The following is a 144,179-nucleotide window of genomic DNA, read 5'->3' as shown; positions in this document are numbered from 1 at the left end:
AGTACTTATACCAAGAAAACTGGCTTGATGTCTAGAAGAGATAATCAGAATATTCAGCAAATTCATAAACTAGGACTCTGTTTACATTTCTAATGTCAATCTTCTGTTTGTTTCAAGGTTTATGGCAGAGAGGCTACTGGTAATAGAGTTAAACAGACTAAAATTTCCATATGAAAATGTTTTTCATGACTTTAGTATCATATTGCTTGCCTTCTCAAGGGGTGGGGAGGAAGAGAATTTAGGACTCAAAAATTTTTTTAAATGAACATTAAATATTTTTTAAAAGTCTTTAAATAAATATTTAATGAGATAAATTTTTAAAAAGAATTTTCATAAGAAACTCTGCATTTTACAGAGTTTGCATTCCATGGAAAGGATCCAGCCTCAAGCATCTCTTGGATGTGCCAACACATAATCAAGAAATAAAACTTTACCTAAATAAATTATTCCACATGACAGAACTATAAATTTAATGTCATTTCCTGAATTTCTCTAGCAGGTAGGTTGTATATTGAATAGAGTTTTGGCTTTGGAATCCATAAATTTGTTATTGTTCAGTTATATCTCACTATTCATGACCACTTTGGGGGTTTTCTTGGCAAAGATCTGGGAGGGAATTGTTTTCTTCTCCAATTTATTTTACAGATGAGGAAACTGAGGCAAATAAGGTTAAATGACTTGCCCAGCCTTACACAGCTACTAAGTGTCTGAAAGCAAATTTGAATTCAGGTCTCCCTGACTCCAGGCCCACTGCTCTATCTGTTCCTGCCTCTACCACTTCTTAGCTGTGTGGTCCTGGGCAAGTTATCTCTATCAGACCCAGCTACCTTACCTTTAAAATGGGCTCCAGTGAAATAATGTAAAAACATTTTGCATTTTGTAAATACTAGCTATTCTTATCATTAGGTTCTATTATACCATTAATGGATCACAGGACAAGGAGGCAAGCTTCCTCCCTGAGACACTATGCATCACCTTTGAACAAAACATCTGAGGAGGAGTTCCTGTGAATAGGGATTTTTTTCATTATCTGCATTGGTATCTTCAGCACATTTCATTCATCTATTTAAGCTCACAGATCTTTAGAGCTACACTAACCACATTCAAAATCTACTTTACTCCACCTTTCTGGTTGGTATTCAAGACCTACACTATTGGGTGGTAGTCCACCTTCCCAGTCTTAGTGAAGGCACCTCCCTCCCCATCTCTCAGACATGCTTTCCCACCTCCATGTTTTTCTTCTTGGACTTGTCCCTAACTTTTACAGACTAGAATATATGCTACCCTCTCCAGGATATCTTCCCTCATCTTCCTTATTGGAAATTAATGTTTGTCCTTTGTTCTTGAAGAAGACCCTGATATCAGGGAAGTGATGCTGTGACACACATATGAATTGGATTTGAGTAAGGTGGTGCTGTGCTAAGTTGGCTCCTCTGGAACCATCTGGGTCCAGTGGTCAGATATGGATCAGGATGACTGTAAATGATCCTTACTTTTTCAGCTATGACCTTTCTTTCTCAGACCTCCACATTTCACTTAAGTACTTACTATGTATTATTTTTAATTATAGTTGTCTGTGTATTTGTCATATTCAGCCAGTGTTTATTATGTGTGACAAACTGTGTTAAACACTAAGGATAAAAATAAAAGTCAAAAGAAATTTTTTTTAAAACTCCCCACCCTTCAAAGAGCTCACACTCTAGTAGAAGAGACTATCTGCAAATAATTAGGGATACAGAAAGTAGCTGATGGCAGTCATAAAGAAGACATTAGCAGGCTTTGTGTGGGGAGGAATGGGAGACAAGGAAAGGCTTCCTCCTAAAGTAGGATTTGAACTGAGTGTTGAAGGAAACCAGGAGAAGGAGGAGACCACAAGGGAGTAGCCAGTACAAAGGAGAGAAGGTCCGGTTCAAAGGACTGTGAATAGACTGCCTCAGAGTTCATGGAAGGGAGTAAGGTGTAAGGCTACTGAGGTTGGAAGGCACTTGGGAGAAAGTGATCCTGGGGGTGGCTAGGTGGCGTAGTGGATGAAGCACCGGCCTTGGAGTCAGGAGTGCCTGGGTTCAGGTCCGGTCTCAGGGTCTCAGACACTTAGTAATTTCCTAGCTTGTGTGGCCTTGGGCAAGCCACTTAATCCAGTTTTCCTTGCAAAAAAATCTAAAAAAAAAAAGTGATCCTGGAAGGGAGAGGGAACCATTTGAGGTCACTGAGCAGGGCTTGGATCTACTTTTTAGAAAAAACACCTTGGCAATTATTAGCTGCCCCGGGGAAGAGGAGGGAAGGGCGGAGGGTAGAAAAATGTGGAATTCAGAAGCTTACAAAACAGACAAGTGTTGAATACTATCTTTGCATGTATTTGGAAAAAATAAAATAATTTTTAAAAAACCCACTGACAACTGAGTAGAGTACAAACTGGAGTAGGAAGAATCCTGAAGAATCCAGTGCAATCTTAGACAGGATTAAGAAAGTGACAGTGTCCAAACCAAGAGTGGTGCTTGTCATAGCTTTGTTGTCTTCCAGTGTGGTCATATTCAGAGGCCTGTGTGCTGTTCAAGGTGCAGCATTTTCAAAAGGGCACTGATGAGCTGAGGTATACCTGGAGGATGACCAGGAAGGGAGAGGAAATAGAGCCTATACTACCTAAGGGTTCATAAAAAATGTTGGGAATTATCTACTCAGGAGGAGAAAAGACTTAGGAAGAACATGATCATGGTATTCCAGTGTATATAGCAATGCCACAGGAAAGAAGAAATGGACCTGCTTAGCTCTGTGGAAAGACTAGGAGTAATGGGTGGAGATTGGAGAGAAGCAATAGATTTCAGCTCTTTGTCACAAAGGAACTGACCATGAGATCTGCCCCAAATGGAAGGATTACCTCAGGAGGTCGTGAGATCCTGTTGTGGGGACATCTTGGAATAGTTTACTAATAACTCAAAACTGAGATCATCATGCTTATCTTTGACCTCTAACATATTAAGACTCAAATATGCCAACCTTTACAAGGTGCTTTCCTCACAGGAATTCTGTTAATATAAGTATCACAGATGCCATTGTTTTGTTGTTGAGTCATTTCAGTCATGTCTGACTCTTCCTGATCGCATTTGGAGTTTTCTTGGCAAAAATGGTTTGTCATTTCCTTTTCCAGTTCATTTTACAGATGAAGAAATTGAGGAGAATAGAGTTAAATGACTTGCCCAGGATCACACAAATAGTGTCTGAGGTTGAATTTGAAATCATGAAGATGAGTCTTCCTGATTCCAAACCCAATGCTCTATCCACTCTATCACCATGGTAAAGGCCCTAGAACACTTGAGGAGGAAACAAGCAAGAGTCACCCAGGACCCCCCCCCCAATAAAGGAGTTGGTCTGAATCACTGTGTGGGATCTACATCTATGAGATCACAGATTCACCAGGTCAGTACCTTCAATAAGTTTCAATGCTTCAATAAGCATTTTACAAGTAGAAAAGCAAGGCTCAGAGGGGTCTTATGAATGCTCAAATGTCCCACAAACCATGGTGCAGAGGAATCCAAAGTTAGATCTTCTGACTCCAAATCCAGGGTTCTTGATCCTCCTTGGGATGCTGTAGATGGGAATCCTGACTTGGGAGCCCTCTGATGGTCCAGTTGCCCCCAGATCAGAGTCTCTTCAGTGATGACAGATGTTAAGACATTCTGTTTTCCCCAGCTCCATGCATAAGGCTCTGTCCACAATAGGGAGTTGTTAAGCATTGGTTAGACTGAATTCTGTTGAGTGGAAGATCATAGTTCCCCAGAGCTCTTGGACCGGACCATTGCAGGCTTCTTTTTTGTTTTGTTCTGCTTCAATCGCTCCACCTCTTTCACCTTCTGGATAAAAGTTGTCCTCCTGTCTGGAAGCCAAAAGCTGACAGCATTTGCTCATTTCTCTTTAGAAATGTTTTCCCATGAACTAATGATTACCTGTTGATTGATCTATTAGGGAAATTACTCCTAAAGTGCTAGGCAGGTCAGTTTGCTTTTGTTCACATTAGAGATGGGTGGTGGGAGATCACGGGACTAGAACAGTCAGGGAAAGAACCAGTTGGTTTCATCTTTGCCAGTTTGGCTGCCTCAGAGATTAAGAAGAGGCCACCGGCTATGCCTGGGAATCTGTGGGCACCCCCGACATCCCTGCCAAGGCTAAAGTCTCCTCCTCATCATCATCATCTGGGCTTGCACTTAATTTCTTGGTGGAAGGCCAGAGTTTTAATGGGGTGGGGTCTTAAGGAATAAAGGAGTGAGGTAGGGTGCTGGCAGTGTGCCATGTGAGGGGGTGTGTGAAAAGAAGATTTGGAAAAAGCTTTTGAGGTTATCTAGTCTAACCCCCCCCCCCACCTTGGGTTGGCAGAGTGCAGAAAGGGCACTAGATTTGGGCTCCAAAGGCCATGGAAAAAAAACATTGAATTTCTCTGGACCTCACTTTCCTAAGATGAGGTAGTTAGGTGAGCTCTAAAGTCCCTCAAAACACCAATGATCTGATGAAGTTCTGTGGAGGCTAGGTGGCGCAGTTGATAGAGCACTGGCCCTGGAGTCAGGAGTACCTGAGTTCAAATATGACCTCAGACACTTCATAATTACCTAGCTGTGTGACCTTGGGCAAGCCACTTAACCCCATTTGCCTTGCAAAAACTGAAAAAAAAAAAGATTTGGTCAGGAAGATCTTGTTCTGGAAGTATCCAGTGGGGAAGTTCCCTCTATGGAAGATGCCAATGTGTAAATGTCAAGATTTAGAACTAGGAGAACCTATGAGGGCATTTAGTCTATCATCTTTGTCTTCTAGGAGGCCTGAGATGAGATTAAAGATAAAGATGATGGACTAGAGGCCCTCATAGGTCCTCCTAGTTCTACACCTTAACATTTACAGGGGTAAATCACTTGGGTAAGTCACTTGGATAGTCAGTCAGTCAGCAAAAAGTTGCTTATTAAAATTTAATAATGTTATATTATATATTATTATGGGACCAGGAACCATACTAAGTTGTAGGGATACATGGGCAAAAAATTATCCTTGTCCTCACAAGTTAGTCAGCTATATCAGAGGTAAGATTTGAACCCAAGTCCTTGGACTCAGATACAATATTTTTCAATATCAGGAGGGAAGGATCAGTTATGTTTGTTTGTTTGGGTTTTTTGAGGGGGGTTGCAAGGCAGTGGGGTTAAGTGGCTTGCCCAAGGCCACACAGCCAGGTAATTATTGTCTGAGGCAGGATTTGAACTCAGGTACTCCTGAATCCAGGCCCAGTGCTCTATCTACTGCTCCACCTAGCTGTCCCATGAAAGATCAATTATGGAAGTAGAATATATCTAGAAATCATTGTGATAAAAAGCAAAGACCTCAACAGATTTTTTTTATAAAGGTAAACGGATAAAATGGGATTGGATAAAATGATCTGTGGGGTCACTTAAGTCTCAAGCTCCTGTGACCCTTAGGAAGGATGAGTTTATCAACTGCTTGGCTCCCCTGGGGACTTGGGGAGCACCATGCACCTCCTTCCCAGTTTTTCCAGGGCTGGTCTTATACACCCTTCTTCCCCAGGGCTTGGCCAGAACCACAGAGCAAAGAGACTAGACCAGATCTTGGACCAGTGTCTGCTCCAATTGGAAGAGAAGAGAACAAAGGCAGAATGGGGGCTTTCCCCATACCTAGCCTGCTCAGAGACTTACATAATCAGTCCCTTGTTGGGGCCTCTCACAGATGTGAATAATAATTAATAATAATAACAGATAACAATTACACAGAGCGTGAAGGTTTATAAAGTTCTTGACAAATAATATCTCATTTAATCCTCACAACAAACCTGGGAGGTACTTGCTTTTATGATTCCCATTATAAATGAGGAAACTGAGGCAAAGAAAGGTGAAAGGTCATTATAAAGGCTGCTGCTGGATTTGAACACCTATCTGTACCACCCAGATGGCTCTGTACTTTATGACCCTCTGGTTGTACCATCTATTTAATACTAAAGACAGCTATCTACCTCAATTTCCAGTTCAAGAGGATTCACCTACAAATGATTAGCCAACCCCACCCAACCTCCCTTCCTGTTGTTCAGTCACATCTGACTCTTTGTGATGCCATTTGGGATTTTCTTGGCAAAGATACTGGAGTGGTTTGCCATTTCCTTCTGCAGCTCATTTTACAGATGAAGAAACTGAGGCAATAAGGGTTAAGCAAATTTCCTGGAGTCATACAGTGTCTGGGAGGCTAGATTTGAATTCAGTTTGACTCTAGGCCCAGCTCTCTATCCACTGAGCTACCTTAGCAGTCCTTTCCTAAAGACCATGAAAGTCAGCAGGACTAATAGACACTGGACATGGACTCCCCCTCCCCAAAGCATTTTTACTTAGAAATTTCTTATGTTATTTCTGGGCTTCTATAGGCAGAGAGAAAGGGAATCTGTCCATGGGGTTCTCTGTGTTTCCTGAGTCTCCTGATGAGTTCTAAGGTCCTCCCTTACCCACAACTTGAATACCTCTTGCAAAGTTGACATTGGGGCAGGTTTGTTGTGCTTGTCTGGGAATCATTCAATAAATAAGTTTTTATGAAGCATCGACTGCAAGTTAGGCAGGTCAGGTAGGCATAAAAGTGCTAGACAATGTGCAGGAGCTTAGAATATGAAGACAAAAATGAAATGACTCTGCCCTCAAGGAGCTTACATTCCTTTTTTGTTTAAATTTACTTCCTAGGGGTGGCTAGGTGGTGCAGTGGATAGAGTGCCGACTCTAGAGTCAGGAGTACTTGAGTTCAAATCTGACCTCGGACACTTAATAATAATTGCCTAGCTGTGTGACCTTGGGCAAGTCACTTAGCCCCACTGCCTTGCAAAAAAAGCAACCCCCCAAAAAAACAACTGTTTATTCCCTTAAATATATTTCCTATTGATTGATCACTTTTATTGTCTTATCACTCTTCTTTTCCTCCTGGGAGCTTACAGTTTATTCAGTATAATATTTGCTGCTTATGGCAAGTAACCAAAGCTATACATTTAGAATAAATAAAACCTTTAAAGTTTGCTTCCAGAAGCCAATGTTGAAGGCAATATGGAGTGAAGCAAAAGTATCAAACTCTCACAGATTACACGATGCATGAAAAACTCCCTAAACCAAATTAAAATGTAATTGGGAAATGTTTCACAAAGTAAAAATACAACACAACATAGAAAATTTGGGATTTTCTAAGTCTAGAAGTGGTCCACAGGGATCCATTTGAGTTTGATACTATTGTTGTGAAGGAGAGAATGTGGACTGGATTAGGAGTAAGGGGGCCTAGGTTTGAGCCTATGTTTTCTTTTTTTTTTAATTATTCTTTTTCTTTTTATTTTTTTTGAGTCCGCATTTTCTTTTTTTAGCCTACATTCTCACATTTCCTCTCTGGTGGACCATGAGAAAATCCAACAACTTGAGCACAGGTCATTGTTCTTTTACTTTAGTCATCTGATGGGTATGAAGTGATAACTCAAAATTGCTTTCATTTTCATTTCTTTTAAATATTAGTGATTTGGAATGTCTTTTCCTACAGCTGCTGAGAGCTTGGACTTTTTTCCCCTGAGAACTATCCCCTTAATATCCTTGAATCTGGAAGGGGCTGGGGTAGCAATCCAGGTAGGAATTCCCAATTGCCCTCAATCCCTGATCAAATCAAATCTCTGATGCCAAGGTTCTGTTTCTCTGCCTGCTGACTGCCTACCTAAATCCTGCAGGGTGCCTTGGCCTTACAAGTAAATGACAAGTCTTAGCTGGTTAAATCCCTCTCTGGAAGTTTGCTATGGGACCTTCAGCCCTTCCCTCTGGCTTGTGGAAGGGTTGGGGCTACAAATTCTTACCAAGGAACTCTTGTCAAATTAGATGATGAGACCATAACCTTCTTGAGGTAGAAACTGGTTTGCTTTCTATCCCTAGATTTCCAAGATTAAATACAGGACTCAGAGTGTGTGTGTGTGTGTGTGTGTGTGTGTGTGTGTGTGTGTGTGTGTGTGTATGTGGTCATTACTGACTCTCAAGTTAGGAGGGCAGGGCCGACCCTGGTCACCTGATAAAGACACTAAATGTAAAGGTGAGGTCCTGCTGGCCAAGACTAGCTATGGCCTGGGAATGGATATGGGGAGAGATTGTTTAAAATCAAGCCAGGCAAGACAAACTGCAGAGTTGGATGCAAGAAAAGAGCCCAAGGGTCAATGGATTTGCAGAAGGGTCAGGACTACTCACTCACAGGCTAAAAGGATGCATTCTATTTTTTTTTTAAACAGGCAAGTCAAATATCTGTGCACATGGAAGGGAGAAGAGATGAATTTTAGCAGAATACAAATAGAAGAGACAAAAATCTCCTTCCTGGAGGGATAGAAGGAAGAAGGAAGGAAGGAAGGAAGGAAGGAAGGAAGGAAGGAAGGAAGGAAGGAAGGAAGGAAGGAAGGAAGGAAGGAAGAGAAAGAAAGAAAGAGAGAGAGAAAACTATTAAGTGTCTATTATGTTTCAGCTAGGTGGTGTTATAGGTAAAAGGGCCAAGACCTGAGTTCAAATCCAACCTGAGATACTATGATACTGTGGGCAAATTACTTCACCCTGTTTGCCTCAGTTTCCTCATCTGCAAAATGAGTTGGAGGAGGACTTGGCAAACCTCTCCATATCTTCACCAAGAAAACCTCAATGGAGTCATGAAGAGTTGGATGAGAGTGAACAACTGACTGTGCCTTTAAGCATTTGACAAATCTTATTTGATCCTGGCAACCACCGTAAGAGGTCAGTCCTATTATTATCCCCATTTTGCAGTTGAAAAATCTGAAGCAAAAAGCATTAAATGACTTAACCAGGGCCACAGAGCTGATAAGTATCAGAAGCCTGATTTGAAGTCAGTCTTTCTGTCTCCAGGTCCAGTGTTCTCCCCATTGCACCATCCAGCTGACTCCTAGGCAAGATACTGGCCCATTTACTACCCTCCTACTCAAGACATTCTGCCTTCTTGTAGATTATAACTTTGCACTGGCTGCCCCACACATGGAAAGGCTCTCTTCACCAGTTTCTCAAATCCTGGGCTTCTTTCAAACTCTAGCTCTAACCCCACCTTCTTTTCTGGCATCCCCCACCTCTCTCCCCTTTTGAAGGTGTGTTGTGTCTCTTCTGTTTATATCTGTTTATATTTTGAGCCCTATATGTGATATAAATAACTACTGGATCATATGGGAATAAATATGTGTGTGTGTGTGTGTGTGTGTGTATTTTCCAGGACAGGTCACCATCTCTCAAGGCTCTGGCCAATTTTCCAACACTTTACCCAGTAGGCACGGCTGATGTTCATTGTTAAGAGTTTATGTACCAGGAACTTCCTATATCAAGGAAATCAAAGGCAAAGGTTTTCAGATTTATTTTTTAAAAGGACATGTGGTGTGGCAGTTTAAAACATAAGCTCTCTGAGGGCAAGGACTGTTTTCACTTCTTCCTTTGTATCCCTAACACTGCTTGGCTAAAAGCAATTATTAACATGGATTGGCTCTGCCTGTGTTCACTTCCATCAGCCTCCTGGAGCATCTTTTCTGGCCCTGCTTCTCCAAACCAAACTGGTCCTTTAAAGTCAAACTCATGAAACCATGGTAACTGGAGTCTGCTACAGGACACACTACATCATCTAGGTCAAAGCAATTCTAATACACCACCTTCCATGGTTTTCCATTCCCTGCCTCAGTTTCTTCATCCATCAAATGGGGATATATGTGATAACTCGAGATGATATTTTTAAAGTGCTCTGCCAACTTTAAAGGGATATATAAATGCTAACCATTATTACATTAATAATATCAAATTCCTTCCCAAGGTCAAAACAAGACCCCCAGCCCCAGTCTTTCCTTTAGGCTAAGACAGATCTCCAGTCCTTTCACCAATTTTCCTCCCCCACCAATCCACTCTACCAGTTTGCTTAACCTCTGATTGTTCCTCTTACCTTCTCTTACTTGCATGATTTCCCCCTCCCTCTTTATCTTATTTTTTTTTTGGTTGGCTCCTTCAGGTTCTATTCCCTAATCCTCTTAAATCTTTTTATATCCTTCCTGATTGTCTTCCTTCTAACTTCCCTTACAAGCAGGAAGTAAAATCTGAATTTGTATCTGAATCTGGAGATTGTTCTTCAAATTCTCTTCAGTTTCTCTCAAATCCAACCTCTGATCTGCCTCACTAGTTCAAACTAGTCCTCCAAATCATGCTTTTCTTGTCTTTGTTTGCAGTCTAGTCCTTTTCTCTCCTGCTCCACCCAAAGAAGCAGAGGGACAAAAGATCAGAGGAAGGGTCTGTTCCCTCTATTTCCCCAGACTATGAGCTAGGTGATGGCTAGGTCTGGGTCTACTTCCCCTTTCATTGAATTTTCTTTGGTTGGTTTCCCCCATTCCTATACCTCTCTCTCATCTCTTCTGCCTTAACTTTAACACTTTCCAAACTCTGAGACTACCCTCCTCCAATTTCTCTTGTATGGACCTTGTTTGCAGAGAGTTGGTTGCATGTTGTCATTCAGTCAATAAAGATATATGATATGTCTAACTCTGTTAACTAAACCCTGGAGATACAAAGAAAGGCAAAGGATAGTCCTGCCCTTGAGGAGCTCACATTCTAATGCATGAGACAACATACAAACAACTCTGAACAAACAAGCCATGCTCAGGATAAATGGGAAATGGGCAAGGGAAGGAAGGCTCTGGATGAAGAAAAGAAAAGAAAAGAAAAGAAAAGAAAAGAAAAGAAAAGAAAAGAAAAGAAAAGAAAAGAAAAGAAAAGAAAAGAAAAGAAAAAAGAAAAGAAAAGAAAAGAAAAGAAAAGAAAAGAAAAGAAAAGAAAAGAAAAGAAAAGAAAAGAAAAGAAAAGAAAAGAAAAGAAAAGAAAAGAAAAGAGGAACCAGACAAAGCCTTGGCAACAGCTTGGATTTGGAGGGGGAGAGGCAGTGAGGAATCCAGGATGACCCCTGGGTAGGAGCCTGAGGGACTGGGAGGGTGGTGCTGCCTTCTATAATCAAAGGAAAGGTGGAATTGAGAAGAGGGGGATTTAGAGGGAAAATTAATGAGCTCAATTTGGTCATATAAAGTTTCATGGATATTCTATTTTATACAGTACATTGCTTTGAAAAAGATCATTCATTCTATGCTTTTTCTTTATTTTAAGAGAAGCAATCAGGGTTAAGTGATTTGCCCAGGGTCACACAGCTAGTGAATATCTGAGGCTGGATTTGAACTCAGGTTCTCCTGGCTCCAGAAATGGTGCTCTAGTCACTGTGCCAACTAGCTGCCCCTGGATAGATGGAGTTAAAACTGGACTTTCATATTAAGATGTGTGAAAGGCAATTGGAGATGTGATTGGAGTTTAGCTTAGAGGTTAGGGAGGGATAAGTAGAAGTGAGAAACATCAGCATAAAAATGTTTCCCCAGCTGTTCTCTTTCTTTTCTAATGGGTAGGAGAGAAAAAAAAATTATTTGAAAAAAAAATAAATTAAAAAAAATGAATGCAGGTAGCAAGCATGATTCTGAGAAGGGGTTTGTCCATAGACCTCACCAGACTGCCAGAAGGTCATGACACCAAGAAGACTCAAGATCCCCTGGCAGAGGCCTAACATCTCTCACATCATCATCCTAATAATCTGCTTCCCCTCTCCCCCTTCTTCCTTTCTCTCCTTTTTATCTGTGGCCCTGTTCCTGTTCTTTGACCCTCTTCCTTTTTTTGTTGCTGGTCTTCTCACCTGTCTCAGTTCTACCTGTCTCTGAGCTTCTTGGCTCTGCCTTTGCTCCCTCTGTCCTCCTCTGACCCCCTGTTTCCTTCTGTTCTTTGACTACCTTTGACTATTTCCCTCCTCTTCTTTCTGCATTTCTTTGCCTCTCTCTCTTTTTACACACATGTGGGACAACTGTTTAAGTGAATCTTTGAAGAAGAAAATGGCCTTGGGAGGGCAAAATCAACAGGACTACAGGGCTTGGGGGAAGGAGAATACTGTCATTAAATGGAGGCCAGAGTTCAAAGTCCCAGGTAAATCATGAGCAGCTGTTTCTTCTTCTGCTTCTGCTTTGCTGTGTGATGTCTGAGGCAGGACCAGTGCTTTTTCTATCTCTATCACCTGAACACAAGTGTTAGGGCCCCACCCTGCCAGGCAAGGCTCTTGAGGGTAATGTCAAACCCTTGGAATCACAGATGAAAAGACATCTCTTAAGCAGGGAATAATATCCTTATTAATATTATTAGAAGCAATTACTCATAACAAGCCACAGTAAACAAACAAACAACAAAAAGGAGTCAGGATATTTCTGTGGTTTCCACTTGGTAGATGTTAATGTTAGAACTTGGTTCAGAAAGATCCTTGAGGGGCAGCTGGGTGGTGCAGTGGATAGAGCATGGGCCCTGGAGTCAGGAGGAGCTGAGTTCAAATCCTGTCTCAGATAATAATTGCCTAGCTATGTGACCTTGGGCAAGTCACTTAGCCCTATTGCCTTGCAAAAAACAAAAACAAACAGATCCTTGAAAGCTGAGGTCATATCAGATTTATGGACTAGTTGCAATAAATCTCTAATAGCGACAGCTTGCTTAATTGGCCTAAAGAGTCATTTCCTATGAACCTCCAAATTAGTGCCTATGAACCTGTTCCCACTCAGTCACTGGCTTTTTGTGGTCTTGACAAGTCACTATCCCAAAGTGGGGGCTCCTTTTTCTCAACTATAAGATAAGAGGAATGGACCAGATTTCTAAAATACCTTCTAGCTCAGAACCAATACTTTACACAACTGTTCAAAAATCTTCAGTAGTAAGAAAATGTTAAATATCTCATCAGCAAAACCACTGACCTTGAGAACAGATCTAGAAAAGATAACCTAAAAATTATTGGTCTTCCTGAAAACATTTTTTTAATTTTAATTTTTTTTAACTTAGGGTTTTTTTTTTGGCAAGGCAATGGGGCTAAGTGGCCCACCCAAGGCCACACAACTAGGCAATTACTGAGTGTCTGAGGCCGGATCCGAACTCAGGTACTCCTGACTCCAGGGCCAGTGCCCTATCCACTGTGCCACTTAGCTGCCCCCTCCTAAAAACATTGAAGAGAAAAAAAGCCTGGACTCAATATTACAGGATGTAATCATGGAAAACTGCCCTGATATCATGGAACCAGAGGACAAAATAGTTATTGAAAAAATACATCAATCCCCTCTTGCAAAGGGATGCCAAAATGAAAACACCAAGGAATATTATAGCCAAATTCCAGAACTATCAGATAAAAGAGAAAATCCTGCAAGCAACCAGAAAGAAACAATTTAAATACCAAGGAGCCACAGTAAGGATTACATAGGACCCAGCAGCATCAACATTAAGGGATCGAAGGGCTTGGAATGCAATATTCCAAAAAGCAAGGGAGTTGGAATGCAATCAAGAATCCACTATCTGGGGGCAGCTCGGTGGCGCAGTGGATAAAGCACTGGCCTTGGAGTCAGGAGTATCTGGGTTCAAATCCGGCCTCAGACACTTAATAATTACCTAGCTTTGTGGCCTTGGGCAAGTCACTTAACCCCATTTGCCTTGCAAAAACCTAAAAAAAAAAACAACTATGTGGTCAAGAATCCACTATCTGGCAAAACTGAGCCTTCCCTTCCAGGTCAAAAGATGGACATTTAATGAAATAAGAGACTTCCAGCTATTCCTGATGAAAACACCAGAGCTTAATAGAAAATTTGAACTTCAAACAGGAGACTCAAAAGACATATGAAAAGGTTAAAAAAAAGGGGGGGAGGGAAAAAAGTTATTAAATAAGATAGACTTTAACAACTCTCGAGAATTGTAACTCTATCAGAGAGAATTTAATTAGCCAGAAGAGATGGATACGCATGACTTATTTGAGAAACTGTTATCCAATAAGATGAAACTGGATATATCCTTACCTGGGAAAAGACTCTAATAACTCTCAATAATTGTAATTCTAGTAGAGAGAATAGCCAGAAATGACGTGTCTAAAAACAATACCTCCTTAAAAAGGGGTTCAGTAAAGAGAAGGGTGAATGGAGGAGACTGAATAGGATAAATCTCATTATATTAAGAGGTATAAAGGACTTATTGCAATAGCGGGAAAGAAGGGAGGAGGTGAGAACCGCCTGAATCTTACTGTCATCAGATTGGCTTTAAGTTAACATACACACACTCAGTTAAGAAACTTATCTTACCTTTAAAGTGTTAAAAGGGGAAAAGGGGAGGGGGAGGAAAGGGGATCAACACAAAGAAGGGAAGGAGGAAGGGGCAAAGGGAAAGGGGAAAAAAGGGGAGGGGAGTTGGATATAGGAGGGCAAACACACTGAAGGTGGTGATATTCAGAAACAAAACACTGGGGAATATGGATAAAGGGAAAAGAGGGGAAATACAAACAGAGGGAAGATAACATGGAAGGCAATAAAGAGTTAGTAATTATAACTTTGGATATGAATGAGATAAGCAAATAGCAGAGAGGATTAAAAAGCAGAATCCTACAATATTCTGCTTACAAGAAACTCATCTGAAGCATAGAAATACATATAGAGTAAAGGTAAAAGGTTGGAGCAAAATATATTTGCTTCAGCTGAAGTGAAAAAAGCATGGGTAGCAATCCTTATTTCAGACAAAGCAGCTACAAAAATAGTGTAAAAAGAGATAAGAAAGGAAATTATATCCTCCTTAAAGATACCATAGACAAAGTAATTTCAATACTAAATATGTATGCACCCAATGGTATAACATCCAAATTCTTAGAAGTTGAAGGAGTTACAGGAAGATATAGACAGCAAAACTCTACTAGTAGGAGACCTCAACCTCCCACTCTCAGAGTTAGATTAATCTAACTATAAAATAAACAAGAAGGAACTTAAGGAAGTAGAAAGGAGGTAGATTGTCAGAAAACCTGGATATGATAGACTTAAGGGGAGATTGAATGGGGATAGAAAGGAATATACTTTTTTTCCTGCAGTACATGGCACTTACACAAAAATTGACCATATACTAGGGCATAAAAACCTAATGATCAATTGCAGAAAGGCAGAAATAGTGAATACATCTTTCTCAGATCATAATGTAATAAAAATCATATGCAATATTGAGCCAGGGAGATATAGACCCCAAAATAATTGGAAACTAAATAAGCTCATTTTAAAGAATGAGTGGATCAAACAACAAATTATAGAAAGAATTATTTCATCCTAGATAATGATGATAATTAAAACAACATACCAAAATCTATGGGATACACTCAAGGTGATTGTCAGGGGATATATTATATCTTTAAATGCTTATATGAATAAACTAGAGAAAGAGGAAATCAATGAATTAAATATGCAACTAAAAAAATTAGACAAAGAACAAATTAAAAACCCCCCAGTTAAATACCAAATTAGAAATTCTAAAAAAGGAGAAATTAATAAAATCAAAATCAAGAAAACTATTGAACTAATAAATAAAACCAATAACTGGTTTTATGAAAAAAACCAATAAAATTGATAAACCTCTGGTCAATTTGATTTAAAAAAAGAAAGAAGAAAACAAAATCGCTAGTATCATAAATGAAAAAGGTGAACTCACCACCAATGAGGAGGAAATTAATAATTTGGAATTATTTTGCCCAACTCTATGCCAATAAATTTGATAATTTAAATGAAATGGAGGAATACTTACAAAAATATAAGTTGCCTAGGTTAAATGAAGAGGAAATTAAATACCTAAATAACCCTATCTCAGAAAAAGAAATTCAACAAGCCATTATTGAACTCCCTAAGAAAAAAATCTCCAGGGCCAGATGGATTCACAAGTGAATTCTATCAAACATTTAAGGAACAACTGGCTCCAATTCTACATAAGCTATTTGGAAAAATAGGTAAAGACGGAACTCTGCCTAACTCTTTCTATGACACCAATATGGTGCTGATACCTAAACCAGGAACAGCTAAAACAGAGAAAGAAAATTAGAGACCTATCTCCCTGATGAATATAGATGCAAAAATCTTAAATAAAATCTTAGCAAAACAACTACAAGTTATCACTAAGATTATACATTATGACCAAGCAAGAGTCATCCCAGGAACGCAGGATTGGTTTTTCCCTGGAAGAGGAATACCTATCAGAAATCATATGATTATATCAATAAATGCTGAAAAAGCTTTTTGAAAAAATACAGCACCTATTCCTACTAAAAACACTAGAGAGAGCATAGGAATAAATGGGTTTTTCCTTAGAATAACAAACAGTATCTATTTGAAATCAACAAGCATTATATGTAGCAGGGATAGGCTAGAGGCATTCCCAATAAGATGGGGTGAATCAAGGATGCCCCTTATCACCACTACTATTCAATATCGTATTAGAAATGTTAGCTTCAGCAGTAAGAGAAGAAAAAGAAACTGAAGGAATTAGAATAGGGAAGGAAGAGACAAAACTCTCACTCTTTGCAGACAACATGATGGTATACCTGGAGAATCCCAAAAAGTTGTCTAGAAAACTACTAGAAATAATTTGCAACTTTAGCAAAGTCACAAGATATAAAATAAACTCTCATAGATCCTCAACATTTCTATATATGACTAGCAAAATGCAGCAGAAAGAGCTGGAAAGTAACCTCAGACAATATAAAATACCTGGGAGTCTACCTGTCAAGGCAGACTCAGAAACTTTTTGAAAACAATTACAAAACACTTCTCACACAAATAAAATCAGACTTAGATGCCTGGGCAACTATCAACTGCTCATGAATAGGCCAAGCAAATATAATAAAAATGACAATTCTACCAAAATTAAACTACTTATTTAGTGACCTACCAACTAAAATTCCAAAAAATTACTTCAGTGAGTTAGAAAAAATTGTAAGTAAATTCATATGAAGATATAAAAAATTGAGAATCTCCAGGGATTTAATGAAAAAAAAAGTGTAAAAGAAGGTGGCTTAGCCCTACCAGTTCTAAAATTATATATTACCATCAGTCATCAAAACTGACTGGTATTGACTAAGAAATAGAGTGGTGGATCAGTGGACTAGATTAAGTACAGTAGCAGGAAACAATTATAGTAATCTGCTGTTTGATAAACCCAAAGAGTCCAGCTATTGGGATAAAAACTCTCTCTTCGATAAAAACTGTTGGGAAAATTGAAAGTTAGTATGGAAGAAACTTGGATTAGACCAACACCTCACACCCTGTACCAAGATAAGATCAAAATGGATACAGGATCTAGACATAAAAAATAATATAATAAGTAAACTAGAAGATCAAGAGTAGTTTACCTGGGGGCGGAGCCAAGATGGCAACATGAAGGGATCGAGTCTTAGGAGTTCTCTCATAAAACTCATAAGCTAAGGACTCTAACTAAACTTTCGAGAGACAGAACCCACAAAGGGACCCAGTGAGGCAGTTCTCCTACTCAAGGGAACCTGGAAAAGAGCAGAAAGGCTCTGCTCCCTGGGGTCAGAGGGGTGGCCCACCAGAGGAGTGGCTCGCCAGAGTGAAAGAACTTCAGCCTCCCTGAGGCAGCCCCAGGGCGCTGGGAGCCATGGCTCACAGCAGCGGGGGCGTCTCCTGAGCTGCACTCCGGGGAGCACTGAGCACAAAGGGGGGGAACAGCAGGGGACCTCTGCCAGAGCGAGCACATGGAGCCCAGCCCTCAGGGCACACAACCAGCAGCTTGGTCTTTCTCCAGCCCTGATCCAGGAAACAGAAGCAGGCAGGCGTGGGTAAGCAGGAGCCCCCAGGGCATGAGCCCATTTTGCTGAGGGAGGGGAGTGAAGAGAGAGAGACTGCAGAGCTCTTCTGTCCTCTGCCTCTGGAACAGGACTCTGGGGCTCTGACCACATTCAGATCCTGATTGCAGTCTAGGACCCCCATAGAACAGCAGCAGCCCCCCGACCTCAGCCCCGTGGCAGAGGGGGGTGCTTATGGTCATTCACAGACCAGGAGTGAGGACAGAGCCTCACATGCTGAGACCCTTGTGGGAGTGCCCCAAAAGCTCAGGAAGCACCCCAAAACCAGGCCCAGGCTGGGAAAATGAGCAAGCAGAGAAACAAAAGGAAGACTATTGAGAAATATTTTGCAAATGAGCCCAAGAAGGATCAAAATACTCAGTTTGAAGATGAGGAAGCACAAGCTCCTACATCTAAAAACTCCAAGAAAAACAGAAATTGGGCTCAGACTATAACAGAGCTCAAAAGAGACTTTGAAAATCAAATGAGGGAGTTGGAAGAAAAACTGGGGAAAGAAAGGAGAGAGATGCAGGAAAAACATGAAAATGAAGTCAGCAGCTTAGTCAAGGAAATCCAAAAAAATGCTGAAGAAAATAGCATGCTAAAAACCAGCTTAGGTCAAATGGATAAAACAGTTCAAAAAGTTATTGAGGAGAAGAATGCTTTAAAAAGGAAAATTGGCCAGATGGAAAAAGAGATAAGAAAACTCTGAGGAGAACAAATCCTTCAGACAAAGAATAGAATTCAGGGAGATTGATGAATTTACCAGAAATCAGGAATCAATACTTCAAAACTAAAAAAATGAAAAATTAGAAGAAAATGTGAAATATCTCATTGAAAAAACAACTGATATGGAAAACAGACTTAGAAAAGATAATTTAAAAATTATTGGAATACCTGAAAGTCATGATCAGGAAAAGAGCCTTGACATCATTTTCAAAGAATTACTACAGGAAAATTGCCCTGATATTCTAGAAGCAGAGGGCAAAATAGATCCCCCCCGAGAAAGAAATCCCAAAAAACCAACCCCTAGGAATATTATAGCCAAGTTCCAGAACTCCCAAGTCAAAAAGAAAATATTACAAGCAGCCAGAAGGACACAGTTCAAATATCGTGGAGCTGCAGTCAGGATCACACAGGACTTAGCAGCAACTACATTGGAAGCTCATAGGGCTTGGAATACAATATACCAGAAAGCAAAAGAGCTTAGAATGCAGCCAAGAATGAACTACCCAGCAAGGCTGAATGTCCTCTTCCAGGGAAAAAGATGGACTTTCAATGAACCAGGGGAATTTCAAAGGTTCCTTTTGGAATGGCCAGAGCTGAACAGAAGGTTTGATCTTCAGATACAGGACTCAGGTGAAGCATGGAGATTGGAGGAGAGGGGGGAAATATGAGGGACTTAATGAGGATGAACTGCATGTATAGAAAAATGATACTGATAATATTCATATGAACCTTCTCAGTTAATAGAGCAGGTAGAGGGAGCTTTTATAGTTGAAGCACAGGAGAAAGCTGAATTTGAAGATAAAATATGTTGTAAAAATGGAGTCAATAGAAAAAAAGGGAAATGGAATGGCAGAAAGAAAAAGGAGAGGGGGAATAGTCCAAGATATTTCACATAATAAGATTTTTTTTTATTACAATGAGCTATTGCAATGATATGGAAGGGGAGAGGCAAGGGGGAATGAGGGAACCTTTGCTCTCATCAGAGATGGCTAGGAGAGGAAACAGCAAATAAACTCAATGGGGTATAGACATCTGGAGTAAGAAGGAGGGGGGAGCAGGGGGAAAGGGTGGGGATGTGAATAAAGGAGAAGAGGATGGACCATGGTGGGGACAGTGTTCAGATATAACACATTTTCTTTTTTACTTCTTGCACGGGGCTGGGATTGGATAGCCTGCCCAGGACCATAGGGTCAGGTGGATTCTGGGCCTAAGGGATGGTATGGGGGCTCAGGGCTTCTTGGCCCCAGGACCAAGGATCTGTCTGCTGCACCACTCAGTGACCCTACAGCAGAGTCAGAGTGAAAGGAGAGAGAAAATATAATACACGGTAGTGGAGAAATAAGAAAGGAGGGAGTTGCAATCAGCCATGGCAACATTGGAAAAATATGGAAGTAACTTTTGCAATGGACTTATCATAAAGAATGTGATCCACCTGTGACAGAGTTGTTGGTGTTGGAACAAAGACTGAAGCACATTTTTTGTTATTCTTATTTGGGGGAGGGTGCAGGGCAAGTGGGGCTGGGTGGCCTGCCTGGGGTCACAGAGCAGGGTGATCTTTGGGTGTCTGGGGCCGGATTTGGACCCAGGTGCTCCTGGCTCAAGGGCCAATGCTCTGTCTGCCACCCAGCCACCCCTACTATTATTACTATTTTATTTTATTTTGGGTCTTTTTTTCCCTTCTTTTTGATTTTTGCAGGGCAGTGGGGATCGGATGGCTTGCATGTCACATGGCTGGATGATTTTTGGGTGTACGAGGCTGGATATAGACTCGGGTGCTCGTGGCTCCAGGGCTGGTGCTTCATCCATTGCGCCACTTGGCCATACCTACAATTATTACTATTATTTTTTTTTAATTTTAATTTTTTTTCTCTCCCCTTTACTTTTTTCGCCCAAGCAAGTCTATCTATATTCATGGGGGGGGGGGGGTATTTTTTTTACTTGTAAACAAGAATATTTTATTAATGTAAAAAAAATTTGTGCAAAATGAGAATAAAAAATAAATTTAAAAAAGAAAAGAGTAGTTTACCTGTCAGATCTATGGAAAGGGAAGTAGTATGACCAAGGAAGAGATGCAGAACATCATTAAAAACAAACTAGATAATTTTGATTATATTAAATTAAAAAGCTTTTGCACAGACAAAATCACTGTAACCAAGATCAAAAGAAATGTAGTAAACTGGGAAATAATTTTTATTAGTGTTTCTGACAAATGATTCATCTCTAAAATATATAGATAACTGAGTCAAATTTAAAAAAAAAAATCAAGCCATTCCCCAATAGATAAATGGTCAAAGGATATACAAAGTCAATTTACATATGAGGAAATCAAAGCAATCTATAAGCATATGAAAAATTGTTCTAAATCACTAATTATTAGCGAAATGCAAATTAAAACATCTCTGAGGTACCACCTCACACCTCTCAGATTGGCCAATATGACTTCAAAAGGACAATGATCAATGTTGGAAAGGATGTGGGAAATCTGGGACACTGATACATTGTTGATGGAGCTGTGAACTCATCCAACCTTTCTGGGGAGCAATTTGGAATTATGCCCAAAGGGCAATAAAAATGTGTATAACCTTTGATTCAGCAATACCACTACTGGGTCTATACCCTGAAAAGATGATGAAAAAGGATAAAAATATCACTTGTACAAAAATATACATAGCAACTCTCTTTGTGATGGCAAAGAATTGGAAATTAAGTGAATGTCCTTCAATTGGGGAATGGCTTAACAAAATGCAGTATATGTATGTCATGGAACACTATTATTCTATTAGAAACCAGGAAGGATGGGAATTCAGGGAAGCCTGGAAGGATTTGCATGAGCTGTTGCTGAGCCAGATGAGCAGAACCAGAAGAACATTCATTATACACCCTAATAGCAACATGGGAGCAATGATCAACCTTAAAAGACTTGCTCATACCAACAGGGCAGCAAGCAGGCACAATTTTGGAGTGTCTCTGATGGAGAATGCTATCTGTATCCTGAGAAAGAATTGTGAAGTTTGAACAAAGACCAAGGAGTATTACCTTTAATTTTTTACAAAAAGTTGTCTTATTATGTAATTCTACTATGTCTCATACTATATGTTTCTTCCTTAAGGATATGATTTCTCTCTCATCACATTCAACTTAGATCAAACCATACTATGGGAATGATGCAAAGACTAGCAAACTGCCTTCTGTGGGGGTAGGGAAGTGAAATTGGGAGAAAAATTGTAAAACAAAATAAAACCTTTCTAAAATTAAAAAAAAATCTTCAGTAGTTCCCTATTGCCTGCTAGATAAAATTCAATTTCCCTTCCTGGTGTTCAAGATTCTATCTGGCACCAGGATACCTTTACAGTTTTATACCTTTTTTGTTTGTTTTGGGAGTTTTTAGTGAGTCAAGTCCACAGAGTCCTAGGGGCCAGAAGTTAGACTTGGATCCAGATCTCTCCCTGGCTCTGAGGCTGATTCTTTGGCATGACTTCTATAGGTAGAATAAATATAAACACAATACACAGGTCATATAGCATCAAAACCAGTTCTTCAGACCTGTGCTCTTCCCTCTATCTGACTTCCTGCTTGGAGCAGTGGGCAGCCCTGGAGACTGCTGACAGTAAGAGTCCACAGGTCCTAGGGACCAGGTCCTGCTACAACTATGGTGCTGTAGATGAGAGGGCAGGGGCAGGACTGGGCTGGCCAGAAAGGAAGATGCCATGCAGAGTTCTCAAAAAGCAAAGACAGCCCCTTGCCAACTGTAGGAGGGACAGCTAACATGACCATCCCCATGGAGGTCAGGCTAGTTTTTCCTAAGGTAGACTAGGCCAGTTTCTCTTTAAAAGGCACCAAAACCATCCTTGAGTACATGGGCCTTTGATGTAGATTCCTGATGATCTTAATACAAAAGTCTATATAGGAGAAATAAGGAGCTTCTTTTTCAGAGAGAGATGAATACAAAGGAAGAAAAGTTAATCCCAAATGAATCAATGCTGTATCCTGGCTGAGTATCCTTTCCACACTACAGCTAATTGTAAGATGATCTTTAGGAGTATCATTCTTTACGAGTATCTCATTTCATAAGGTCAGGTTCTCAACCCTGTTACCCCTGAAAATGACTATCCCTTTACATTACTGTGGGCAAAATTCCCCACCTTCCCTGTGGGGGCTTTGAATCCTTTGCTTATGAATAGTCCTAGACTTGGATTCAAGAGATTCCAACCCTCAAATAATGGATCCAAGATGTCAAAGCTGTGGACGTTCCCTCTTTGGAGGTCAAGTCTCACCCATCCCTGTCTGGTTATCCTGTATGATTCTTATCCTTATTCACCTTCACAAGTTTTCCAGAAGAGGTACAGCCATTAGATTGAGGGCCTTCTTTGACTTGTCCTAACACCGAGAGGTACCAGACAAGAAATGTCAGTAAAGAAAGTGGACTGGTCATCTCTTGGGCTCAATAAGTGCACAGTTCATCTTCTCCAATCAGATGAACTGCACACTTATTGAGCACTTATTTCTCCAATCAAATATTTTAATGTTTCATTATTGCTCTCTCCTTTGTAATATACATTTAAGCAAAACAAACCAACCCATTGGCCCTGCCTGGAAAACATGCAGTATGTCCTTATCCAAAGTCTACCATCCTCCATGACAGTGGGAGGGTTCATTCATCACTGGGCCTTCTGAAGTTACAAGTGATCACTGCTTTGGCTAAGAATCCTGGGTTCTTTAGGGTTTCCACTCTACACTACTATAACCACTCACAAAACATAATTCTGGTTATGTTTACTTTGCTTTGTATCAGCTCATGTAAGTCTTCCTAGGCTTCTCTCAATTCTTCACACGTCATTTCTTAGAACAAAATAATGTTCTATTACATCTGTATAGCATTACATTCATTCGACTGAAAGTGAATTGATGAGTTCCTACTTTTCATCCAGGTATTTGTTAATACAAGTGCTAATATTGATATTTTCATATATATATAATGGGATTTTGCCCTGTTTTTTACCTTCTTGGAGATTATACCTGGTAGTAGTAATTCCAGGTGATTGATCAAGCACACTTTTATATAATTTCACCTTTTTTTTGAAGAATGATTAGATCAAATCATACTTCCACCCAGAGGGGCTTCTAATCTAATCAGAGAGACAACAGGCAAATCATACATACAAATCAAGCTATATGTAGGAAATAATTACCATAGAGAAGGTAATGGGATTAAGAGGGGTTGGGGGAAGATGAGATTTTTGTTATTGTTTGTCCTTCATTTTGAAGAGGACCATAGGCATTAAGGATGATGTCTTAACTCTTGAGTGAATTGGATTTAAGTGAGGCAGAAATGCACAAAGTTGTCCAGGATCATTAAAGTCCAGTGGCAAGACCAAATTCAAGACAACTAGTGATAGCCCATATTTGAGACTTGACCAAACTCTCCACATTGCCTGCTCCAACCACCTTCATGGTCATAGCATTCTCATCCACCCTTTCTGCCAGTAGAAGTCTTCACATGCTAGGGGTAGACAGCTCCTAGCTCACTGACCTGGATTAGCCCATCTACCAAGGTGGTTTTACCAGGTGTAGTCGATGCACAATATTACAGCTGCCAGAGATGAGAGTTGAGTAAATCAAGGGGACCCCAAAGGTGGAGCAGCACATGCTCCCACCAAAGGTACTACTTCTCTCTAAACACCCCATATATTCCTGGTGAGACTTTAGTTGGGACTTAAAGCTACTCAGTAGTCAGATTGGAGGAGGGAGAGCATTCTAGGCATGGGGGACACTCAGAGAAAATGCCCAGAGTGTCTTATTTTTGGTAGAGCCAGTGTCACTGAATTAAAGGGAGTAAGGGAAAAGATGACTTGAAAGGTAGGAGGGCTATAGGTTATGAAGGGCTTTGAATGCTGAGCAAAGCATTTTGTATTTGCTCCTGAAGGTAATAAGAAATCATTGGAGTTTCTTGAGTAGAGGAATGACATGATGAGACCCACATTGTAGGAAAAATCACATTAGTGCCAAAATGAAGGGTGTAAAGAAAAGCCTCAATGTCAATCACACATTTCTCTATATATTTTATCAGTTTGTTTATTTTCATAGTTCTTAATATATGATATGACACAGACTGCTTACACCCATTGTCTTATTTCTCCATTGACATTTGAGTAATACTCATTTAAAAAAATTTTTTAAGAGACCTAAGTGTTCCAGAACTCAAAGTCCTAGAACACTGGTAAAATATTGGTATTAAAACTATTTATCATTAAAGGAGTTTGGGAAAAATATTAATATTTGGTATTATAATTTATTGGTATAAAATTAATTCTAATTAAGGGAGTTTTGAAATTTCCTCATTTATTTAGCAAGCACTAATTGTTGGGTAGGGTCAGGCACAAGTATTAAAGATTAAGGAAAACAGTTCCTGCTCTCAAGGAGTTTACAATCCACTGGGAAAAACATGTCTATGGATATGTACAAAATAAATACAAGATGAAAGGTAGCCTTAGAGTTAGGAACACTCAGGTTCAAGTCCTGGCTCTAACATATCCAGATTCCAGTCAAGCCTGGGTCATTTTACATGATTTACCTAATTGGTGAAAAGAATGTTGATATACTATGTGACTGCAGGAGGAAAAGAGTTGATAAGAAAGTCCTGGATGGGAAAGTCACTGTTTGCTGTTTTCCTTCTTCTTCAAGGTTTCTTTGAGAGGTCATGTGTTGGGGATGGACTCCAGATACAAGGAGAAAGAGACAATAAGACTTTGGAAGCAACAAACATGTAGGGAAAACCAGTTCTTCAACATGCCCCTGATTTCCAGTTTACTACCTAAGGGACTTCAGAGAACTCCCATTGCTTGAGACTAAGGTCTTTTTCTCTTGGTTTGAGCTGAAAAATTTTATTCATTTAGTCTTTTTATAGTATTTTTAAAGTTTATAGAATTTTCATAGTATATATGTTATATTTATATTATATTATAAACATAGCATATTTATTTTATAGTATAGTCTAACCTGTACAATTTCTGCAATTTCTACTTGCTACTTGATTGAAGGGTTTACTAGCTATTCACTATTTGTGATTGTCTTTTGTGTAACTAGTATTTAGTTGGAAGAGGTTAAATCGGAAAGTGTAAGCTAAGAGTACCATCCTCTTTAAGGGATAGTGATCAAGGAAGCTAGCAGTCTTTGTTTTTTACCTATTGTAGCCTTAGAAGAGCAGTATTTAGGATGAAAGATAAATAGAATACTAGTTCAGTAGTCCTCTCCTAGAGATTAGAGTACAAATGGTTAGCCTTGTGGCCCCTTGTTCCTTATGGTTTCCCTCAAGGCAGGGATTCTAGAGATAGATCTGACCATGCTTCCCCACCAGCTGCACTGAATTTAAATATCTGACATGAGCCCACACACTTTCAAGTCGGGCTTTGTGTCTCTGAGAATGTCATTAGCCTTTCAGTGCTGCAGGCAACTTTCTAAGACTAAGTTGCAGAGTAGGTGCTGATCCGCATTGGTAGAGGGCATTTCCTCACTGAGATTTTCCTATACTGAAGAAATCACAAGTGTAGTCCAAAAAAAAGCACAAGATGTTTATGAGAGGAGGGAAGGCAATGACAGGGACTGAAGCAAGTCTTGAGGGGAACTAGAAATTCTAAGAGGGGAGGAGAAGGAGTATATTCCAACTATGAAACAGCGGATGCAAAGGTGCAAATGTTTCCAGGAGATGGGGTGTAATGTGTGAGAAACTAAGAGAAGACTGGTTGGACCACAAGAGCATGTGAAGGGAAGTATAATAAGGCTATATAATAAGGTTGAAACTAATCATTCTAAATGCCAGAGAAATTTATATTAGAACCTAGACCTAATAGGAAGCCACTGGAATTTACTGAGTAAGGGAGAGACATGGTTAGACCTGTGCTTTGTGAAAATCACTTTAATAGCTCAGCAGAGAAAGGATAGTTTAGGGAAACCATCAGGAGGCAATCCAAATCATTCTCTTCCTCCAATTTAATTTTGGCACTAATTGTGTACCACTATATGCATTGTACAAATATAAAACTATGCAATTAGATAGACAGACAAACAGACATGTATATAGATAGATAGATAGATAGATAGATATAGATATAAATGTCCAGTATCAACCCCCATGGTCCTTATCTGCCCTGCAAACCCTCACTTACTTACTAGGGCTATCAGCATATATGTAGTATTCTTAGAAGCAAAATAACTTGACTTTGATGCTTATTACCTCTATGTTATAGGATGGGGCTGCTACTTATGAAGAACAAATGAGATGATATTTGTAAAGTGCCTATCCCATGCTTATTCCCTTCACTTTCCCCTCCCCTCTCCTAACTTTCCCCACCAGAGAGGTAGACTAGAGGCTCCTGCCTCTCTGGCTAGCCATTAGATCAGGGTTGGCCGGGACCTACAAGAGAGACTGGGGATCATTTCCAGGCAACACCTGCTTCCCCTCTTTCCTCCCTCTCCTCCCCTCCCTTCGTCCCCTTCTTACAGGGAGTGATGGAGAAAAGAGCAGGCTGAACCATGACAACTTGGCTTGGCATGGCTTGATTCAGCTGTGATCTCATCAGCACCACCAGAAGGTCCTGGTGGGCTTGGGCCCACACACATGTACGATGACACAACCATGGTCTAATATTAGTAGAGAGAGGGCGTCGAGGAGGAGATGGGCCAGCAGGAGCTGGGCTGCCCTCCCACCACTCCAAATCTGGCTCTCATTTCTATATTAGCATACCCTTGTGCCCTCTCCCCCCTGGTCCACCAGCAATCAGTCACTTTTCATCATGGCAGCCCTAAGAAGCAAGGCTACAATTCCCATTTAATAGAGGAAGAATCTGAGGTGCACAGCACTGTGACTAAGTTTCCTGAAGGTCACTAAAAGTAAGTGGCACAACTGTATTTGAACCCATGGCTACTATTTTTCAGGTTCACTGACCTTTTCACTGTATCACTGCTTCCAGGAAAGAACTGAATGGCCTGAAAGGATTGGGCTGGCACCAGGAGACCTGGGTTCAAATCTTGGCTCCAACGTTTACCATCTGTGAAACCTGGGGTAATTACATCACTTAAATATTCTAACCAAACAACCAACAAGCCATTTTTATGAAGTACCGACCCTGAGCTGCTCAGAGCTGGGGACATCAAGAAAAACACGGTCTCTGGCTTTCAATTCCCTTGTATGTAACAGACTGTACTGCCTACCTCTTTCAGGGAAGCTGAAGAAAGAAACACTAAAGGAAGGCAAGTTATAGAATGTGCCCCTTGGACAGATGAAGATGGTTGGAAATGACCCCTTTTTTTAAAATAGGGCACAGAGTAAGCCAGGAGGCAGACCTTGGCCAAATCAGGACATTGAATGATGACCATTGAAGGCCCTTCTATGACTTTTAATGTAATACTATGATCAAAGAAAATATAACTCCCCATCTGGTCCAACCCTTCCATTTCACATGGGGGTCAAAGGGCACCCAGGTGGGTGACATCAGAGCCCTCCTAAGGATACCTGCCTTTATCTGGGAGAAAATAGTAGATGGTCAAGTCTAAAGGACTAAAAGATATCTGAATAACAAACAATACCAGGCCCTCCCCAGGATCTGCCTCCAAACCTTATACACTAAATTTTCATTTGCAAACAGAGGTAGTTTGAAACTTGGAAAGCTTTAAATCAATTGGGGCTCTAGAAGCAGGGATGAGAGAGTTCTGCCTTTAGTTCCCCAGACAGAATGGCCCCAGCCAGAGGGCCTGGGTCAGGCCTGGGTCTGGGGTACAGCCATTCTTGGCTTGGTTGGTGGCTGGTCGTTGCAGTTCCTGTGCCCACCTGCCTTTTGCCTTCTCCTCTGACTTCAGAGGTGAGAACCCACTCAAAAAATGAGTACCATTTCCCCCTAGTTCCCACCTCAAACTATGCACCAGCCCACAGTGCTCAGAGTTTGGCCTGATGCCACCCAAAACTTGGCCCAGGCTTTGCCAGTCTCAGCAATATTTCCTGGCCAATCCAGCTGGAACTTGGATAGCTGAAACCCAGAGGTTTTCCCCTATCTGAGGTGTGTCTTGATTACCAAGAATCTGTCTCTGCCCAAGGAGGGGTTCTAACTACAAGGCTGGACAGCTGTAGAATGGTAGGGACATTGATGGAGCTTTCATTCAAAAGTTCTCTTAAATTCTTAGTGCTCTTTGCCCATGGCCATGAGTCCAGTCTCTCCCTGAGGGCAACCTCCCTCCCAGTACATTACATGCCCTTGACAGAGTGTCATCTAGCTTTTGATTGAACACTTCTACTAGCAAGAAACTCATTACAGAGATAAGTCTATTCTATTATTGAACAATTCTGTAAGGGGGAAAAAAACAAATTTTTCTACAAAGATTTCTGAAAAAAAATTTTTTTTGAGAATTTATTCTGCATTTAACATGTATTTATTTGTGTTTGACATGTATTATTCCCCATTGGGGAGGGTGGGGGGGAGTACTCAAATACCAACAACCCTGTAAAAATACGCAAAACCGAGAAAAACAAATTCTCTTATTGGCCATGTTCAAAAAAAGAGTTTCATTCGGCATCTTGAGTCCAATGCCTCCTGGTCAGGTAACATAAGGAACTAAAAGTCCCAACCATACTTTATCAGTTAATCACAATAGATTTCCTGAGTCCTCTGGTGGTAGAGGAGACTGAGAAAAGCAGCTTGAGGTCCTGCCCTCAATGTGAAGAAAGACAGGACTCATATACCTGAACAAAGAAAACAATTTAAGATTGCTTTCTGAAAATAAAATTTTTGTTATATCTTTTGCCCTGACATCATCCACACTTCTCAATTCAACCCTCCCCCCTTCAGGGAAATATTCCATAAAACAAAGAATAAAAAAGAAAGGGGAGAAAAACAGTTCAAAACTTGCCAACACATTGACAAAGTATGACTTTATCAATAGTGGTCCACACCCACGCTCCCCACCTTTGCAAAAGAAATAGGGAGGTGCCTTTTTATATCTCATCTCCCCTGGGCAAACTTGGTCTTTATAATTTCACAGCATTCAGTTTCAACTGTTTAGCTATTATTCTTTTCCTTTACCTTGTTAGTGTTTGTGTTTTCCTGGTCCTGCTTTCTTCATTTTTCATCAATTCATTGAAGTCTTCCCAGCAGCTCTGTATTCATCATGTGACTCCCAAAATCAAAATTCTTAATCTCATTTGTGTTATTTGGCCCTTTGGCAATGTTTCATGCTTATGTTTGTAATGGAAAGAAATGCTAATTGAAGTTAGAGGCTAATGAAAATAAAGATGCATTTTTTTTTTACCATTCATGTTCATAAACCCACTAAAATCTATCTGAAAAGCCCTTGAGAGTCCATGGACCTGGGTTAGGAGCCCCTGCTCCAAAGAGAACAATGGAACCCAGCTCTCATTCCACACTCTCTGAGCCTACCTCCTCACTTTCACTTTCCTTTCTTCCTCTGAACTCACCCTTCTCTTACCAAAAAGGTCTTTCAATTCCTCTCATCCTCTTTACCACCTTCTTTCCCTATTTCCTTTCTTCTCTTTTTTTCTCTTCTTCCTCTCTTCTTCTCTTCTTTCTTTCCCACTTCTCTGTCTTTATTCAGCATATTTTTTAAGTCCCTCACAACCAAGCAGTCTCTCCCACCTCACCCCTCTGGTCTTTAGCTGCCCTGGAAACCTTCCTATACTTCCTAGGGCTGCCCGGGTCATGTCAAGCAGCTTCCATCTGTTCTTGATTGAAAGGGGGTTACCTAGGAGAGGAATTTAGTTAAGAGGTCCATACTCTAAGACCACAGCAAAACAACAAAGGACATGTGGCCCCTCCTTGGCAGAATCACAGAATTCCCATAATGTGCTTTTCTCCCTAAATGACTTCTACAGGAAAGATGGGCCTTCTCACTGGACTGTGCAATTTAGAGGAGAGAGCCTTTGATTTGGGCGTCAAGAGACTCCCACATCTTCCACTAACTCCTAGTGTGACGTGACTTGGTACATGTCCTTTCCTCTCTCCAAAAAAGCTAATCTCCTTGGTCTGTATAAGCCTGACATTTTCTGTTCTAAGATCCTTCTCCAGGCCTGGTATTCCATGAGACAGAATCAAAAGGTCTAGAGATTTAGAGCTGGAAGGGGCCTTAAAAATCATCTAAGTCAGACACCTCATTTCCCCTGCCTCCATTTTTACAGTTGAAGAAACTAAGGCACAGAGAGGTTCCCTCCCTGGCTCAGAATTAGAACCCATCTCAAAATTTAGAACTCTTGGGGCGGCTAGGTGGTGCAGTGAATAGAACACCAGCCCTGGAGTCGGGAATACCTGAGTTCAAATCCCACCTCAAACACTAATAATACCTAGCTGTGCGACCTTGGGCAAGCCACTTGACCCCATTGCCTAGCAAAAACCTAAAAAGAAATTTAGAACCCTTTGGAAAGGAGTACCCTGGCTAAGTTAAGTCCCTGGACCCTCACTGGATCTCAAGATAGAAGGGACCTTAGAGATCTCTCATTTTATAGTCGAGGAATCAGAAGCCCATCAAACAAAGGTTCTTAAACATTTTTGCATCATGAGATTCCTTTGGCAACCAGTGACACACCTATGGACCCTTCTCATGACAATGTTTTTAAACAAAATTATGTTGAAATTATATTCAATTATACTGAAATAAAGTCATCAACATGTTAAAAAAATTCCCAGATCACAGATTAAGAACCCCCTTCCAAATATATATGAATATAATGGAATATTTTTCTGTATTCAGAAAAGCCTGGAAAGACTAACTTGTAATGATGCTGACTGAATTAAGCAGAACCAGAAGAACATTATACATATTAACAGCAACATTTTTGATGATCAAATATGACGGACTTAGTTCCCCCTCAGAAATACAATAATGAAAGACAATTTTAAAGACTTATGATGGAAAATACCACCCACATTGAAAGAACTAAAGTATACTAATTTCCATTTTAAAAAAACTGTTTTATGTTTTTTTTAACCCTCTCATGGTGTTTTGTTTCCTTTTGTTCTGATTGAGCTCATACGACATGACTAAAATGGAAATATGTTTAACGTGTACAACCTATATGTACAACCTATATCACTGTTAAGGGGAGGGGGGTAAGAAAAGGAAGAAGAAAAATGTAGAATTCAAAATCTTGCAAAAAGATCAATGCTGAACACTGTCTTTTAAATTTAAAAAAAAAAAAAGAACCCCTATCCACAATGGCGTCTCAATGCAGACCTAAGCACACTATTTTCACTTTTTAAAAACCTGGTTTTATGTTTTTTTTCTTTCTCCTGTTTTTTCCCTTTTATTCTAATTCTTCTTTCACAATATGACTAATGGAACCATATTTAACATGACTGTACATGTTTAACCTATATCAAATTTCTCACTATCTTGGGGAGGGGAGAGGGAAGGGAGGAGGGTGGTAGAAAAACGTGGAACTCAAAAATCTTATAGAAATGCATGTTGAAAACTACCTTTACATGTAATTGGAAAAAAAAAATTTTAAAAAAAGAACCCCTGCCAGAGACAGTATCTTGTTTGAGGTTAGCCAAGTATCAATTTAATTCAACCAAAAAACAGTGAGGCACAATAGTCATTTAAGATACTGTCCCTGGACTCGTGGAGTTCAGAGTCAAGTAGGGCTGTGGCATTCTCAATCTAATAGTTATTCCAGAGGAATATTGGTGCTTTTGGGCCTTTGATTCAGGGAAAAGCTAAAAAGGACAACAAAATTTCCCAAATATAATACAATTCCCTGACTTACTATTCAATTCTGCACCTAGTCAATTCATTATTCATTTGTGGTATGGGCCCAAGACATACTGATGGATCAGCTCCACCGCCTGTCCATCCAACTGTGTGGCATAGTTTAGATGAAAGGTTCTCTATTTTCATCCACTTGGCTTTTCCTATGTGAATAGTTGTGCTGAACTCTTTGGAATGATTATGGATAAGGTTTGGAAAGGTAAGGTAGTGTTAGATGTCAAGGGCCTTGAATACTAGAGAAAGGAAGGTGAACTTTCCTTATGATACACAGAGGGCCCCTTTAGATTTTTAAGGGGGCTAGGAAGAGAGCTAAAACTGTACATTAAAAAGGGGTCTGTCAGCAGTTTGAAACATTCATTACAGGAGGAGAAGATGATGGCCATTTTATTTGCCACCTGGGAGGACAAAACTCCTTTGTCCTCCCAGAAGAGAAAAGGAGAAACAGGCCTAGTTGCTCACTGCCTCCCGATGGCTCTTATCTGCTCCACATGTGGGTTTGATAAAAGGCTCAGATGGAGTGCTGGCCTCCATTTGGGGGCCTGAATTTTCTGGCCAAGGGTCTGGTCTGGGATTGATGCTGTCTATTCTCAAGGGCTTTCAAGTACACATGTCATGGTCTGGAGAGAAATGGATGCAATTACCTTCATGTTAAGCTGTTGTTAATATGGGAAGCAAACTATGGGGCTGAATCTTGGCTCTGTGACTTTGGAGAAGTTGCTTCCGTTTTCTGGGCCTCATTTCCCAAACTTCAAAATGATGAGGTGGACTACACGATCTCGAAAGGCCTTTCCATCTCTCAGAATTTTTCATCTGTGATCTTCTTCCTGGCAGGGACAGAAGGGAATTTGCCTGACCCTGACTTAAAAGAGAAGTTGGGACCTTGAAATGGAAGTTTTTATAAGTGACCAAATTCATTACTTTGATGCTTATGGTTCAGGGAATAGCTTAAATATTACAGCATGATCTCCTTACCCCTGGAAACTAGGGAGAATGGACTCCAAGAAAGGAGAACAATCTGAGGATTGTTTGGGGAAGAGAATGGAGGTGGGAAGAGCTTTGGAAGGAAGATGGGAATGGGAAAAATGAAGAAGGAAATTCAAGAAAGGAGATGGAAGTAAAGCCCGTGGCTTCAGACACACAAATGCACAAAATATAGATAACAATTTAACTAGTGATCCTAATGCAAGGAGGTAAATTTGACCTCAAAGGTTTTGCTGAGTCTTGCAGAATATGACTCTGAAAGTTCTTTATTAAAAGGAACAAAATAATTAAAATGTCAGGGTGGGGCACTAAGTATTAGTGTCTGTTAGGAAGATATATTCTTGTTAACTGAAAAAACCCCATTAAATTTATATATATATATATATGTACTCGTGAGGAAATTCCATTAGGAACCATGGCAACGAAGCATAATAGAGAATATTTGGGTGAAGATAAACAGAGGTAGAAAGAGAAATGGTATTGTCATAGTAGAATGCTACAAATCACCTAGACAGAAGGAAGCAAAACTTGAGGAGTTTGGGAAAGAGAAGACAAGTCTAATAGGGAGGGATGACATAGTGCTGATTACTCAGACACTTTCTGGATTTCTTTCTCTTTCTCTCCCAAAAAGCAAAGCAGCTAACAATTTCTTAGCTTGCCTTAATGATATATATGTATGTTTTAGCAAGGCAATGGGGTTAAGTGGCTTGCCCAAGGCCACACAGCTAGGTAATTAATAAGAGTTTGAGGTCAGATTTGAACTCAGGTACTCTTGACTCCAGGGTTGGTGCTCTATCCACTGCACCACCTAGCCACCCCCTTAATGATATTTTCAAACTTCAAAAGAAAAAAGAAAATTAATAAAAGAAACCCTATATGTATGTCCAATAGTTAAATAATGGCCAATAAGTTAATAAAATATGATATAGTAAAAAAAATGATACATACACAGAGAACTATGGAAAGACATACAAAATTATAAAATGTAAATTAGTAGAATAATAAGGGAACATTTATAGGACATTTTAAGGTTTGCAAAACACTTTGCCATCATCTCAACAACCCTATGAAGGAATTGCTACTATTATTTTCATTTTTTGGCTTTTGCTAGGTAATGGGGTTAACTGACTTGCCCAAGGCAAGATCTGAACTCAGGTCCTCCTGTCTCCAGAACTGGTACTCTATCCACTGCGCCACCTAGTCACCCCCACTACTATTATTTCAATGAGGAAATTGGGGCTAGATAGGGTTAATGACTTTCTCAGGGTCACCCACCTAGCTAAGTGTCTGAGGAAAGTGCTGAGATGAGGGTCTTCCTGAAATGATGTTCACCATTCTATCCATTATACAGGCTGCTGCCAGCAACCAACATGGATACTACACAGACTACAACTTTATTAGAAAAGAAAAGCTTAAAGAAGGAAAACAGGTTTTAAAATGCCAAGATTTCAGGCAAGTTAGGAAGGAGAAACATAACAAAACCATTTCCTTTGTTCATTGATTTGTTTAGTTTTCTATTGTGAAAATCAAAGGGTTTGGGGTAAGATATTTGTCCCATTTTAAATGTTCATTTGATTATATTGATAGCTATAAATTATGATAAATATAAAATTAATTTCTAAAATATAGAGGCAACAAGAAGATTCTGTTCTGAATCTGGGTCTTACCAATACGAAGTGCCACTCACTACCCAGATGCACAATACATAACTGGCAATATACAATTATTATCATAAAATTTGTTATTTTCCTTATGCCCTCAGAACCTCCCACCCTTTCAATGACTATGTTCTCTTTTCTAAGCACTGTGTCTATCCCAGGCTCCTTCAGACTTGCAAGACTCAGCTTCAAGTCAAATCTAATACATACCATTCATGACTTAGTGATGACAGTTGCATTGTATTTTATGAGTACAAAAATACTTAAAACTCTGTGGTGACAAAGAACTGGAAATGGAGGTAGCAATCATCAACTGGGAAAGAGTAGACTAAATTCTTATTATGAATATGTTTTTAAGAAATTATGAAAGGCACAGTTTCAGAGAAACCTGAGAAAACTCCTATGAACTAATACAAAGAGAAGTGAAGAGAATCAGAACAAATTATAACATTGTAAAAAGATAACTTTAGAGCAGCCCCATTATAGATATTATTGTTCCCAGTTTATAGGTAAGAATAGAGGCTCAGGGATGCTAAATAACTCCTCTCAGTAACCAGGGTCACAAAGTTAGTAAATGGAAGCCTTGGCCAGATCTATTGTCCTATGGACCTATATGTCCTATGGTAGCTTTGCAGTTGGTGGCTTTGCAGCCTATGCTTCTCTGGCATAATCTTACAGAACCTCAGAGTCCCTTTTACTAGCAAGGAGAAAAAGAAGCTAACAACTGAGAAAAAGAAAATTGTATGTGTGTGTATACATATAGAGCTCAGTGGATAGACATGTGGAAGAATAAAAACATCATTTTTACCCATATCTATAGGCCAAAGGTTTTCTATATATTTACAAATAATGTTTTTGGTATTGTTCATAAGTGATTATTTGTAAGTAGGGCATTGGTGACTGGTTTTTTAAAATTTTATCAATTAACAAAAGTTTTTTCTATTCTTCCCCACTTGCCTTCCTTTTTCCATCACTGAAAAAAAAAAAGAAAAAGAAAGCCCCTATAACAAAGATGCATTGTCAAGAAACAAATTCCCACATTGGTCACATCCCAAAATCTATGTCTCAGACTGTACCTTGAGTCTATCAATCTCTCTGCCAGGCAGTGGGCAGCATATTTTCTTCTTAGTTCTCTGGAATCATTGTATTGTTCATAGTTCTGAAATTTTTCAATTATTATATAACTTGTTCTGTTGGTTCTGTTTATACTACCTTGTAGACACCAGATTTTCTCTGAAATTGAGTAATTTCTTATGGCAAAGTTTTACTCCATACATTCAAACTCACAATATATTCAGTCATTCCCTGAGTGATGGGGAAAGCCCCTCAGTTTCCATTTTTTTTTACTAGTTCAAAAAGAGCTACTGTAAATCTTTTTATCTCTGAGTGGTGGCTGTCTTTCATACCTCTGATGCTCTATGACTGCCCTCTGCAGATCACTGGTTTGATTTCCAACTCAAAGCCGGAAGTTCAGGCTGCAAGTTTTGGCATTTTTGAATCCACTGTATTCTCACAGTATGAGTATCAATTTTGGTTTGGGTTTGTTACCATGACCATTTTTCTGAGTCTTTCATTGCTAGAATTTCCCACTCCTTAGTTTGTGGCAAAGCCAAACTCCTGCCCTTCCAAAATCTGTATAAGGTCCATCTTTCTCCAAATGGGATATTATGTCATCTAACACAGGCTGACCTTGAAGGGCTGCTGAGATGAGACAGGCCACATAGTATAGCAGAAAGCACCTGATACCTAGAGTCAGGAGATCAATGAATGAAATGATTGAGCATTTCAGGCACTGTAACAAATACTGAAGTTTCAAAGACTAAAGCAAAATGTTCCTGGACAACATGTATATATCAGTATATATCTTCCAGACATGTATTTCCCAAATTTGGGAACTTTGGAGGGGAAGGTTCTAGTAGCTAGTAGGTTGGGCTGGGGGTGGGGGTGGGGGTGGGGGTGGGAAATAACCCAAGCAGAAAAGAGCATTTGAAGCAAACCAGGGTTTCCAAGAGGTTAAGATAGGAAGGGAAAGTGTTCAGGAGTGAGGTCAGAGGTCTGTTTGTAGAGGGATTAGTCACAAATTTCAAGTGGAAAGAAACTTAGAAGACAAAGGGTTTAACTTTTTTTTAGTTGTTTTTTTTTTTTGCAAGGCAGTGGGGTTAAGTGGCTTGCCCAAGGCCACACAGCTAGGTACTTATTAAGTGTCTGAGACCGGATTTGAACCCAGGTACTCCTGACTCCAGGGCTGGTGCTTTATCCACTGCGCCACCTAGCCGCCTCTTTAAGGGTATAACTCTTAACCTACAGATGAGAAAACTGATTTATTCAGTCACTCAGGTAGCAAGTGGCAGACCCAGGGTCTTGGATCTTCTGCTGCCTCCATTTCAGGCTTTCTAGTTCAGACCCTTAGAACCCCTCACCTGCACCAGTTCCTTAATAGTCCCTTGCTTCCATGTAAATTAAAGCTTCTCTGAGGTACCACCTCACACCTCTCAGACTGGCAAATATGAACAGAAATGACAATGATCATTGTTGGAAAGGTGGGAAATCTGGGACACTATTGTACTGTTGATGGAGCTGTGAACTCATCTAACCTTTTAGAACTATGCCCAAAGGGCAAAAAAAATGAGCATACTCTTTGACCCAGAAACACCACTACTAGGCCTATATACTGAAGAGGTGATGAAAAGGGGTAAAAACATCACTTAAAAATATTCATAGCAGCCCTGTTTGTGGTGGCAAAGAATGGCAAATCAAGTAAATGTCCTTCAATTGGGGAATGGTTTAGCAAACTGTGGTATATGTATGTCATGGAACACTATTGTTCTATTAGAAACCAGGAGGGATGGGAATTCATGGAAGCCTGGAGGGATTTGCATGAACTGATGCTGAGTGAGATAAGCAGAACCAGAAGAACATTGTACACCCTAACAGCAACATGGGGGTGATGTTCAACCTTGATGGACTTGCTCATTCTATCAGTGCAACAATCAGGGACAATTGGGGCTGTCTGCAATGGAGAATACCATCTGTATCCAGAGAAAGAGCTATGGAGTTTGAACAAAGTTCAAGGACTATTCCCTTTTAGAAAAAAAAAGATATCTTGTCTGATCTTGTTATCTCTCACACATCACACTCAATTTCGATCAATGTACAACATGGAAACAAAGTAAAGACTGACATTGCTTTCCATGGAGGGGTGGGGGGAGGGAAGTAATATTGGGAGAAAAATTGTAAAACTCAAATAAATCTTTAAAAATAAAAAAATTTTAAAAATAGTTCTGGCTTCCATGATCTCTCACAAAGACACCTTATCTTGGCATCTAAAACTCTCTGGAATCTGCCTAAGATATTCCTTTCCACCTTTATTCCCCTCTAGTGTTCTTTTGTGTCCAGTGGTGTGCTGTCGCCAGGGCTTGGCTGGTCAACTGGGCCCGGACTCCTCAACTGAGAATTGTTCTTTATGACTGATTACTATCATCTTTGTGAAACCTTCCCCAGTACCTTGCAACACTGTATTATTTGCCTTCTCAAATTATCTTTTAAGACCTTGCTATCTGCCCAACTTACCATTTCTCTCACGTCGCAATATTGCAAATAACATACATTACCCCTCACAGTAACCTTGTAATTTAGAGTGCCTATGTGGTACCCCACATCAGGTTCATGCATATTACGGCAATTTTCTGTTTTATACCTCATGTGGCTTTTTGAAATTAGGATCTCCAAGTAAATTTGGATTTAGATAATTGTCAAGTCAACCAAGATTTATTAAACATCTATTATCACCAGGCATAGTGTTAAGGCAGAAAATACAAAAAAAAGGCAAAAATAGTCCTTACCCTCAAGGAGCTTACAATCTAATGGGGGAACCACCATGCAAACAACTATGTATAAACAAGAAATCTATAAAGCATATTTATAAATAAATAATTGGCCTGTTAATAGGGGATACAAGTATCATGAGGTGAGGACACTTGAGTTTTAGAGGTGGTGACTTGCTCATGGTACCACAGTGCACAAGGGAGAAATCAGTTTCAAGGTCTCCCCTTTCCTTAGGTCCAGTACTCCTTTTAACTACCATAGGTTTTTCTCCTAAACTCTTGACTGAAGGGTTTTGGGCTTTGTAAAACAGAAGATAGCAGAATGCTTTGCATTTAACATTTGTCAAATTAAATGAAATCTGACTCTCCCACTAATTTGCTGCACATCCTTGGACAGTTTCCTTTCCATCAACAGGCCTGTTTCCTCGTGGGTAAAGTAAGGGATGTGATTGGATGATCCTTCTGGCTCTACATTTATGGTAAACACAGCAACATCTCCATCCTAAAGCAGTAGATTCCAATGCCACCATGCTAACTCATTTCTCTTCCTGCACAATTCTAAAGATGGTCCTGGATGGCAGTCAAAACCATTGTTGAGCTGTTGGGAGAGAAAGTCAGTAGACTTCAAGAGAACAGCGTGTTTGCCACTCAGAGCCTACTTTGGAGACAGTAGATAAAAGGTCAATGAGCCAAGGGCTTTGGGCTGGTGAGGATCACAGCCATGGGATCAGAAACAATAGTCAGTTGAGACATCTTCATGGCAGCTCTGGCATTCCTCAGTGGCTCACTTTGTATCCTGCATCCCTAGAAATGTAGGTAAGCAGGACTGTGCTTAAGAGTTGACTGGGAAAAAAGGCTGCATGATGATTTCACATCAAGGACAGTGACATTTGCATCCTTGATTCCACTTTCTGGAACTTTCCCTATTCTTTTAGATTGGTCCTGGGATCCTGACAATATTGAAGACATGAAACCAAATAAAATGGTCAGTAACCAAGAAGACAAGAATCTATTTTTAAATTACCTATAAAAGAGAATGACATTCAGAATTATTGAGTACAAAATAGAACATTAAGGATGACAAGAAAAAATTCAACCAACAAGGAGGGGTTAGTGTGAATTTAATAATGTATTTATAAGGCAAAGACCTGTGCTAAATTTGGGGAGAGATACAAAGACAGGACAAAATATTCTCTACCCTCATAGAATTTGCCTTAATTGAAGAGGAAATGATAAATGAAAACTGAAAATGTTTCAACAGCCGAAGGAAAAGATAATCCAGTTTTGTTGCTTAGTATGAATGAAAAGTGTTAGGCAAGAAATGAATGAAAAGATAGCAGGATGTGACCAAATTGTGCACAAGTCCAAGTATAAACTTGGGCCATAGGCAGCAGTCACTCATTTTAGGAGTGAACAGCAGTCATCCCTGAGCTTGTGCAAAGGGAAAAACAAAGCAGGGAGCTCAGACAGATCTATCATAATACAGTTGAGAGACCAGACCTTGAACCAGGTCACGGGGTTGAGGAAAGGAATAAGAATACACACACACACACACACACACACACACACACACACACCATTGGAATAAAAAGAAGGGGATGGAGGAAAGATTTATTTCAACAACTTTATTATGAACCTGATAATGATCAACAAAAATATTTCAATAGGTAAAAAGATAAAAGAATTTTGCAAGAAACTGAACTTTTTATGTAATTTTAAGTGTATATCAAAGAATACAAAACTGCCTTGCTTGTCCGTTTTGTCTTCTGAGCTTCTGCTCTCCTGTTTCATTGATTTTTTTTTAAGAGATGCTTTTTTAAGTCAAACCAACAGGGCATCCCAAGCAAAAGAAATAGAATGAGGGGAATATAGAGAGGGAGCACTTTGGGGAATAAGTAGTCCTGTTTAGATGGAAAAGAGCATACCTGAGGAAGATTAGTGGAAGATAAGGCTGGTAGATAAGATAGACTGGAGCAGAACATGGAGGAATCAGCTTAAATATGAGTTTGGCCTTTATCCTTTGAGCAGCAATTAAGAGCCCCAGAGGAATTTGAGTGGTGATATGGTCTGTGCCTTAGGAAGATTACTTAGATAACTGGTAAGGATGCATTAGACAGGAGAGGCAGGAGAACAATTCAGAGGCTATCAGGGCTCATGAAAAGTGGTTAAGGACCTGACCTAAGGAAAAACTGCAGTAATTTGGCCTGGAGAAGGGTAAAGGATGAACCAATGATCAACTTTAAAAGTACAATGAATTTGTAAAAATTCTACCAGCTCACCATTTCAAATTTGTCACACCTCTCTCTCTAAAACCTGTCCCAAGGTTTCTATTTCTATTAATGGTACTAAGATCCTTCTCCAAGTACCAGGCTTAAAACTGACGTATTCATTTTATGATACAGCCTTTGTTGGATTGTTTTGCCTAACTTGTGTCTCTATGTACTAAGAGATTAATTTTTCCCCCCGAGAGGTTATCTATTTAAAAAAAAACCAACCCATCAATCATCCTTGATTTTTTTGGCTACCCCTTGCTTTCTGCATTTAGTTTTATCCGTTCTATATCTGAATTCTCTGCTTGTCCTCAGGTTTTTCATACTTTTTACCTGAATTACCTTATTCTTCCAGCTTTCTCTCACTACATGCCTCCAAATACCCTATATTCCAGCTAACTATACTACTGTTTACCATACATGTTTCTCTATCAAATTTTTACACAGAATCTGGTCCAACATTTGAACATTGGCAGTGGAGAGTACAAAGTTTCAAATCCCTTCTCACATTTACTACCTGGATGACTTTTAACAGCCCCCTGGGCCATTTAGATGACTTTCCAGTACTAGAGCTAGAATTTTCAGATCATACTGGCCAAAGTAAGACAGGGTGATCAGATTTCAGGTCTCATTCATCCAAGGCAGATTCCTAGCATCTCCACTCATTTCCATCTGGTAAATTTCTATTATCACCCTACCTACAATGGCCCTCATTACTCTTTCCCTCTAATGATCTAGCCATACTATATGACTATTCGACTTCTGAACTGTTTTTAAATCTATATTCTTCTTTTTCCCTTTGCCTATTTTAAATTTCATGACATGACTTAGCTCATTAAGTTTTTATACCTGAGAAAGTATGAGAATTATATAATCTTCAAAAAGGATGAATAATCACTCATTTTCCTTAATTATTTTTATGTTAAAGGTTGTGAAGATATAAATAAGGTGTCAAAGAGATGTGCAAAAGTTTTATTTATAATAAAAAAATAAAACAAAAAAAGTCAGACTATTCTTGGAAATTTAAGGGTAAATCCCAGGCATAAACTTAGCTACAAAGGAATAAGCATCACTTTTGAAAATGCATCAACTGAGGCAGCTAGGTGGCTCAGTGGATAAAGCACTGGCCCTGGAGTCAGGAGTACCTGGGTTCAAATCCGGTCTCAGACACTTAATAATTACCTAGTTGTGTGGCCTTGGGCAAGCCACTTAACCCTGTTTGCCTTTCAAAAACTAAAAAAAGCATCAACTGCTAAAATGAATTGTGACCCTTATGAAAACCTTCAAAAGATGGATTTCATTAGTGTGGCTCCTCAATCATGGATCTATACATACACAATCATGTATTCTCTTAAATAGAATGTAAGCTCCATGAGGACAGGAACTATAAAATATTTCATCTCTATATTTCAATGCCTAGCAGTCAGTCTTGGTCTGTCATCTGCTGGAAATCAGAAATCGCACATACTTTTAAGTCTGATCCACAATGGTCTCAATGGCCTAAAGGAAGGCCCAGAAAGATCAACAATGTCTTGAGAAGACAGAAATCATGTTGATAATTACTCTCAATTTTTTTGTTGGGCTCTGTCCTTTTTTTTTTGTTAGTGTCATTCAAAGGTTGGAATAAAAGATTTAGAGTGATACAATCTTCCCTTTAACCTCATTCTTCCTAACTTTTCCTCCTCAATATTCTCTTTACTGCCCTAACCTGCTCCAGCTCAACATTTAGAAATGAACGCAACAATACTGCAGATGTAGTCTTGACTAGGAGTCAAATCATATTTCTAAAATTAAAAAAAAAACAAAAACTATTTGCCCCAAATGTTGTACAAACCAAGAAACACTGTACTAGAAGGTCAGAGCAACTAAATCCCACCAATGAAGTCTATTCAGGACTCACCAGGAATAAGAAATAATCCAAAAAGATATATCATTTGTGACTAATTGATATTTTACTAAAATTCAAATTTTGAACAATTCATTCATTCAAATATGTATAATGAGCACCTATAAATTTTTTTTAGGTTTTTTTTGCAAGGCAAACGGGGTTAAGTGGCTTGCCCCAAGGCCACAGGGCTAGGTAATTATTAAGTGTCTGAGACCGGATTTGAACCCAGGTACTCCTGACTCCAGGGCCGGTGCTTTATCTTCTGCGCCACCTAGCTGCCCTGAGCACCTATAAATTTCAAGCTATCAACCTAGAGTATTAAATTTACAACATCCCCTTCCAGCTATTATTATTATAGCATATTATCTTCTTAAAGAAAAAGAGTGAAGGTATAAAGACATAACAGGATAATCATTTTTGTCCTTTAGAAAGAAAGCTATATGGGGTGGCTAGGAGGTGCAGTGGATAAAGCACGGGCCTGGAGTCAGGAGTACCTGGGTTCAAATCCGGTCTCAGACACTTATTAATTACCTAGCCGTGTGGCCTTGGGCAAGCCACTTAAGCCCATTGCCTTGCAAAAAACCTTAAAAAAAAAGCTATATGAATTCTGAAAATGAATGCATAAGGAGCAGAGCAAAAGTTCACATCTATCTGACAACCTAATAAATCTGATACCAGACTCTTTTCCTTTTATTTTTTGCAAGAACATTCCATACAAAAGCAATTAAAACATTAAGTTTACAAATGAATATTTGAACAGAAAATCTGTACAATGTTATCATTTACAATTATACATGACTTATTAGTGAGTTGCATTTTAAAAATGTTTTCCCCTACATCCTTTGCATTCCCTTAACTCTTCAAATATCACAAGAGCTGTCTATCACTGACTATTTACAAGTACCAAACTAAGGATGTAGCAGTCTTCAAAACTCAGCATTCAAATAATTCACCATATCTATGGTGATTTTCCAGTACTTTAGATGAAATGAAAATCTTTTAAATATACTTGGTACCTTGAAGATATGCCAAGAATTTATTAAGGAAAACGGAGTCATTCTTTCTAAGTACACTGGCAAAACACAAAGACTCTGGCTCCTTATTGTAGTTCTATGACAAAACTAAAGAGACCAATGTGGTGTTTAATACCTTGAAAAAGCCATTTATATTAGCCAAGTTAACTTGCAGAGAACCCTATGAAACACTTAAATGATTTCAATGTCACTTTTCTTGGGTTGTTACAATTTATAATTTAATACTTGCAAAACCCTCCAATATACAAAAAATTATGTAAAAATTCAAAAATGAGACAAGAATAGCAATATCAAGAAATAATGAACTATGAACAGGAGGGAAACATCCAGTTATCAATGCACAAGAATTTGGCCAACAATTTCACCAGAATTATTTTCACCTAAACAATGTCATATATTTTAGAATAGTATTCACTTCCTCAAAATAGCCTCCAGATGGCACCCTTAGCTTACAGATGGGAATTCTTTCAGTGGTTCAGTCAAACAAGCCTCCAAGTCAAATTCATCTCCTGCTTGATAATCAACATGTCTAATTTTTGTGGGCGTGCCAGAATACATATCCTACAAAACAAAAATGAGTCACACAAAATTAAGAAATGAAGATAAGCAAGTATTAATCCCATTGATAGAAATGTCATTCCTTTTAAAAAAAGGTTTCTTTGGTGTTTCTAAATTTATTTTTCACTTTTCTGTCTTCCTAATACAGGCTGAAATATTGCTAAAGATAAATTCACATACCTATTACTATCACTTAGCTAAAAAAAGTTTTTCCTAATAAACATTTCCCCAAAACTACAACAATGAACAGGCTAATGTGTTGTTTTTTCTTCACTCTGAACTTGCTACCTTTTGCTAGTGGAGGGGAAAAAGATTATCAAATACTAATCCATGGTTTCCAGGTTAGCAACTATATCATTCTGGTATATTGACAGAAAAAAAATGCAAATATATTCTTGGTTTAAAGTGTAAACCTCTCTTTAACTGAATAAACCATAGCAATGTACATTTGACGGAGGCAACTTTCATAATTCAAATATTTGGTTAATCTCCATAGTAAGACTTTTGAATTAGGTACAAGTACATTGTAAACAATACTTATTTCTAAATAACAAATTATAAACTATCAGTTTTATTTCATTTGTTACAAACAGCCAAAGATGAGAAAATTGTTAAGGAAATTAGAAAGAGATTAATATGCCATAGGAGATATAAGTTAATCGAACTCATCCAGAGAACAGTTTGGAATTAGGCAAGTAAAGGAACTTCCCGTCACCATTTCCTATTCTTTCTTCATTCTGATGAAGATTGCTTTTCTTGCCAAAGCCAACCCTTTTTCAACCATATTCCTTCCCTACAAACCACCTATGAGGTTTAGTCCTCTCCAGCTCTCCTCTAAACATTCTTGATACTATCAGCTATATATGGGGGGGGGGGGAGGAATGAGGAAATCATCCATCATTTCATGCAGATGACTTCCAGATAAAAGGCTACATATATCCAACTTCATTATCTGCTGAGTTCCTGGTCTACATTGTCAGTTGCTATTTATGGGTCTTTTCCCACTGGCTATCTCTTAAGTATCTCAAATTTAACATATCCCATTTCATTTCTCCCCAAAGCTATCCTCCCTTTTTATTTTGCTTATTTATGGTGAAGATACTAGCAACTCTGCAGCCATTCAGATTCAAACCCCACCAAGTCACATGGTTGCCTTTCTAGTTCTAGACCTCATCACCTCTTGCCTAGATTTGTCTCCACAATCTCCAATTCAGCTTCTAGACCAAACTTATCACTGCAGCCGGAAATCAGATTAAAATGCAATTCAGAAATGTTGAACAAATTAAACATATAATGCACATAATGTTAATTTGTGGTTTGCTAAGTCAATATACAGGCCACAGGGATTCCATTTCTATTAAAGCTTGACAACACTGTTCAAGACACCCACTAATATGCTATCCCTAGAGTATAGGTCCAGTCTGCCTGTCTAAAAATCACCAGTAGCTCTCTATTGCTCTTCAGACCAAATACAAACTCAAGTTTGGCATTTTAAAGTTCCTCACAATCTGGCATCAGCCTATACTTTCCAGACTTACTTACTCAATTACTCTCCTTCCCTCCCCCTCCCTCCCATCCTCCTGTTTCAAGGGCCCTTGGTACAGATTGTGCCCCATGCTTCCAGTGTACTTCATTTTTCTCCTCAGGTCTTTTAGGAATCCTACTTTCTTTCAAAGTCACTATATACTGCTTCTCTCTGAAAGTTGTAATATATATACAATCACAAGGTATTGCTTTCTCCATTATGTCAGTTCCCTGATAGGCATGGATCGCTTCATTTTTGTCTTTGTCCAGTGCTGGTCAAGGATGTTCCTTAGCTCAAAAGAGGCCCAATATGCAGAGATGTAAAATAATGGATTATTGCTGAGCACTTCAAAATGATGAATTTTGAGAAACATGGGAAGGTTTGCATGAACAGAATCTAAAGAATCAAAAACAGAATATATACCACTAGAACATAAATGAAAGCATCTGCAAGGAATCTAATGCTGACTAAGTGAAAATCCAAACAGGGTCTTAAGAGGATAGAGCAATGAAATATTATTCCCCACATCTTTGGGTTAGTCACCAACTGGCAGAATGCTGAATACACTGTCAGCAGCAGCAACTATCATTGTTTCTTTGTTACAAGAGTGGGATCAATTCTGAGACTAGGGGCTAAGATTGAGGAATATTACCAAAATTGAGTAATGTAAAAGCAACTAAGCATCAATTAAAATTTAAAAACACGATTGAGGACTTTAAAGATCTATAAATTATTGCCCAAACACTTCTCTGATATGAACCACAACGCCTCTGACAAAACCTACTGAAGATAGCTTTAGAGAGCTGTAATAGGTAAAGTATTCAACACCTTATGGGTAACCCAATTATGAACTCCTCCAAAGATAGGACCAATTCATCTTGTGATCCAAATGAGAAGCCTTTGCAAGATGACACAAACTTCCAGCAAGGAAGATCTTTCTAAAGCAGTGACTCTGGAGTCAAGTGACCTTTAATTATTACCTGGAGACATCAACTTCCTCATCTGTAAACTGAGGTGGGACAGACTAGATGGGAGAGTTTTGAGAATTCCCAAAGTCAACTACATGCCACAAGAAATGTCTCATTGTGGAGTAGAGACTTTGAAGAAATAGAAGTCATAGTGGGGTCCTTTTATTCAGCTCTATTACTAATTAACTCTTAAGATCCCTTTAAAGAACCCCTCACAAAGTTGGCAATGACACAGAAAGAATCCTGGATAACTCACTTAGGAAGGTAGGCTGTCAGACATTACGCATTTCTCTTACTATAGGACTACAGGGGAGAAAAAAAGCAGAGTTCCCTGGACAACCAGAGCTCCATGGAAACTAGAGACTTCAAGGGAAGCAGCCTCAGTAACACAAAGGGGGAAAAAAAGAAAACTGAAATGCCAGACTCAGTCCTAAGTAGAACATGCTCCAGATACAGAAGGACAACCACAGAAAAGGAGAAGACTAGAGATAGTGCCAAATGTGAGGAACAGCAAACCAGTTTGGCTGGGCTGTACAATGTGACAGACAGTAATTACATTAATGGGGTGGGGAAGTTGAGACCAGATTCTTGAGGGCTTTAAAAGTCACTTAACAAAGCCAGCCAATTCAGTGACATGGAGCTAACAAATGTAAGTAATCATTTTAGTATATATTTAATTATTACTGGTCAAACACAAAAATAATATACAGAAGATTTATTCTGAAAAATTTGAAGAGACTCAATTTATTTTTTACAAAGAAAAAGTTACCTATCCCTAACAAACCCTCTTTCTCAGGATAAAAAACATAAGCTAAGCCAATTTTGTACTTGATGGTGTATGAAACATTCCATACACAGTGCTTCCCACTAACACTCATTCTCTGCATTCAATAAATACCTATAATTAATCAGAATTCAACTGCTTTTCAGAGCCATACTTATTCAATTGACTACTCATTACATATCTAATTTTGATTATTTAGTTTCCAGAAATCTTCCCATGCCTCACATACTCACATTTGTTACTAAAAATACAAGAAACATTCCATTAAACAACTTTTCCAATCATTTCTTAGTCAGGAAGTACCAGTACCTACTTTGTACCTGGTTTTGCTCCTCTAAAAATTAATTTTGGTGAAATAAAAATCTGAGTTAATGCCTTAGGTTATATATACCTCTCATCAAGTTATTATGCTTTAGTGACTTTCTTCACAGAATTCCAAATTTTTTCCCAAATGGTTGAACCAAAACCAATTCACAACCTGTCTGTCTTCCCACAGATCCTCCAACATTGACTTTTATTTTTTAGGATTTTGCAAGGCAAATGGGGTTAAGTGGCTTGCCCAAGGCCACACGGCTAGATAATTATTAAGTGTCTGAGACCGGATTTGAACCCAGGTACTCCTGACTCCAGGGCCGGTGCTCTATCGACTGCGACATCTAGCTGCTGACTATTTCTTAAAGTTATGATCTTTACAAATTTCATTGATCTGTAAAGTCAAACTAATTTTTGGTTCTATTGGTGATTTTTCATAAAGTTGCTGCCAATTTTTATAATTCTAACTGTTTATATACTCTCACCACTTATTTTTGGTTCCAAATATTGCCCCACTTTCTCCTCCACTGAGAAAGCAATTTGACAGAGGTTGTGTGTGGACTTCTTTATTTTGAATAATGGCATGAAATGAAAATTGGCAGTCTGAATTAAAGGGAATTGAGAGTAAATATTTACTCTTTGTTTAAAAAAAAAATGAGGTTGAGGAAAATTCAGTGACAACACTCAAGGTTCCAATGGTGGTAAGATGAAACTTAGCAGGCGGCTAGGTGGCACAGTGGATAAAGCACCGGCCCTGGAGTCAGGAGTACCTGGGTTCAAATCCGGTCTCAGACACTTAATAATTACCTAGCCGTGTGGCCTTGGGCAAGCCACTTAACCCCACTTGCCTTACAAAAAAAAAAAAACTAAAAAAAAAAAAAAAGGATAAACTTAATTAAACCCAGGCCCTCTGAAGATGAGGAATCTGGGGAAAACACTTTTCTCCTTCAGGAAACTCCATTTATCCATCAATTTTGGATTGATAATCTAGGATTTATCTACCAATTCATGTTGGCTGGAATAGTTATGCAAAGTACTTATCCTTGAAACCCTCACATGAATTCAATATAATAAAAGTGCTTTGTTCTCTAAACTTTAGACATGTGGACCATATTTACTTCATAAAGTTGTCTGTAGAATGTCTCTGTTCATATTATTAAAAATAACTTGAGGCACAAGAGTTAACTATTATGAAACTTCTAGAAATTCATTTACAAATCTGTCTAGAACAGTGTATTTCTTATTAATAGCTCATTAATGACATACTTAATCATTTCAATTTTGCCTATCACCAACACTTTCTGCCACTCCTTTACAGATATGGAGGAAGATCTACAGATGTGAAACATGAATACACTGTCAAATTTTTTTCACTGTAGTGATCATTGTGCCAATTTTTTTTCTTTCTTCTCTTTTTAAATTCTTCAATTTAAGCCATAGCTCTTGGAGGTTGGGGAAGATTTGGAAGAATAGGGGGAAATTTAGACATTAAAAAAAGCAAACTATCAATAATATTTATTTTTAACATGTGTTCTTTGGCTTAACTCTTGGAAGTTACTTTTTAATTCATTTAAATTTGTTGTTCAGTTATTTTAGTAGTATTGCCTCTGTGATACCATTTGGGATTTTCTTGGCAAAGATACTGGAGTGGTTTTTTCCATGTCCTCCAGTTTATTTTACAGAAGAGGAAACTGAGGCAAACAGGTAATTTGCTCAGAGTCACACAAGTATTAAGTGTCTGAGGTCAGATTTGAACTCAGGATGTTTAATATAAATATTCAGCATTTTCATTCAAAATATGTCTAAGTTTTTAAATGGGTTTTTTCCAACGATCTCTTTAAATCAATTGTTTTCCTTTATTATCTTTTCTAAGTTCATTTTGAAAGCTTTGAAAGGAATATTGAAGTCTGCCATAATTCTTGACTTGCTATTACCTGTCTTTTAACATTTTTCCTTTATGATCTTAGATATATACTTAATAAATATAAATATATACTTAATGTCACTATCCTTTCACAGTTGAGCTATAAAAAAAAATCGATGAACTATTATTAAGTGATAGCACAAGTTTATTTTTCTCATCACTGAATTTGTTCCCTCATCTGATTTAATTTTACCTCATGCTTTTATAAATATATCTTGATACAGAATGGAACTATTACAAAGAATGTTTCTTGTCCTCTCCTTTCTTGAGTCTTACTTAAATTCTACTTTTATTATTTTTACCATTTCCAATCAAAGAATTCTGCATACCTTAAAAATTCTTGGATGAATGAACTGAATCAAAGTTTAACTTGGTATTTGCTACCTTTGTATTCAAGTATAGACTCAGTTCAGGTCACCTAGCTTAAAACCATGTACTTTTCAGATAAGGAAACAGAACCAGAGATTAAAAGACTTTGACAAGTCATTTAAAACAGCTAGCAACATTACTGCTAAAGAATATAACACAAGAGATGTAGTAAAAATCAGTTTTGAAATACTTAAGTGTGAAAAAAAAAGAAATACTTAAGTGTGACAAGTCTTAATGACCAGGTTACTCAAATATTCACTGCATTATTTTCCTTTATAATGTCATTATAGCACGTATGTCAAAACCACACAGGTCAAAATCATGGTTGGTACACAAGAAATTGAATATATCTAATCCTAGGACTCAGACTCAAGTTTTACTGATAGATATATAGCAAAGTCTTTATTCCCTAATGTCAAACTCAAATCAAAGTACAACTTACCTTACTGCTTAAAATGAGACAAACTGTCAAGAGCTAAGCAGAAGAAATTAGAAACTTAAAAGTAAAAAAAAAAAAATCCCAATACTCACATAATTATCCTGAGAGCTTGCTTGTGATCCCGAACTACTTTCAGGAGATTCAGTCTCCATTTCACCAATATCTACTGGGGTACTGTTAAAATTAAAAAAAAAAAAATATATACCATGTAAATGACATCAATGACTTGTTTAATATAGTGCTATAAGAAATCTTGTTGCTGGGAAGGTCCCTTGCTGTTGGTGAGTACAAATCTCTGCAAATGTCTCCTGCCCAGTATTATTCTTTTTTTTTTTAGTTTGAGCAAGGCAATGGGGTTAAGTGGTTTGCCCAAGGCCACACAGCTAGATAATTATTAAGTATCTGAAGCCAGATTTGAACTCAGGTACTCCTGACTCCAGGGCCGGTGTTCTATCTACTGTGCCACCTAGCCACCCCCTGCCTGGTATTATTCTAAAGAACCTTGAAAAGCTATATGTCTTAAGTTGTCCTAATTTTGCATATGAGAAAACTTAAATTAAAATTAGGACAATGTTTAATACTACCTAACCCATAGAGTTGATGCAAGTAAATCCCTTCATAAATCTCAAAGTACAATGTAAATGTTTTAGGAGAATAGTAAGCAAAAGCTTAGAGTTTTAAAGGCAGTTCAATGTTATTTTGATGCCACTATCTAGAAGACTATCACTTGCTCATTGGCAATCCAAATTATAAATAATAGATTATATATAATTTGTGGACAAAAAAAATTGAACAAGTCTTTTAATGTGAGGTGATAGTCTTACTTTGAAAAACATGTTTTAAGGGAAGCACGTGGGGATAATAGGCTTTAGCTTTTAATGCCAGCATAATGCTTAGGTAAAATCCTTCCTGATTGCCAAAGAGAGAGGTGGGGGAGAGAAAATACAACCCATGCCTAACTTTACCAAGAATCTGATTCTACTGGGCTAATAGGCTTTGCCTACCTATTAAAGACAACTTTTATGTTTAACAAACCTTAATTAAGGGTTTGCTGTTGCTACTCTAGACTTTTCCCAAAGGAGACAACATGCTACATGTCCAACAAGTATTTATTGAATTGTTCTTATGAGAAGATCTAATCATTTCGTGGGTCATAGAATTAGATACAACTTATGCCAATAGGCAGAGATGATCTTGTAGGACATACAATTCCACAAGACAGAGGGAAAAAAAGAAGTCCTAACTCATACATACATTTCTTGTAAGTTACAGCCTTCCTCAGCTGGAGGATCCCAAAAATGTAAAGCAACCTTCCATAGTTTGATTTGTTGGTCCCACGATCGTCTGCTATACTTCTTAAATTTGTTTGGAGTCTTGGGATGAATTCCTGGTTGTCTAAGATGCCTGTATTAGGAAGACACTCATTAGTCTAAGATATCATACCTATGTTTACATGATTCCCACTACTAATTATGAAATCTAAGATTTTTATGAGACTGAATTTTCAAAAATTGAGATTTTGCTTAATTTATTTAAAAACCCACAATTGGATTTTTTTTTTTTTAGGTTTTCGCAAGGCAAATGGGGTTAAATGGCTTGCCCAAGGCCACACAGCTAGGTAATCATTAAGTGACTGAGGCTGGATTTTAACTCAGGTAACTCCTGACTCCAGGGCCAGTGCTCTATCCAATGTACCACCTAGCCATCCCAGATCTTAGTATTTTAAATTAAGCTACACATTTATTTGGATATTAGGCAAGTTCAAATATATCAAGTTATGTAATGATTTGTCCTATTATTGAAAAACAAAATTAATTTTTCTAACAGTAAATCCAGCTGATTCAACAGGGGCCTGTATACCCATAAAAACCACAATAGACCAAACAAATTGCACTGGCAAAGATCCCTTTTTGGGTGAAAACTAGTCAAAGGCTTCAATCCAGTTTGCTCGCACTGTGCACTCCCACTACCCCTTGTCCTCCCTAAAGGACATGACTTCTTCAGTCACCTTCAGATTCTATCTTTAGCTCAAGTTTCTACAACAACTTTCTTATTCAGTCTTCTACTTTCTTTCCCCTCATTTCCATGATTAGCCAAGATAAAGTAAAAGTCATAGTTTTCACCTCTCATTTTGACTCTAGATTCTACTTCCCAACATATCCCCAGGAATTCAACCATTACTATAATGTCACTCAATTCACCAGAAACCTCCTAAGGGATCTTTGTGGATCCAAGTCAGAGGACCTCTCTCTGCCACAGGTGCAATACTTTTTTCTCTAATATGTGTTTACTCACGAAAAAACAACTGCACAGGTTGTCTGTGCCAAATATCAATTATTTCTTCTGTTATAAAGAAATATTTAATTGATAGGATAGGGAATATATATTAAGAAATAAGAGGCATAAATGATTTTTTTAAAAAGAAGTTACCTACAATGTTATTGATTCACCTAAAAGTCTGCCATTTATACAAATAAAAAATGTACCTTGGAACTTCTTTAATATAGCGATCATAGGCAATGGTATTCTTCCCATAATTTATCTGTTTTTGTCTCCTCATCAGAACATTTTCATCTGTTTCTAGTTCTGGTGCTGTGGAGGTTGATTCTTTTGAATCAGAACTAAAAAATAAAAAGATTATGACATTTTCAGAGATGCAAAAGTTATTAAGTCTATTTAATAGATATTAAAATATTTTTATTTTATTGAATATTCAAAATGGTAAGCAAGTAGCCATATAAAAGACATGACATATAACCCTGTTTTGAACATTTGTTTAAATAAATGAATTTTCAATATAAAAAATTTCAACTTATTGAGCCAATCCCATTAAGCAGTCATCAGTTTTTCAAGTTTGTTCCATTCATTCTCATTGACTTTTCCATAATATAATTTTTGTTTATGAAACATTTTTCTTGGTTAAACTTCTCCTTTGTTTAATTCCAAGTTTTCTTTATAGTATTCATACTTGATTTTTCATGCCTATCTTTAACAGATGTAGGAAATTAAGTTATTAAATGTTACTCACCTTCCAGAGGAAGACTTTCTTTCTCTGCCAAATTCATTTATGAGAAGTTTTCTTTTGTATCTGTGAGAGAAATTCTTTATTATACTTAAGATATATTTTTTTTAAAAAAAAAACAGCCTTTAGGAAACTAATTTCATTCCTGGAGTTACAACAGACTTTACAGATAAGGCCCAGAGAGATTTAATGTTTCAAGCTGCAGAACTAATTTGAAAAAGAACCAAGTTAGAAATTCAATTTTCCTGACAGGATCATTTTCTTTCAAAATAATAAAGATGCAGAATTTAATCTAACATGCTCAACAAAATATTTTTATTCAAGTTGCATCTGTCCAACACGGTCAATTCTTAACACACACACACACACACACACACACACACACACACACACACACACACACACACTAATGCTAGCTAGTAACCATAAATAAGCTCTTATGAATGTACTTACACCTCCATCAATTTGGGAAGCAAAATTCTATGATAAATTTAAAATAGAAAAGGCTAAGGAGTTCAAAATAGAATCTAGAAAAATCTTTAAATAGAAGACTGACTGGCAAATCCAAATGCTTTTCAAAACTTCAACAAATTCAAGGTTTAAAAACTTTTTTTATTGGATTATCTTAAATAAAAATTCCAATTTCACCTAACCTGTTCTACTTTCAGAAACAACTAAAATTAATTATAATTCAATAGGAAATATTTTGCTTAAGTTTTAAGTGCCTTTATTAATTCTTGTAGTACATGGTATAATTTGAAAATCCCTTACTTCTTAAAAGTACCAAACTAAATAACTAGCCAGGAATCAATGTATTACTTTTTTAAACTATCATACAAGCACTGACTAAATTCGAAATAAAGAGGAAAAAATGAATAGCTTTAAAAGAATAAAGGTAACTGATCAAATTACCAAGCAAAGAATTAAAATTGGATGTAATTATATACCTTGCAATTTCTTTATTTACTTTGGTTCTCATTTCATCCTCTTCAACTGCACTTCCCCAGTCTTTACATCTTGAATGAGGTTTTGGGCCTTCTGGTGTTGTAAAACTGCAATAAAATTTAATGGAAAAAACAAACTGCCAAAATCCATATATTTAGATACCTCCAGTTTACTTTTTTGGATTTACATAGGAACAGTTAGGTATAAACAGGCTGAAATACAATGTTAATAAGGAACCCTGAAAGAGAAAGGTGGTACAAAGGAGAGCATGAATGTTTTACAAAGATCAATTGGCAGAGATCGCACTGCCTTACATATATCTCAAGGACAAGACAAAAAAAGGCTCAAATATACCTAAATTTTATAGAAGCACTTTTAAGGTTCAAAAAACTGAAAACAAAGGCATAGAAAAGTCAACATTATATGAACGACATGGAATATTGTACTCTAAGAAACAATTATCTTGAATTGAAACATTTTCTGATTTTTTTCAGTGTTAAACTTGGTGATTAACTACAGAATTCAGTTTTGGTATCTTTCCATCATATGTCATAGTCATCGTGTTTCTATTTTTTCTGGTTCTCCTCTCTTCAATGAGTCATAAAAGATATTTTTCTTTAAAGTTCTGAGAACTGTCCCAGGTCTCTTCCCTCCCCCACCCCTTCTCCATCAGATTGCATCCCTCCAACTTACAATATTCCTTTCCCTAAAGCCTTCAGGTAAACCCATGTCTTCCACCCTTAAAATTCATTCATCCAACTCTTAACCATTCCCCGCAAACTACTGACCTCTTTGCTCATCTTTTCAGACAAACTCTTCAAAAACAAAAAAAGCTATCTAAACTCACTGCCTTCACTTCCTTTCCTCTTGTGCCTCAACACTGTGCAATCTGCTTTCCAAACTCATTACTCATTTCGAACAGCTCTCCAAATTATCAACGATCTCTTAATAGACAGACAAATCTTGTTATTTTATTCTACATCTTTACCTACCCATCTGTCACATCTAAGGCTGTTGCCTATATTCCTCCCTCTTTAGATTTTCTAATGTTTTCTTAACACCAACCTTCTTTGCAGAAGAGGGAGACTAATGTATATATTGTCAGTCAGCAACTGGTTTTTTTTCTTTTTCTTAAAGAGGGGAGGATCTCTGGAGGTAAAGAAAAAGATTTGAAAAATAAGGGGATAGAAGTCTGTTACCACCTTACTCAAAATCCAGTGGTTTCTTATTTTTCTCTAGGATAAAATGAGATCTTTTTTAGCACTTAAAGCTCTTCACAATCTGGTTTCTTCCTATCTTTCCAGGCCTTCCCTGTACATACTGGTATGATCAAGCCAAACTGGCACACTTGTCTTTCTGCTATCCATTCACTCTGTATTTATCTTGTGGTTATCAATTATGTTTGTTTTCTTGATTAGACAATAAACTCTTTGAATGGACCAGCTGTTTTGTTTTTTCTTTTGAATCTGTAGCATGTAGCATAGCACTAGACACAAATCAAGGACTTAATACTTGGGCATTAAAAAATAGAATATATCTCCTTTACAGAGATGGGAAAGTCAGAGGTGTGGCACAAATCAATCATTTTCAGACTTTTCCCACCCTGATGTATTGATCGGACTTGCTGATATTTTCCCTTTTTCTTTAAAAATATTATCTGTAACATGGAATAGCTCTGGTAGTGGGAAGAGGAAGAGACACAAGGGAAATTCTGGTAATATAAAAACAAAAATGTCAATAAAATTATTTTTTCTAAAACACAAAATGGAAACCTATGCGAATGATCTGGGTGTGTATTATGTGTTTTGCTTCTAAACACCATTAATTTTTGTTTGGAGATGCCATCATTTGGGTTGTGATTTTGAGGAGCTTCAATTCTTCTGAATGAACAAATGTAGGCAAAGGTAAAGGAAAACGTTAGTCATGTGCAACGAAATCTTTTAGCACTTTGTCTTACCACCAGACATAGCTCAACAAATGATTTTGAATACCTTTCTGTTTCCTATAATTATCAATAGAAACAGAGAGACATCAGTTTTGAATTCTTTAAATCTCCCCCAAAATATTTTATAAATTGTAAAGAAATTAATACCTAACATTTATTTTATATGGTAGGTTAATTTTAGGCTAAATTATGATACAGCAAAGCTTATATTTTTATATAGTACGAATTCATTATTTATGTAATTTGGCAGTAATTTCATATAGATATGATGTAAAGTTTTAATGCTGTAGCACAATTTTTCTATTTCGAACTTTAGAAATTTGTAGTTAACATTTTATAAGTCTAATGATATATTTCTCATGGGGGAAGTCTACTTTGATAATTCTAAGTAATATAGCCCTCCAAATAAAGATTGCCTACATATGTAAATATTAAAACACTGCAACCATGTTCTGTTTTTAGCAATGAAGCATAATGAACAATGGTGGAATCAGGAAGGAAGACTAAGTTTGAATTTGTTCTCTTAATTTATTTACTAGCTAGGTAAACCCTGAGCAAGTTACTTAGTTTCAGTCTGCCTCAGTTCCTTCATCTGTAAAATGGGTATAATAACAACATCTACCACCCAGGGTTATTGTGAGGATCAACTAGTTACTATCATTATCAGGTTGACAGCATTTTTGTCTCAAGCAATTCTTTACAAATTGAGATACCATAGCTCGATCTTAAGATAAATGTTCACATTTTCTAAAAAGTGAATTGAAACCACATACAGAGACTCATACACAAATCCCAGTTTAATCAACCTATCTTATCATTGTCTCAATGTCTACAGTGTTTTAATACATTACTGAGTTTAGTGACAAAAATTAATTGGCCTTAAATAAATGAACAGTAAGTTATATTGTTTTAAAATCTGGAGTATAACCGTTTTCTTATACATCTTCAATCTCAAGGTGTTTTTTTTAAAAAAAACTTGCATTAGGTAACAAAATTTATTAATCAAACTAAAACATATAACCCATGGACATCAAGATATTTTTTCAAGCCTATTCTACAATGCCTAGACATTTTTCATAATCTAAATTTAGTTTGTTTTTTCAAAATCTGTCCAAAATAGATACTTTTAGAAATGCTAAAAGGCCCTAATATGCAGCAAGCTTATGGTAAGAACTGGATGGAAGTTACACAGAAGGGGCAGGCAGAGATGTGATGCAATATGCACTATTGGCAGGAACATTTATATAAACGATAAAGCCAATGAATACAAAAATATACAGCATGATATAGTGTAAGGCAACAAAGAATGTTAGGGATTCAAGTCAGAATGACACTGGATCCATAGTGGCAAATTTGACACATCCTTGCTGGTTTTCTATAAATTGGGATTGTACACTTCTAACCAAGTTTAAGTCTTCACACTTCAATTGGGACCATATGTGTCCAAGTACAGTTCTCAAATCAAATGTAAATACTCTTAAGAATTTTTATGGTCACTTAATTGTCACAAAACTCTCTTGATAACAGAGCACAACTTGCACAAAGAACCATGTGTCCCCCCCTCCATTCCCATGGCAAAGTATACTTCTGCCAAGGGTCTCACCTCTCAAGCCTGTTGTCTGAATTTCGATATTCGTTCTCTTCGGAGGGTCTAGTTTTGGTCTCATCTTCAACAAATAGAGAGGAATCAACATCTTCTGGTTTTCTGTGCCTTCCATCCAATCGCCTTTTCCGCCCAAGAGACCAGCGGGATGGAGAAAGTGTGCTATGTACCAGGGGAAAAAAAAATGTCAAATGGATTTGCTACTCTGTTCTAAGTTATGAGAGGTGCTTTGGAGATTGGGTAGTGGGCGGCTAGGTGGTGCAGTGGATAAAGCACCACCTTGGATTCAGGAGTACCTGGGTTCAAATCCAGTCTCAGACACTTAATAATTACCTAGTTGTGTGACCTTAGGCAAGCCACTTAACCCCATTGCCTTGCAAAAACATAAAAAAAAATAAATTAAAAAGAACAAGCTTCCAATGCTGACTCAAAGCCAATTCTGGCTCTGGGTTTCAGTTTCTGTTCTTCCTTGAAGATAAAGGAAATGAGTGTAGCCTAGAGATTGGTGTCCCTTCCAATCTTAAAAAAATTTTTTTTAAGGTTTTGCAAGGCAATGGGGTTAGATGGCTTGCCCAAGGCCACACAACCAGGTAATTATTAAGCGTCTGAGGCCCAGTTTGAACTCAGGTCCTCCTCACTCGGGGCACTGCCCCCAACCTTAACATTTCAATGAGATGGGCACTCCATTAGGAGCGCACTAGCACATTTCTTGGTTTCTGGATGTCCCCTAGCCCCTTTCCGCCCCAGGAAGGCGGCCAAGTGATAAGGCAACCAAGGAACATCTTAGCTACTTATTAGCTAACAGGAAGGAGGCGGCCGGGCCCGGCCTTGAGCAAATCGTGTTTCCCACTTGCGACATGAAGACGGCATCCTCCTCGCTCCCTTGGTGGGGCCGGTGGGGGAGCACGTTTTCAGGAACACGGATCTGTCTCAAGGTCTACGGCATTCCGAGCTCAGCGATAAAAATGAATGGGCTTTAAATAAATGCTAGAGACACTATCACCAGGAGCTCAGGCCGGGTTTTTTGTTGTTGTCGTTCTGCCTTTTGGGGGGAAGCGGGCGTGTTGCAGGTCCCGCGCCAACCCCTCCCCCTCCGCGGGCCTCCGCTCCCCCGGAGAGTGAGGGGTCTCTCCTCCTCCTCCCCCCATCCCAGCCTCGGACCCCCTCGGGGCCAAGGAGTCGGAGCCGGGTCTTTTCCCGCCACCCGCATCCCGGGGGGCAGGAAGGCGGAGCCGGGGATGCCGCGCAGGCGCACCGCGGCCCGGGCCCCGCGCTCGCCCCGAGCCTCGCCCTCGAAGGTGCGGCTCCGGGGCCGCCGGGCGCCGCTCACTTACCCGCTGCCGCCCTCCCAGCAGCTATTCCCGGGGCTGGCCGCGGCACCGTGGCTGCTCCGCTGCCGGCAGTCCATGGCGGGCGAGGGCAGGAGAAGCGGGGCTTGGGCTTCGGACGTCCCCTCCGCTAACGTCGAGCCGAGGACCCGCTGCCGCGACGACCCGCACCGGCGCAGACTGATTTCGCGCGCGAGCGGCGACTCGCTCCAACGGCTTTTTATAGGCTTGTGGCCCCTCCCCCATCGCCTCTCGCGAGTCTGGGATGCGCCAACGGGGCGTGGAGAACGGGGGGGGGAGTCGAGAAAATGAGGCGCTGAGGCTCGATCCAGGAAAGAGAAGGAGGGAATTTAGAATAAAGATTGCGGAAAAATCAGAACTTTAAAAAGGGCAGGCGGATGTCTAGGAAGGCGGACGAGTCTCCACAGGTGAGTTTGAAAAAGGGAAAAGTGAAATCTCCCCCCAATTCCTGTTTGGATCAGCCCAGAAGAAGTCCGGGCGGCGGACAAGCGCGCCGCAGGTTCTCATTGGCTGCTTCTGCGCGGGCTGGGGGAGGGGTGTTGGCGGGAAATTCTGAAGTGAAGAGGGAGGATTAAGGCGGGGAGGATTAGGGGGCGGGGAGCCGGAGGGCTCGTACTCATTGCTGATTGGGCCGAATCCGTGTCAGTCATCGAGGCGAGGAAGCGGAGAAAGCCGGGTCTTTGGGAGAGGACAAGGGGGCCGCTCCGTCCCTTCCGTCCCCAGCCCGCTCGTCGCCACCGGCTGCATCCCGCTGAGAAGGCTCCCAGTCAGAGACCTCCTGGGCCAGCCTCATGCTGCAGGGGTGGGCACTCGGGCCCAGGGAAGTTACATGGCCAAGGTCACACCGACCGGTAATGGCGGGAGTGGAAGCCCGGACGGACAGGGAGCGCCAGCACCATCTTGGCTCCCATTTGTCCCCAGACCCCCACTGCAACGGGAGCTCCACGAGGCCAAGCTCTGCCTTCTGTTTCTGTTTGCGTGCCGTATGCTGCATGCAGTAAGCACTTCATACATGCACCCATTAGAGTTGGAGCCACATGAGGCAATGCATTGTCTTCTGTTTCTGTTTGCATGCTGTATGCAGTAAGCACTTCATACGTGCACCCATTAGAGTTGGAGCCATATGAGGCAATGCATTGTCTTCTGTTTCTGTTTGCATGCTGTATGCGTAAGCACTTCATACATGCACCCATTAGAGTTGGAGCCACATGAGGCAATATATTGTTTCTGTTTCTGTTTGCATGCTGTACGTGTAAGCACTTAATGCATGCATCATTTATCCATTAGAATTGGAGCTATGAGGCAATGCATTGTCTTCTGTTTCTGTTTGCATGCTGTATGCATAAGCACTTCATACATGCACCTATTAGAGTTGGAGCCACATGAGGCAATGCATTGTCTTCTGTTTCTGTTTGCATGCCGTATGTGTAAGCACTTAATACACGCATCCATTAGAATTGGAGCCACATGAGGCAATGCATTGTTTCTGTTTCTGTTTGCATGCTGTATGCATAAGCACTTCATACATGCACCCATTAGAGTTTAAGCCATATGAAACAATGCATTGTCTTCTGTTTCTGTTTGCATGCTGTATGCAGTAAGCACTTCATACATGCATCCATTAGAGTTGGAGCCACATGAGGCAATGCATTGTCTTCTCTTCCTGTTTGCATGTTGTATGCAGTAAGCACTTCATACATGCATCCATTAGAATTGGAGCCATATGAGGCAATGCATTGTTTGTTTGCATGCTGCATGCAGTAAGCACTCAATAAATGCATCATTCATCCATTAGAATTGGAGCTATGAGGCAATGCATTGTCTTCTGTTTCTGTTTGCATGCTGTATGTGTAAGCACTTCATACATGCATCATTCATCCATTAGAATTGGAGCCATGAGGCAATGCATTGTCTTCTGTTTCTGTTTGCATGCTGTATGCAGTAAGCACTTCATACATGCATCCATTAGAGTTGGAGCCATATGAGGCAATGCATTGTCTTCTGTTTCTGTTTGAATGCTGTACGTGTAAGCACTTAATACATGCATCATTCATCCATTAGAATTGGAGCCATATGAGGCAATGCATTGTCTTCTGTTTCTGTTTGCATGCTGTATGTGTAAGCACTTAATACACGCATCCATTAGAATTGGAGCCACATGAGGCAATGCATTGTTTCTGTTTCTGTTTGCATGCTGTATGCAGTAAGCACTCAATGAATGCATGACTATTCCATTGATCTGGAAGGAGAACCAATAAGGGAGATGGCTTTGGAGCACTAACAGTGACTGTTTGGGGGCTGTCTCCTCCCTGAATCAGCACTGTGACCCAGCAGCCAAAAGAGCTGATGCTTCATGGAGAGGCCTGGCTTCAAGCAAGCTGCAAGGCTGAAAGGAGTCTGGGGCCTGAACAAAAGTCAGCCTCTTCTAGAGCTCCCATCCAAGAGATCTTCCTGCCCTAGCTTGAGCCCCACCCCCCCACACCCCAGGTGATGCAAGCTCCTAAGACAAGACCTTCCTCTTCAGGACCCCAGGTATTGATAGGGAACTATCACTAGGGAGCTAAAATCTGCCTCATGTGAAACAGGTCTTCTGGGACCAAATAAACAAGACCTTCCTACCAACCCAGACCCATCCCACCGTCTTTCCCCAAGCCCCTCCTTGTCAGGGACCACAGCATTCTCAGGTGTTCCATTTGAAGATGGAGTTGGAGACCCAAATTCAAATTCAAGCCTGGCCCCTTGTTCACTGAGTGTGGCTGAGCGAGAAATCGACCTCTCCTTCTCTTTCATCATCTAGAAAACAGGGACTTCTACTCTATATCTACCAGGCTGATTGTGAAAGCAGGGCTGGAAAATGCTCCTCTTAGAGACAAAATTCACTTTACAATCAGCAGGTCAGAATCCTCCTTGGCAGAAGAGCCCCACTGATCCACAAGGGTTCATTCAGCACCTGTTACTTAGGAGTCACTGTAATATAAATACTGAGGTTAGAAAGAAAAGCACAACAAACCAACCCAAAAATCAGTCCTAGCCTGCAAGGACCTCACAGGATAATGAGGGAAACAGCATCCAAATAACTGCATACAAAGATGGAGGGGTGCATGTGTGTGTCTAGGTATGGCTGTGTCTGTGTGTTTGTCCGTGTGTCTTGTGCATGTGTGTTTGTGCACATAGGCATATACAAACATCTATCTCACCTATATATGTAGGTGTTTATACACATGTTCACATATTAATATTGTGCATATGTTTCTGTGTATACATATATATGTGTGTGTATAAGGAATAAGCTCAGACCTTTATCTTGTAATAAATCAAGTTATTACCCATGTCTTATAGAGCGGTGACTTCTGCATGTGGTGCTGTAGGGAATTCTTTTTCCGACATTTGAGATTTGGGATTTTTGTCTTCAAAACCATGTTTCACACAATTAAGGTAAGTTCTGACTTGTAAAAATGTGTATTTTTGTTTGATCAAACAGGAAAACCTTTATTCTACTGCAGCCAAAATCCCTTAAATTTTAGGTTCAAATCTTTATTTCAATTGACCATTGACAATTAACTGTGCTTGTTCTGATGAAGTCAGATCAAATGTATCAAATTTGCTCATAGCAAACGAGCTCCTCATTCCTTCATGTTTAGAACTATCTAGGACTTTAAAAATAAAATGAGAATGATTGTACATTTATAACCTAAATCAAATTACTTACCATCTTAGGGAAAAGTGAAAGGAGGAAGGAAATTTGGAACTTCAAAAATTTTTTAAATTATAAATTGTCTTTACATGTAATTGTAAAAAATAAAATAAAATGAAGATAAGCCAGTCAAATGATGAGCCAACATATCTTTACTTTCTTCTATTTTGTGTTAGGTATGTAGTTTTTAAAATGAGAAGCATATAAAAAAATGTTATTTTGCCAATTCATTAACCAGAGTTTTAACTTCATACATGTGATCACTTTGCCATTCTAGATCAGAGTATAAATTTGAAAGAACTTTGCATTGATTTATTTAGAGATTGATTATTTATTTTTTTAAGTATTCATCAATTATGCAATTATTAGGAAGTCATGATTGACCTCCTACCATGGGCACCACCACCATTTTCTCTGTGTAGCGAAGGAATATTTTAACAATACTGTAAGCAACCACATAAGAAGCAAGAAATCCTTTGGAAGTTAGAGACAGGCTTTTGAAACAGACAGTTTTTGCTTATCAGAAGTGTCTGATTTTCTCCTGAAAAAAATTCTCTGCACATACACTTGATGTTTATGTATTTCTCTGGAACTTAAGCTATCTTTAATCATCTCTAATTCAGCTGTTGCATTGAATTTCCTCTTGTATTTATTCATCAGAGAAGGATATTATTTCACTTTTTTAAAAATTACAGATTATGAAACATTTAATGCAATTAAATTTAAATGTCCTTGTTGAAAATTTCAGAATACTCATTTTCATTCCCAAGTTAATTCAATTTTTTTAAAGTTGTAAGTTTTCTTTGAAAGAAATTTATTCGGTATTTGACAGAATGGATGACATTGTGAAATAGAACAAATATTATTGTCTTTTTAACTTAACACACAAAGAGGGTTTGTTTAACTTTGCCTTGACTTCTCACATTCTAATGTATGGAAGACCTTGATGACCCAAGTCCTCTGAGCCATGAGTTTCTGTGAGCTTTCAAGTGGGTTGGTCAGTCAATAAACGTTTATTAAACTGCCTACTGAACTCAGTTCTGTGTAAGCAAGCAAACAGGACAGGAAGAAAATACACAAAAGTAAACTGAAAAGAGAGTGGTGATGGAAAGTGAAGGAAAAGAAAAGGGGGGAGAAGTTGAGAAGGAGAGAACATATGATGGAGAATTCTCAACTTAAATTTGAGGTCATTTGTATAATATACATGTGAGCACATAAACATATTAGTATATGATGTACATGCATGTATATGATAATATATGTGTGTATGTATGTGTGATAATGTGTATGTTTATACTATTATTACATTCATTGTTAGGAGGTAATTTATTGGGATTATCTTCTTTTGGTTGACTGTTTCAACTTTGTCTTCAATGGAAAAAAAGACATACATTCCACAGAAGTTGTTATTCTCAAATATCTAATAATGTTGACCATTCATTTGTTTTTGCTATTGTTTATTTTTAACATTCATGTGTTCCTTTTTAAAATGAAATTTTTTTAAAATCAAGCATTTATTTTTTCTCCCTCCCACATCACTCCCCAATCCCCAGTGGGGGGAAAAAAAGAAAACCTTGTAACAAATATGCATAAACAAATCCCCATATTTTTGGCTACCATTTTACGATTATGTAATTCTCCTCAGAGTGTCTTGTGCCCTGCCCTCAATGTTGGAAAACTGCCCTAGATCATACTTTCCCATTTTCCTCAACTGACAGCCTCCTCCTAGGCTTCCCTATGGTGTAGAGCTAACTCTGAGGCTCCTGATCTCCAATTTATAATAGCAGAGAAGAAGTTCTGGTTGGTTCTTGGAAATATCCTGCATGTCTATCATCTGGAAGGCAGTGTAGCAAAGTTTGGAGACATTTATCACCACGGAATGACTTTTTTCTGGCTTCTCATGAAACTAAGGTGTGAAAGGATCACATTCATATTCGAGTGAACATTCCATGGACAAAACTATTGGAGTGTAAGTTGGTATTAGTCAGTGAGAGCTCAGTCCTTAGCACATACATGATTTGCTCTGTGGACTATTGACCACAGAGAGAGAGGCTTCATCAGCCTGTTTCTGTAAAGGTATGATGGAGGAGCACTTCCCCTCTCCACTTCACAACACCTTCAAGGAGCCTATGACAGAAAGACTGCAAAAGGTCTCTCTGACCAACTTGATTTCTCCTCCACAGGAGTTTGTTTTCAAGAAAAGAGGAAGAAATGGTGTAAACCACTGGGTTTTAGAGAGAGGCAGTAGTAGCAGCAATAGTAGTACTTGTAGCAGCAGCAGCAGCAGCAGCAGCAGCAGCAGCAGTAGTAGTAGTAGTAGTAGTAGTAGTGGAAGTGGTAGTAGTAGTAATAGTGGAAGTAGTAGTAGTAATAGTAGTAGTAATAGTAATAGTAGTAGGTAGTAGTAGTAATAGTAGCAGGTAGTAGTAGTAATAGAGTAGGTAGTATTAGTAGTAATAGTGGTAGGTAGTAATAGTAGTAGTAGTAGTAGTAGTAGTAGTAGTAGTAGTAGTTAGTAGTAGTACTAGGAGATGCCAGTTGGGTGTGAAGGCATGAAGATGCCTCTGTTTCTCTCTCTGTTGTGTTTCTTCTTTCCTGATCTTAAATGAATGAATGTTAGAGATGGAAAGCTACAGCCTCTGAGCTTTGAGAAGTTAAAAGAGCCACTAGAGCTCCAGAAGCGGGGGCATCTGCTTGACAACCCAGCAGTGAATGGACCTGTCTATACATTAATAGCACCAAACTATGGGCTAGGTATTCTGTGCTGAGCACTGGTGATGTCAGAGACAAAAGACAGTTCCTGCCTTCAAGGAGCTAACAGTCTAAAGGAGGAGACAAACATAAACTTTCTACAGGATAAATAAAATGTGATTAATGGAAGAGAGGCCCTGGGATTAGGAGGATTAGAGAAGGCTTCCTGAAGAAGATGGGATTTTAAACTCCAGCCTTGGAGTCAGGAGTACCTGGCTTCAATTCCGGCCTCAGACACTTAATAATTGCCTAGCTGTGTGGCCTTGGGCAAGCCACTTAACCCCATTTGCTTTGCAAAAACCTAAAAAAACCAACCCCCTCCCCCCCCAAAAAAACAAGGGAGAGCATTCCAGGAATGGGGGCTGACTAGAGTCCTATGTCTAGACCTAGATCTCTTGTTTGTGGAGCAGCCAGAAGGCCAGTGACACTAGATTGGAAGAGGATGTATTGGGGAGTAAGGGATAAGAAAACTGTCAAGGTAGCAGGGGGCTCAGTTCTGAAGAGCTTCAAAAAACAGCATTTTGTATTTAATCCTGGAGATAATAGGGAGCCACAGCCATTTATTAAGTAAATAAGGCAGGAAATCAATCAATCAATCAATCGATAGATAGGAATTATGTAAATAAGGAAAGGGGAATGACAGGGTCTCAAACCAGCCCTTGAGTAAAATCACTTTAATGGCTGAATGAAGGATGGATTAGAATGGGGAGAGACTTGAAGCAGAATGAGCCTCATTGCAATTAACCAGTCATAATGGGGACAGCTAGGTGGACCAGTAGATAGAACTGGACTTGGAATCAAGAAGACTAATCTTCCTGAGTTCAAATCTGACCTCAGATGCTTACTAGCTGTGTGACCCTGGGCAAGTCACTTCACCCTGTTTGCCTCAGTTTCCTCATCTATATAATGAGCTGGAGAAGGAAATTATAAACCCCACCATATTTTTGTCAAGAAAACACCAACAGGAATTATGAAGAATCAGATACAACTGAAATGATTCAACCACAAGAAAAGGTCCTGTACCAAAGTGGTGGGGTGTCAGAGCAGAGAAGGGAGCACATTCTAGAGATTGAGGCCTGCAAAGGTGAAATCGGCAGATCCTTAGCAACAGCTTGGATTTGGAGAGTGAGAAATAATGAAGAAACCAGGATGACTCCTAGGTTGTGAGCTAGGATGTTATTACCTTCTACTGTAATAGGGAAGGGAGGGTTATGTGTGTGTGTGTATGTAAGAATAGATTTAGGGGGAAAGATAATGAGTTCTGTTTTGGACAGACTGAATTCAAGATATCTACTGGACATCTTCTAGTTGTCAGGTAATCGGAGATGGGATATTGTTATTCAGCAGAGAGATTTAAGGCTGGAAAGGCAGATTTGAGAATCATTATCATCATCATTCATGGAAGTTGATGAGGTTACCAAACGATGTAGGAAGGAGGGAGAATGGAAATGGGCCCAGGACAGAACCTGAGGGACACCTATGGTGAGAGGGTGTGATGTGGAAGAGGATCCAGCAAAGGAGACAGAGAATGAGTGGTCAGATAGGAGATGAACCAGAAGAGAATGGTGTGCTCCCTGTCCCCCAAAGTCCCCCCAAAAAATAGAGAGAAGAGAGTATCAAGGAGGAAAGAGGGATCAACTGTGTCAAAGGCAACAAAGAGATAAAAGAGGATGAAGACAGAGAAGAGATCATTGGATTTGACCCCTGAGAGATCGCTGGTAACTTTATAGAGAGAGCAGTTTTGGTGGAATGAGTTTAGAAGACAGACAGATTGTAGGAAAAAAGGGAGAGAAGAAAATGAAGACATTGTTATGTATGTACAAAAGAGATTCACCTCTCAGTTAAAGCCATGAACCTTCTCTCCCCAAGGACTATGGTGGTAACTAACTCTGCCTTGAAACTAATTGATATTAATTGGCCAAAGAAATCAAGGGGATATTTACTGCTTTATTGATATTGGGAATAACATTGGCTCCTAAACAACAGCATTAGAAACACCATCTCCCAACCCCACCAAGCGTACACCCTCCCCCAAGACTCTGAGGGGAGGTATAATCAGGGACCTGAACTGCCATGGTATATTGCATAGTTAACTCAAAGTCAAGGGTTTTCTAAAGATAATAAAAAAGGCAACCACAGAAGAATAATTAGGTCAGCATTAATAATGTGAACTGCACAGCAGACATCTTGTCTCCCCTGGGTATAGGTGGGGAGAGTGAGGTGAGAATCTATGGGCTACAGGAAGATCACAGGTCTAACAGACACAGATATGTCAAGGACATTATATATCCTCCTCCCCCTCTAATCAAAGAAAGGAGGGGGGAACTAACTTAATAAAATTCATCTTCAAGATATATCTACTGACTATTTTAATACTCTTCTAAATTATAGAGTTATTGATTTCTTTGAAAAAATATTTCTTTTTCTACTTAGCCTCACTATTGAATGTGAGACTATCAGATGGCTTACCCTAGCCATAGATTCATATTGAGATTAGGTCTTATTTCATTTTTGTATCTTCAATCCAAACAATGGATCTTGCCAGCAATAGATCTTCATAAATGCCTGTTGAATTGAATTGGATCTTTCTCCCAAAACATTTTATCTTACATAGCTATAAGCAAGAGAGGCCAGAGCATTGGCTTTATAGGGAAGACAGGATGTCTGCTTTGCAGGCCAGGAATATAAGATACATTAATGCTGGTTGATTTATTCTACTGTGGCTGCTCTTTTTTATTATCTTTAAAAAAACCCATGGCTTTGAATTAGGTATGTGACATACTCTGCAAAATTGGAATAGATTGAATGGGAAGAGGCTTGGAATTGTTGTCTAGAAAACCTGGTTTCAAGATTTTAGCTCTTTCACTTTGTGATTGGGTTATCTCAGTCAAGTAATTGAGAGTCCTCATCTGTAAAATGGGAATAACTACTAGTTGTACTAACTACCACTTTATATAGTTATAGGGAAATAATGCAGTGCTGGGCCTGTAGTCAGGTAGCCTGAATTCAAATCCAACTTCAAACACTTACTAATTGGATGACCCTGAACAAGTCATTTAACCCTGTTTATCTCAATGGTGAATCACACCAGTATCTTTTCCAAGAAAACCCCAAATGGAGGCAGTTAAACACAACTGAACAATAACAAAACCATAAACCAATATGGAAATAGGTGCTACTGTGGTGATTACAGCATTAGTATCTGTTGTCTGATTTGTTACTTTGCTCCACCTAGGAATAGATGACTTTTGAGCATCACTCATCCCATTTTGTCTTTCTAATACAAGAACACCATTTAAGACCTTAGATCTGTAGGACCATAGGAGTGAGAGCTGGAAGGAAACTCATCTCAGAAATACCTGTTCTCATTAGGGTGAAGTGGAAAGAGCAATGAGCTGGCAGGCATCAGAGGACCTAGATCTGAGTCATAACTGAAATGGGTTTGACAATCTCTGTAGAATTAACCTTGCATGCAAAGTGCTTTGCAAATATTAAAGTCATTATGAAATAATGGCTGGCTATTGTAATAATCTTAAGAGACTAAAAGGAAACCAATTTCTGCTGCATTCGGTCTCCTAAGATCCAAATTTTTAAATTCTGGGAAATTATTTTCCTCTAGTCTTTTTAAAAATGTGTGAAAGACAAAGTAATTTGGGGGGAGAGGAATAAGGGGACTTTTTCAATCTGTGCTTTTCAGAAAAGGCACAAAGATAGATCCAGATAAAGCATTTTTGTAAATATCTACTTATACTAGTTGATTATATATATTTGTTTTTTAGTTTTTTTGCAAGGCTAATGGGGTTAAGTGACTTGCCCAAGGCCACAAAGCTAGGTCACTATTAAGTGTCTGAGGCCGGATTTGAGCTCAGGTACTCCTGATTCCAGGGCTGGTGCTCTATCCACTGCACCATCTAGCCGTCCCTGTTGATTATATTCTTAAACAGATTTTTTTTTTTAGGTTTTTGCAAGGCAAATGGGGTTAAGTGGCTTGCCCAAGGCCACACAGCTAGGTAATTATTTAGTGTCTGAGACCACATTTGAACCCAGGTACTCCTGTGCTTTAGCGGCCCACCGGTTGATTATATCCTTAACAGCATCTAAACTCTGCTTTTGATCAAGTCCTTCCTGTTTCCCTGTAAAATAAAGGGGTTGGTCTCCCAGGTCCCTGCCAGCTCTGCCATTCTGGGTTGTATAATTTGAACATTCCAGTTATACACTCCATATCCTGTGATGTAAATTTTTATTGTCCAGTTCTGACATTCAATGATTCTGGCTAATTTCTAGCCTCTGGATAGTTTTAAGACCTTATAACAGATTAGGAATAGGAAGCCATCTGCTTGTCAAAGGCCATACTGAGATAGAGTCTTTGAACAGGGGCCCCTCCCTCTCCTTTCCCTTGTTTGCTGATCCTGCCTTACCTTGAAGGAGGGAAATCATTTTCATAACTTACTGCTGTCTTCTGTCTCCACAAAGCACAGTAAGGGAGGGCATTAAAGGAGAGCCACTGAGAAGCAGTGTAATGGAATGGAAGCCAGGGAAAGATCTATGTTCAAATTCTGACTTTGATTCCTCCTCTTTCTGAATCTGGAGTTTTCTCATCAGTGAAATGAAGATAATTTTATAAAAAACAATTATCAACCTTAACAGGCAATGTTTATGGGAGCTATCTTTATGATTTCTTACAAAAAAGTTAGTACGGATCCATCATATTACTTTCTGTAAACTTTTGGGTTACCTGAACTGAGGCTTATGGTGTGACATTTTTGCCACACAGAAACACTGAGAAGAGAGAGGGGGTTGAGCTGACATACATTAAATATTAAAAGAAACAGAAGGGGGGAGGCTAAGTGGCATAGTGGATAAAGCACCGGCCTTGGAGTCAGGAGTACCTGGGTTCAAATTCGGTCTCAGACACTTAATAATTACCTAGCTGTGTGGCCTTGGGCAAGCCACTTAACCCCATTTGCCTTGCAAAAAAAACAAAAAACAAAAAAAACAAAAAACCAGAAGGCCTCCAGGATGTTGGATGGGATGCCCTCCAGTCTACCCACTCCTTGGAGTTAACCCCATTGATGAGAATCTGGATTCCCTGGGTGGAGTTGAGCCATACTTCAATGTATCTCCAGTGCCTAGACACAGTAGGTTCCTAATAAATGTGTGTTGATTGTACACATATATAGAATACATAGAACCTATACCAGATTATTCACTGCCAAAGGGAACGGGATGGGAAGGTAGAAAAAATGTGCAACTCAAAAGCTTATAAAAAGTTGAATGCTGAAACTATTGGAATTGGAAAAAATAAAGTAGCATAAAAAAATGCTTAATTGATTGATCCTACAGACAATGGAGTCCTCTCCATACCTACTTGCAAGTGCTTCTCTTTCAGTAATTAATGGATTATTCTCCATGACTTAATTCTGACATCAATAGTCCAGAGTTTACCAGATGATCTCCATGGTGTGACCCAGATTAAAAAAAAAAAAAAAACAAGATCAGGGGCCAGGTTTTATCTAAGTCCAGAAAAGCCACAACTGGTGGTTAAGAAAGTAGAAATTTATAACTCTTAGTTTCTCTTAAATGCCCACAATCCTGATCAATACTGCCTCTCCCACTATGTACAAAAATGGAATGCCTCAATACCACAGGAGATCATGATTCCTTCATCCCTGTCTCTAAGAGGAGAATGGCCACTTGCTACGGATGTTGTAGGGGGAACGCCAACTTAGGTATGGACTGAATGAAATGGCTTCTGAGATCATCTTTCAAATCTAGGAAGCTAGATGGCACAGCAGATCAAGTCCTGGGTCTGAAGTCAGGAAATCCTGAGTTCAAAACCTGTCTCAGACATAGCTATGTGACCCTGGACCAGTCACTTAACCCATGGCAGTCTCAGTTTTCCCATCTGTAAAATGGGAAAAATAACAGCATTTACCTCCGAGTTGTCATGAGGATGAGATAATATTTCTAAAGAGCTTAGCAAACTTTAAAGAGTTGTATAAATACTAACTGTATATTAACTGAGATTTTGTAACTCTATCATAGGTTTCTGTACTCACCCAGATTCAGATCATACCTTCACACTGTGGTTCTCAGGATACTTTTACATAATTTCCAATGACAATGAATTCTATTCAATCTGGGTATCTGTCTCTGCCACTTCTTTACCACCAGGTGACCCTCAATAATTCTCTGGTAGTCTGTGAGCTTGAAACCTATCATAGACATCCCATTTGCCTCTTAAGCAGTTTGCATAAATGTCAGACTTAACCAATAGCTTCTCCCTTTATATTTGAATGAGGACACTGCTGAAAATAAATGCTACACAGGTAGGAGAAATGGTTAAAATGAGATAGTCTTACCATGTTCTGGAAGGGACAAATTAAGAATCTATTTCCTTCCTTATCTGTGTATCTGTAGATCTATCTACCTATCTCTTATCCATCCATCCATCCATCCATCCATGCATCCATGCATCCATCCATCCATCCATCCATCCATCATCTACATTCACCCTCAGTCTAGATCAGTGGGGAAGTAAGAAAGTAAACACACAAAGCCACATGATTCTGATCCTTTATTGGAATGAGAAGGTCATACCCTTTATACTAAGGGATTCTCTTTAAATTGCCCAACATGGTAAATGCTATGAAACAGACCTAAGAATCAAAGGTATTCAACATGGCTAGAAATACTGCATCCTCAGCAAAGAAAGGAAGAGAATGAAATGGATTGCTTTTGTCCCAAAGTTGTAGGCATTTGTATCTTACTTAGATGATTCTTGTCTTGTCCTTTAAAATATTTTAAAGGAAAAAAGAAATTAAATACCTTTATGGTATACAGACTTGTGTATTATAGAGAATTAAGGTGCTTGCTCTTGTCCCTAACAGTTGTACTGAAAAGCAACTAGAAACACTGGGGTCACCCCAAAGGACTGAATTACAGGTTTGTAGTTTGGCGGGGGAAGGGATAGATAGGTGTGTATAGGAAATGGCTGTGTTAAAAATGACAGTTACTGAAGCTGTGGAAAGTGTATTTTACTACTGCAGCCCTCTTTCCTGTGACCCATAGTGGATTATCTAGTACAAAACACATGGGTGGGAGGAAATATAAGAGTGGGAGAGATAGGGAGAGGTGAGAAGAAGGGAGGTGCAGGGGTGGGGTAGGGCAGAAAGATGAAATAAAACAGAAACTAGACTTAAACTTCCCACTGAAATGATACTAATTATAAGTACAAGTCTGGAAACCATGACTATCCAAGATATCTGTGTGGGTAGGTACAGGTCCAAAATGTAGTTAAGAAAGTCCTGGAAAACTGCATATATTTGTGTAAAAATCATAAAGAATAAACTTTAAAAAACAGCTGCAGTAAAAGAAAGCTCAGTCCTGGTCAGGAACAGTGTCTGACTTGTTACCTAAAAAAAAAAAAATAGCCCTTTGCTAGTCTATTCACAGAGGATGAGGGGCAATTGCCCTGGAATCCTTCACTAAGTATGAACTGTGGAGAGAGAAGGAGGGCAGGGAGGGGTTGAGGCATCATATCTTCCTTTGAAAGTCTGGAACTTAAAACCTTGCCCTGCCTCTCCTTCCTCTTATCTGGGAACAAGGAAGAAATGAGCAGCCTCTGGAGAAGGGCTGGTGTCAGTAGCAAAAAGACAGGCCCCCAGGGGCTTAAGAGGGGGAAATGCTGAGGAGGCTTGCAGTTACCCAAACAGAAGGGGGTGCCTTGGATCCAAAGAGCCTGAGAATAGTTCCTCCAATGGAGTCCCTCCCCCCAGCTGACCCAAGAAGCACGTCCTTGCTCAGGGAAGGTCAATGGATGATACAAACATCCAGGATGCAGAACTTGGACCTGCAGGTGGGGCAAGGCACATGGTTGGAGAGCCAGGTTTCTGGGTGCTGCTGGTCCTGGCGGCTGGCAAACCACTTGCCCATGCAGGTCAGACACCACATGGGGCGGCAGTAACACTGCTGGCACTCACCGGCATCCGATTCCTGGCAGTTCTTCACCAGCTTAATGTTGGCCCTCGTCTGCATGCAGCCAATACAGGGCTCTAGCTCCTTCCAGGGCATTGAAGAGAGGAAAAAGCAAAACTAGTAACTCCCACACAAATAAAATCAGATTTAAATAACTGGGCAAACATCAACAGCTCATGGATAGGTTGAGACAATTCTACCAAAATTAAACTACCTGTTTAGTGCCCTACCAATCAAAAGTCCAAAAAATTACTTTAATGAGTTAGAAAAAGTGTTAAGTAAATTCATATGGAGAAATAAAAAAGTCAAGAATTTCCAGGGATTCAATGAAAAAAAGTGTAAAAGAAGGTGGCTTAGCCTTACCAGATCTAAAATTATATTATAAAGCATCAGTCATCAAAACTGGTCATTGTCATCTGGTATTAGCTAAGAAACAGATTAGTGGCCTAGTAGATAAAGCACCGGCCTTGAAGTCAGGAGTACCTGGGTTCAAATCCGGTCTCAGACACTTAACAATCACCTAGTTGTGTGGCCTTGGGCAAGCCACTTAAGCCCATTTGCCTTGCAAAAACCTAAAAAAAAAAAAAAAAAATAGAGTAGAGGACTAGAAATAGAGTGGAATAGACTAAGTACAGTAACAGTAAATGATTATAGCAATCTGATGTTTGATAAACCCAAAGAGTCCAGCTATTGGGAAAAAACTCTCTGACAAAAACTGCTGGGAAAATTGGAAGTTAGTATGGAAGAAACTTAGATTAGATCACACCCTTAAATTAGATCACACCCTTAGATCACACCCTTTACCAAGATAAGATCCAAATGGATACAGGATTTAGACACAAAAAAACAATATTATAAGCAAACTAGAAGATCAAGGACTAGTTTTTTTTTCCTTTAGGTTTTTGCAAGGCAATAGGCTTAAGTGGCTTGCCCAAGGCCACACAGCTAGGTGATTGTTAAGTGTCTGAGACCGGATTTGAACCCAGGTACTCCTGACTCCAGGGCCAGTGCTTTTATCCACTGCGCCACCTAGCCACCCCAAGGACTAGTTTGCCTGTCAGATCCACGGAAAGGGATCTTTATGACTAAGGAAGAGAAGGAGAACATTACTAAAAACAAACTAGATGATTTTGATTACATTAAATTAAAAAGCTTTTGCACAGACAAAACCACTGTAACCAAGATCAAAAGAAATGTAGTAAACTGGGAAACAATCTTTAAAACTAATGTTTCTGACAAAGTACTTATTTCTAAAATATACAGAGAACTGAATCAAATTAAAAAAAAAAAGCCATTCCCCAATTGACAAATGGTCAAAGTATATGCAAAGGCAATTTACAGATGAGGAGATCAAAACAATCCATAGTCATATGAAAAATTACTCTAAATCATTACTTATTAGATAAATGCAAATTAAAGCTTCTCTGAGGTACCACCTCACACCTCTCAGACTGGCCAATATGACCAGAAAGGACAATGATCATCATTGGAAGGGTTGTGGGAAATCTGTGACACTGTTACATTGTTGGTGGAGCTGTGAACTCATCCAGCCTTTCTGGTGAGAAATTTGGAACTATGCCCAAAGGGCAACAAAAATGTGCATACCCTTTGACCCAGAAATACCACTACTAGGCCTATATACTGAAGAGATGATGAAAAGGGGTAAAAACATCACTTGTACAAAAATCTTCATAGCAGCCCTGTTTGTAGTGGCAAAGAATTGGAAATCAAGTAAATGTCCTTCAATTGGGGAATGGCTTAGCACACTGTGGTATATGTATGTCATGGAACACTATTGTTCTATTAGAAACCAGGAGGGATGAGAATTCAGGGAAGCCTGGAGGGATTTGCATGAACTGATGCTGAGCAATATGAGCAGAACCAGAAGAACACTGTACACCCTAACAGCAACATGGGGGTGATGATCAACCTTGATGGACTTGCTCATTCCATCAGTGCAACAATCAGGGACAATTTTGGGCTGTCTGTGATGGATGATAACATCTGTATCCAGAGAAAGAACTGTGGAGTTTGAACAAAGAACTATTACATTTAGAAAAAAAAAAACCTACTATCTTATTGTCTGATCTTGCTATCTCTTATACTTTCTGTTTCTTCCTTGAGGATGTGATTTCTCTCTCATCACATGTAGAGACTGGCAGTTTGCCTTCTGTGGGGTGTGAGAAGGAAGTAGGATTGGGGAGGGAATTGCAAAATTCAAAAATAAATAAAATCTTTAAAAAAAATGAAAGAAAGAAAAAACTATTAACTCCCTTTCTGGTTCTTTTTAGAAAGAAGACCTGTGTACTTCAAGGCTTTTTTTAATTCAGTACAATTCAGTAAACAGGAACTAATTAATTCCCAAGTGTGCCCCCCCCTTCCCCTTCCACCTTCAAGAGACTCACAATTCAGATAAGAACAATAACTCACATTTCTATTGCCTCTGAAGGCTTTCAAAGGCTGTGAGATGAAGGCAGTAAAATGACTGCAGCCCTGATCTGATGGATGAATAAACAAGCTTAGGGAGGAAAGCTGAGTTGCCCTAGTCCTAGAACATGGAGAGTCACAGTTGGGTGGAGGTTAAGTTATCAAATGGTGACCCAGGATAATGCAGGACTGACTGGGAACATAGGGCTTAGAGCATAATGGGAGGATGGAGGGCAGTAATAGGAACTGGGGGTGGGGGAGAGAGAGAGACACACACACAGAGAGAGACAGAGAGAGGCTGTGTGTATGTGTGTGTCACACACTGTGAATGACAAGCAAGCAGCTTCAATTTTATTTGGCAGGTAACAGGATACTCTTGAAAAATGATCAGGAGCCTGACTTCTCAAATCTTTACCATTTTTTCTATGGAATAGAAAAGAAAGACAGAAATGGGGCAAGAAAGGTTGTTACTAGAAAAATCCCACTTTGGAGTCAGCTTTGATTTTGCTCTCTTTCCTCTCTGTTCAGCACCAAGTCCATCCCAAAGTTGGCATCTATGGAAGCACTTCCCCTGATGGCAATGGGCTGCCTGAGAGGCCTTCTGCTTGCCCACCCTTTGTCTGGATGCATCACAGTGCACTGAAAAAAGAGGCCAGCTGCTCTCAGCCCTGGCTGCTCAAGCTAACCCTCCAGGGAAGCCTTCTTTTCAGTCCCCAAACCCTCAAATTCAAGTGTGACCTTCCCAAGCAGGCCTTTGCTTTGCCTTGCCCTGCCCCTTGTACCCACCCCACCCAGGGCTGAGTCTTTCCAGATTTCCATGGTCCAGCTCTGCTCACATCTACAGTTTGGTCCAGTTTGATCTGCGTTGTTATTTAACTTACATGTGGCTGTACCTTGTCTTCCTAACAAGAGCACCAGCTCTCCAAGGCCAAGGGAACCATCTTAGACGGATTTTTGTGTTCTTCCCCCTTAGCACTAAGTACAATAAATACTCCAGTATTTATTGATCATTTACTTCCTAGCTGTAGTAGGAGCTCAATAAATACTCGTTGAATTGAATTTAATTAAATCTATTTTTTCCAACCAATTTATCACTTGGTTCCTTATAGCCACCCTCCCTGACTAAGACAAACTGAAGATTACAAAAAGGAATTCCTTATGGTGTAAAAGAAGTCACACATTATCCAGGCTCTCTCAGAACCAATTAAAGGGGCAGCATATATTGTCTCCTGCTGGGTATCAATTTACACCCAAATGAAAAACTCTCCTTGCTTTATCCATCTGGACACAGAGATACATCTCCACACAAGCAAGGCTAGATTTTTAAAGCTCATTTTGGTGAATACAAAAGTAACGAAATCTACAATAAAGAGGGTCAGGAAGGTAGTTAATCTAAAATACTCAACTCAGCCCAATATTTATTAAGCTCATACTGCATGAAAAGCCCTGTGCTAGCTAAAGGGGAAATAGAATTCAGATCGCAGCAGACAAAGGAAGTGCAAATATAGAATACAACATGAAGATGCACTGGAGCAGAGAGAGCACAGTGCTGCCAGAAGTCCTGGGGTGTCTGAGGTGGCATTTGTATTGGGGGCTTTAATGGAAGGGGTAGAAGTCAGTAAGTGGAACAAGGGAGGGAGGTCACTCTAAGACAGAGGGCTGATCTGGTAGTGGGAGAGTATAGGGAAACTAAGGGGAAAGTTACCTTAGTTTTACTACATGATGCAGAGGACTTTGGGCGGAGCAGGTGCTACAGCAGGCCTAAATCAGCTGAGAGTGCAAAGCAATAAGATAACTTTAGCTTTCATATTGCTAAATTGGGTTTTTTTTTTCATGGCATCCTAGGGGATGGGCAGTGTAAGTATTACAATGTCCAGGTCTTCCCATGGTTATCCAACTGCTCATCACCTGGGGAGATGTGGTCTGGGGATGAGCACAGAAGTCCAGCCTGGGAAGTGTCATCTGGGCCTGGGTGCTGTGTGCAAGAAGGCTAAGAACAGAGCCATGGGGACTCCACCCTTCATGTGCACTGGAAAAGGGGAGGTACAGCCAGAAGAGATAAAACTGAAGGCAGCTGTCCCTCCTGCCACACTCTATCAATGAAAAGGCAATAATGTCTCCCTCCTGCTCAGGCTTGCTCTGCTTCTTTCTCTCCCAAGGACTTTCTGCACAGAAAGTCATTTTCATCTCTCTTTATCTACTGACTCCTCCTCCACTGCCTCCACACAAGCCCAGATCTCCCTCCATCCCTTACGAAAAAACAAAGACAAAGTCCTTCACTTGACCCTGTCAGGTCCTCCAGCTACAGCCTATGTCTCTTCTTTCACCACAAGATCTGAGAACATACTTTCTACACCTGTTGTTTCTACAGCTTCACCTCCCACTCACTTGGCACCTCCTGGCAACCTGGCTTCCTATCCCTCTCCTTGTCCCACTCTTTTAACTGTTTAATCCAATGGTCTTCCACAATCCTCTCCCTGCTGACCCTGCTCCTCCTCCACCCTGCCTGGGGTTCTAATGCCCCTGTTTCGGGGCCCTCCTCCTACCCCTACTTGGTCTCCTTCATGAAATCATCACCCAATGAGTTCCATTGCCTGTGGGTGAGTATTCTCCAGGACTCAAACCTAGTCCCTTTGCCCTTCTCTCTTTAGGTGATCCTATCAACTTCCAAGTTTTCAATCATCAAGTTAATAGTCCTTGGTCTTTGTTCAAACTCCACGGTTCTTTCTCTCTGGATACAGATGGTATTCTCCATTGCAGACAGCCCCAAATTGTCCCTGATTGTTGCATTGATGGAATGAGCAAGTCCATCAAGGTTGATCATCATCCCATATTGCTGTTAGGGTGTATAGTGTTTTTCTGTATACCTTTAATTTAGAAAAAAAACCTGCTTTATTGTCTGATCTTGCTATCTCTTATGTTTCTTCCTTAAGGATATGATTTCTCTCTCATCACATTCAATTTGGATCAATGTATACCATGGAAACAATGTAAAGACTGACAAATTGCCTTCTGTGGGGAGTGGGGGGAGGGAAGGAAGATTAGGGGGAAAATTGTAAAACTCCAAATAAACAAAATCTTTAAGTACAAAAAAAAAAAAGAAAGTATGGTTAGAGTCAGTCTTACAGAAACTACCAATGAAAACTAAGCTTCTACCTGCCTTTCAGCCAACAGCCCTAGAATGGAAGGGAGGTGCTTATTGGCCTGCCATCTCACTGCCCCCACAGCTCAGACATGTTGCCTCCCCTGTTGTGTTAACTAACACACATGTGATGTGGGAACTTTTTCAACTTTCTCTTCTATCTATTATAGAAATGTATGTTCCTGCCAGCTGTGGGACAATTATCTCTGTTTCCATTCCTCAGATCAACAAATCAAGTATTTATTAATAGCCTAGGTGCTGGGGAGAGAACAAGTAGAAAGAATGAAATGATCTTTACATCCTAATTTTGGAGCCAACAGGTATTTATAAATATAAATATATACCAACAGGATAAATATAAAAATTTATACATACACAAAGTAGTTTGGGAGGAAAGGTTAGCAATTGCAGGAGGACCAAGAAAAAGTGCTCCTGCAGAAGACGGTGCCTAAGGAAGAGAAGGGACTCTATGAAACAGAGGGGAGCACTTCTCATTTACAGGCCAGGGGGGCAGCCAGTGCAAAGGCAGGCCAGTGTTACGTTGTGAGGGATAGCTAAGTTGGCATTAAAACTTTTGCCATTGCTGACTTGACTCTTAAGACTATATTTGGGGGGTGGCTGGGTGGCGTGGTGGATAGAGCACCAGGCCCGGAGTCAGGAGTACCTGAGTTCAAATCCAGGCTCAGACACTTAATACTTACCTAGCTGTGTGGCCTTGGGCAAGTTCCTTAACCCCATTGCCTTGCAAAAAAACCAAAACAAAACCAAAAAGACTATATTTGACTGGATATACTTACCTGGCTGCTGGGGATGGAATAAGGTGGGTTGGTCTCCACCAAGGATGTAAATGTTTCCAGAAACAAGTCACCAAGACTCTGGTGGATGACCACGTTGGCAGCATTGCGGATGGGGGCATGGAGTTTCTCCCTTAGCTCACCATATTCTGTAGAATTCAACCTGAATGAGAGGAGGGAAAAGGAAGATCATTTCTTCATTCTGCTTGTCCTAGGATTTAGAATATGAAGGAGTCTTTGAGGTGATCTAATCCAGTTCTCTCATTTGACAGATGCAGAAACCAAGTCCTGGGAGTTAGTGGACTTGCTGAGATTCAAGGTTAATAAATGACAGACCTGGTTCCTTGACTCCAAATCCAGGGCCCTTTCCACTAATCTACTTTGCCTCTGCTTCAGGTTTAGTGAGGAAATATCATTTGCAATAATAATCTTTGCATTGTTCTAGGTCAAATTTTCTGACCTTACTTGTGACAACTCTCCTTCGCTTTATGAATGTTTCAGGCTCTTCCAAGGGTTCACTTAGTTTTGGTTTATCCTCTCTGCCCTCAGTTTGATCATCTATATGAATAAAGATTAAAAAAAAATAAGGACATAAGTATGAGGTTAGATTTGACTTAGGTCTCCCCTGAACCCAGGTCAAGTGCTATCTCTACTTCACTGTAGCTGACTTCTCTACCTCAGAATTGTGGTGGGGATGAAATGTTCTCCAGGTAATCCCAAGGTGAACAGTTTGGAGTGTAATGGTTTGAGGTCACTGAAGTGCACCCAGAAAAAAGTAATAAAAATGGTGAAGGACCCAGAAACCAGGCATATAAGTATTTTTAAAATTTTTTTTAGGTTTTGCTAGGCAATGGGCTTAAGTGGCTTGCCCAAGGACACACAGCTAAGGTAATTATTACGTGTCTGAGGCCAGATTTGAACTCAAGTATTCCTGACACTGCCCCAAATAAGTATTTCTTGAAAGAGCTGCTGTGGATGATAATTTTGTAGAGGACGCACTTGCTATTCTTCAAAAAGCTAATGTATCTTAACTGACAGAGGGATTATATTTGTTTTGGTCAATCCCAGGGGAAACATTGGGAGTAGAAGCTAGAAGATATGGAGACACCATTTTCAGCCAGAGGTAACTGGAGCTGTCCTAGAATGAAATGAGCTGCCTCCAGAAACAGTAAAATCTCCTTTCAAAATTGTTTTTCCAGGGCGCCTAGGTGGCATAGTGGATAAAGCACCAGCCTTGGAGACACATAATAATTACCTAGCTGTGTGGCCTTGGGCAAGCCACTTAACCCCATTTGCCTTGCAAAAACAAAAAACAAAAAACAAAAAAAAACCCCAAAATTGTTTTTCCAGTAGAGGCAGGGGGATCACCTGCTGAGGAGGTTGCAGATAGGATTCATTCATTCTACTAGGGAGGGACGAACTAAAAGCTTGCTTGGGTCCCTTCCCACTCTGAGATGAGCAACATAAACAAAAATGCAGTAAAGAATCAGTCATCATCATCATCTCATTTTTAAAATAGCGTTCAGATAGAAAAAGTACTGGTGCACTCTTTCATATTTAATATTTTAGGGACTGTTACACAGGTTGATAAAGTCAATTCTGCATGTATAAGTCACAGGACCAAAGTTTTAGAGGGTTCTCTAGTCCAAATCCCCCTTTTCACAGATGAGGAAACTGAGGCTTAGTGCAGAGGACTTCCTCAAGGTCACATAGGCAGTAAGTGCCAGAGGGCAAATTTGAACCCTGGTCCTCAGGAAGGAAGCAAACATTTATTAATCACTAGGATTATACTAAGAAAAGTACTTCAGAGATTATCTCATTTGATCCTCACAATAATAACTCTGGAAGGAAGGTGCTAGCATGAGTCTATCAACTGAGGAAACTGAGATAGACAGTGGCAAAGTGACCTGCCCTTTTAAGTATCTGAGGTTAGATTTGAACTCAGGTCTCCCAGAACCTAAGTCAAATGTTATCTTTACTGCACTGTAGATGACTTCAGAAAGAACAAACTTGCCTCTCTATTAGGCTAACAATCAATCGAGAAACATTTATTAAGAGCCTGTTATTTGTCGGAGCAGCTAGGTGGCACAGTGGATAGATAGACTTGAGTTCAAATACAGCCTCAGACACTCGCTGTGAGACACTGGACAAGTCATTTAGCCCTGTTTGCCTCAGTTTCCTCAGCCCCCAAAAAATTGGAGAAGGAAATTTCAAACTACTGCAGTATCTTTGCCAAAAAAAGTCTTGAAGACTTGAAGCAAGAAGGCTGAGATGAGGAGGCAGAACATTCTAGGTATGGGAGCCTGCCAGGGGAGAAGCCAGAGCCAAATTAGAGTGTCTTGTCTGAAGAAGTAGTCAGGAGGCAGTGTCACTGGATGAAAGAGTAAAAAGACTGGCAAGATAGAAGGCAAGCTAGCCTGCCTGGCATTGGTGGTCCCTTACACGGGAGGGCAGCTCTGACTAGTACCAAGGTCTTCCTCCTTTTCTCTTTCCCTACTCATTCTAGCTTTGCTCTCTAGGACCAACCAGATCAAAATGAATCGTCTATACATATGATGGGACTTCAGATACTTGAAAATCTGATTGGATCAACTGTATTCCAGATTGTACCTTCAAGTTCTTAGAAAAGTCCATTATCACCATCTTGACAGACCTAGGACAAGCCATTATTCTGATGATGGTGTCATGGAAAAAAATTGCACTTGGCATCATGGGAGAACTGGGTTCAAACCCGGTCTTTGGTTTTGCTGTGTTCACGACTGTGGACAAGATACTTATCCTTCCTCATCTAAAAAACAATAAGTCCTTGAAAGGGTATGATGAAAATGTTTCACAAATTTCTAAGTATCTTATAAATGAAAGTTATTATGATGATCGTTATTATGGAGTCATCTGGATCCCTTCCTCATCTCAGATGAGAATAAAAATACATGATTGGGTACCTGGCCTTTGATTTTCTGGGAAAATAATTCATTTTGAGGTGGAACAATAGTGATGGGAACAGGGGCAGCTAGGTGGTGCAGTGAATAGAGCACCGGCCCTGGAGTTAGGAGTACCTGAGTTCAAATCCATCCCAGACACTTAATTACCTAGCTGTGTGGCCTTAGGCAAGCCACTTAACCCCATTGCCTTGTAAAAAAAACAAAAACAAAAAAAAGTGATGGGAGGAAACTTGTGGCTTAAAAAAATGAATTCTTTCTAGATTTGTGAGAAACCATTGGTTATCAACTGTGTCCTAAATTGGATGAAAGAGAACAAATAGACTGAGGGACACACTCTTGGCTTATGGGATGGTGATGTGTTTGAGGAAATGAGCTGGTGAGAATTATTCTGATTTCCCAGGTAAAAGACTTTAAATCAGACCAAGGGAGAAAAAAAACTCTCTCTGCAGACCCTGATGGATTTTTCCCAGTCTTATGGTTTCCCTAAGCACCTGCTTTACTAATTCATGGTGCGATAAGGGAAGGATGTTTATAACCAGACCTACAAGAGTGTGCTAGAGCCAAGAGCAGCTCAAATAAACTTTAATCTTCACTCAAGCAAATGAAAATATATCTAGCTTTCTCTAAACACAGTATTTTCAGCAGATCACTTTTTTAGAAAACTATATTTAAAAGTTTTATTGATTTTGTTTTTCACAAAATCATTTCTCAACAAGCCCACCAATCTCCCACTGATTCTTCCTGTGTAAGTTAAACAAATTCAACCATGAGTTAACTGCATCTGAAGTTCTCTACCCACATTTTCTCACTTTTCCACCAAGAGGAAGTGAGGGTCAGCGTAGCTGAAGGATTGAGGGGCAGAATTGGGGGAGACAAAAGTCATTAATGCCTTCATGTACCCACTGTCATTTTGATGGAATAGGTACAATAATAACAGGTTAACTAGGGGTGGCTAGGTGGCACAATGGATAAAGCACCAGCCCTAGAGTCAGGAGTACCTGAGTTCAAATCTGGTCTCAGACACTTAATAATTACCTAGCTGTGTGGCCTTGGGCAAGCCACTTAACCCCGTTTGCCTTGCAAAAAAAAAAACCCTAAAAAAAACCAGGTTAACTAGGTGATCCTGAAGAAGTCTCTTCCCATTTCACCTTCTGGGGGGGGGACCTCATTTTCCCCAATTGCTCAAAGGGGAAGTTGAACTTTGAGACTTTTCAGGTCCCTCCCTGCTCTGACATTCCAAGGAAGAACCCAGTTTTGGCAATCCCTTTCTGTTCCCAGGGTTCTTTCAACTCCAGTGCTCTGGGATTCTAGGTGAGACATAAGAGCCTCAGAGGTTCTCTGAGAAGTCCCACTCAGATGGCAAAGTTCAGAGCCAGTCTTTATCAGGACAATAGATTTCTAGGAGTGTGGCCAAAACAGTGACATCCATACCCTGACCCACCATGTTGGGAAATTAGAATAAGGCCGACTGTCTTGGTCCATGAGGGCCTATGGATCCAAATACACACTTGAGTCTTGCTACGTACAGCATCTGTGAATCACCACACAAAACACAGAATACCTGAGTGAGAGGTAGGGACTCAGAGACCATTTAGACCAAGCTCCTTATTTTACCTAGGAGAAAACCAAGCCCCTGAGAGAGGATGTGCCTGGCTCAGAGCTAGAATTGCAACCCAGGTCTCTAGAGTGGATTAAGTTTAGTTGAGTAGATTCTGGTTCATATTCTGGCAGCCAGAATTCTACTCTGAGATGTGACAGCCCTATGGTCCAGGACGGTGTGTGCTTGGGGAGACTCATTCAGTGTTGGCACAAGAGCTGGAAGCTCGTAGGAAGAATCCCAGGAGAGAAGGGTCTTCACTTGTTCTGTGTCACTGATCCTGAGGCAGTCTGGTAAAACCTAGGCATGCCTTCTCAGAATAATGGGCTAGAGTCTACATTCATAGTTGAAGGAGCTACTGAAGTTCATTTAGAGGGAAGCAAAAAAAAAAAAAGATCTATTTTTTTCCCCTATTAGTTTCTCAGACACACCTGAAATCTCTTTGTGGGCCCTTTGGGGGGGGGGGGAGCTATGGCCTATGGGTTAGAAGCTCTGCCATAAAGCTAAGAATCTGTCCAGGGAAGGCTTATCCCTTTTACTTTACACCTTGATTTCCTTTTTTTTAAGGTGTTTTTTTTTTTGCAAGGCAATGGGGTTAAGTGGCTTGCCCAAGGCCACACAGCTAGGTAATTATTAAGTGTCTGAGACCGGATTTGAACCCAAGTTCTCCTGACTCCAAGGCTGGTGCTTTATCCACTATACCACCTAGCCACCCCTACACCTTGATTTTCTAGAGAAAAGGAAAACTCCACTGTTTCATAATCGTAATCTCTGTATTTAAAGACACTCTCCAAGGGCCATGAGTATATAACAAGTTTCCCAGGAGGGCATCAGTGATGAGAAAGTTCAGGGGAAGCCCTGATGTCAGAGGGACAAGAACTTTGTTTAGTCTGGTCTGGAGTATAGAATGTGGGAATCAGTTACAGAGGTGGATTTTGGTTCAAAGTAAGGAAATAATCCCAGACTTTGATCCCATTATCTGCTATGTTTAGGTTCCTGTGGTAGGGACCACAAAGAGATGAACCAGAAGATTCCTGCCCTTACAGAGCTCACTGTCTAATGGGGCAGATGACACCAGAAAATAGAAGGAAGTAAAGAAACCGAATGTGTTACAGGCAGCTTGTTGACACAGTGGATTTAGAACAAGGAGTCCAAATCTGGTCTTTACATTTTTTTAATCTAATTACTGAGAAACATTTCTTTTGACTGGTTGATCAACATAAAGACAGGCAAGTGAAGAAACCCTGACGGTTGATATTAGGTAGGGCACACCCCATGCAGATGAAATTATCCATCTTTTGAAGTGCTGAAGAATTCCGGTCTCTTTAAAAGAAGTTCAAAACCAATTCGGGACTTAGCTGATTCTCTCCTAAACTAAATTTGCTCATGATCTATGGACAGAATGAAACAAAGCCAAGTTCGAACTGACCCACTGACCAATTTCATCTGGAAATGGAGATGTATTAATAAATATAAAAGAGATTTGATTCATGCAGCTTGCCCCCAGAGGCCGGAGTGAGAAGAACAAACTGCTGCAGGGAGACATCTTTGAGTTCAATCTAGGGATAAACTCCCAAGAGTTAGAGATGTAGGGAATGGACTGCCTTTAGAAGCAGGGAAGCAACTCTCCATCATGGAGGTCTCTAACAAAGGCTGGGTTAGTGGCCAGGTCAGGGACAGCAAGAATACAAGGAAGAGAATTTGCTTACCGGATGTCAAAAGTTTTGACAAGAGGATTGATACTGGCCACTTGGATGGTAAGGAACTGCACAGGCAGATTAGAGTCTGGTGAGAGCTCGTGCTGGCGTGACTCAGTCACCGTCAGGTGGATGTCCTGCTGCTGAGCCACATGGATGCGGTAGGTGGTCACCTTCATGACCCATGTGTCAGTCACAATCACCCGAGCACCCGGAGCCCCCGTGGCAAACTTGTCGATGCGTCGGAACTCAGTGTTGATGGAGGATGCCACCGCTCGCCACCCTGACTGTGGAAGGGCATGGAGCGCCAGCGTCCTGGCTAATGGGTGGTGTTCCCACCTGTTCCGGGACCAGTAGTAAGCAACGGTGCAGGTGATGCTGGGAAAGGAGACTGACAGGAGAAGGAATAGTTTCCAGCCTTCTGGAGCCTGGTTGAAATAATACAGTTGCTTTTCAGATGCCGCAAAGCACATACCAAGGTAATATCCTGCAAAGCAAAGAGCAAACAAAGGTTCTGCTCTTAGAAGACAGGGAGTAAAGGGATCCCACCCATTATCTGTAAGGTCTATGGTTTACAGAACCTACAAAAGTTCATTTCTTTCCTCTCTAGCACTTGAAGGAGGTTCCAATATCTTCACTTATTCAATTAAAAAAACTGAGGAAGGAGATCAAAAATTGGGAAGACAGAATACCTGCTTCTCAAGAAGTTCACAATCTAATATGATGGATTAGGTGCCCAAAGGAGAGCTTGTTTTATTATTGTGATTGTGCTTATTAACAGCAATAATAATGATGATGATGATGATGATCTTCTACTAAAGGCATGGGATCATAAATCAAGAGTTGACAAGACTCTTAGCTCTCCAGTCTAACTCCCTCATTTTACAGAGGGGGAAACAAAGGCATAGAGAGGTTAGGAGACTTGCCCAAGTAATGCAACATTAAGAGAACTAGGATTCAAGGCTAGGTCCCTTGGCTCCAAACTCAGCACTCTTTCAGCCTTAAGATCTAAGTTCTCCTGACAAGGTGTTCCTGGATCAGGGAAGGCTGGGGAGCAGCACTCCTGCTTGAGAAGCTTTCAGATGGCCAGCAGGTCACTCAGGGTATTCATAGTAGCCTTACAAAAGTTCTGGCCACAGCAATTCTAAGGATCGTCTTCTAAATCAAAGATCTGTATGGGTGGGAGAAGGGCCCACAGTCACAAAAACAAACATCTTGGAAAGACAGAAGCATTGACATGAACATGCATCAACGCGAATTTTTCTTATGGCCATTTTTAATTTTCAGAGACCTTTCAACAAGAGGTCATTCCTCAGCTCCTAGAAAGGCTAGAGGTTTGTTGATGGAACTATCAATGATCACCAACACCAGTGCTGTGTTATAGGGTAGTAAAGAGAGCCCTTAATTGGAGACCCCAGTGTCCTGGCCTGAGTTGATTTAGCTGGGTGACTTTTGGGCAGGTAGTGTTACTCGCTGAGCACTGATTTCTTCGACTATAAAATTAGAACAATCCCTGCTTACACTTACACTGTTTATTCTCCTGGTTCACTTTGATTGGGGGGGGGGTTGGATATGAAATTTCATTAGCCCTGGGACCTCTCTCTCTTGTAGAAGTTGCCTCCAAGGATGCAGACCAACAGCCATATTGTGTTGTGAGGGGGGGGGGGCGGTGGCTCTAGACTTGATTGAATTCAGGTGTGGGACCTGAGATCACAGTGCTCCACAGGATGTGCTAGAAAAGTACATTCCTTTGAGTTCTGGGACTCTGGGAAAGTCACTGGTCCCTAAAGTGACTCTCAGCTCTCAATCTATGAACTGAGGAACCCACATTCAATCAAAATGAATTCAACAAGCACTTTATTAAGGGACTACAGCTAGGGCCAGGAGATTCAAAAATAAAAATGAACCCATTCCTCCCTCCAGGAGAATGTACATGGGTAAATAAGGACAAAACGTGTGAATGCAAAGAAATAACAGTGGGGAGAAAGGAGGAGAGCCTGGTGCAGATTGTAGGCCTTCAAGAGCCCCTCTTAGAAAGTATCCATTCAGCAAAGTGGACAGATTTTGCAAAAGCATGGAGATGAGAGAGGGAAAGTTGAATATAAGGAATAGTCAGCAGACTGGCTTGATTGGACTGAAAAGTCAATGAAGGAGAATAATGGGTAGTTTGGAAAGGTAGTCTACAGTCAAACTGCAAAGGGTTTTAAATACCAAAAAAGGGGAGTTGGTATTTAATTCTAGAGGCAATAAGAAGCCTCTGAAGCTTCTTGAGCTAGGGAGGAAGTGACATGGACACAATCACCTGTAATTTTGCCTTACTGACTTGATAATTGTTTGGAGGAGAGAAAGATGACTTGCAGAATCCAGGGTTATATAGACAGTAGGACACCTCTCCTGCCATCTCCCCTTCCCAACCCCTAGCCCACATCACATAGCCCAGACACTAGCTCTCAGTGCCTATCCATTGGTTTGTTGCAAGAATCAGATGGAATCATGCCTGTCTATAAAATGTTATATAAAAACTCAACTCAATTTTACCAACAATAATTATGGACTTAAAATGAAGATCTTGGACTTACTGTTGGGGAATGGGGAGGCAAAGATGTAAAAGAACACAGACCCTGCCCTCGAGAAACTTAGAACCCAACAGAGGGAACAGGACACATGAACAAGTACAGTACAAGGGAGAGTGGAACATGGTGAAGGGGAGAACTAGACAAAAAGAAAAGATGAGGAGGAAAATGACCACTTTCCTCCTGGTGAGATTTTTAGAGAAGACTTCTGATGGGAAGTGGCAACTGACCTGAGCCAGAGTTTTTAAAAAATGTTTCTGTTATTCTCTAACTCTGGAATCTCTTCCCAATTTTTGACTCTATCCACTCTCTATCAGTTTAGAGCGCTTCTCAAAAAATCTTCTTTAATCCCCCTTCACCTCTCTCCATCAAGCCTCCTAATTTGTTTTTTTAAATGTTATTTACATGCAAAGATAGCTTTCAACATTCATCCTTTTGCAAGTGTTGGAAGTTTCACATTTTTCTAACTCCCTCCCCTCCCTCCCCCTTCCCCAGCATCATATATTAGATTGTGAACAATGAGTAATCTGATACAGGTTATTCATGTACAATCATAAAACCTCTTAATTTGAATAATTTTCATTTGTGGAGCCCTTTTTCTTTGTTTCCTTCCTCCTTTCTTTTCACATCTAAGTTTTTCTTAAAGAGATCATTCCTTTTTATGGATTCTACACTGACATGTTCATTTTTTTAATGTTCATTTTTATCTTTTTTTATTAATTTTTTTAAACTTAAGGCAATGGGGTTAAGTGACTAACTGAAGGTCACACAGCTAGGCTCTATCCACTGTGCCACCTAACTGCCCCTCATTTTTATCTTAATATTATTTTTTCCAATTACATTAAAGATAGTTTTTAATATTGATTTTTTTGTAAAATTTTTAGTTCCAAATTTTTCTCCCTTCCTCCTCCTCCCCCCAAGACAGCAAGCAGTCTGATATAGTTTACATGTAAACAACCTATATATTCATTCTTTATTCCCTCATTACTGGAACAGCTTCTGAGAGATTAAAGTTCTCTCTCCTCTGTCCCATGCCTCTATTAATTATTACATTGGCAGACTATGTTCAATCCTTCCTTCTTCCACCCTTTCTTTTGCTGTTTGTTTTTGATGTACATTGTTCTGGAAAGCCTCACAGCTAGAAACAGCTATTCATGGAAAAGGCAATTATTGTTCGGTTGGTATCATTTTCTATACTGAATCATTAAACTCCCTCCTGAACCACAGCACTTATCCCTTCTAAAAATAGTAAGAACAGCCTAATTCTAGATCTAGGTAATCCTTTTTCAACTTTTAGATTCTATTTTTTTAATATAAAATTTATTTTAACTTCCTTTGACAAGTACTTATATTCAATTATATAAACAAGCACATAAATGAAAATAAGAAATTGAGGGAATGCCCATCAATCAAGGAATGGCTGCACAATATTTTCAGAACAATCCAAAACAATTCTGTCCATCTCAAGAGAAAGAATTAATGGATTCTGAATGCAGATTGAAGTATAATTTTTTTCACTTTATTCTTTTTGTTTGGGCTTTTTTTTTGGCAAGGCAGCTAACATGAAAATAAAGTTTGTATGATTCCACAAATAAAATGGATATCACATTTCTGGCCTTTATAATGGATGGGGGAGGTGAGAGAGGAAGGGAAATAATTAGGAACTCAAATTAAAAAAAAATCAACATTAGGAATAATAAATTTTTGAAATAAACAAATAAGTATTCAGAGAAAGAACTGTGGGGTTTGAACAAAGATCAAGGACTACTAACTTTAATTTAGGAAAAAAAACCTGATATCTTATTGTCTGATCTTGCTATCTCTTGTACTTCATGTTTCTTCCTTAAGGATATGATTTCTCTCTCATCACATTCAATTTGGATCAATGTATACCATGGAAACAATGTAAAGACTGGCAAATTGCTTTCTGTGGGGGTGGGAGGAAGGAAGAAAGATTGGGGGGAAAAATTGCAAAACTCAAAATAAAAAAAATCTTTTTTTATAAAAAGGAACTAAACAAATGAAAATGAGAAAAAAGAATTCATTTTGAAACAAAGAAGGATTTATAGATTATTGTACCAGAGTCCTGCGTCTATAATCAAGGAGATCCAAGTTCAAATTCACCTCAGATATTTAGTAGCAATGTGACCTTGAGTAAGTCAATTAATCTCTCATCCTTCATTTCCTTCAACATAAAATAAGGAAAATAAGATTACCTACTTCTCAGGCTTATTGTAGAGATGATATAATGTTTGCAAAGCTCTGCGAAATTTTTTTTTGCAAGGAAATGGGGTTAAGTGGCTTGCCCGAGGCCACACAGCTAGGTCATTATTAAGTGTCTGAGGCCGGATTTGAACCCAGGTCCTCCTGACTCCAGGGCCGGTGCTCCATCCACTGTGCCACCTAGCCACTCCCCCGCCACGGCTTTTTTTTTCTTTTTAAACACAAAAAGAAAGCAATTTGGAATTTGGTCATCGGGAAGCCACACTGTTCACTGCGTTGCCTTCATCCCGTTTACTTCATGTCGGCATCTCTCCCAGCTCGGATTAAAAATAAACCCCAGGGGCGGCTGTGTGGCCTTGGCCGAGCCACTGAACCCCACCGCTTTGGAAAAAAACAAAGCAAAACCTAATTTAAAAAAAAAGATAGGCGCAGCTGGGTGGCACAGTGGATGGAGCACCGGCCCTGGAGTCAGGAGGACCTGGGTTCAAATCCGATCTCAGACACTTAATAATTCCCTAGCTGTGTGGCCTCGGGCAAGCCACTTAAGCCCGTTTGCCTTGCAAAAACCTAATAAAAACTAAAGATAAACTCCTCCGGGGGAAAGATTTGTGATCCTGGTGTTCATCCCCTAATCTTCTCAGTAACCTGGCACAAAAGGAGGAGCGTTATAAATCCTGGGTGGCCGGAAGAGGAAGTTTAATAACGGGGGGGGGGGAGAGGGAGGGAGGAAGCTTTTCATAGTAAATAAATACAGCGGACAGTTTGATAAGGTTTGTTTATTTAGGGCCCTTCCCCGCCGGCTAGGTCCCCGGAAGACCCACCCACCTGTCCCGGGCTGGGCTGGACCCCGGGGGTCCCGACGGGCTCTGGCCCACGGGCCGAAGCGCCCGGAGAGCCCGGCCGGCGGGCTACGCGGCAGCCTCGTGGGCACCGCTCGTGGGCACCCCTCGCAGGCTCCCTCTCGGGGTGCCCGGCCCGGGCCGGCAGCCGCACTCACCCAGCGGAAGCAGCGAGTGGACCAGCATGGTGACCGTGGTCCTGCGCAGGTGGTACTGCACGAAGGCCACGTCCTCGATGCCCAGCCAGCCGGACAGCAGGTTCTGCACCGTCAGCCCCGCCGAGTGGAACTCGTTGGGCGTGAAGACGAAGCAGACGGAGAACACGATGTAGGCCAGGGTGAAGGTCACCTCGGGGCTGTCCATGCCGGCCCGCCGGGGGCCGTCCGGCCGCCCCAGGGAGGCAGGAGCGGCGGCTGGCCCAGGCCGGAGGAGCCCCGGCGCCGCCCCGCCCCCGCTCCGGGCCCGAGGACTTCCGCTCCGCCGCCCGGGGGCCGCCGGGAAATGTAGTTTCCACGACGTGGTGGGCGCGGCCTCCCCTCGGGGCGGGCTGGACGAAGACCAGCCCGGGCAAAGCAGCTCCCCTGCCGGCCGCCTTCCCTTCTCTGCGCCGTCATGGCCTCCCTTCAAGAGAGCGAGCCGAGGCTACTTAAAGGGGGCCTAGCGGGGCCGCTGCGCGTGTTGACCCAGGCGGACACAGAGACAAGGACGCCAGTTCCGGGCCTCCCGCCACGCGGCTTCTCGATGACCCGGCGGGGAGGCTGTGGCGGTGCGGGGCCGAAGCGTCTGTAACGTGACCGGATGTTATTGTGGCAACTTCGGCCTCCTGCCGTCACACGTGCTGTTCTGGCTTTGCCTCCTCTCCCCGCAGTCTCCTCGTGGGAAAATGTTCACGAGCCCTTCTCAGACAGCTGCTAAGCTCTCCCTGCCGCCACTTCCCTCTTCTTTCCTCCTTCCTCTTCCCCTCTTTTTTCTTTTTTTTTCTTTAGGTTTGTTTGTTGTTGTTCTTGGGGGTTTATTTTGCTAGGCAAATAGTGGCTTGCCCCAGGCCACACAGCTACGTAATTGTTAAGTGTCTGAAACCGGATTTGAACTCAGGTGCTCCTGACTCCAGGGTCCGTGCTCTATCCACCGCACCACCTAGCCGCCCCTCCTCTTTTTTTTCCTAACCAATGATAATTTATTTTGATTCCAGTTTTTGCTACCATAATAAATGCTACTGTCCTCATTTTGGCGCATGTGAATGTTTTCTTTTTGCCATGACTTCCTCAAGGTATCTTCTGCCTGGCAGAGGCATCTTTGGATCAAAAGGAGCAGACATCTTAGTCATTTTTATTTGCATAATTCCAAATTGATTTCCAGAATAGTTGTGCCAATTCAAAACTCAGCCAACGCTGCCAGTTTCTATGGTTTGTCATCTTAAGGATATATGTAAATATGTAGGTACATAGAGTATTATATATAGTCACTTATAGTAATGTATTATATACTACATACATTAAATTATTGTTCTAATAATTTATATATAGATATAACATATATTATAACATGCAGATGTATACACATATAACACACAGATGTATCCATGTGTGTCCATGTGTTTATACACACATATACATTCATACATACACATTCAGATCTATGAATATAAATTATATGTGAATAAACATATAAATGTCTACATATACACACAATAGAGGGGCAAGTAGCTGATCTTCAAGTTCTTTTCAGGCTCTGACATTTTCTGTGTATATGTATATATAATATATATACATATATATATATATATATATAATATGTATACAAAGAGAGACAGAGATACTTGGAGATCAGCTGTTTTATCCTTTATTTTTTTACAGAAGATGAAACAGAGAGAGTAGGTAGGAGTGAGAACAGAATTAGAAGCCATCGAGAACTTTTTCTACAGCATCACACTCTCTAAATAACCAAAACTCTCAAACATAAAAATAATTTTCATTCATTCATTCTCTCAACACATTATTGAATATTTTGCTAGCATTAGCAGTGCTTTATACCATGAATACTCTTCTGCCTGTTAGTGATATTTAGAATTCTAACTTTGCTTCAAAACTCTGCTCAAGTGAAAGTGCTGGGGTCTCTCTGCAACTCCCCGCAAACTTCCCTCACCCCCCCCAAAAGCATTTACTGGTAATTTATTTTGTACTTTCATATTTAAATGTTTGTTAATTAATTGATGTATCCAAAGTACTTACATAGGTCCTGAGGGTAAAATGGCAGGCAAGAAAGGAACTTATTATCTGAGGAAAGTAAACAGTTAACTTTGATATAAGGCAGAATATAATTAGTGCAAAGAAGAGAGCCAGGCCTATGAGGTATTTGAGGAGGGAGATTTCTCTGCATTTGAGAGGAAATGATGCCTGAGCTAAACCTTGGAGGAAGGAAGGGATTTTTGACAGAGATAGAGATCAGAGGAGTCTATTATAGGCATAGTACATAATGTGAATAAAGGCAGGGGATCAGAGAAGTCAATAAGGTGGAAAGAGATCAGCTGCCAAAATTTCCAGTGTAAAGGTCTGACTGTTACTTTTAAATTCAAATATGTGCTGTAGCTCAGAAGTTCTCAGGAACCCTTTCATGGGGTTCTTTGAGGTCTAAATTATTATAATTTTGAATATGGTAAATATTAATAGCTCTTGATGGGAATCTCAATAATTTTAAAAAGCATAAAGGAGTCCTGAGAGAAAAAAATTGAGAACAATTGAATTTCAGAAAAGAATTGAAGGTAAGGTCTTCCATAACCGGGCTCTTAGCTTTTTCAATCATATTTCATATTATTTTTCTAAAGGGACTTCATTTCAGTTAAAATAGCTTTTTTCCAAACTTGCTGTTCCAGCTCCTCTTTCTCATCTCCCACTTCCAAATCTTTGTCTTCCTTCAAGGCTTCAATAGAGGTCACCTGGATTTCCTTATTTTCTAGTGCTTTCTCTCTGCAAATTATCTTTAAAAAATTTCACTTGTGTCTATATGGTATCCGTTCAAAAAAATACTATAGGGGTGGCTAGGTGGTGCAGTGGATAGAGTGGATAGAGCACCAGCCCTGGAGTCAGAGTACTTGAGTTCAAATCAGGCCTCAGACACTTAATAATTGCCTAGCTTTGTGGCCTTGGGCAAGCCACTTAACCCCATTGCCTTACAAAAAAACTTAAAAAAAAAATCATATAAGTTCCTTTCAGGCAAGAAATGTTTCGGTAATTCAAAAAGTCGATTAGAAAGCATTTATTAAATACCTTATTAAGTGGCTACCACCAGAAAAATCAAGACAGAAATGAGAGTGCTTGCTCTCAATAAATAAATGCAAAATATTCATGAAAATGAATACAAAGTAATTGAGAGGGACAAAAACAACTGGGAAAATGAGGAAAGGCTAAAGGATATGGCACTATGATTAACTGAGATCTCTATGCAAATGATTCACAGGCACTCCCTAGAAATCCAACATTGGAGATTTCAAACTGAATGTTCTGGAGATATCTTCAAACCAACATATCCAAAATAGAACTCATTATTCCCCTCCTCACCCCCTCCCCCTATCAAAACAAAAAACTCTCCAATTCCAAATTTCCTTATTTCAGTTGAAATTATACAAATCTTACAATCTTCTCAAAAAACTTACTATTCAGAGGGAAGGAGAAGGAAAGTGAAGGAGGGTCAAAAACCTTGCAAAAAAAAAAATGATTGGTAAAAACTACCATTACATGTTGTTGGAAAAACAAATAAAGGGGCAGCTAGGTGGCACAGGGAGTAGAGCACCGGCCATGGAGTCAGGAGGACCTGAATTCAAATCCAGCCTCAGACACTTAATAATTACCCAGCTGTGTGACCTTGGGCAAATCATTTAACCCCATTGCCTTGCAAAAACAACAAAAATTTTTTAAATAAAAAAATAAATTAAAAATCTTTACTATCTATCCCAATCAATCGACAAATCTTGATAGCTCTGCTTTCTCTATAAGGCTCACATCCATCCTTCTCTTGATCTGCACAGCCTTAATCCTTTTTTTTTAGGTTTTTGAAAGGCAAACGGGGTTAAGTGGCTTGCCCAAGGCCACACAGCTGGGTAATTATTAAGTGTCTGAGGCTGGATTTGAACCCAGGTCCTCCTGACTCCAGGGCCGGTGCTTTATCCACTGTACCACCTAGCCACCCCCATAGCCTTAATCCTAATTCAGATCCTCATCAACTCCTTTTAATATGATAAATTCAAAGGTACATGGGTATGTGCATAAAGTGGTGTCTAAAGTAAAATAAGCAGAAGCAAGAGAATGATATAGTAATGGCTCTAGTAATTTAAACAAAAATGACACAATGGCAGTGAAAATCTGATGAACTGTATGAATAATTTTGGTCTGAAGTTCAGGGACTACAGAATGGAATGTTTCATATGATGTCAGACTTGGTTTTTGTGTCAATTAGTTTTTCTGAGCTGGGTTTTTTTTTGAGGTTTTTTTTTGGCTACAAAAGAAATCAATGGAGATGAGGATGTAACTTGAGAAATAATGGTGGAATAGAAACAAAAGGTATCAATAAAAGCTGAGAAGTATTGCAATATGAGCAAGAGAAAAACTGACATTACATAATACATCTTTATATCTTTGTATCTTTGCCTTTGGGTGTGACTGAGATGATTGAACAACAATGAAATATGCAAAAATGGAAGTGAAATAATAAGTAAATGAATATACACCCAAATACCTAAATATACTTTCCAAAGTGCTTTTTATTTACTTTATGAAGGATGAATTACTTGGGGTAGTTAGCTCAGTGGATAGAGCACCGGTTCTGGAGTCAGGAGGACCTGAGTTCAAATCCATCTTCAGACAATAATTACCTAGCTCTGTGATCTTGGGCAAGTCACTTAACCCCATTGCCTTGCAAAGTCCCCCTCCCCAAAAGAATGAATTACTTTCTCTGATCTGCAAATATATATATATAAACTGAGGCCCATAGAAGGGCATTTACCAGCTTGAGGTCACACAGTACTGGAACTAATGACTGATATCCAGGCCAATGCTTATGCCTTTCTATTCTTTTGTATTAATATGCTATGGCCATAAAATGTCAGAAGTTGCCAATGAAATGACAAAGTTTTTTGAAAATTCATCATCATCATGATATTAAAGGACTTGATTATTATGTTTGTTCCAGTGTGTTACCAAGTGACACATACCATAGCTTTTCCAAGGGGTGATTGCTATGATCAGATCACATTCTTCTGCCAGTGGCCATTGCTTGGAATCAGGAATAATTGCCTCTGACATTTTATTAGCTGTATTACCCTGGGCAAGTCATTAAAGTTCTCCAACACTCTCAGTACCTACTTAAGATTTATCAATAAATTATAGAAATTTCCAATCTGTGTCAATGTATGACATTCTCACAGACTGGTGAAGTAGCAGAATAACCTTGATGTACTGTTTTTGTAATCTCAATACATGGAAATAGTGTGAGAGAGCAGTTGGAAAAAAGAATTCCATCTTAGAATATTAAAGACACAGTTGTCCTGAGTCAGGGAGCAGAGAGGGAGCTTAAGATGGAAGTGGTAGAGAGGTAGTGTTGTATTGGGAAGACAGTACTGGATTTGAATCCCATCTCAGATACTAGCAAGCTGTTAAATGATGGCACCTCATGGGCAAAATGGGATGATATTTTTATTACACACCTGAAGGGACTATTTGAGGAAAATATTTTATAAACCTTAAAGTACAATAGAAATGTGAATTATTAGTATTATAGGCTATTTCTGCAGTGAAAGGAAATTTGGATTAAATGTTCTAGGTAGTACAATGGGTAGAGAGCACTGGATCTGGTTAGACCTGAGTTCAAATTCAGCCTCAGACACTTCATAGTTGTATTGACCCTGGCTAAGTCATTTAACTCTACTTTTGCCTCAGTTTCCTCTTCTGTAAAATAAGGTACAGAAGGAACTGGCAAACCACTCCAGTTTCTTGGCTAAGAAATGGGATCTCAAAGAGAACTGAAATGACTGAACAACAAAAAAGCTATAAAGTTCTATGATTCCATGAATGTCTTTACTATACTGACCAATGACATTATCTGAGTTGCCCTCTTGTGGTGACTTGTCTAATGGGATATATTTAGTTTTATTATCAACTGTGAAAAGTTAAGCAAAAAAAAAAAAACAGCCTTGGAAATCATAAGGTTTCTTATCTGTTGAGGTCTGTGAACTTGGATTTTTTAAATTTTTGATAATTATATTTCAATGTAATTGATTTTCTTCATATACTTATGTATTTTATTTGAAAATATTTGAAATATTTGAAAATATTATTCTGATAAGGGCTCTTTAGGTTTTGCCAGAATGCAAAGGGATCAGTAACAGAAAGAAAAGGTTAAGAATCCCTTCCTTATTGGACTATATGCTCCTTGACACAGATTCTTTTCACAGGCTGACTCTGGACTGGAAAAACAGTGAAAACAAAGTAATAATTTGTTTCGCCCACAAGTCCTGCATTCTTTTGCTTGTGTTAAGTGAAGAGGATCAGTCCTGTTCTGTTCTGTACTGTACAACCCCAAACTATACAATCATTCCAACCATTCTCTACTTGGATGGTCAGAAGTGATGCAATTGTATTGTTCTGCATGACCTGGGAAGATCACCGGAGTCTCAAATTTGATTGTTCTATGATCCACCTACCCATTTATGATTATGTATAAAATATCTAGCTTCACCATGGCAAAGTGGAGCTCCAAGGAATGTTCCTTAAAAAGAAAGTAAATAATAAACCACTATTGATTTACTGGCACTCTGCCTTTGACCTGCTTTTGTCATGTTCAGGTTGGAGACGGCTCAGTAAAAACTTGATTAATGATTTCACCATGCAGAAAATATGTTTGCAATTATTTTTTGAAAGGACAGTAAGCAAAGTGTTACTTTTGAATGTAATTTTGGAGCTTTGTTATGTATTAAGCTGGCAGGGAATCTGGCTTTCTTTACCTTTATACAGTTTGTCAGTTTTAGTTTCAAATGTGGGAATTAAATATTAAAAAATAAACAAAATTAAGTATAATGGCTATAATCCACATAAACTAAAGCTCTTTGGGGTGCTCAATAATTTTTAAGTTGGTAAAGGGGTCCTGGGACCAAAAAGTTAGAGAAACGTGACTCATGAGAAGACCTGGTAATTTTTTTTTTCTAGGCAATGGGGTTAAGTGACTTGCCCAATGGCCCACAGCTAAGCCATTATTAAGGGTCTGAGGCAGGATCTGAACTCAGGTACTCCGGACTCCAGGGCCGGTGCTCTATCCACTGAGTCACCAAGCTGCCCCCAGTTCTTCCTAGCTATTATATTGAATGTTATTACTCATATGTTTGCCATGTAAATATATATTTTATCAAAGGTTAATGTCTGTAATTCTATATTTCTGATCAAAAATTGGTTTCTCAGTCTATAGCACATAGTTATCAATCTGTTGTGACAGTGTGCTAAAAAATGTCAGACTAGGGGCACCAGTCCTGGAGTCAGGAGGACTTGAGTTCAAATCACACCTCAGACACTTAATACAGGGGAGGCCCCTATAAAACTTCACTTATAAAACTAACTTTTGTTATTTTATTTTTATTTGAAGAAAATTATGGTCGGGGCGGCTGGAGCACCGGCCCTGGAGTCAGGAGTAATTTGAGTTCAGATCTGGCCTCAGACCCTTAATAATGACCTAGCTGTGTGGCCTTGGACAAGCCACTTAACCCCATTGCCTTGCAAAACCAAAAAAAGAAAAGAAAAGAAAAGAAAATTACGGTCAACAATTTCCGGTGTCTTTTTAACGGCAAAAATCTTCTTGGTTCGATTTTGAGGGACTTCATTTCCCAGCCGTTACCTCGTGACCAGAAGCGGAAATGACCTAAACACCAACCAGCTCCCAGCGTCGGCGTTTCCTTCCAGGGCCGGAAGGAGAGCAGGCGCAGGAGGCGGAGTTGGCGGCAACGCCCCTTCCCGTGGAGGGGACTGAGTCGGCGCGCGTCCCTCTCCGCGCACGCGCTTCCCGCACGGCACTCTGATTGGACGAAAGGGGCCGTCCGTTCCTATTTGAATCTCGGCGGCCGGGGAAGGGGTTTCGAGGCGTAGTCGGCGCCGTTGCCGGGGCTCCCAGGCCGGCCGTCCAGTCCCGGCACCCCTTCTGCTCCCCGGTCTACCTTCGCGGCTTACGAGCCGGAGCCCGGCAGGTAGGAGCGTCGGGCCTCCCGGGCTCGGCCCCTCTCGGTGCGGGCCCGGCGGTTCCCCGAGGGTGGGCGAGGCCGGCTGTCCGGGCGCGGGGGGAGGGGAGCCCCCCCACGGCAGAAGCTGTGCCCTGCGCCCGGGCCTGCACCCCGCCGGGCTGACCCCGAGGGCAAGGGTCAGGAAGGCCCGGGGGTCAAGGCCGGCCCAGGCCCTCCGCAGCTGTCTTATCCGCCTCGAGCCTCAGTGTCCTCCTCTGTAAAATGCAAACGGCGCCGGACTTGGGGCTGCTGCTGGGATGGCGGAGAGCTCTCGTCCCGGCACCGACCTGGAGCCAGCACTCGGGCCACTAACGCTTATTATTCTGAATATTCTCCCTCTGGTGAGCGGGATAACAATGCCTGCTTACTCCGGAGTTTGAGGACCCTGCCACTCTTTTAAAAATTATTTATTTTTTATTCATTCCTTCCTTTCTTTCTGACTTTGCCACTCTTAAAGCGCCATATAAACGAAAGTTATTACTATCTTGATTGTTGAAAAAAAGTTACTTTTTAGCACAGTTTAAATCTAAACAGTCCAGGGTTTGTTTGTTTTTTTTCCCCCTGGTCATCCTGCTGTTTTATATTAAATGATTCCAGGACTGTTGCACAGGTAGACAAAATGATTACTTTTTTTATTTGGCTAAGAGTATTAGGATGTAAACCTAGGAGACTTCAGGGCAACAGGACTTGGGGCATTTCCTTTTATTTCTTTCTTACCTGCCTCTTAATCGCTGAGACCCGTTCAAGACCTTAGCTTAAAAAAAGGCTAAGGCCTTGTCCCTGATTCATATCTGGCCACTGGAGAGACTGAGGCTGCTGATTTACTTTAACCCAGCCCCCCTCACTTAATTCAGTTCACTTGTTTGTCATGACATCATCTCTCTGATGTCATGATCCTTTTCTAGAATGAAGGACAAACAACTTCAGGTGATGCTGATCTCCTTTCCTTGGTCAGAAAGCCTTGGGTTGCCTGTCTTTTCTCGGCAGGTTTAGGAAAGGAGAATGCAAATACATTAATTTATTTGGAGAATAAGACCTAGCTACACATTCATCCTCTGATGTAAGCTACAGTTTGTGTGAGGGGCAAGGTATGTGGCCCCTCAGTTTTCTTAACTGTAAAATTGGGATAATAATAGCCACTCTCTCCAGGGTTGTAAGGATACTAGGGGAGCCCAGGGCCTGGCCCAGAGTAGACACTGTAAATGTGAGCTATTAATTGTTATTGTTCTAACTGGCCAGTTATGTTAAATCTCCTGGGGGACATTTATTAGGCCCATTAGAAAGGAGGTCACTTACACGCCAGCACCTCGGGCTGCCAGGGAGGCTTCACGCAGCAGACTGATGGCTCTGCAGAGCTTTGTAGGCAGGGGCAGTTGGAGGGTTGGGTGGTGTGGAATCGGTGGTGCAGTTTGGTTGGAAATGCTCAAAGGGAAATAACATGGAACCAAATAAAAGAGGGCCTTAAATGCTACACTGAGGAGGATGCATTTATCCTAGAGGCAGTGGGAAGTCACTTGAGGCTCTTGAGTAGGAAAGAGACTTCATTGGATCTGTTTTGTTAGTAAGATGATTTTTGTCACCTGCATGGATGAGTTGGTGAGAGGAGAACCAGGAAGATCAATTAGGAGGCTGGTCCAGGTGTGGCTATAATAAAATCTTCAATTAGAGAGAAAGAGATATTTTAAAGATTGAATCACTAACAATTGAATATAATCATTGTTTTTCTTCAAGTTTAGAAAATAAAAACTTCACATCTCAATTCTGCCTTTTAATTTATGTGCTCATGAACAATTCATTTATCATCTTTAGTGCTTTAATATATGCAAAGTATTTTTCTCACAATATTTTGTAAGCTAAGGAGAACAAGAATACTATCCCCAATTTACAGAGGGAACTGAGACTTTGAGAGGTTATGCCTGTCTGAGTATGTGCCTTTTCTAACTTAGATCTCTTTCTCCTGGCTGAAATGATATTCTATTTGGAGTCTCTGCCTTTATTCAAGACTCAGATCAAAAGTTGTTTCCTGGTCTCTATTACTACCATCACCTACCTACTACCTACCCCCACCCCATTCTTCAACTTTCAGTTGCTAGTCTTGCTTTTTCTTCCAAGGTCTGTGCCTAATTTGTGTATCACCTCTTCTTCTTTTAGTTCTTCTGGGACACGGTGCCCCACAAAAGCCCCTCAATGGCCATTCAATACCCATTCATGAATATAATGCACCCACACCCTGTACTAGGCACCACCACTATTTATTTACTGGGGTGCTTTAATGGACCTCAAGGGAAGCTCCTAGAGGACTAGAAACCCTAACCCTAACTATACCCAGCTCGTATTACTTTATAGAAGTTTTTTGGTTGAATTATCTTCATTGATCCCAAGTCTGGACCCCTTCATAAGAACCCTTCTATAATTTCTTCAATTTTTAGTCCCATCTGACACTTGGTTCTGAGTGGCAGTTGTAAACTCCCTAACACTTCTTTGTTGGTATATTGACTGAGTTCAAGAAACCTGTAAATGGCCTTTAGCTTCCACTCTTGTTTTATAGTCTCCATCTAGAGGTAAACTGCTGCATTTGACAAATTTAATACCAAGTATCTGTCAAGTCTTTAGTATTATAAAGTGGTCTGTTAAATATTTCTGTACATTATTCACCTATTTATTATGTGTTCCTTTTGGAGTAGTTAGACCTTCACAGGATGATGATGTGTTTTGTTAATATTATACAGTTTTTTATTAAACTTCTTTTTCCAAATCTGTTAACGGTCCATTTTAAGCTTTTGAAAGTATTTCATTTCTGGTGAGTGTTGATTACTTTGAGCATAAATATTGCCGTTGAGTTTTGATTTCAAAATACTAGTAAGTCTTCTAACATATTCAGACACTACTTCTTAATAGTCTTATACTAGATGTGTCTTCCTTGGAGCAGGACCAGAGTAGTTGTTAATCTTGTCTTGATCTATTGGTTCAATTTCATCTCCGTGTTCAAGGCCAGAGGCTTCACTTGTTATCTTGCCTTGGTGTACATTAAAAATTTCACAGTTATCAAGTACAAGTGCCATTTTATTTAGAAAAAATAGCAAAAGCTGGAGTGTCATCTTCAGGAAAAAATTCCACACAGACCACTTGTACAATCAAAGGATTGTTAAGTGAAAATCGTTTTCCACATGGATGTCAAATATGCTAGCAATCTCCCTATACTTGAATTTGTTTTACATATCTGTAGCATATGTGTGGAACTGAACCAGAATGCCTTTTTAAGGCCTCACCTTTTGGCCAGGTCAGTTTAATGATGGCTGTCTTTGTTCCTTAGCCAATATATTGTTTCTTTTGTTTAAACTTTCTATATAGATCAGTGACTCAATCTATGAATACTTGGTATGAAGTAATTTAACCCAGAATTACCTTCTGATTTGCTCCAACTTGTTTTTTCATTCTGTTGGAATTCTTGCAATCCTGTAGAGACTGTGTTGTACAGTACTTTTAAAGGGGGGGGGGGCGCGGCGGCAGCAGCGCTCTTTTTCCCTGTTTTTAAAGCCTCAGTAGTAAAATTTTTGATTGGTGTTGAATTGTTTATTTTGTTCTTTTATACTTTGACTTTAACCTTTTAACTTTTGCATTCAATTTTTAATTACTTTTACTTTCCAGATTCTCTCCTACAGCTTTCTTTTTTATTTCTGCAATATGGTGTTTAGGTTGTCTGTGGCATGCTTCCTGCTAGATATTGTTGTAATCTGCCAATGTTTTCCAGCAGATCTTCAGTACTAATTTCTTCTGCCTGGAATATTTGTGATTAGTTAATTTATAGTTCTTACTGAGGTCACTGAATATACGATTGTGTACAGGCAGGTCTTGAAATGATTGTGCTTTTCTGTTAGATATTGTGAGAAAAGGCATTTGTTCATGATGTCATTTGAATTACTGTGTTTGACATAATTAATCTGCAAGTGGATTCATGCCATTCAATTCAAAAGAGCTTTTAGAAATTTAAATCTGATTTCCTATATTTTTTGAGAATGATATTTTACCATTTTCATTATTAGATATAATTTGGGTATTTTGTATTAACTAAGGATTTTCAGTAACTTCAGTTCTTTAATTTTACCCCCTTCAAGTTTTGATAGCTCCTAGATTTTATCATATTCTGTATAATATAGCCTGAGAGAGGAAGTTATTTTTTATTTAATTTTTTAGGTTTTTGCAAGGCAATGGGGTTAAGTGGCTTGCCCAAGGCCATACAGCTAGGTAATTATTAAATGTCTGAGGCCAGATTTGAACTTGCTACTCCTGACTCCAGGGCCAGTATTCTATCCACTGCACCACCTAGCTGCCCCGAAGTTATTTCTTATATATCCTACTTGCTAGTAATAATGTTGTTCACTGACTTAAACTGAGTATTAACATAGACAAAAGGCAGTATCAAGTCCTTGTCTCTGGCTGGTAAGCACAGTTTCCATTACTGGCACATAATAAAAATCATATATTTAGTCCATTTCATTCACATGTATGACTTGTCTACTCTAGTAACATCTGTTCTGAAGCATTTCTTAGCAGGTAGGATGTGAAAGAAAATTTATTATTCTACATTTTAGGAATGTCTGCCAGAAACAATTCTTACTTTAGTAATATTAGTAATTAATATTACTATTTCTGCTTGCATATAGAGAAAAGACCCAAGATGAACACCCTGTGACTTTAACTTCTCTCACTAACAATCTTGTTTTGTTTTTGAGGTTAACAATTTAAAGTATTCCGAAATAAGGAACTTTTCACAATATAAAGTATATTTAACAGATTACTTCGTCAGTCACTTATGTTTTTGGCATACCTTTGGAGAATGATTCTAAAATCATTCAGTACTTTTTTTGACTGAATTCTTATTAAGAATTCTCATTTACACTTAGAGGTAAACTTGAGATATTTCTAATAACTGAAATTATCTAAGAGTCTCCTTCTTTCTCTTGGAGAGATCATCACTCAGTTCTCTGGTCAATTCAAGGTTCTCTAGCCCTGGGTCCTCACCACCCCCATTACTTCAGGGAGAAGTCTTTTCCTTGTCTGATTTGGAAAAAAGAGGAACAGACTTCAGAATTGATAAGCTGGAGACTGATAAAGTTTCTCTTTCAAATTAGTCCACAGCCTTCAGAGAAGGGTGCTTTTTTTTTTGTCTTTATTTGCCTTTCTTTTCTTTATTTTTTTTTGGTACAAATGATTTTTTTTATAAATTACTAAAATATTCTTCTTTAAGAGTAAACATAATACCTCCCCCCCCAAAAAAAACCATAGACCCTCATGAGCAATAAAGTAAAGGAAAGAGAAAAAAATTAAAAAACATAGGGGCAAGCCAGGTGGCACAGTGGATGGAGCACCGGCCCTGGAGCCAGGAGCACCCAAGCCCAAATCCAGCCCCAGACACCCAACAATCACCCAGCTGTGTGACCCTGGGCAAACCACTCCAACCCCATTGCCCTGCAAAAACCAAAACAAAATATAATAATAATAACAACAACAACAACAACAACAACAGTAATAGGGGTGGCACAGTGGACAGAGCACTGGCCCTTGATCCAGGAGCACCCAAGTCCAAACCTGGCCTCAGACACCCAACAATCACCCAGCTGTAGAAGCCCCAGGCAGGCCACCCAACCCCACTTGTCCTGCAAACGCCTCTCCCCCCCCCAAATAATAATAATAAAAGATGTACTTCAGTCTGTGTTCCAACACCTCCAACTCTGTTGCCAGTGGATCACATTTTTTTATGGTAAGTCCATCATAAAAGCTACTTCCCTATTTTCGCCATTGCTGATTGCAACTCCCTCCATTCCTACTTCCCCATTACCATTTCCTATATTTTCTCTCTACTTTCACTCTGTCCGTCTTCTTAAATGTGCTGTAGGGTGGCTGAGTGGCACAGCAGACTGATCACCAGCCCTGGGGCCAAGAGGCCTCAAGCCCACATACCACCCCTAAGGCCCAGCAACCACCAGGCCCTGTGATCCTGGACAGGCCATCCAGTCCCTTGCAAGAAGTAAAAAAGAAAATGTGTTATATCTGACCACTCTACCCCACAGTCCACCCTCTTTTCCATCATTCACATCCCCCATCCCCCTTCTCTGCTTCTTACTTGTGATGTCTATACCCCATTGAGTATATATGCTGTTTCCTCTCTGAGCCACCTCTGATGAGAGCAAAGGTTCCCTCATTCCCCCTCACCTTCCCCACTTCCATATCATTGCAATAGCTCACTGTAATAAAAAATCTTATTATATGAAATATCTTAGCCTATTCCACTTCTCCTTTCTCTTACTCCCATCACCTTTCCCCTTTAGCCATTGACTCCAATTTTGCAATATATTATATCTTCAAATTCAGCTCTCTCCTGTGCTTCAGCTATAAAAGCTTTTAATATTTTCTCTTTGACTTGGGAGTTCTGGAACTTGGCTATAATATTCTTGGGGGTTGTTTTTCTGGGATTTCTTTCCCAGGGAGATCGGTGGATTCTCTCAATTTCTATTTTGCCCTCTGCTTCTAGAATATCTGGGCAATTTTCCTGTAGGAATTCATTTAAAATGATGTCAAGGCTCTTTTCCTGATCTTGACTTTCAGGTATCCCAATAATTTTTAAATTATCTTTTCTGAATCTGTTTTCCAGATCAGTTGTTTTTTCAATGAGATGTTTCACATTTTCTTCTAATTTTTTCCATTCTTTTGGTTTTGAAGTATTGTGTCCTGACTTCTCCTAAAGTCATCAACTTCCTTCAGCTCCATTCTACATCTGAAGGATTTATTTTCCTCAGAGAGCTTTCTTATCTCCCTTTCCATCTGGCCAATTCTGCTTTTTAAAACATTCTTCTCCTCAATAACTTTTTGAACTGTTTTTTCCATTTGACCTAAGCTGGTTCTTAACATGTTATTTTCTTCAACTTTTTTTGGAACCCCTTGTCTAAGCTGCTGGCTTCTTTTTCATGTTTTTCCTGCATCTCTCATTTCTTTTCCCAATTTTTCTTCTATTTCCCTCACTTGTTTTCAAAATCTTTTTTGAACTCTGTCATAGCTTGAGCCCAATTTCTGTTTTTCTTGGAGTCTTTAGATGCAGGAGCTTGTACTTCCTCATCTTCAGATTGAGTATTCTGATCCTTCTTGGGATCATAGGCAATGTATTTCTCAATGGTGTTAACTCTTTTTTCTCTGTTTACTCCAGTTGTGCCTGGTTTTGGGGTGCTTCCTGAGCTTTTGAGTATTATTGGGACCCCCACAAGGATCTCAGTGTGTAGAAACTCTGTCTTCCCTCCTGATCTGTGAATGACCACAAGCGCAACCCTCTGCCACAGGGCTAAGATGGGGGGAGACCCTGCTGTTCTATGGAGGGTCTAGACTATGATCAGGATCTGAAAGTAGTCAGAGCCCCAGAGTCCTGTTCAGATACATAGGACAGACCTGGGAAGTCTCTCTCCACTCCCCTACCTAGGTTGAGTACCCAAGGTTCAGTTGCCTGGGGGCTCCTGCTTATTGCTACTGGATTTGGGCTGCCACAGCAGCTGCTTGCTGAGTACCCTGAGGGCTGGGCTTCTCCAGCTTGCTCAGGCAGACCCCCCCCCCCTTGAGTCCTGGCTCCCAAGGCCCTGGGGCTGAAATTCTCTGTGGTGGCTGCCCCTCCAATCCTGTGGAGTGGAGCCTTTCTGCTATTTTCCAGGGTTACCTTAGGCTGAAGAACTACTTCACTGGATCCCTCTGGGTTCTGTCTCTCGAAAATTTAGAGTCCTTATTTTACAGGTTTCGAAATATTATATAGAGAGAGCACCTAAGAGACGCTCTTCTCCTGTTGCCATCTTGGCTCAACCCCAAAATGCTTTTTTAATATGGCTAAAAGAGGGAAGAACTGAGCAGCGACTTTAGTCTGTTTCCACAGGGTTATTGGATTTCTGATGTTAGGGTACCAGATGAGAAAAAGGAGTCTTACTCACATGACTGTATTCTTTGTCAAAATGGTCATCACAATAGCTTCCAAGTAGAGCCAGCCTGCAGCTCTGTGCTGCCTCATCTATTTCTTGGATCCTTAGGAGTATCTGAACAGGTTGCTTAACTCCATTGGTATCATTGTCAATCTCCGGACCCAATTGGGATTGCATGTTATCCTGGCTGGCAACTCTTTTTAAATAAGACTTATGCCAGTAATATCATAGACAGAGCAACTCTCATAAGCAGAATCATATTATATATATCCTGAGGGGGGGAGGTCAGATACAAAAGAAGGGAACTGAAAAATTTATCCAAAGACTCATAATTTCTAGCTTTCTTTTTACCATTTCCTTTTTTTCAACACACTCTTGGCAAAAGGAGTTGATACTTACTGGCTTTCCTTCCTAATGTCTTAGTTGGTTACTCTTGGCAGGACGGTTTCTTTCTTCATCTCTCAATTGAAGCTGCTCTTTTCAAACATAGCAATATCTCTTCATTTTCAAATTTAGTAGCTTTCTCTCAATCCACCATCCTTCCTGCCCTCTCTGCCTTATTGGACAGTGTTGACCTCCTCAGCTTCTAAATACTCTGGTTTTTCCTGATGCTACTTTCTCTATAGATTCCTTTCCTTCCTGTCCAACTGCTCTTTCTCATTCTTTACTGTACCATCTGACTCATCCTTTAACTATCCTTTTAATCATCCTTTAACTATGGAGGGGACCCCAAGGCTTTGGGGCCATCTTTCTAGTTGCTAGCATCCTCTCTCATGCCTGTTTCTATTCAATTGCCAAATCTTTTCTATTTCTACTTCCCCACCCCAGTTGTAGTTTTAAGTCAGCACACTACTGGCACCCTTTCTGTTTGAGTTTGACACCACTGCTTTTCATTGGCCTTTGACCTTTTTGATCTTTATTAATTTAAAAAATTTTTGAGCATGTACCCTCAATGTGTCAATTTTAAAACCATTTATGTATATTATGTAAATTTATTAATCAGAAATTATAAAACAAAAATAGAGGCTGATAGGAAGATGAATTAAATTTCAAAAATTGAAATATTTTATTTATTACTGATATTTTGCTCTCAGAAGCAATGAAATTGAATATGCTTCATTGCCTATGTATACTTTGGGGGGATAGGACTTAGAATCATTGTTTCTTATTAATTTATCAATTAATTTGGTAGGTGTAGCTAGAAATTAATTCTTTTTAAAGAAAAATTTTTAATTGAACTGTTTACAATGGAAGTCATAATAATAGTAAACATCACATCTTTTCACTAGGACTCATGTTTTCTACTTGTTAGATACTCACTTTGCACCCTCCAAGCACAGGTAGAAGTAAATTGTCTTATACACTTTGCATAGCACAAAAACAAATAGAAAGGAATTATTTGTATTATGAAATTAGCAGAAATTTCCATATTAATTTTCCATTTAAAACCATTCCTCTTACCTCTCATGTTATAGTAAATGGTTGTTGTTCAGTTATTTCATTTATTTCCAACTCTACATGATGCCATTTGGGGTTTTCTTTGCAAAGATATGAGTGGTTTGCCATTTTTTCTTCTCCAACTTATTTTATAGATAAGGAAACTGAGGTGAACAGGATTCAGTGACTTGCCCAGAGTCAATACAGCTAGCAAGGGTTTGAGACTAGATTTGAACTCAGGAAAAGGAGTCTTTCTGACTCCAGACCAGCCTTCTATCTACTATACCAACTAGCTTCTCTGGTATGGGATGATATTGTGCCTTAATTTCTTATTTATGTTTGGATATTTTGGGTTTTGTGTAAGTGTAAGGAGCAGCAAGAAAGTTAGTTTGTTGTCATTGTAGAGGTGACTGGAAGAGTAATGTGTAAAAATAAGATGGAGGATTTTAAAAATCGGGAAATTACAGTTAATCTGAGGTAATGGGGAGCTGCTATATGAAGTGATAATGTAGAGAGGAGGATGGGTCTCACTTGAGACATCCATTTTTTAATTTCCCCCTCCAGAATTCTTATTTCAGTCTAATTTCATTTTTTTTTTTAAATCTCTTCATTTCTTTTGGGAACTCTCCTGTGTCCAAGATACTTTTTCACCCTGAGGCACACTCTGTTCACAGTTAAAGGATTAACTATAATAGTTTTAGCCCTCAGGTTTCTCTTCTTAATCATTGTATTTTTCATTGAATTTATTATTTTCAATCCTTATTTAAAAGTCTTTTTTTTCCCCATGCTCTAGGGCTATTAATAAAAGAACTGTTTGTGTATATATATGTATATGTTACCTTTCTCTTTGAATTAAGCAGGGGGTTTTGTGTTTTGTTTTTTATTTTTTAAAGTTTAAAAAAAATTTTTTTCTTATGTTAAAAAACCCTAACATTTCTTTTTAAAATTTGAGTTGAAACTCCCTCCTCCTTACATCTCTCCTCCCTTTCTAAGAGGACAAACAATACAGATTATACATGTGCAATTGTGTAAAACTTTTTTCAGTATTAGTCATGGTATTAAAAAACAGACAAGCCTCCAAAATAATAAAGTTTAAAAAAGTATGCTTTGATTTTCATTTCATTTTTTGGAGTTGGACGATATTCTTCATCATCCACGTTGTTGTTTTTGTTTTGGTTCTGCTCATTTCATTCAGCAATAATGCATGTAAGTTTTTGGGTTTTTCTGAAACCATCCTGCTCATCATTTCTTATAGCATAATAGTATTCTATCATAATCATATACTAAACTTGTTCAGCCATTCTCCAATTGAGGCAAATACTTGTGGCTACCGTGTCCTGTGGTGCTTAGGGTTCAAAATGAAATAACTAGAGTAGAGTAGTTAAGTGTGGGCATCAGGAAAGGCTTCAGGCAAAAGGGAGTGTTTGAGCTGCATTTAAGGAAGTGAATTATTTTTTGAGGATGGAGGAATATGTTTGAGCTATTGCTATAGAATATTGGAGTGCAGGGAATGAGGAGTAGCCAGAAGGTTAACTTAAACTGCAGATTTTGGGAAGGGGAGTAGTTTAGAACAAGCCTGGAAAGGTAGGTTGGGGCCAGGTGTTAAAGAGCTTTCAAAGCCAAACAGACATGTTTATATTTTATAATTGGAACCAGTCACAGGAGATTGAATAGTGGATTGATGAGGGTCTTCACTGAAAATTAGGTCACTTGATTCCTGAAAACTGGAAAATCAGGTGTGGCTCTTCTGAAGATTTGTCGATAACCCCATCCTCTCTGTAGAGGTTATACTTGACAGTCTGAAGGCCGGGTGGTGCTTATTGGGTGAGTAGCTTTGTGGTTAAGTTCTATGAAGGCATATTTGGATAAACATTATAGTTGTATCTCTCTTGGGAAGACTAAAGGCACAAATTATTAGACTGAGTAACTATATCCACTATACCTAGGTAGAATATTACACTCTGAATTATGTTCACAGTCAAGTTTGTAAACTGACCCTTTCTATTCCTATTAAGATTATCTGAAAGACCAGCTGTTTCTATGACTATTCCTTACATTGTTATGTGGATGGTTTGCTTTTCCAGAATGAGTCTGCAGATCTTAAATGACGAAAATGTTAGTGGTGATATAACTGCAGAAACTTGTGACTTCCTGTTTTCACCACCAGAACTAACAGGAAGATCAATTTTTCATACGTCCCAGAAAGAAAATGTACCTCCAAAAAATATAGCAAAAGCTATGAAAGTAAGTGTTTTGTTATTATTTAAAAGGTCTTCCATGTTCCTTTTTGGGGGCCCATGTTTCTCTAATGAGAGAAGCTGGAATAATGCTGACACTATTGTTGAAGGCCTTAAATTATTTAAGAATTAACTCTCTGTCTCTTTCTCTCATTCTTCCCTTCTTTCTGTATAAACAGGTAACTTTTCAAACTCCTTTGAGGGATCCACAGACAAATAGAATTTTAAGCCCCACCATGACGGGTAAACTTGAGAACACTTTAATTCTGGATGATTGTTCAGATGATTTAAAGAATTCTCACCCTTCTGCATCAAGACATGAAAAGTAAGTTTTGGACAAATCATTGTGAACTCACATTTCAGATTTTCTTGGCTAGATAGTAGGAGCAATTTTCAACTTTTTCTTCATGGTAACTTCATCTCTTGATTGAATATTGATGTGGTTGATGTACTGTAACCTATCACAGCTGACTTAGTTCCAAAGCTCATAACTCAGAAACTATTTGGGAGTAGAAAACAATCAGGAATCGCATATATAGGTGGAGTGAAGAGAGCTTTCAGTTTTTCTCTGTAAAATACACTCCCTCTTCCCTTAAAATTTCATGGTCTGTTTTAGCTCTGTCCTCAAGGCATTTTCTGTTTTAGTTCCCACTTCTGTCCCTTTTATTCTCTTACTTTATTTTTGCCTCTGGCATACATACAGAAATATATAGTCTTCTTTAAACCTTTACTATCTTGCAGATTCTTATGCTGATAATCTGAGTCTGTTTTAATTTAGCTTTAGAGAAGCTTCAAAGGGGGGACAAGATGGAGAAATTTGGACTTGATGGGAGAGAAAATTATACATAGAACTAGTTGAATATCTGGCTCCAAAACATCAGTAAATGAAGTCAATTCCTGTTATTGTTTAGCATCTGGTATTTATTGTTTATAGCAGATATAATTGCTATAAATGTTATTTCTGAGTAGCCTTGTAGTGTAGATTAAATTTCTATATTGTGATGATTTGGGTGAATATATTTAATATGCTTGTGATTTCTTTCAAATGAATTAAAAATTAATCTTGAAACTGTCACTTTTTTTAATTTCTGAAAGAAAGCAGCAGGTATCCAAGGACATTGTGAGGAAAACTATGAATGAAGATTCTCAAAGACAAGAAACAAATTCTGCCTCTTATCCAGATGATTTGCTGCCAGTGAAAAACAGTGGCTCCTACAATCTTGACTTGGATGGACTGGAGAATACTGATCCGTTTGCAAACTCTTCCCAGATTCCAAGGTCTTTTGAAAGTTTATTAAAGTCTTCAGTAACTAATGGCTCTGAAATTGTCTTAGAAGAAATTAGCTGTTGCTCATTGGATGATACTTGTTCATTTATTTCTGAAGGCTTTAAAGAGTCGCCAGGAATAAAATCTTCTGGAAGCCCAGAAGAAATCTCAGAGAAAAGGTGTGATAGCATAAGATCTGCTTCATTGACTGAAAACAGCACTAATGAAATAAATAGAAAATCGACTTTGGAGGATGAGTTGGATTGCAGTGTGGTAGCCCAGAATCTTATGAATGAAGTGATATCCAGTAAGGAAGAACAGAAGTTGTCTTTGGACTCTGGAAAGCCTGAAGAACCAGTTTCTACTATGGCACAAGATATCCACTCTGACAATTTATCTACACAATTTCTAGCTTGTAACTCTGACTTTGCCATCAATGATGAAAAAAAGACAATTGGTTCTGAATCACCAAATCCTCCCCTTGAAGAAGAGAAGCCTGGGCAAATGGTTGAGCCTTTGAAATTCGAGTCTATAAAGCTAGAATTTGACTTTACTGATAAAGTTTCTGTCAAGCCACCACCATGTAAACTAGGGAAAGGGCCTTTAATTAACCCTCTCTCCAAGAAACCTTCTGTAACCCAGGAGAGAATGACAAAAAACTCGGTAAAGGAAAACACATGTCAGGATAAAGAAAATATGGACCCTCTTCCAAAAGGCTCTTATAATATAGATTGGGATAAGCTTGATGATCCAAACTTTAACCCATTTGGAAAAAGGTCTAAGCCTTCCCCTTCTGATAACCTGAAATCTAGTAATGAAACCACTCAGCTTCAAGAGAATCACACAGCACAAAGGGACTGTCTTTTCATTGAGGAACAAAACAGTTTGACTATTACTGATGATATTTCTAGAAGTCAGTAAGTAAAGTTCTTTAATGGGTGGACTGTCTGTATTATTAGAATCTTGGGATTTCTATAAGAATTTAATATTAAAATTTTGTAGTCCATAAAATTCATTTACTGTATTCAAATTCTGAACTTGTCTCTAAGAATAGCAAGTCAATCTAAGTTTACTATTGAGAATAAAAAATGACTACTGAGGAAGGAAAACAATTGCCAGTGAGCCAATTTTGGCATTCTAATTATTTCACTTTTGAGGTTACAACCATCAGAATCTAGAGCCATTTATAAATGATTCTTTTAAATGTTTTACCTTTTATAATTCTCTCATTCCTGATATTTCATAGTGTAATTAGAATGGTCATTTTGCTTTTTCTTTTTGGCCACAGTAAGTTCATTTTCTGTGGTTTACTTTGATAATACTCCTTTAATAAAAGTCTAGTATGAGAGGTGACATCAGAATTTTTTTACTGATACATCTATAAGTTTTGTTGTATACTTTGAGCTGACTCTTCCTTTGTCCTAGAGTATACAACTTAGATTGATACATTGATAACCAAACCTAATTAACATTCTAGGCTAATATACATTTCAAATCTATTGGTTACCCGTTTTAAACTTATATTGTTTTCAGGCAGGTTATCACTCCTCCTGCTGCTACTGCTGAATCTGTGCCTCCAGTAGAAACAGAGACCTTGATAACAGAGAATCAGGTATGATGTACTTCACTCTAGCAAGATAGAGGGCCCACAAAGGATGTTTTCCACACTATGTGTCTTTAATTGGGAGTATTATCTGGTTTGGGGGGTATTTTTTCATTTTTATTGACAGTAGAGACAGATGCTGTCAATACCTATTTAGTTTTGGTGGGAGGGAGGGAGAGACATAGAGTAAAAGAGATACAAGAGACATACAAGATCCTTTTTTTGTAGGGAAGCACAGGCAACTGGTGACCCTCAAGTAGGTAGGAGAAGCTTGAACTAAAACTGGGTGTACTATCTGGACCTGAGGGAGCAGCCCATCCAAGCTATGGTTGGGAGGAGCATCAAGCAGGCTGGCTTGTCTGGACCACAGAATGCAGTATTAAATTTATTCCCAATTTTATCCTTTAAGAGGACATTTTGAGAAGCAGTACCTGAAGGGAAAAATGTGATTCCTTTATATGGTAGTCACCCAGATGTTTTGAGAGAATTTTGGTTGGGAAAGTGAAGAGCATCTTCTCAGACCTCTTTCCCCCCCACCCCCCCAACACAGGATCTTGTGTGGTCCTTTGCTTGTTGAGAACAAGAATTGTTACCTTCTTTGTATCTTTGGAACTTGGAACATAGTAAGCATTTTCAACTGCTTGTTGATGGATTGATTTACTTCAGACTATTCTAAAAAGTAAAAGTTGTGGAAGGTCTTTAGTTTAATGGTGTTGAAGTCTTGAGAGAGAGAATACACAATTGTCACATATTTGGTTCTGAAGGAGCAAGGTTTAACTCTGAAATTATTTTTAGCAGAAAATAGAAAATTCTTCTGATATGCCAGTTGACATAAGCAGTCAAGTTAATTCAACATTAAGCACTGACTCTGAATTCCACCAGAAGAAGGAATTGGATGCCAATGTCAAGAGAGAAAATGCCATATCTGAAGAAGACTTCAGGTCTCCTTCACAAGGTAAATAGCATTCTAGAAAGTTTTCATTAATTTTAACAATTGGTTAATCTTTAATGTTATCTCAGAATGCTTGCTTTCACACTTGTAATTTTCTATTACTTTTTTTCTCCATTATATAAATATTTTGTTTTCCAATTATATAAAATGGTAGTTTCTACCAATCTTTTTTTTGCAAGATTGAGGTTTTTTTTTTTTCTTTGGCAAGGCAGTGGGGTTAAGTGACTTGCCTAAGGTTAACACAGCTAGGTAATAATTTTGTCTTAGTGCTCTAAACACTTTGCCACCTAGCTGCCCCAAACAGGTACTTTATTAAGGACCTATTTGTTCTAGGCCCTGGGAAAACAGAACAAAATGAAGACTTGACTGCTTGGTTAGTGCTTGTTACTCTGAGGGAGGGAAGAACAATATTCCTTGAGGAGGATTGGAGGGTTGTCAAAATGGCTGGAAAGGTAGTGGAGAGCCAGATTATGGGTGTGGTCTTTTTTTCTTTACCCTCTTTAGGTCATTTATCTGTGAATACTGGGTTATAGGGTATAAACAGTTCGATTCTTTTTTGGGATGATTTTTTAGAATAATTGGTGATGTGCCTCTATTCCATTGTTATCTTTTCTCTTTCTGGCAGAGATGGATTCAGTCTGTCTTTTATCCCTGGCACCTGGCAGTTAATGGGTGCTTGCTTTGATTTTTAAGCTAGGATTAGATAAATTTCAAGAGATTGAAGAGGAAATGGTGAATTAGAGGTTACTTCATCATAGATGACTTTTCTTAGCTATTTGACTGTGAACACTGGGATAAATTAAAGACATTTTATCTTATGGTACAATTTTACCTTGATGGATAGCAAAGTTAAAAATAGGGTGTTTTGTTTTTTTAAATTAAGGATGATGGAGCTAGCACAATAGGCAATGGGGAATACCCCTTTAGATAGGAAGAAGCAGGGCAAACTCCTGAAGAAAATTAGAGAAGAAAGGAGTAAAGATACAATAGGAGAGCTAACTTTTTGCAGAGAGAACATCTCTTCCTACAACACCAGAGCAAAGGAGACAAAGTGAAGCTAGAAAAAGGTATTTGAGGTACACTGTAGGAGTGATGAGGAAAATTGGTGGATGTCCTTGAAGACAAAGAATAGGCTGAGTGAAACAAAGGAGAAAAGGCTAAGTGATTGATTAGGGTTAATAGTTTGAGTATAAGATCAGTCCCCTCCCCCTCCAACATTTCATAGTCATTGTACCCAAATTGACCAGAAAGGTGCTTGTTACCATAATGTGTATGATGTTAGTGACCTTAGTAACATTTGGTAGACTATGTGAATTAGTATTCAAATTTCCTTGCTATTTATTTTCGGACAGTAATTATTGACATTTTCCTACTCTAAATCTGTGATCTATATTTAATTTTGTAATTGCTAATATATTTTAGTTATATGTCAGTTATCTTTTGCACATTAATATTATTTCAATTTCATTTACTAATGCAGTTTCTAAAGATCTTTACTTAAGAATTTTATAGGCACTTGTTCTTTTTAGTTGAGAATTAAATTTTAGAATGTACCTGAAATTTATTTGATATTGTAAATGTTAGTAGAAGTTGGCAAAGGGCAATCCTATAAGTTCAGTGTCATTTGAAATACTTAATTGGTGGATTTTATTCTTTAGTTTTAGGCACGGGTATAGAAATTGACTATCTGGAACAATTTGGAACTTCTTCAGTAAGTATATGAAAACCTTATTTAAAAAATTAATCTGATATTATTTCAACACATGATTTGATATAGGGATATTTCTATCTTTTATTACACATTCTAAACCAAAATAATCTTTGAGATGATTGGATTGTGTACAGCAGTTTAACTAATTAACTAATTAACTTTTTTTTTCTCTTTAGTTTAAGGAATCTGCCTTGAGAAAACAGTCCTTATATCTTAAATTTGACCCACTACTGAAAGAGAGCCCCAATAAACTGGCTCCTGTAACTACTGAAATAGGAAATAGGTGAGATGATTTTTTTTTGAACTTTGTGTATTTTAGTTTATTTCAACAAACTCGTGCTTACTGTGACTAAAGTATTGTACTCCTGTCTGGGGTTCAGAGCTTCAACCAGGTAAAACAGTTGGAGACTACAGTGAGATGTAGAAGACAAGTGTACCTATCTGTATCTTAAATGGAATATAGGTCCCCAATCCCAAAGCTTCAGGGGGCTAGCTGGAGAGGGAGGGAGCTTGCTGATAGTAGTTTCTGCTAATTAGAGTTCTGCTGGAATTAGGAATGTGAAACTTATTAACTTGACTAGAAAATTTAGGTAACCCTCAAGCATTTTATGATCTGTTTAGGATGCTACATAAAGTGATACTTAGGTATTGTTTTGGTGATTTTTAGTAGGCATTTGAACCTTAGAAGTCTTCCTACTCCCAGGACTGTCTGCCTACAGCACATTTGCTTTCTTTGAACCAGAGCAAGGAACTTTTGAACCCAACATAGAGTTGCAGCCTATTTTGGTGGAGGGGCAGGGCCTGCCCAGATAATATCATTGATTTATTTGAAAACGTGAAATAGTGCCATATTTGTGAACATTGAGACCCCAATTAGAAATGAATTAAGTCATTAAAAAAAGGGTATATATATATTTTTTAAAGCCTTCAGGATATAAGCAAGCAATCTCAGGAAAATCCACGAGATGCAAAACTTGATGAATTTGACTTCCTAGGAACACTTAATATTCCTGTAAGTAATTGTTTCTCCTTTTAAACAAAATTTAAAAGACCTGAATTCTACCACTAGTTAATTGTGTTGATTTGTTCTTTTTTTGGTGGAGGGGAGAGAGGGAAGGAGGAATATCTTCTGGGGCAGATCTTTGGGTCTCTTACTTAAAACGAGGCATTTGGCCTAGATCTTTAGCATCAACAATATTTTTAAAGACAGAAAAGACTATATTCTGGTGAGGGTTAGTATTTCGCTTGGTGATTTTTTTTTACTGTTAATTACTGAAAACCATTAAGAAATAATTGAATTGGCAATGTCAGGAAAGCCAGATTGATATCTAAGGATGTTTTTAGAATATTATTTTCAGGAATGCTCTTCAAAAACAACTTAGTGTGTAATACCATTCCTTGTCACCATTATGAAATACTGGTAAAGAACAAAATTCTTAGCTTAGAATGGCTTTATTCAGTCTTGTGTGGTAGTTTAGTAGAAAGAACATTGGATATGTAACCCAGAATATTAGATTTGGATCCCAGGTCTGCTTTTTTTTAGTAACTGACTGTGGGCAAATCACTACATTCTCTTTGTATATAAAGAGGAAGTTTGACTAGTTCTTTAAAGGTCCCTTTTAGCCTCCTGGTCCTGGATTCCTAATCTGAAAGTCATCTGGAACCTACATTAAGAAACCCCTTATCTTCTTATTAAATTTCTCTTCAGTGGAGGTGTTTTTTGAGATCTGAGCAATCATTTAATCTTATTCTTCTATTGGGTAAGATCAGAGACCTTTAAAGGATTATGACTTTTTTTCCCCCTGATCCTGCTGTACTTCTTAGTACTTCCACCTGGAGTGTGGAAGGATAAGGAAAACTGCCGAAATCAATTATTTTTTGTTTTTTTAGTATTTGTTGGAAGTTTAGAGATCTGGAGGGCAGAAGGGAAAAAAAAAGAAATGAAATTTGGTTAAAATTAGGTTTGGGGTTTTGGTTGATCAGGATGATAGTGTCCTCTCCTGTAGTGGGTGAGTAAATAAGAACTCACTTAGACATCAGCTCTTCATTGTTTTGTGGGTTAAAGGACTAAGTTTTGCTTTAAATTTCAATGTTGGAAGAAATTTGTCTTTTTATTCTGAAGTACAAATTTCAGGCTAAAGCAAATAGACTTCCAGTTTTTTGTCTTGTTTTTGTTTTTGCAAAGGCAATGGGGTTAAGTGACTTGCCCAAGGTCATACAACTAAGTATTAAGGGTCTGAGGCCGTATTTGAACTCAGGTCCTCCTGGCTCCAGGACTGGTGCTCTATCCACTGTATCACCTAGACTTCCAAGTGACAATTGAGAAAAACTTTTTAAAAGGTAGTTTAAACCATGCCAACTTAGAGTTGATGGATGAAAAGTGAAGGTCCCATGTGGTTTTTTGGTTCATTTAGCTCCCTCCCTTTTTCATTTGCAGCTCCAACAGTTTGTGTTACTCGTAATTATTTTCCCACAGGTAACAGGATCTTCTCCTCTGGACGGACTGGAATTTATGGGTGTGCCTGGGATAGCCACAGATTTACCTGTTTCAGTAGATTCGATTATAGATGTGTTGAAGTATAGCCAGAAAGACATGGATGTGGCTGTAGAAAAAGTCAAACAAGAAGTAAGATGAAATGATTACATTTAAGATTCTAGTTATGTCTTGATAGATGTGTAAATTAGTTTCAATGCTTGGCTAATTTTTGGTTGTTTGACTAAGAAATTAAGTTGATAACAAACATGTTGGAATCTATTGATTATTAGTTTCATACTTACAAGTTACATATAAGTTTCTAATCTAGGGACAAAGATATTTTAAAGTATCATGTTTTGAAATATATTTGAAAATATCTAAGAGTGAGTGGGAGGAAATATATTTGGAATATATCTATTTGAGAGGGAATGGAATGGAGGAAGAACTATTGAGATCTTCAACATTCAGGACAAGGAAAATGAATATTAAAAAAAGTCTCATAGCCTTAGGCCTATTTTACATTTTATGGACAAGTCAGATAAATAAAAACACCCATTTTAATACTAGTACTAGTCAAAATAGTTTGTTTTTTTTCAACTCAGAAGTATCTGGTTTTATCAGTGCAAGGCAAATGGGGTTAAAGTGGTTTGCCCAAGGCCACACAGCTAGGTAATTATTAAGTGTCTGAGACCAGATTTGAACCCAGGTACTCCTGACTCCAGGACTCATTTAATCGGTCAATTAGGTTTTTCAGTTGATCATATTTTAAGTTTACATTGTTAGTTTTGTGTATATTACTTTTCCATCATATATTCTAATTGAAGTGTTCTGCCTATGATAAGGCCTACCCAGTTCATTGAAATCTTAAGTTTGTAATTTATGTGTATATTTAGGTTAATGAAAAACAAATGAAAATTCAAGAATTGGAAGACAAATATGAAAAATTCCATGCGAAATATTTAGAGATGGGGTATGTATCTATTAATTCAACTTTTAATCTCCCTTAAAGTGTTCTTTCATGGTCTCTCATCCTTTCTTTATAATCCTTTAGGAAAATTGTGGAAGAATATGAGGGGATAATAACTCGACTGATGGGTAAGTTAAGATGGCATCAACTTTGAAAGTATGAATTATGGAGCTGTCTTGGCATCTGTCCAACCTCCTTATGGGGAAAAAAGAAGGAACCTGAAACCCAGAGAAGCCCAGGAACACAAAGCAACTCAAATGTGTTCCTGATATAATCGAAGAGTAAAACCACTTTGACTTGATCAGTTCCACCAGGACATTCACATTTCCTTTTCTATCAGTACTGTAAATATAAGTAGTGACTTGGTGTAAAGGAAAGAGGCTCACCACGGGGTCAGAAGGTCCTGGTTCAGCTGCTGTTTTAGACAAGTCCCCTAGCCTCAGGGCCCCAGGCACTTATGAAGGTGCTGATTCTCCTTGGTCAAGGGCTTCCTACACCAGGAACTCACTGATCAAAGCAAGGAGGGCTGAGCAACAGCCCCTCAAGAATACAGGAGGTGAGTGGAGTGTTTTCCCACCATCTGCTCCTCTCTCCAGAAGAGGACTTTTTCAATCACAAATCTACCATGATTCCTACTTCTTTCTTCATTAAGTTAGACTTGCTGTCAGAGTCCTTTAAATTTCCTTCCCTTGGGCAAATTTTCTTCTTGGGACAAAACTTTTAGCTCTAAAATGCTGAACCTCAGATGTTTCAGAAGGTCCTTTGACAGCTAGATATATAAGGCAAAGGATGGGTATAGGTAGGATGTTGAGTTTGTAAAGGACAGAAAATTCTCCAAATTCCCAGAAGAATAGCATGAGTGGCCTTGATCACCAGCAAAAGAACTTGAACTTTGTTTAAGAGATGGAAAGGAGCTAGGGAAGTTGGAAGTACATTGTATGTATGTGTAAGTTCTATTTCAATAATGCTGAGCTTGAATGTTCTATTCTGGTCATTTGGGCTTCGTGAGAATCTCTTGTAACCTAATATCATCACTCTTGGACTTCCATCCATCTATAAGCTAACCAGTATGAGTACTGCTGGGTGGAGAAGGGGAATGGAGATGGACACTCATTGAGAGCATACAGTAGAAAATTGGGATTAAACTTTAAAAATGGTTTAGTGACTGAAAACTGAATAGTTAGAATTCTGACTCTTCCGATGATCATGGGTGACCTTGGGCCTTGTTATCCCTTCTCTGTAAGATGAGGCAGTTGGATCCTCTAGCTCCATATCTTAGGCTCTTATGAACATTTTCCAAGGCTAGTAACATTGGCTCTGTGATAGTTATCATTTGGCCTGCTAAGTGTCAGAGTTGATAAACACTTGATAAACATTTCATTTAGAAGGATTAAAACCCTGTTAATCCCATTCACCTTAAGGAGATACCAAGTTAGTTGTTTTTCCTGACTGTTTTTGAACTATATAGGAGAAGTGCAGGAAAAATCCTGAAGATTTATCTGTGATTAGAAAAGTGAATTATGCTTTTCCTTGCTGTGGGGGAGGGCTTGAATATTTAAAAAAAAAACTATTCATACAGAAAATCTTATTCTTTTTGTTTTTTCAAGAGAGATTTGTTTTTGTGAAACTGGAGGTAAAGGAAGCAGAGTTAACCTCATTCTGTGCCTCTTCTAGGATGTTACCGTAGTCTTTGTCTTCTGCATTAGCTTCTTTTGACCTTGTTTCTTTATATAGCTAAAAAAATCTTAATTAGACCTATTTTAGTTAAAAGTATCTCTAGAGATTTATTTTTAACTCTTTGTAGTCTGAACACAAATTCTTTGAGAAGTTTGGAGAAGAAAAGTACAGAAAGAGATGGGTTATGTTTTTATACCAATTGGGAAGTGTTGCTATTTGTCTTAGAGAACCATGACATCAGGAAATGATACCATGACATGCAAGTGTATTGATTTTTTTTTTTTTTTTTTTTTTGCAAGGCAAACAGGATTAAGTGGCTTGCCCAAGGCCACACAGCTAGGTAATTATTAAGTGTCTGAGACCGGATTTGAACCCAGGTACTCCTGACTCCAGGGCTGGTGCTTTATTCACTAGGCCACCTAGCCGCCCTTAGTGTATTGATTTTTAAGTGAGGGGGTGGTGCAAAGTCAGCAGCCTCAGTTTCTCTTCTTGAGCCATCTAGGCCCAGTGGTCAAATATGGATCAGGACAATGGGAAATGGCCCCATCCTCCAATTGCTAGACCATTCATTGATGAGAGCCTATTTACGTTGAAGATCAAATTTTATTTGTTCAAGAACTTGTCCTCTATCTAAATATTGTTGTTAGAGAATCAATTGTTTCTACAGTTTTGACATAAAAGTATGTTTGCTGTCTAACTACCCATCATGGGTGGTATCAAGTTGTTTTTTTTTTTTTTTTCAAAAACATACTGGAGTCACCATTTTAGGTAGCACTTCACTTGATGTCTATTATTGTTTGAAAAGATTTTATATGTTAAATCTTAGCTAAAAGTAATAGGCTTTAAGTGGTTTTCATTCTTCTTAATCACTTATTGTTTAGGGAGTTTGAATTTCCTCTTTTGTTGCTTGAAAGGACCTTACTAGTACATTTTTGTTGATTCTTCCAGATTATACCTTTGAAGTGGAGTCTTTTAAATTTTTGAATTTGGAATGTAATTTTTGGATTAAATCTTTTTTTTTTTTTAAGAATATGTATTTTGTTCAACTATGGTTGTTTTTCCTCTAATTTTGAAAAGCATGATGGTACTTTATTTTTTATAATGTTTAAAGAATTTAAAAAATTCTATATTTTTTAATGATTTTTATTCCTTGATGAAAGAAAATTAGCATTTCTATTTTTGGTATTTGCAGTATTCATTGTTTGTAGTCTTCTCCACTGTAGGCTCTTTTTAACGTTCTCAGATGATTGCTGACTATTTCTTTTTCAATGTTTTGTAGACTTTCAGTTAATCTGCTTGTATTCCCTAAATCTGCCCAGTTATTTGTTGCTTTTTCAAAATTGTTGTTCCTTGGGGTTACTCTTTAATTTTATTTCTTTTATGCTTTGATCTATGGTTTTTTAAAAATTGTTTTGTATAATTTCTCTTTAGACTTTGGATAAAGTTGAGCCATTTGTCTTATTATTTTATTTTTTTAACTTTTAGTCTTTTTGTTCATTGGATCATGTCATAGATTTCCACTTCCTCCATTTACAGACAAGGAATTTTGAGACTCAGAGGTCACATGATTGCTAATTGTTTGACGTCAAAACCAGGTTTTTCTGAATCCAAGCCTTGAGATCTATTCATTATACCATGACTCAATTATTTTAACATATTTATAATATTTTTAATTTTTCCTTTTTAACTTCTATATTATTAATATTTCAAATTAGATTTTGCAAAAAATGAGTTCTTTTTTGAGGCGCAAGTTTTATTTGATTTCCTACTCTTTTTTTTTTTTTTGATCAGGCATAGATAAAAATAAAAACACCCAAGGTGTGGGCTGTATTTGTTTGAGCAGTTTGTAGCACTTTGACCTGGCCAAGAGATAGAAGAAGAAGTTATGTCTGTCATTTTATCCTTAATGGTCTGGTTGGGAAAGGAAGGAAATAGCAAGTTCCCTCTGTTTTTCAGACAATTAGAGAAAGAGACCAAGTGTTCAGGATAAAAGGACAGGAAGGATATCTCATCCCTTAGGGCATACCTTCTCTTCAGTAGCTGGGGTTGGGTTTCTGGCAAGCTCTATTAGAAGGATTCTCCTTGGCCACTTGGGGTGGCCCCAGACACTAATGAGGGGTAGTATAGAACTCCCTGATGAGGAGAGTAGATGAGGATTAAGAGCAGCCACTTTATTTACATCTGATTGTTTTTGGAGGGTAGCAAGTAAGCTCCCCAGATTGTGTCATGGTATCCCTACTGGTGGGACACTTCTTAGATGAAAGTGGTCCTTGTTCCTGGCACTTTTTTTACATTCTTTTGACCTCCAATGATTCTTAAACTTCTCTGGGAAATGATGGTGATTGTACTTTTATTATAAAGCCTATTTTTCTGTCAGCAATCTGTTTGACCCTCTTATAATTGTATACAACATTGCTTTTGTATCTTTATCTTTTCTTCTAATTGTGACTTTTTACATTACTTCCCAGTCTTGGTCTTAACTGTACAGATAACTAATTGATTCTGAAGTAACTTTCACATTAGTAGCCAATTGTTTCATATTAAGATGCTTAGCTTCATTTGTTTGGTAATATTTGTCTCTTTCACTTTAGCATATTTTGACTACTGTTCAAGAAAATATATTTTTCATAAATGAGACTTCTGTGTGACCTTTGAACTTTGGCATTTTTTAATTCCAGATTTCATTTTTTCCATATTTTTCACCATTCATTCTTGTGCCTATCTTTAATTGAAGTCACAGTATCAAGAAATATGTAGACTTGGTTTGGAGAATCTTGTGAAATTCTCTGGGTCTGGAGTCAGGAATACCTGGGTCCAAAACTGACCCCCAGACTCTTAGTAGCAATGCAACCTTGGGCAAGTCACTTCTACTTCTTACCTCAGTTTTCTCTTCTGTAAAATGAGGATAACAGTCCTTTGCTCCCTGGATTGTTACGAGGATCAGATGAGGTGATGTTTATTGAATTCCTGGCACCATATAAATGTGAGTTTTGATTATTTGAAAAATCTCTGCACTTTTTTTTTATTTTTTTTTGTATTTTTTAGGTTTTTGCAAGGCAAATGGGGCTAAGTGGTTTGCCCAAGGCCACACAGCTAGGTAATTAAGTGTCTTAGACCAGATTTGAACCCAGGTACTCCTGACTCCAGGGCTGGTGCTTTATCCACTGTGCCACTTAGCCGGCCCTCTGTACTTTTTTTAAATAGAGGTTGGCACATATTAATTTTTTTTTTTTGCTTATATTCATTATGACCACTGCAAGGCATAATGATAAAGAACCCTCTCAAATGATGGTTCTTGTTGGCTTTTGGGCATATGATGAAATCAGCTCCTTTGTTATCTTCCTGAAGGAAATTCTGGAAATCATCATTTAGTTAGTCATAGTTTTGTTCTGTCATCTGTTTTCATAGTTAATGTTTCAGTTTTTCCAGTGGTTTATAAGCTCAGTGGCTAAAGAAAGTGTCAGTAATTAATTACTTCTGGATTTTTAAAGCACTAGGAAAGTAAGGCTGCATTGATAATGAAATATCATTCTGTATTGTTCTTTGTTTTGTGGGTAGCTATGATCAGAGAATACGACCCTGTCATTAGGAGTGTCAGCATATGGAGCTGGGTTTGTCCTCTGCATAGGTGGTCTGTTCTAGGAGACTGGCACTTTAGAGCTTGGGTTCTGATGGCATAGTCTTTGGGAACCAAGTGTCTCCTCTATGTCACAGTGATTCTTCAGAATACTTTTTCTTTCAGGTTTTTGCAAGGCAAATATGGGGTTAAATGGCTTGCCCAAGGCCACATAGCTAGGTAATTATTAAGTGTCTGAGGCTAGATTTGAACTCAGGTACTCTTGACTCCAGGGCCAGTCCTCTATCCACTGAGCCACCCAACTGCCCCCAGAATACATTTTAAAGAGATATTTCATGTCACAACCTTTATTTTAATGTGATTTGTGTTTCAGCTTATTAACTTCTCATATTTATTGTGAGTCTTATTTATAGTGAACTTTTCAATGAATTAACTTATTTGACTGTTTATATTAATAGCGGATGCTCAGCAGCAGAAGGAGGTTACAAAGGCTGAAATCCAGAAGATTTTGTCAGAAAAACAGCAAATTGCAGCAGATCTAAACTCCATGGAAAAATCTTTCTCTGACCTCTTCAAACGACTAGAAAAACAGAAGGAGGTTTTAGAAGGATATCGAAAGGTTTGGTTAATCAATCTAAAATAGTTGAGTTAGAATTTTAGGCTTATCAGTTATCATTAAGCTAGTAAATTGGGCTGTTATTGATCCTCCTCATTTATTTTACTTTTAGCCTGCTAATTCTTAGTATGGCTAAGATTGATCTCTGGGCTAGCATAAACCTGAAGTAGGTTTTTAAAAAAAATTTTAACATTTTATTTATTTTTCAATTATATACAATAGTAATATGAACCCATCATTTTTTCCACGGCTCTGAATTCTACAATTTCCCCCCCCCCCCCCCCCAAGGCTGTCTGACAGTCTTTTCCTTGTTACCATGCCATATATTGATGTAAATTGAATGTTGTAAGAGTAAACATAAGAATAAACATAATCCCCCCCCAAAAAAAGATGGGTAACCTCAAGAATAGAGGGGGGGGATTTTACTTCAGTCTGTGTTCAGATTTCAAAGGCTCTGTCTCTGGGGTAAGTTGCTTTCTTTATCATAAGTCCACCAGAGAGGTTGCTTCAATATTTTTCCCTCAGTTGCTATTACTAGCTGTACCTCCACTCTGTTTCTCCCTACTCTCCTTTATTCTATTCTCTTCTCTCCTTTCATTCTGGCCCTGTCCAAAAGTGTGTCTCTCAGCTTCTTCATCTCCTTTTCCTTTCTCCCAGTACTTTCCCCCATCGCCCATTGACTCCATCTTTTTACTATATTATACCATTATATTCCGCTTCTTCCCATGTTCTGTCTATATATGCTCTTTCTAACAGCTCTTATAAATGAGAAAGTTCATATGAATTATCAATATCTTCATGTGCAGAAATAAAAATAGTCCAACATCATCAAGTTCCTCATAGTTAGTCCCTCTCTTCAACTCCCTCTATGCTTCATCCAGTATCCTGTACTTGGAGATCAAACTTTTTGTTTAGCTCTGGTTGTCTTGATAGAAAAGTTTGAAAGTCCCCTGTTTCATTGAAAATCCATCTTTTCCCCCTGAAAGAAGAGGATGTTCAGTTTTGCTGGGTAGTTGATTCTCGGTTGTAAACCAAGATCTTTTGCCTTCCGGAATATCATATTCCAATTTCTACGAGCCCTTAATGTAGATGCTGCCAGATCCTGTGTAATCCTGACTATGGAGTCTCAATAGTTGAATTGTCTGTTTCTGGCAGCTTTTAGAATTTTTTCTTTGATTTGGGAGTTTTGGAATTTGGCTATAATATTCCTGGAAGTTTTCCTTTTGGGATCCCTTTCAGTGAATTCTCTTGATTTCTATTTTACCCTCAGCTTTTAGGATCTCAGGGCAATTTTGCTGTATTATTTCTTGAAAAATGAAGTCTAGGCTCTTCTGATTGTGGCTTTCAGATAGCCCAATAATTTTTAAATTATTTCTTCTGGATCTGTTTTCAAGGTCAGTTTTTCCAATGAGATATTTCACATTTTCTTCTAATTTTTGGAAGAGTTTTATTTCTTCCTGATTTCTTGCAAAGTCATTGGCTTCCTTTAGTTCCATTTTGCATTTGAAGGAGTTATTTTCTTCAGAGAGCTTTTTTATCTCCTTTTTTTTTTAAGATTTTTTTTTGCAAGGCAAACGAGGTTAAGTGGCTTGCCCAAGGCCACACAGCTAGGCAATTATTAAGTGTCTGAGATCAGATTTGAACCCAGGTACTCCTGACTCCAAGGCTGGTGCTTTATCCACTACGCCACCTAGCCGCCTCTTTTATCTCCTTTTCCAGCTGGCTAATTCTTCTTTTTAAGGCATTCTTCTCATTTGCCTTTTGTTTTACTTTTTCCATTAGGTCTAAACTGGTGTTTAACATATTTTCTTCAGTATTTTTTTATGCATCTTTCACCACAGTTTTGGTTTGGTTCTCATGATTTTTCGGCATGGCTCTCATTTCTCCTCCCAATTTTTCCTCCATCTCCCTTAATTGCTGTTCAAAGTCTTTTTTGAGCTCATCCATAGCCTGAGCCCATTTTCTACTTCTCTTGAAGGTTTTGGATATGGAAGCTTCGATTTTTGTCATCATCTGAATATGTGTTTTGATCTTCCATGGGACTAAAGTAATTTTCTCTGGTCAGATTCTTCTTTTTCTGTTGTTTACTCATTTTCTCAGCCCAAGGCTAATTTACAGCACTTCCAAGGCTTTGGGGTTGTTATTTTGGGACACCCCACTGAGACCTTTATTCCTCCAGGGTCTTAATGCTCTCTAGTCTGTACTTTGATAGGTAGATGACCATGCTCTGCCCTCTGCCCTAGGGCTATAGGAAGGAGTCCACCTATCTTAGTATGGAAGTTCAAACTGTTGTATGTGAGTTGTAGGCAAATAGCAGAGTCCTACCCTAGGGATAGCAGAGAAATCTCTGCAGACTTCTCTGCAGACTTCCCTTACCATCTCTGGGGGTGCAGACTGCTTTCTCCTGATTCTTGCTACAGGTTCTGGGGCTGTGCTCCTCATTCCACACTCACCCAGGTGCAGCAGAGTTCTCTCACATCCCCTTCAAGCTGTTGCTGGTGATTTCTGGGCTTTGCTGCGCTGGGCAGGGCTGTGCCACAGCTCTTTTTCCAACCCCAGGTCCTGGTGAAGCACATCTTTACCTCGGAAGTTCTAAGTTGTCTTGGACTGGGAAAATATATCACTAAGGCTTTCTGTGGGTTACGCCCTGCCAAATTTTGGCTAGAGCCATCCTTTGGGGTTTTTTTTTTTGTTGTTGTTGTTGTTTAGGTTTTTGCAAGGCAAATAGGGTTAAGTGGCTTGCCCAAGGCCACACAGCTAGGTAATTATTAAGTGTCTGAGACCGGATTTGAGCCTAGGTACTCCTGACTCCAAGGCCGGTGCTTTATCCATTGTGCCACCTAGCTGCCCCTCATCCTTTGTTTTTTGGGGGGTTTGGGGGATCGGAGTTATCAGCGTTCTTGGGGAATGTTGCCTTCATGCCACCATCTTGACTCACATCCTGAAGTAGATTGTTGAGATTAGAAGAAAATTCTTTCTAAATACTGGTCAGTGACTCCAGGCCTTTCCTTTTAGTAAAGATATACTATAGCCTTTCATAATATGTATTCCAATATTTGGTTTAAGTAAAAATGATTATTTTGTGAATTTTTATATTTATTAGTAGAAAGCTTATTCCCTGCACCCATCTCTGTTCTGGTGGGAAGTAGAAAAGATGTGTTAAGTCATAGAAACATAGAGCTGGGAAGGGCCTTAGCCACTTCCTACCATCCCCTGAAATTAGATAGAAGGGAAGTCACTTGCTGCAGAACTTGGGCAGTTCTGGTAGCCTTGTGGCTCCTCTGAAAGACAACAGTGGTAGAGCATCTTGTTCCTACAGAGGCTTTCCTTTGTGGCTTTTCTGTCCCTCTCTGGACTTCTCCCTTGGTTGGTTGAGGCCAGAAATCTGTGGCTTCTAAGGTTGCCCCTGTTATGAGATGAGTTGTCATTCCCTCAGTCAGGGGTCCCGTGTCTCCCCCCCCATGGAGTTACAGGAGGTCCTTTAGATAGATGGTCTTCACTATGTATAATTTGGTTCATGAGTTTTTTGTTCCTTCTAGAATGAAGAAGCATTGAAGAAATGTGTTGAAGATTATCTCCAAAGAATTGAAAAGGAAGAGCGGAGGTACCAAGCACTGAAGGCTCATGCAGAAGAGAAATTAAACCTGTAAGTGTGGGATTACTGGGAATGGGGGGGTGAAGACACAGCAATTTGAGGTGCTTCCATTAGGCTCATCTTGGGACAGAAGCTGGGGTCCTCAGGGCACCAGCACAACTAAGCTTTTCTTTATATTCAACAGAGCAAATGAAGAAATTGCCCAAGTTCGAAACAAATCAAAAGCTGAGACTCTAGCTTTACAAGCAAATTTACGAAAGGAACAAATGAGAGTCCAGTCTCTAGAGAAGAGCCTGGAACAAAAGGTAAGCTTATCACCTGCCCTTCCAGATCAGATGCTTGAGTTGGATGAAATCACTTCTTTGGGGCTGGCGCTGTGTGTGTGTGTGTGTGTGTGTGTGTGTGTGTGTGTGTGTGTGTGTGTGTGTGTGTGTTGCACTGGGTTTGGGGGAGGCAGGGACTGTTTGACTCTGGTCTATGTGTCTATGATCTTGTTGAATTGGAGGGAGCTTGGGGTCTTGCTGATTTTAAAAGTCCAGTTGAGCAAGCATTTATGAAACATCTCCTGTGTTTGGTCATTTACTGTGTATGCTAAGTGTTTGGGATGAAAAATATTTCTTGTCTCCTTGGACAATGACTCCTTTGCCTGTTTTGACAGAACTCCTTTCCAAATTGGTAGGAAGGTTTTTTTTTTCTAGTTAGGTTAGGGGTAGGAAGAAAACTTGACCTGGGAAATTGAACCAAGTGTCACAAACTGAAGGTACAGTTGGGGATAAGAGGAAAACCCTTGAAAATTCAAATCTTGGGGGGCAAAAAAGACTGAATTGGAGTAGGGAACTGGGTTTTTTTCTTCCTTTGGGTTGGGGAGAGCTAATATAAGAAGTAGTGTGTACAGGCAGTTTAATGTATGCCACAAAAGAAGACTAGATGAGAGAAAGCTGGCCAGCCACCTCTTCCACCCCCCCACATTAGCACAGCCTTGGACATTTGTATTGATGGTCTGTCTCAGAGATGAGTCTTTGAGACTGAGTTTTGAGGGCAACATGAGTTCCATTTCTTTTTTGTTTTTGCAAGGCAGTGGGGTTTAAGTGACTTGTCTAAGGTCACATAGCTAAGTAATAAGTGTCTGAGATTGTGGATTTGAACTCAGTTCCTCTAGGGACCCAAACTCTAGCCATTTTATCTGCTCCTATGGGTTCCATTTTTTTTTTAGGTTTTTTTGTAAGGCAGTGGGGTTAAGTGGCTTGCCCAAAGGCCACACAGCTAGGTAATTATTAAGTGTCTGAGTCTGGATTTGAACTCAGATACTCCTGACTCCAGGCCTGGTGCTCTATCTACTGTACCACCCGACCGTCCCTGGGTTCTATTTCTTATAAATGATTTGTTCCTGTGGGAATATATCCTACCTCATGTCAAGCTAGAATTGAAGAATTTGTGGTTGAAATCTTTTTTTGGGGGGGGGGTCGTGTGTGATTAGGGATTAGATGATTATAGTACTTGGGTATAAGAACTATTATAACTCTCAGTAAATCCTATTGTAATTTTAATTGACTTTTCTTCCTTTGTAGACAAAAGAAAATGATGAATTAACTAAAATCTGTGATGACTTGATTTCAAAGATGGAGAAGATCTGACTTGGGATTTTGAATCGTTTCACTTTTTGATCATCCTAACTCATCCTCATTTCAGTGTTGTCAGCTATGTATATGTAATGTTTAGTTTTCATGTGCACTTTCTTAACCTCTAATTTTCCATGTTGCAAATATACTAGTGTTTTTTTGACTTAGTAAATTGAACTATTTTAAAAAATATGCTTGAATAAAGGTTAAAATACTTCAAACTGTCTTTTTTTTTTAAATTAAAAATTAGGGTTTTTAACTTTATTCAGTAATCTACAGAATTTAGCATTAAAAGCTAAATCTGTTATGGGTTAAATAAAATTTAAAAACGTGGGGGGCACAGCTAGTGAATAGAGCACTGGCCCTGGAGTCAGGAGGACCAGAGTTCAAATGTGGCCTTAGACACTGTGTGACCTTGGGCAAATCACTTTAAACCCCATTGCCTTTTAAATAAAATTTAAAAAAAATCTGTTGGCTGTGTAATCTTTCCAAATAACTTTTTATTCCTTGGTTGAACAAGAACAGATTTTACTCAGATCTTTTAAGAATAGTCCAATAGGGACAACTAGAGCAGATATGTACAACCTGTGGGCTGAATGTGGCCCTCGAAGCCCAATCATGCAACATTAATAGATTTTATTATCCACTGATAATTAGGGCTAATTGTAGTGTGAAATATTAGATTCTATATATAATCCTTGACAAATTTTTGTTGCATGATATGATCCAGAAAAACTAAAAGGTTAGATACTCATGATCCAGAAAATAATTAGATGAATTTTCCTTTTTAAAAATTTTAGGATCAAGTACTTTAAAAATTATTTAAAATCATTTCTAATGTGTTTTAAAATCATTTTTCTTCTTTTCCTTCCCCTACCTTACAAACGGTTTCTTGTTAAAAAAAAATGGAAGAATCATTAGAAAAGCCAGTTTGACTTTTTTAACGCTTCTTTAGAGCCAGCTGTGATCATTTTCATATAACTTAATAACTAGCCTTCTTCCAGAGTGATTTTTCCCCTTCCCCTGATTTAGCTTGCATTCCATTCTTTTATTAATCTTATTAAAGTAGGACTGATCCTATACTCCTCACACTTTCAGTGGTCTTCTGTCTGCAGGAATACTGGTGTTTGAAGCTCTATGGTTGGTTCTTGTACTTTGTTATCAAAAATTAAATTACATCACTTTGAGACAAACTGCAGTGTGTCCAACTGGCTGATCAGCCCAATACGATCTCCAAATGCTACCATAGGTCGGACATAAATAGTCCATGTGTCACAAACCACCTGGGGTGGCTACTCTAAACTTACAGATGTCACATTTCTTTTGAGCTGCTTCAATTCTGTCTTCCTCAGAGTAGCCACCTCACTGATGAGAGTGTCATACTGGGCAGTCCTGTGCTAGTGTCTCCAAGCTATTCAATTAGTTCTAAAGCTCTTCCATGAGACCTTCAGGGGTCGTGTAGGGTGTGTTTAAGGAAGACTAGTACCTTGGTGGGAGGGCTGCTTTCCGCCTTTGATGTCCACCTGAGTCACCTAACTCCCACCTGTGGCTCCAAGAAACTACAGTATGCATAGTGGCCACACCCCAGTAAACTGGGCAAAGTGGGCGGGCTTGAGGTTGAGGTTAACTGAGGGAGTCTCAAACTCATCCGTGAGTAGCGTAGGTGGAATGGTGAAAGAACAATTTGTTTCAATGGCCATGAACCAGCTGAAGGCAGGTCTGTGGAACATTTACAGCTTGGTTAGACATCAAAGACGCAAGGCCTTATGCTTCTAGAGAGATCACCAGTTGTCTTGACTCTGTCTTGCTATGCTGGATCATGATGACTTTGGGAGAGAGTGAAGCAGATGACAATGTGCTGCTGTACTTCACTTAAATCCAATTTACACATGGAACAAAAGACATCACTTGCAACTATTGAAGCTCTATAATTTGCCTCAGGCCTTTCCCAATTTTTATTTCCCTCCCTTGATGTATGCATGTTCTGATCAATCTGTACTATAGTCTTTCTTGAATGTGCTCTGCATTTTTCTAAATCTTTAGATTGAGGAAATCATTCTTTGTTTTATCTTATACATGTCCCCCCCCTCCTCTCCTTCCCCCATCCTTGCTATTTCTTAAGCCCTAGAATGCCTTTCTTCTATAGAGAAATGAGATCTCTTCAGGAAAGACAATGGGGTTGGTAAGGAGAGAATTCTGATATATTAGTTGGAAGGAGGAAATATTTTTAATAAAATTTTAAAGATGAGGGATTGGGGAAAGGGGTCAAGGTTGCAGGATATCCAGATTAGATTAGAAAGAGCAATAGGCTGATAATTAAAAGAAGAAAGAAAATTAATGGAAAATTGTCTCAAGTCCTGTAGTAAAAAGGTGAATTTATGAGGAGTTTGCTGCATCCAAGGAAAAATAGGGCATTAGATTGAAATTATTGAAAGCATAATTACATCAGATAAGGTGACAAAAGTAGGTAAAATTTGTGAGGTCAGTGGTGAAGCTGCATTTTGATGGGCACTATAAACAATGGAATGAACTGCAGTTACTGAGAGAATTAAATCATCAGAACTTGTAGGTCTTTTCTTTTTTTGTTTTCTTATTCGGAACCAATATTACAAATGATTGAAATTAAGCTAATTTCATCTGACTTCTATTTTCATTTCTTACTGTAATTGTCATGGTTCTGCTTTTCCCCCTCTGCTATCTCTATCATTCATGGTGGGGTGGGGGTGAGAGAAGGTAGGTGAGGGTGGCATGGTGGCTACAGAAATGGGTTTGGAGTTCAGAATTCAAGTGACCTTAAACACAAGCTCTTCTGCTTGCCTCAGTTTCCTGATCTGTAAAATGAGCTAGAGGAGAAAACAATCTCAAATGGGATCATGAAGAGTCAGACACCAATGAAACAACTGGATGCTAAAGTCAACATCCCACCAGTACCCTTATGTACAGTTTAGTGGCCCCTTCCCCTTTTCTTATTTATTTAACTTTTTTTTTTAGTTTTTGTAAGGCAGTGGGGTTAAGTGGCTTGCCCAAGGTCACACAGCTAGATAAAAGTGTCTGAGGTCTGATTTGAACTCCCGTCCTCTTGACTCTAGGTCCGATGCTCTCTTCACTGCACCACCTAGCTGCCCCCTTTCCCTATTTATTTTTGCGTTTGATGAAACTGATTTAGGCAGCCTGGATGGCCATGAACTCCCAAGGGTTAGACTTGGATAGACTTGAAGGAATCTGAACTTGGGAGTGAGGGAATATTTTCACTTGCTTCTAGCTTACATTTACCATGTTCTTCAGTTATGAAGGCATCTATATCCGTAACCTCAGCCTTCAACAGCATGCCTTTAGAAATCCATGATGCAGAAGCTCCTATCCGGTCAAACCTCTCCCTAGACAGTGATAAGGTGCAAGTAGAGAGGTCGGCTGGCCAAAATAACTCGGGGAACGTATTAGCAAATGTGTCTCAGACCAAGGTTCATGGACTCTAAATTGAATGTTATTTGGGTATTTAGTAAACATAGGCAAATGAATAAACTAGAACCCACTTCCCACCCGATATCTTCGTGTACCAAGCATATTGTGGAGACTTCCCTTGAGAAAATTTATTAGAGGTTTATTTGCCTGCACCACCACCCAACTGTCCTCTTTAATTAAAGAATGAAAGAGGCTGCTTTTTACGACTATGTCTAGAGAGATGTAGGTGAAGAGTCTGGGAGAAGGGAACACCTAGAGGCCATTGCAATCATCCTGATGGGAGCTGATGAGAACGTGAAGTAGGACAATGGAGGGAATGGATGGTGGCAATGGAGAGTGTGCTGCATTTGGAGCCAAGAAGCCTGAGTTCAAATCCTGCAAGGTCACTTGCTATTCATGCTATAGTCATTCTTGACCAAAAAACAAGTTGGATTACAAAATGATAAAATAGGCAAACCCTTTGGGGGTACCCTAGCCCTCTGAAGGATACATGTAGTAGCCTGGCTCTGAGAGATTTCCAGGGTGATGTAAAGGGCAACTACTAGATGGTACAATGGATAGGGCACTGACCTTGGAGGCAGGAAGATAGGAATTAGAATCTGGCCTCAGTCACTAGACTCTTAACTAACTGTATGACCTTGGGCAAGTCACTTCACCCGGATTCCCTCACACCCAGGGCCATCTCCAGTTGTGATTCCTAGCTGGCCACTGGACCCAGATGGCTCGAGGAGAAAGTGAGGCTGGTGACTTTGCACAGCCCCCCTCACTCAATCCAATTCATGTGGATGTTGTGGTATCACCTCCTGGGTGTGGTCTTCAAGAATAAAGGCCAAACATCATCATCGTCAACATCATTATCATCATCATCATCGTCGTCGTCGTCGTAAAGAGCCGGTTGCTATTTACACATACACACACACACAACAGTAGGACAGACAATATGGATATATAAATATGTGCATTATGTGTGCATATACACACACACATATAGACATCTATAGATGTCTGTATATAGATCTATAAACTGTCTAAATGTATGTATATTTTGCATGTAAATATACATATATATATTTGTGTTCTAAGTTAAAATGTAAATAAATTCTTTGACAGTTGTTATTGTTTCATTCTTTGTATCTCTAGCATCTAGCACAGTAATTGGTACTATTTAATAAATGTGATTAGTTGGGGCAGCTAGGTGGCTCAGTGGTTAGAGCACTGGCCCTGGAGTCAGGAGTACCTGAGTTCAAATCCGCTCTCACACAATAATTACCTAGTTGTGTGGCCTTGGGCAAGCCACTTAACCCCATTGCCTTGTAAAAAAAAAAAAACCTAGAGAAAATTAAATGTGATTAGTAAATAATAAAGTGTACTAGTTTAATTGGCTGTTACTCTAGGTTAATGCCACTAGGGTTTCTGACTGAGCTGCTTGGACAGCCCTTATTGCCTCCTTGATTTATCAAGATTTACCTTCATATTTCTTTCAAATAGTCCAACTGGAGACAGGCACATGAAGAGCACTGCATTGCTCTGATCTGATCACCAGAGGACGGTATTGCCTAACTTTTAAAGGCCATGTCCTCTGTTATTAACCAGAACTAGGAGAGTGAGTGCTCTTTTGTAATCTATGGCTGGACAAGTAGTGAGAAGAAGGGTCAGTGGGGGCAGCCAGGGTGGAGCACCAGAGGATCCTCTGACTTGGAATAAGCTCCTCCTCTGAGCCTCCATTTCTTAATCTGTAAAATAAGGAGAATTCCTAGATAGTTTTATTTTCTCAGTGCTGTGAAAATTAAAATCTATGGAAATGTGAGTTCTCCATGCAAAGTCCTACCTCGTAGTTTACTCTTTCTTTGAATTATAGATTAATTCTGGAAGGGAATTTAGAGAGCATCTAATCCAATGGTCTTAGATTGGACTCTCCACCCAATTACATATTCACAATCTGGACAATGAACCTTTATGCTCTTGGATTTTCCATTGTGTATGTTGTTAAAACAACCCCTCAAAGAGGTCAACAAATATATCCAAAGTCATATGAATAGCAAATGGTTTTGCTGGGATTTGAACCCAAGTCTTTTTGGCTCCAAATTCAGCACACTTTCCATTACCACCATCCATTCCCTCAGACATCCAACTTCATATTCTTATTCTCATCAGCTCTTCTTAGGATGATTGCAATTACTTCTTAATATTTCCAGTCTCTCTACCTACAACTCTTCCTATAGATAGACAGAGCAGTGGAGAGAACATAGGGCTCTTAATCAAAAAGACCTGAATTCAAATTTGATCTCAGATGCTTACTACTCTGTGACCCTGGGCAAGTCATTCTAATCTATTTGCCTCAGTTTCTTGAGTAAAAATGGGGATAATAACAGCATTTACCTTCCAGGGTTTTGAGGATTAAGCAAGGTAATAATTGAAAAGTACTTAGACAAGGCCTAACACAAAGAAAGTACTATATAAATATTAATTATCTTTCACTATTATATACACTGTCAGATTAATCTTCATTAAACAGAAGTCAAGCACATTGTTGCCTTGCTCAGAGGCCTTCAAGGGAACCCATTGCTCCTGGGACTTCTGCTATTTAAAGTTTCAGATTTTCTTCTCTAAACTGAGGAGGATGGATTAGTAGATGATCCTCCAAAGTCCTTCTACTTTCCAACATTTTTCCTTTTTTTTCCTGTATACTTAACACCTTATACAGTGCCTGTCAGCAATGTTCTGGTAAATATTTAACAAGCAGTTTTCTGGGAATGAAAATGTACACAAACACATGTTTAAGTTGAATCTGAATTATCCCCCCCCCTTTTTTCTTTTTGCAAGGAAATGATTTGCCCAAGGTTACTCAGCCAAGTTAGTCTCTCATCTCTGAGGTCACATTTGAACTTCAGTCCTGACTCCAGGGCTGGTGCTCTATCTACTGTACCACTTAACTTCCCTGAATCTGAATTATCAACATTTTTTTCCACTCTATTACACAATCAACAACAAAAAAATTAATCAAGGCCTGCTAGTCTTTGCTAATTTCCAGGATATAAATACTCACACTGAAAATTTAACAATCAGTTCTCTTGAATCAATTTGAACTGATTTCAGCACATCCCTGGATATAGTCCACTTCATTCCCTTTATCCCTTTCCCATTCTCACCACTAATATCTTGTTTGAATGTCAAGTTGGAACTGTTTTAATTGTGCAATGTTGTCTTCCCTTCATGTTTATCCTTTCTCCAAATTTGGTGTTGATCTTTAGCCTATCAACTTGGGAACATAATTTATTCAGGAATTCTGATTGATTGTAGTAATAGCAGTTTCATTCTTTCTGATATTTTTTGCTACATTCAATACTTTCCAACTGTCCTTAAAAAAAAGTTTGCATGGGGTGGCTAAGTGGCGCAGAGGATAGAGCACTGGCCCTGGAGTCAGGAGTACCTGAGTTCAAATCCAGCCTCAGACACTTAATCATTACCTAGCTGGATGGTCTTGGGCAAGCCACTTAACCCCATTTGCCTTGCAAAAACCTAAAAAAAAGTTTGCATGATGCATAGCCATGGGATCTAGTGTAATCTATAGGATGTTTAAAAATATTTTAAAAAATTTTATTTCTTTAAGGCATGGGGTTAAAGTGACTTGCCCAAGGTCATACAGCTAGGATTATTGTCTGAGGTTGGATCTGAACTCAGGTCCTCCTGACTCCAGGGCCAGTGCTCTAGCCACTACCTAGCTGCCCTGTGATCTCTTTTTTCCCTAGGTTCTGAATCATATATTCCAATGTATTACATGCCACATTAGTATTAATGCAGCATATGTTAAATTAATTTGCATGATCTCTTCAAGTTCTTCACGAAATTTTTGTCTCTTTGCCCTCAGTAACACATGTTGGCATGTGAAATTATCTTCATCATGGTCTTTTTTGTTCATGTTCATTATAAACATTCCATGGCAAGACCATCAAGCACCACCTTGAAATATTGCCATTGGATGTACAACAAAACTAACGCTGCCAATTCCTTGATTTACCCCTCCAAGGAGAATCTGTGAGTTGTTCTTTTATTGAACTACATTTTTCCTATATTTTCTGGTTTCATTTAGAGTAAGACTCTCAGTATTAATATGATTCAGTTTTTCCAGTGGTATGTTGTTTGTTGTGAACAGGATTTCACATTTAGAGTAATAACAAAAATTGAATTCATATTTACAGACAGCTTAAAAATGTGTCCTTAGCACACTATGTCCTTTTTTGTGTCCCTCAAAGGCCAGATGGGACTGAGGGCCATTTTGAACTCCCATTTTCTGCAGCATTTGTTTCCTGCAGCTTTATATTTATATTGGAAGCTCCCTGCAGGCAGGGTTCATTGGGCTACATTGGTTTTTCAGTGTTCAACATTTTGACAAATGTCTAGATCATATAGGGACCCCTGGAACAGGGTGTTAAATTCTTTTATAGAAAATATTCATTGTACTATTGATCTATAAGAAATCACGAATGGGTGGACTTCAGAAAAGCCTGGAAAGACTTTCCTGAACTGATGACTGAGTGAAATGAGAAGAACCAGAAGAACACTGTACACGTCTAACAGCAACATTGTGTGATGTTCAACTCTGATGGATTTAGCTCTTCTGATCATTTCAGTGATCAAGAACAATTCTAAAGGACTTGTAATGGAAAATACTATCCCAGCCAGAGAAGTAACTATGGAATCTGATTATAGACCAAAACATACTATTTTCAATTTTAAAAATTTGTTTTATGCTTAATACTTTTTACCCTCTCTTGTTTTTTCCCCTTTTGTTCTGATTCTTTTTTTTTACAACATGACTAATATGAACATATGTTTAACCTAGTTATACAACTAAAACTTATATCAGATTACTTGTTGTCAAGGGGAGGAGGAAAGGAGAAAAATGTGGAATCAAAATCTTTCAAAACATAAATGTTGAAAACTATCTTTGCATGTATTTGGAAAAATAAATTTATTGTTAAAAAAAAGAAAATACTCATTCTGCAAAGGAAATAACTGAATGGTTTGGTGGATTTTTCTAAGAAGATTTTATTAGAGAGGTGGGGACTTGAACTGGGTGTCTATGCTAAGTCTGTTTCTATACATGTAAAATGAGTATAATAATTTGACCAAATTTCCCAGATTGTTCTCAGAAGCAAGTGAAACGTTATTTCCCATTTCCCTTTCTGAATGCTCACTGATAAGAACCCCAGAGAGTAGTTCCTATTGTTAGTCTCCAGGTCCTATATGTAACCATGACAGACTTTGCTTTCAGTGTTGTTGATTATCTCATAAGCCCCCACCAGTGTTCTTCCCACTAACAATTCATCCTTAATTAACTTTTTCAGGTAAGGCATTTACTAAGATGGTATGGTAAGAGTAGTTTAAAAAGAATTCAGGAAGAGAGTTGGCACAGAATTAAAGACAGGTGATGAGGTACATGCATAGAAAACATGTAGCAAAGGGTACCTCACAACTTGTGGTTACTAGAAACTCTTTTCCTCCCTTTGTCCTTAAGCATCTCTCTCCTCTAAGTTCAGAGGGTCCAGGCCTTTCCAGAGTCCAGAACTCTATTTCTCAAGGGGACTAAGCACCTTGAAACTTTCTTTCCTTAAGTGACTATTATTCTTGCCTGGATATGTGGTCCAGTCTGATTCCCTATCTGCTACTGAGCCAGTCTTTCAGATGACATTGTCAGTGGGAGAAGAAAGGAGAGAGAGAGAGAGAGAGAGAGAGAGAGAGAGAGAGAGAGAGAGAGAGAGACAGGCAGAATAGAGGGTCAGAAAGTCTTAGACATATATTTATGTATATATGTAGGTATATGTATATATTAACATACATTCATATATATATATATATATATATATATATATATATATATAGAGAGAGAGAGAGAGAGAGAGAGAGGAGAGAATGAGAGAGAAAGAGAAAATGAGAGCGAGAGAGAATTATAGAGAGAGAGATAAATTGAGAGAGATTGAGAGAGACAGAGACAGAGACAGAATCCTCTCTACTAAGGCAGAAGTCTGGTTCATCATTTGATTATTTCTTTCATAACTCCCAGGTGTGTCTGATTCTTCCATCCAATCACAAGGTGTTTTTTTTTTGTTAAACCATTATACTCTTCTTAAATTGATTAAGACTTTACTCATACCTAGTTAACATTTTGATTAATTGATTTAATAGAAATATCTAGGCTTTCTGTGATTCTATTAGTTGGGGTGCTGGTGGAGCCCCAATAATTCATTTGTAAACTGCTTCGCTAGTACTAAAGCACTAAATAAATAACAGCAATTCTAGTTATTAAAGGTTGAAAGAGCTACATGGATTTGGAATAAGGAGACCTAGGTTTGACCCTTAGTTCTAACACTTGGGGAAGGAATTGGGGGAGATAGGAGAACCTCAGGAAAACTCATTTGACTCTCTGGGGGTCTATTTCTCCACCTGAGAAACGAAGGGGTTGTACTAAATTGCCTTAACAAATCCTTCCATTTCCAAATCTGTGATTGCATGAAAAGAGAGGAATATGTTCAGAAGAATTTCCAAGGGAGGAAATGGTGAGAAGCAGAGAATGTGGCATAAATCTGAAATGTAGTTGTGGAAGTTGAGGGGTGGAGAGCAGGGAGAATACTGACCTTACATACATTATTAGAGAAAACACAGAAAGATTGGGCAGGAGCACACAACATTCACATTGTGGAAGGCCTTTGATGTCACGATGAAGAGTTTGATCTTGATTATTTGGGATCATGGGATTAGTGACTTGGGGTGGTGGTGCCAGGAAGACTTGAGTTCAAGTTCTGCCTAATTCACCCCTGGCTTTGTGACACAGAAAATTGTAGGTGCTTAGGAAAGGGTGCTCAGTCAGACTGGCTTGCTTGATGTTCCTTGTGCCTGTTATTTCATTTCCTGCCACAATGTCTTTATTCAGACTGCTTCCCATATTTGGAATACATTTCCTCATCACTTCTTTTTTTTTTAGAATTATTTACTTCCTTCAAAGCTCAGTCTGTGCACCACTTCATAGAGGAAGCCTTTTCTGATTTCTTTTTTCTATTAGTGTTCTCTTATCCCTCAAATAATCCTCTCTATATTTATCTATTTCTGTGTGGCCTTCTCCACCCCAAATATAAACTCTCTGAGGCTTCTCAGACTGTTTTTCATTTTGCATTTATATCTCTAGCATCTGTATAGTCTGATGAGGGGGATGGAGTGAGTTATCTGTAACATCCTCCCCAGCTCTGACATTTGACAAGTCTCTGATTCAATATGGTGAAGTTTTCCCAGGATCTAGAGTCAGAGGACTTGGATTCAAGTCCCAGCCCTTCCACTCACTGTGTGACAATCTTGTTGGACAAATCACTTCCTCCCTCTAGGCTGCAATCTTTGGATTTCTACAGTGAGAGAGCTGGAAAAGATCTCTAAAGTTCCTTCCAGTTCTGACACCTTCTGTTCTAAGGTCTCGCCTAGTCAATCAGTCATTAACACCTAGCATGTGTGTACAAGAATACAAGTTCTGGGTATACAGAGAAGACTGACTTGGGTCTCAAGGAGATCACAGATTAAAGGGAAAGATGACTTGCAAACGACCATGTACAAACAAGATATATACAATGCTGATGTCCTGTGTTCTAAGGTCCCTCCCAGCTTGGAATTTTATTTTTTTATGTCCTAAAGTTGTTTCATCCCTGATATTTTGTACTTTATTATCCCTCCCAGCTCTGACACACAATTTTCTGTGTTCTAAGGTCTCTCTCCATCTGATGCACTCTGTCCTCTGTTCTAAGGTCTCTTCCAGTTCTGACATCCTTTACGTCCTGAAGTCCCTTTCATCTCTCCCATCAAAGGTGCTGAGATCTGGCTCAGCTCTGATGTATTCTCTCCTACATTTTAGTTTTTCTCAGCTATGCCATTTAACCTTCTGTATTCTAAGATCCTCCTAATTCTGAAATTTTACAATTTGCTTTTAATATCTGTGCAATTATGATGTCCCTCCCAAACCCACCACACACACACACACATACACACACACACACACACACAGAGCTCCTTTTTCTGCCCCCTCACTGAATGTTAGGGGTTGGGCCTCTAGTGAGAAAGAGGGGGAGAGGCTAATTGATTTGAACAACATCACACAGCAAATGTTCCTAACGGTTCCCAAAGCGGAGTAGAGTCTCCTCTGAACTCTTCCCCATCCAACCCCTTCTTCCGGGGAACGCCGCGTCTCCTTCTAATTGTGAGTCTCCTTCGCTCAGGCCAATGGGACCAATACAACTTTGCTCTGTTTGGTTTTCACCCCAAGCCCGGAGCAAGTGTCCATTTCTGCACAAAGGCCCCACACACCCTGGCCTCTGTATGCAAGAGAAAAGAGGTTTTGGAGCTCAGGGGGCCATTTCAAAACAAAGTGAGGGAGCTGTCTCCGGCCCCTCCTCCCCGAGTAAACTCTGCTTTCTGAATTCAATCCATCCATTTTTCTCTGGCTCCCGGGACAGCCTCTCCCTTATACTCATGAGGGAAGCCAGAG

General features: G+C 39.3%; 3 protein-coding genes across 10 annotated transcripts; 1 reads left to right on the top strand and 2 right to left on the bottom strand.

The window, feature by feature from the left end:
- Window positions 1-28,891: 28,891 nt before the first annotated feature.
- Window positions 28,892-59,914, bottom strand: SLBP (stem-loop histone mRNA binding protein). Of its 6 annotated transcripts, none has more exons than XR_012477121.1 (10): window positions 59,583-59,777; window positions 58,249-58,410; window positions 55,766-55,849; window positions 54,703-54,807; window positions 53,762-53,821; window positions 53,220-53,354; window positions 51,988-52,137; window positions 50,826-50,907; window positions 32,841-33,023; window positions 29,424-29,656 (listed from the first exon to the last, which is right to left on the bottom strand). XR_012477121.1 is itself a non-coding variant. In XM_074229957.1 (9 exons), exons 1-9 carry the CDS (start codon window positions 59,654-59,656, stop codon window positions 33,006-33,008), a joined length of 870 nt encoding a protein of 289 aa, XP_074086058.1. In that variant the 5' UTR covers window positions 59,657-59,777; the 3' UTR covers window positions 28,892-33,005. The 6 variants fall into 6 exon arrangements, 4 of the variants coding, with proteins under 4 accessions (XP_074086058.1, XP_074086057.1, XP_074086060.1 ...); XR_012477120.1 differs by lacking the exons at window positions 29,424-29,656; window positions 32,841-33,023 and adding exons at window positions 39,620-42,031; window positions 43,109-44,415 and having other exon boundaries at window positions 59,583-59,775; XM_074229957.1 differs by having other exon boundaries at window positions 28,892-33,023.
- Window positions 59,915-72,586: 12,672 nt separating this feature from the next.
- On the bottom strand, window positions 72,587-92,741 carry TMEM129 (transmembrane protein 129, E3 ubiquitin ligase). Of its 2 annotated transcripts, none has more exons than XM_074229953.1 (4): window positions 92,412-92,737; window positions 86,631-87,105; window positions 80,386-80,545; window positions 72,587-74,103 (listed from the first exon to the last, which is right to left on the bottom strand). In XM_074229953.1, exons 1-4 carry the CDS (start codon window positions 92,614-92,616, stop codon window positions 73,855-73,857), a joined length of 1,089 nt encoding a protein of 362 aa, XP_074086054.1. In that variant the 5' UTR covers window positions 92,617-92,737; the 3' UTR covers window positions 72,587-73,854. The 2 variants fall into 2 exon arrangements, with proteins under 2 accessions (XP_074086054.1, XP_074086055.1); XM_074229954.1 differs by lacking the exon at window positions 72,587-74,103 and adding an exon at window positions 74,129-74,591 and having other exon boundaries at window positions 92,412-92,741.
- Window positions 92,742-100,312: 7,571 nt separating this feature from the next.
- On the top strand, window positions 100,313-132,435 carry TACC3 (transforming acidic coiled-coil containing protein 3). Of its 2 annotated transcripts, none has more exons than XM_074229951.1 (16): window positions 100,313-100,474; window positions 111,981-112,140; window positions 112,313-112,458; window positions 113,229-114,317; window positions 114,934-115,012; window positions 115,799-115,958; window positions 117,614-117,666; window positions 117,843-117,949; window positions 118,591-118,678; window positions 120,143-120,292; window positions 121,036-121,112; window positions 121,194-121,237; window positions 126,822-126,982; window positions 130,519-130,625; window positions 130,759-130,879; window positions 132,143-132,435. In XM_074229951.1, the coding sequence occupies exons 2-16, from the start codon at window positions 111,982-111,984 to the stop codon at window positions 132,206-132,208; spliced, it is 2,607 nt and encodes an 868-aa protein (XP_074086052.1). In that variant the 5' UTR covers window positions 100,313-100,474; window position 111,981; the 3' UTR covers window positions 132,209-132,435. The 2 variants fall into 2 exon arrangements, with proteins under 2 accessions (XP_074086052.1, XP_074086053.1); XM_074229952.1 differs by having other exon boundaries at window positions 100,314-100,474; window positions 115,802-115,958.
- The last annotated feature ends 11,744 nt before the right edge of the window (window positions 132,436-144,179 follow it).

Source organism: Macrotis lagotis, chromosome 3 (assembly GCF_037893015.1).
Source record: "Macrotis lagotis isolate mMagLag1 chromosome 3, bilby.v1.9.chrom.fasta, whole genome shotgun sequence".
Classification (NCBI taxonomy): Eukaryota; Metazoa; Chordata; class Mammalia; order Peramelemorphia; family Peramelidae; genus Macrotis; species Macrotis lagotis.
Note: the sequence above shows the minus strand (reverse complement) of the source record. Positions and strands in the feature narration are given on the sequence as shown.

What these genes read in the sequence shown, in the direction of transcription:
- SLBP (XM_074229959.1), bottom strand. Translation starts at nt 59,656, where the DNA reads ATGGACTGCCGGCAGCGGAGCAGCCACGGTGCCGCGGCCAGCCCCGGG. An exon ending in TATATTAAAGAAGTTCCAAG is followed by an intron (nt 52,138 to 53,219) that starts GTACATTTTTTA and finishes TTCCTAATACAG; the next exon opens with GCATCTTAGACAACCAGGAA. An exon ending in GGCTGTAACTTACAAGAAAT is followed by an intron (nt 50,908 to 51,987) that starts GTATGTATGAGT and finishes TAATTTTAACAG; the next exon opens with TACCCCAGTAGATATTGGTG.
- TMEM129 (XM_074229953.1), bottom strand. Translation starts at nt 92,616, where the DNA reads ATGGACAGCCCCGAGGTGACCTTCACCCTGGCCTACATCGTGTTCTCC. An exon ending in GTCAAAACTTTTGACATCCG is followed by an intron (nt 80,546 to 86,630) that starts GTAAGCAAATTC and finishes CCTCTCATTCAG; the next exon opens with GTTGAATTCTACAGAATATG. An exon ending in ATTCCATCCCCAGCAGCCAG is followed by an intron (nt 74,104 to 80,385) that starts GTAAGTATATCC and finishes ATGCCCTGGAAG; the next exon opens with GAGCTAGAGCCCTGTATTGG.
- TACC3 (XM_074229951.1), top strand. Translation starts at nt 111,982, where the DNA reads ATGAGTCTGCAGATCTTAAATGACGAAAATGTTAGTGGTGATATAACT. An exon ending in GATGATATTTCTAGAAGTCA is followed by an intron (nt 114,318 to 114,933) that starts GTAAGTAAAGTT and finishes TATTGTTTTCAG; the next exon opens with GCAGGTTATCACTCCTCCTG. An exon ending in TAGAAAAAGTCAAACAAGAA is followed by an intron (nt 120,293 to 121,035) that starts GTAAGATGAAAT and finishes GTGTATATTTAG; the next exon opens with GTTAATGAAAAACAAATGAA.